This window comes from Struthio camelus, chromosome 5 (genome assembly GCF_040807025.1).
Source record: "Struthio camelus isolate bStrCam1 chromosome 5, bStrCam1.hap1, whole genome shotgun sequence".
Taxonomy (NCBI): Eukaryota; Metazoa; Chordata; class Aves; order Struthioniformes; family Struthionidae; genus Struthio; species Struthio camelus.
The window spans coordinates 74,297,269-74,425,605 of NC_090946.1; the positions used below are offsets into that span (position 1 = coordinate 74,297,269).

General features: G+C 44.0%; 1 protein-coding gene and 1 long non-coding RNA gene across 10 annotated transcripts; one reads left to right on the forward strand and one right to left on the reverse strand.

Moving 5' to 3' along the window:
- Nucleotides 1-1,331: 1,331 nt before the first annotated feature.
- GPR132 (G protein-coupled receptor 132) lies at nt 1,332-99,369 on the reverse strand. Of its 9 annotated transcripts, none has more exons than XR_011141681.1 (4): nt 22,106-22,377; nt 14,180-14,299; nt 3,936-5,492; nt 1,332-2,679 (listed from the first exon to the last, which is right to left on the reverse strand). XR_011141681.1 is itself a non-coding variant. In XM_068947282.1 (3 exons), the coding sequence occupies exon 3, from the start codon at nt 5,467-5,469 to the stop codon at nt 4,354-4,356; it is 1,116 nt and encodes a 371-aa protein (XP_068803383.1). In that variant the 5' UTR covers nt 5,470-5,492; nt 38,672-38,754; nt 93,621-99,369; the 3' UTR covers nt 1,332-4,353. The 9 variants fall into 9 exon arrangements, 6 of the variants coding, with proteins under 6 accessions (XP_068803383.1, XP_068803377.1, XP_068803382.1 ...); XR_011141680.1 differs by having other exon boundaries at nt 3,893-5,492; XR_011141682.1 differs by lacking the exons at nt 14,180-14,299; nt 22,106-22,377 and adding an exon at nt 8,524-8,655.
- A 2,559-nt stretch (nt 99,370-101,928) lies between these two features.
- LOC138067538 (uncharacterized) lies at nt 101,929-115,542 on the forward strand. Its single transcript, XR_011141684.1, has 4 exons — nt 101,929-102,176; nt 102,720-102,915; nt 113,698-113,819; nt 113,925-115,542. It is a non-coding gene; the product is annotated as an uncharacterized lncRNA (long non-coding RNA).
- Nucleotides 115,543-128,337: the final 12,795 nt, after the last annotated feature.

Here is a 128,337-nt window from a genome sequence, read left to right on the forward strand (position 1 = left end):
CTGCCAAACAAGATAGATCATTCCATGCTGTACTAAAGAAAAGGCTTATTTTGTGGTTGCTTGCGTACATGATATTCATGTGATGTTCTGTGAAATTTTTACCACGTATCTTATTGTCTCTCTTCAGCAGACTTTCCATCTGTCTGCAAGACTTGTTTTTGTTTTGTTATCTCTGAGCATTTCTTACAGGACAGAGAAAGAGAGCAAAATCCCAGAGGTTATCAGTGATCTGAATTACGATGATGAGACATAATGACCTTAGAGACCTACTTTTTCATACCAATTGCTTATGATGGCAGCAGCTAACATCTATTGCCAGGATATTACTGTTAATCTAATTTGGGATAGCAATTTTCTCTCTTCTTGGTTCACATTAGTTTCACTTGAAAATTGTGTGTCATGGGTCCATAATACATCCCAGGTATAAATGGAGTATATGGAGCTCCCCTCCCCTGTGCAAAGATCAGTTGTGCAAGGGAAAGAGTGGGAGTGCACCAGGATGCAAATCACACCAAAAGGGACTGGAAAGACTCATAGCTTTGACACCCTCCCCTCTAGACACTAGTTGCAGAGGACATGCTGGGAGATCCAGCTTTGAGGATGCTGCTACCTGTATGCTTACCCTGCACAGTAAGAAATACAAAAATTGATTGCATCCCTCTGAGAGACGCCCTCACCCTTTGCACAGTGTGGCTTTGCTGCCCTGGGTTTTGTGCTAGTTTGGAAATAGGACAAGTATTCCAATCTATTAGGCAACTATGCCTTTATTTCACTATGTAAAGGATATGTTCTGAAAGACCTATTTATTCCATAGGAAGGCAACATGGCCATGAAGAAAAGCTGCTGGACTGTGAACATTTTTGAAAGCTTGGTTCTGCATTAGGTTTCATCATTCATTAGTAAACAGAAATTCAGCATTGGGTTGTACATGTTACCAGGCACTGAATGAGAGCCAGTACAAGATCACCAACTGCCGATGAAACTTTTTTGCTCCCAGAGAGTCTGAATTCATTCATATTGTCATTTACCTGTTTCGTAGAGGAAATATAACTGTCATCTAAATGCAAAATTTAATGCTGAATATGAAAGCATTTCTTAGACACGAATGGAGGTTTATAAGGGAGTTACCACAAACAGTGAATTAAAAAATGTTTAGAAATAACTTAAAATTGATGACTAAACAAACAAATCAGATATATCATTTGCAAAATCTAGTTTGGCCTGCTCTAGTTGGTAGCCAAAAATGAATCACTTTATGCTTCACTGACAAATGCAAAATAATTAGCAACCCACTTATCTCCCATGTACATTATGAATGTCTGAGCCACATGTAAAAATAACATCATATTTTATTTATTCAATAGCCCAGTCTTCATTAAACCAACTTATGGGAATTATACCGGAGTAGATGCTGAGTAAAAAAATAGTGTGAGATGTCAGAATCTGGCTCCCGTTACACTGGTGAGCCACTTGCCCACTGTGAGCCTTACGTGGCAATCAAATTAGGAAGCACTGCCTAAGTTCGGTCCTGTACTCTCTCCAGGGCATGTTATAGTTAAGCTGAGTTGAGAAAGCTGGAAGTCTACAAGGGACCGATCCAGATAGCTGGGTCGAGAACTGAAGACTTCATGTAGTAGATGAATCTTTACAGACCGAAAAAGTCCTTGCAGGCTTATAGGTAAATTCCTTGCAGTAGGAAATGATGGAAAGATCCACCCAGTCAACCCATCTTTCAGATCTGACATGAGCAGAGTCCTTACTGGGTCTGTAGAAAGTGTCCCAATGTTGAGATCCTTCATTTGTCTGTGTGGTATAGTCAGATACTTGACAAGCAGTGAGATCATGTGCTTGAATTTATCGCATGAGAAACAGTTGGCTTATCTGATGCGATATTTTAACAATGTGGAAACAGCATATCTTGGTTTCCTCACTCAAATGTAAAACACTGCTTTTCTGTTTATCCAAAGAGGTCAGGATTTGCAATTTCCCCTTGAGGATACCTTGCATGGTATCTGGCCCCTGTAATCCCTTCAGTATTTTTTCACAGAATAATTTAAGTTGGAAGGGACCTCTGGAGATCATCTAGGCCACCTTCAGAGTTAGACTAGGTTGCACAGGGCTTTGCCATCTCTAAGGATTTTATTTCAGAGTGTGCCTGAACAAAGAAGGTCCAAGTACTTTCCTTAAGAGAAGATGCAAAACTACATAGTAATGTGAAATTGCAAGTAAATTAGGCAAAGCAAAAGAATTACACATGTTGCATCAGACCCTGCTAATCCCTGTCCCCTGCATTTATGACACTAGGCTCCAATGTCAGTTGCTATAAATACACTAACTTTTTATTAGAGGAAAAGCAGAGAGAGGTTTCTAAATTCATCAAGGTGAGTATCCAATTTGCAACCATTTACATCAGTTTAGAAGTCTGTGTCTCCTTTGTTTCTTCTAATTTCACTGCTATTATTCATCAGAGCCTTACATTTAGGCTATGAATATCCTGAGGTTAGGGCAGTTTGCATATGTATCTTCAGAGATGACTCAACGATGCTCTGGCTGACTGGAGTTGTTCCGAGCAATGCTTGCTGCTTGGTTTTTTAGTAATGGAAAGTTTGATTTTCAGCAGAAGTTCCAAGCATTCAACACTTTACTGGTCTCTCCTTTGTACTTTAGAGGATTTGATCTCTTGGATGCATATGAAAATAAGAAAAAACATGGTTTGTTAATTAGCATCAACAATTTCTTATTCCATTCAGTATTACGTTAACTACTTTTGAGGACACAATTTCATGAGTAGATGCCAAAGGACATATTAAAAAACACAAAAATTAAATATATCATAAATAAAATAACTTGAGGAAATGACATTCTGGCACAATGCCTTTTTTCCAAAAGTGTAAAAGAGTCAAAAATAATATATATATAAGTGTCTATAACAATTGTAAAATATTAACAGATATTTACATTAGCATTGGCTAATGTTAGTTCAGTTCAGAAATATGGACATTAATGACAATTTAAAAAAATCACTAAAATACAACATTATACATAATGTAGAACGAGATTGTGATATGAACACTTTAGAAACTCATATTCAAATAAACATCCAATCAGTTCATGTGCTTTATCTGCTTTATTTTGATCATACAAAAATATGAAGAAGGTGTTTAAATAAATCTTGGCAGGAGGCAGATTTATATGATTTTTTTTTTTTTTTTAATTTCTGTTTTGAAGGCCCAGGATATTATCATCGCTAATTCATTCACTGCTACAGTAGAGGCAGCAACAGTGAAATCTGCCTAACACAGTCCTATTTATGCACTACCAGCATGTCCCAGGGAGTTCCCATCTCTGAGAATAAGGTACTGTATTCTCCATGCTGTCACCCCTTCCTCGGCAATAAAGCACTGAACTCTTGTATAGACTCCTGCACACTAAAACCTGGATCAATACCAACAGTGAAGTATTATCTTAATCAGAAGTGAAACACAAGTTCAACAGACATTTGGAGATGACATAAAAATAGCCTCTGATTCCACTTGGAAATTTATAAATATCCTATATATGCCAGTGCATTCCAGATTTAACTGCAGAACAAGTAAAATCTACCCATTGTAAGATATCAAGCATTAGAAATGTACATTTTCAAGAATTTCAGGACAGTATAAGATCTTGGATAACACGGTAGAAGTACTATTTGTATGTGCTTATCTGGCCGCTGTTTTGCTCTCTACTTTCCCCAGAATATGCAAGGTAGATTAAACTGCGTACTGAAATATTAAGAACATTTTCAAGGCTCTTGTTGAAAGACTTCCTCATTTTTAATATTTTTAATACTTTCCACTGTTTAACCACAAATGCAACAACAGAGTGCATATATAAGGATCTAAAAATATACCTCCTAATTAATTAATGTTTTAAACGAGAAGCATAGGCCCTACATTGTTCTCCTCAGTAGGGATCTTTTTTTCTACCGCAGAAGATGAAACTGGTTCTGAATTTGTGTGAGGAAAAGGGTTAGTCCAAAAAATAGGCTTTTAAGATTTCAGTTTGGCTTAAAGTAAATGACATCATTTATTGAACATGTCCTTAGCAAAGCAAGGTTTTCACTGATGATACTTGCGGGCAAACTTTCCAATAGGAGACAAACAGATATCTCCTCCAGTGAAAACACATTAGAAGTATCCCTTCCATAGAGTCCTCAAGGAACTGAGGACTGGCAGTGTCCATGCACTGGCAGTGCATGCTGGCCCATGCACTGTGACAAAGCTTCTGAAGGATGTCACCATGTCAATAACATGTTGCATTGTGGAGCCTGCAGCTGATCTTGGGAACATCTTATTTGTTGCCAGCAGACTGTTAGCTACCATCTGCTTGATCTTTGCCACTAATACAGGTCTTCTGAACGTGGGATGAACTTGATATATCTTTGTTTTCTTCTCTCAGTACTCCTTCCTGTGATTCTTCTCCAGTTTTCATTTTGCCACTCTCAGTCTTGTGATTAATGGATGAATTCAGCTTGGATGAGTTCAGTCTCCATCTTCTCAGAGTTCTGTAAAAATCTTTTCTGACACTTTCACTAACCAGCACATAGATGATTGGATCAGCAATGCTGTTTGCAGTTGATAAACACAGAAATACTGTAAAAACTGAATATATATCTCTTTCAAATGGACATGAACAACTTTGATGAAATATAAAGTAGATGGATCTTACTACGAGTACCACATGGTAGGGAGCAAAGCAGATTAGGAAAATGACAATAATGGCGATAGCCAGATACTTCACTTTGGCTTTTTGGTGACAACTCAAACTGGTGCTTGTTTTTGCACTTTGGAAAATTTTGTAGTTCGTGAAGATGAGGGTTGTGAAAGGTATGGCAAATCCAAATAGGAATCTGGCAAAGTTGAAAGAAGCCAATTTTGTGTCAAGAGGAAAAGTTTCAAAGCAAGTCGTGTTATTCAGATTCAGGGAATTATCCTCCATAGAAAATACAGGACTGTGGATTATTGCAACGATAGCAAAGAGAAAACATACTATTAGGATTGCTTTTCTCTGTCCCCTTTTCCCCCTTGATTCCAAAGCATATACCAATGCCACATAACGATCCACAGAAATGCAGCACAAGAGCAAAATGCTGATGTATATGTTGCAGAAAAAGATGAATCCTGTAACTCTGCAAGCACCTAGACCCATTTTCCAGTGATGCTCATCTTGGACATAAATAATCCAGAGAGGCAAGGTACTCAAATACATCAGTTCACACAGTGATAAACTGAAAATGTAGATGGCAATTACTTTGTTCCTTTGGATTTGTACAAATGTAAGTAGGGAAGTTAAGCAATTTGCTGGAAGTCCTATGGCAAAAACAATGCTGTAAACAGCAACCAGAAGTGTCTTGCTGTCTTTGTAGGGCATTTCTGGGCAAATGGAGATATTCTTCATGATGATGCCACAGGCCACAGAATCTCCCATGACTTTTTTCCAGCTGGTGTTTCCTGAATATCAGAAGACAAGATGGGAAGTTAGCATTTATATCACTTAAAAATATGTCAATAAAGATTATGACCCCACAGGTACCAACAGGGCATGGCAGGGATGCTTATCTTGGGGAAGCATCTAAGACAGGCAAGTTCTCCAAGACCTGATGGTCTCTTGTAGTGTTCCAAGGAGCCAGTTATGATTTCCTTCCAGGAAAGTGCCTTTCTTTGCAAGTAATTTCTTGACTATGGTGTGCCTATTCACTAAGAAAGGGTGTTGGGGGCTGTCCCTAACCTAGGCTGCCCCATAAACAAGACAGAGCTGCTGATCAATTACTACAGTTACTTTCTGGAGGAAACTGAGGGCATCAGACTTCTGGTTTCTTTAGTTTTTTGTTTTTTTCAAAAAAACAGAGTAGGAAAAAATGCCAACAGTGGAGTTATCAGAGGCAGACTTCTGAAAGAAGCTGTCATTTATGGTTAGATGGGGGAACCATCTGAAGGGGGTGGAGGTAGTTATGGCATCATAGACTACGCTCCACAGTGTATGGAAATCAGAATCTGGCCACTAATATGTACTTCTACACTGTAATACAACACAGTGGACTGGAGATAGTTCACTCCCCCCTCGCACAGGTAACTGCAGCTGAAGAGTATAAACTTGTAGTGCTATATAACACTCAATGTAGTAAGTCAGCCTGACTGCCTATTACATTTGTTTGATACCTATGAGAGACAACAGGAAATAAGGGTAGTGAGAGGAAGTAAACAAGACTGAAGAGAAGAATATAAGAATTTACAAATAAGAATGTAAGAACAAGAAAGAATAAGAATATATAAGAATAGGAATTTAAGAATAAGACTATAAGAAAATTAAAGCCCTTTTTAATAGGAGTAATTACAAAGAACCCCACCTTTCCAAGACTACTACACACAAGAGCAGACCTGGCATTTGGCTAGTGTTAAGTAGTGCTAGGAGAAGAATTTCTAGCAAAGTCACATAATGATTTCCACACAGAAATCTCCTCCATGTGAAGAGAGGAATCTGGAGATAGGTGGCCCATAATGGTGTTGTGTGCCCTTAATAATTTTACTTTGCTATATTTATGAGATGAAGGTGTCCTCTGTGTAATGCCCTTAATAAAAAGAGGCCTCATCTAGCCTTATCTTTTGGACTTTCTTCTGTAATGTGGATACCTGCTCCAGGGAGTAGTTAGTTAACTGAGCAGGAGGAACTGTGTTGAGAGAGTTTGAGTCCCTTCAGACAGACGAGGGGCGTGAGCCTGCCTCATCCATGTTGTAGATGAGCAATTTCTTTAACACAGAGTTCATGCAGGAGGGAAGGGAGCTTTTGGCATCCTCTGAACATTTATTTGTTTTTTGTTGGGGCTGGTCTCAGGCAGACCAAGGTGAAGCAGGCTAATCCCAGTGCAGCGGGCATCTGGATTCTCTCACGTCCCTCCAGGAGGGTGGACAAGCTAGTGGGGCTGATCCTTCCCCTTTGTATCTATGAGAGCTGCATAAACAGTTCCACCCTGAATGCCAAATAGGACACCTGCCATGCAAGATCCCTATATCTTGAAAGGCAATCACGTGCTCTGACCTAGCTTAGTTACCATGAAATGAGAGCAATATGAGAATGTAGACACAGACTGTCTTAGGCCGGGAGACCCTCACAGCAGCGAAGTGCTAGCCGCAGCCATAAATAGCAAGATGTGTTTTTCTGGAGCTTGACAAGACGTGTTCATTTACAGCAAGCAGCCCAACACCATCAGAGTCTGCTCGATGACGGCAGCTTCTGAGCATAGATAAGTTTCCAGTCCCTACCAGCAAGCAGATGAAGCATGGGCAGACCAAGAGGTCATCCTATCCAGTACCTGCTGTCCTTGGCACCAGCAGCAGATTAAGCTGTTTCTCAGGATGAAGAGACTTGGAAGGGGGCCTCTGTAGACAGAGGAACTGAAAAAGTCCTGCTTGTGTGGAAGAAAAACACCGGAGGGTGCGACCACACTCTGTGACAACCTTCCACTTCCCTCTGCGGCAAGCCATGCTTCGCTCACGTGTTGACACGTTGACAAGGTTTAGCAGGCAGTGGTTGCTGCTTTACTCAGGCCAAACTATCACATTCCTGCCAAGTACTAGTGGGCCACATCTCCCCTTGTCTGAGAACTGGACTGTCTGGTGTCCAGCGTATTTGTTCAGATCATTTCAAGGGGGATTTGAAGTTTCCTTTAGTTTTAAGTGTCCCATCTTAAAAATGACTGAACAAGAGGATCCTCACTGCTATGTACAGGGAAGACTGCACAGTACTGACCAGGGCTCATGTAGGCTTTTTTGTGTGAGAAGATTTAAAGTTACTCCCCTTCTTTCCTTGCAATGCAAGTGTACTCCTAGCTGGTGTTAACTTAAAAAAATGATGGTTGCAATAAGGAAAGCTGCCTCTGGGAGTCTGCCACACTTGATGAAGGAGGTGAGGCCTGCTCCCAGCCAGCTACCAAACAAGTGTGGAAAACTGTTTAATTTCTGTAGCAGCAGAGATTCTATGGCCAGATCCCTCATCTAGAACATGACATATGAGGTCTTGTCCTTGACTCAGATGTGTTCAACAGACTTGAAAGTCACTGTACACCTGCATAATAGAAAGCTGTCTTGGGGACCTCCATTTCTAAGAAGAGGCGCAGCAGGTGAATAATAGGCAAGGGAGACAGCGAGAGACAGGGATGCTGTGCAGTTGCAAGCCGTCTCAGTTACTCAGCAACTGTCTATGCTAAGCGCCTTAGCACAAAAAATCTTTAAGAGTGGTTGAGCGTCTGTTCTCCTCCCCTTCCCCAGGCTTTGCATCGGTTCCTTGACCCACTGTTTGTTTGAATATTCTCCTCGTTGTACTGCCTACGCCTGTCCTTTGCTGCTCGTTCTGCGAAGGCATACTTCCCCCAGAGGTACCTGTAACACTAGCAAGCAATGGTGATGGTGCCGAGCAGGAAGGAAGTGGTAGGCAGGTTATTCTGTATTCACATGTTTCCCAATGTTTCTTTCTCTTGCCTCTTACCTTTGCCTCTTCTCATCCAACTCTGCTCCTCACTTTTCCAGGCCCCTCTTTCTAGACTTCTTGGGCTTTAGCCTCCTCCTGTTTTCTGTACAACTCCGTCTGTGTGTGTGTGTGTGTGTGTGTGTGTGTGTGTGTGTGTGTGTGGGCGTGTGTGTGGGCGTGCGTATGTGCGGGAAAGGGAGAGAAGAAGCGTAGAGCTTAATTCACCTGGCACCACTGCCTCTCTCCTGTTCCTGTGCCTCCTCCCCCATGCACAGCCACAGCGCTGGGCCTGCTGCTTCCTCTGCACTGCACAGTTCATGAGGAAGGTCTGCGGTAGGAGTGGGGGTAGGAAGGGGCTGGGAGCCCAGGCCCGCTGCTTGCTTGCTCTCTCTCACTCTCGCCAAACCCTCATGGCTTTGCTGTGTTGCTTCTCATCTCAGGGAGACCCCTAGGGGGGCAGCAAGGGGTACTGCAAGGCCAGGGTTGCTGTGACTGCCTTTTAACCTTTCCTGCTGGCATGTCACTCGGCAGTGCGGACTGAGTGTGGTGCCAAAGATAAAACTGACTTTCAGCCAAAAAGGACAGTGTGGACAAGGGACACTAGGGCAGCCTGCAGAAAAGGGGAGGCCAGAGCTGCCCCAAATCACTGTTCCTTACTGGTCGCAGAAGCAGCTTGTCTTGCAAGAGGACTAGCCTCCTCTTTAGCCAAATAGTAAGGGAGAGGCAAGTCTCTGCTTCCAGATCATGTCTCCTTCCTGTGTTTAGCACCTGTCAGTGAGCCTCAGGAAGGAGCCATGCGTGATCTTTTTTTAAAGCTGCCTGTACAGGCCATGCAGGCCATGCATTTTTTTTTTCTTTTTTCTGTCTGCATACTGTCTAAGCCACAGGCTGAGACTAAGCTGAGAAGACCTTTACTCTTAAACGGCTGTCAGCTGCCAAGTAGAAAGCCTCACCTAATAAGGAGAGGGCATAGGCATGAAATTACACTTGTAAAGAAAAAAACATGTGCTAAATGCCTCTCCTAGAAGTCTGCCCTGTCACTACAGGAGCTTGGGTCCTTCAGCACAGTAACAACCTATTATTTCAGCCCCATATCAGGAAGGAAGGGGAGGTCATCCATCTCATTCCCTCCATCCCTTTCTCCTGGCTGTCTGCCTTGTGCAGAGCAGAGTCATCTGGCCCTGACCGGGGCACCCACCTCAGTTCTGAGCCTCATTAGTCTCTACTCTGCTCTCCAAGCCTGGAGAGGGGTTTTCTCTTGTTTCTCAAAGTGAAGATCAGAAGAGCAGCACCCAATAGGCAGCTTCACAGAATCACAGAATGGCCAAGGTTGGAAGGGACCTCTGGAGATCATCTCGTCCAACCCCCCTGCTCAACCAGGGTCCTCTAGAGCACGTTGCCCAGGATCACGTCCAGACGGGTTTGGAATATGTCCAGGGAAGGAGACTCCACTGCCTCTCTGGGCAACCTGTTCCAGTGTTCAGTCACCCTCACAGTCAAGAAGTTTTTCCTCAGCTTCAGATGGAACCTCCTGTGGCTCAGTTTGTGCCCGTTGCCTCTTGTCCTGTCGCTGGGCACCACGGAGAAGAGTCTGGCCCCATCCTCTCGACACCCTCCCTTCAGATACTTGTACACATTGATGAGACCGCCTCCCAGTCTTCTCTTCTCCAGGCTCAACAGGCCCAGCTCGCTCAGCCTTTCTTCAGAGGAGAGAGGCTCCAGTCCCCTCATCCTCTTTGTAGCCCTCCGCTGGCCTCTCTCCAGTAGTGCCATGTCACTCTTGTGCTGGGGAGCCCAGAACTGGACGCGGTACTCCAGGTGAGGCCTCAGCAGGGCTGAGTAGAGGGGCAGGATCACCTCCCCTGACCTCTGCTGGCAACCCTCTGCCTCATGCAGCCCAGGATCCCATTGGCCCTCCGGGCCACAAGGGCACACTGCTGGCTCATGCTTAACTTGTTGTCCACCCGGACTCCCAGGTCCTTCTCTGCAGAGCTGCTTTCCAGCAGGTCAGCCCCCAGCCTGTACTGGTGCCCGGGGTTCTTCCTCCCCAGGTGCAGGACCCTGCACTTGCCTTTGTTGAACTCCATGGGGTTCCTGTCTGCCCAGCTCTCCAGCCTGGCCGGGTCCCTCTGAATGGCAGCACAGCCTTCTGGTGTGTCAGCCCCTCCCTCCAGTTTAGTACCATCAGCAAACTTGCTGAGGGTGCGCTCTGTGCCTTCCTCCCGGTCCTTGATGAAGGAGTTGAACAAGACTGGACCGGGTACTGACCCCTGGGGGACACCGCTAGCTGCAGGCCTCCAACTAGACTCTGCGCCACTGACCACAACGGCCTGAGCTCCGCCATCCAGCCAGGTCTCAATCCACCTCACTGTCCACTCCTCCAGCCCACGCTTCCTGAGTTTACCTATGAGGATGCGATGGGAGACAGCGTCAAAAGCCTTGCTGAAGTCCAGGTAGACAGCATCCACTGCTCTCCCCTCATCTGCCCAGCCAGTCATTCCGTTACAGAAGGCTCTCAGATTGGTCAAGCATGATTTCCCTTTGGTGAATCCGTGCTGACTACTCCCGATCACCTTCTTGCCCTCCACATGCTTAGAGATGACCTCCAGCATAAGCTGTCCCATCACCTTTCCCGGGATGGAGGTGAGGCTGACAGGCCTGTAGTTTCCTGGCTCCTCCTTCTTGCCCTTTTTGAAGACTGGGGTGACCTTTGCTTTCTTCCAGTCCTCACGCACTTCTCCTGATTGCCATGACCCTTCAAAGATGATGGAGAGTGGCCTAGCAATGATGTCCACCGGCCTCTGAAAATTCAGCCTCTAATACTGCCTCTCTGCAATTGAATACACATTTTTATCCTCATGCTAGCCTTTTAGAGTTTGCTATTTTGATAGCTTTGCTCAACCCAGAAGCTTCCCAGTTCTCTCGTCGGTGGTGGCTGGGCTGTGATGGCTGTATCTCCACATCTCTTCAATGCAACACTCATAGCTGTACCGCTATATCTAAAGAGGCAGCTGGTTACCTGTGAGCATCTTGTCACCGTCCCACACTTATGTATGAGTGAGGCAGCTAACCTACATCTCAGATATTCATTTAAATAAAAAATAACACAAACAAGAGAATATACACTGTTTTGGGACTCACTTTCTGCTATTATTTGTAATGAGCAATTTTTCTGATAGAAACATTAGTGGAAACAGCAGAATGTAGAAGATTTATCAAATCCAGCAATTTTCAGTCATGTATAAGGGTCAAATTTAGCTGTGGTGCCAAGATAGTACGAGGATAAGAGATATCCAAGAATGCCTTCATAAGGGTTTCAATGTATTACATTTCTTAGCTGCCCAGTGTCTTCCAGTTGAGCAGAGCTACTCTGAAGTCAGATCCTGTTCTGTGTCAGATCCTAATCTGCCAGGGGTCACCAACTGTTATTAGTTCTTATATCAGATCATGGTTATGTGTTGCTTCAGTAGCTCTACTTGTGCTAAGGAGCACTCTGGGCTGCTTGTTCCCTGAAACTCACTGAGCATGACTCAAACCACAGTCAGCACGTGCATGTTTCTCACCTTCCTTTAAGACTCATAAAATATCTCATTTTCATAGTGCTTTCACAGGACAAAGATACCATTTCTGGCTCAGGAAGTGCCTGAGCACAAATGACTGAAAGGTGGGATAATCTACCAAGGAAGATTTGCTGCATGCCTACTCTGCACTTACATTCTTCCCTAGGTACCTGCTCTTGGCCAAGGTTATAGCCATGATATTGGGCTAGGTAGATAGACCTCTGGTAGCCTCTCTGATGATATGTTCACACTTTTAGATAGATATGAAATCCCACAGTCTCAGGGTGTGGTGAGAGATGAGGCCTTGTCCCTGGGATGCTCTGAGGATGTGGTATTACAGCACAGTCACACCAATAGAAGTGGCCATCACCTTGTTTCCCTCTGCCACGTCTGTGGTCAGTGCCTTGCCTGACCCTGCACTCACGCTGGGTGGTAGGCTAGCAGAAAACTTGTCTCTTTTTTAAATCTGGATTAGTTTTCTTCCCATTCACGTTTCTGAAGTGGCTTATTAGGATCAAAGCAGCACCCAGGCTGGCACAAGGGAGTTAGTAGCACATGGCCAAGCGTAGAGCAACCAGATGCAGATGCAAGGTAGATGCAACCAGTCTTGCAGCTGCAAGACTGACAGCAGCTTAGCCATAATGTGAACTGTACCTTCCATCACTCTTCAGAGGCACTGCTTGGTTCTGTTGGCTATTTAGGGGCCTCTGCACTGGAGTTACTCTGCTGGGACCAGGAGCCTTCTTTGTGTACGCTGCAAGTCCGAAGCAAAGCACGTTGGGTTAACAGTGCTTCTGGCTGCTTGAATCACGTGGCAGGTGGACAGCTGCTCTAACCACATCACGCTTTTCTTTGCAGTTGTCTTGAAAACTTAACTGCTAAGTCTGAAAATCAGGTGGGCTTTTGTGAGTCTGGCATGTTAGAACTTAATGCAGCTGTAAAGATCTTCACTGGAGTCTGGGATGAAGCACAAAAGGGTCTTGGGAGGTGCAATTTGACTGGCTTCATGGAGGCCTGGTGCTGCTCATTCAGGCCAGTTGTGCATTTGGCATTGGCAGATATACCAATGTATATCTGATCTTTTCTTCACAGTCTGAAGTATTTTTGCTAACACAGAGGTGTAAAGAGGGAAGTGAAAACAAGGGGGAAAGCCAAAGACTTTATTTTACTGTTGTCTGTTGTCACTTAGCTACTCATACAAAACCATTTCAATTTCTAACAGAGAGGTCTGGAGTGATAAAACAACTCCTGCTAGGGAAGGTAAAAAAGAAAAGAGAGAGAGAGAGAGAGAAAAAAAAGGACAACAGCAAAACAAAACATCATTTGAGAATCTTTGCATTAATTTACCTAAGATACAGAAGGACAGAAAAGAAAAGAACAAAATGAAATCCATAGCATGAGTACAATTAGAGCAGCACAGCACCTTATGATTTAGTTATTTTTCATTTCTAAGCATCCTTCTATGCCAAGGATTATTGTTAGAGCTGAGAATTGGGGTGCTTATGAGGATATTAAGAATAATATAAAAACCCCAGCCACACTGCTAATGGTTAAAATAAAAAGAAAATAACTCTTCTCACTTTTCTCTCACCCCCAATATTTGGAAAGGATATCAACCTGCATGCATTAAAGCTTAAGCCAACCTTTAACAAAGGAGGGCCTGAGTTTCTGCTGTGGGGTTTCGTGTGCTTCCCTCATTCGCATCTGGTACTGTAATTGTTTGAGACAAGATTACGGACATGATGTCTGCCTCACTACTCAAATCTAGTATCATAAGTCATCAGTTCCTAAATATGACAGATGCGCTACCCATGATACTCATCACTAGCAATATTACTCTTATTCTAAACCTGGGCTTCTCTTTCTCATGCAAAACCTACGTTACCTATCTATAAACTTTTCAGCCACTGGCTTTTGTGTTTTCCATTAACTTTAATAGAAAGTAAGAAATCGCTGTGGATTATTTACTCCACTATTCTTGAAAGTAAGAATCGTGTTTTGTGGTATCTTTGTGGATGAAAACAGAATATGACTTATTAGCCCCGCGAGTCAGTGAACTGTTTTTGTTTTTTTCCATTAGCAAAAAAGAAATTAGTAGATAAAGTCATTCCTACCAGCAAGTGTCATCATGTAAAGGGAAAACAGAAATGGCTTCACTCAGACACTCAACAGACTGACCATTTTGACTTGAATACACAAGGTGGTGGGATTTGAAACTGTATAGTTTAAATATCCTGTAGAGAAAAAAGTGTATGTTAAAGCTACGGAACTATACTGAGAATCAAGCCTGAACACAAACCCATCTTAAAATGTCTGTCTCCATCCTAGCTCGATCAGGAGGAAACCACTGATGGGATTTGAATCCACAGTCAAATAAAAACTGTGTATGAAGCAGATTTAATGCCTAGTTAGCAAAGAAACTCCAAATAATTCCTGAAGGATGTAATGCAGGTTTAGTGTATTTGCTCGATTCCTAGTTGAGTTTTACCCTCTTCTGAGTACTCCCTGGCTGTTGTGACCATGGAGAAGACTCTTAAAAAAGAAGAAAGCTCACTAAGCAGCCTGCGGCTGTACCAAGCATGGCATATGCTATGTTCTGGTCATGAAGTGTAGTCATCTGAAGTTCAAGTAGGTTTTTCGATAGAAGTAAGCACTCATCTTTCAGTGCTTACGCTAATCTTCAGCTGTGAGACACGAGATAGAGAGCACTGTAGTGAAAGCAGATAATCTCTTTGTTGACTAATGCTGGTTAAAAGAAGCTGTGGAGCATCCGTAGGCCACTGCCAGGAACAGCAAATAGCTGCTGTGCGGAAGCAGTGGGAACGTGGGATTAGTTATATGGCCTTACTATAACTCTATACTGCCGATATAAGCTATAGTAAAAAAAGAACATATTTGTCAGAAGAGAGAAAATATTTATGATCTGCCATCATTTCTGATGACAGGAAGGTTTTTGATTTATCTGGTGATGCCTTGCTGTTCATAGATGTGAACTCTCAGCAACTAGGGATTTTAAATATCTCTGTATGGATGTTTAAAAATCATCACACATCCAACCCTCCCCCCAACTATACCACTAAACTTACTATTTCGCTAAAATAAGCAGCTGTGGTGACAATGAGGTGAAATAATTCACATAATAGGTCACATAATTCAAAGTTAACTAAGGACATGGTTTAAAATGACGATCCTTCCATCAACTGAGTGTGTGAGTGTCATGCTATACTAACTTTGGTGAGGGACTGCAGGGGAATAAAAAAGAATTGCTAGGCAGATAATAGAAAAATGTAGCAATAAAAGCTTTTGCTACAGGGTCTAAACCCACCTTATTCAACACATCTAAAAGTAGGTAAAACTAAACACATGTTATATGGGGTGATAGGTGAGTAGATAGGGGAAGTTCACAGATGAAAAACAGACCCCAGAATCCCCCATACCAGTGGACGTTTTGTCCTGTTCTCATGATTGTGAGGCCATGACTCATGATTTGGGGACTTTTGGAACTGGCAACATTTCACAGTCCCTTTTGGGCTGTGAGGGCATCAGAGAACTACTGTTGCAGGGCAGATTTACTTCCTGGTACCTAGGAGGTTGTCTAGAAAATATACCACAGTCAGAGGAATTATTTCATAATCAGTAAAGCCATCAGGAACCCCAGAAATGGTGTCATGAATTGGAGACTGAACTATAAAGCCCATCTTGTCAAAAGGTTGAGAAACGAACACGTTTTGGAGCAAACTCAGTGAAAGTGAACAGCTGAGGAATAGCCCTGAGACTGGCAAGTTATGTGCTGCTCATTCTCGCCCCCTTCTCCCCCAGACATGAAACCAGCAGGCACTCATGCTTGATGCCTTCTTAAAGTTGTCACAGCTTTAATTAATAGCCTTGGCAGCGGAGGGTATTTAAATAAGGCTCCTGTTACTTGAATGGCATCATTTAAAAATTTAACTAGCTGGACCTCCTTGCTAGCTTGTCTTGGAACCACAAAGTTTTGGAAGAAAGAGCTGAGAGGTGGGATTCCCATATACAGCTACTTTGAAACACCCTTGGGTGCTCCTGGATGTCCGAAACACAGCCAAGTGCCATTGGATTTGACAGTTGGGGGCTCAGATGACAATGATTACTACTCTGGATTTCCAAAAGAGCAGGTTGGGGATATGAGATAGCAGGCAATTTCAACAAGTCAGAGAAGTTTGGCTGTGCTGGCAAGCTGCTAGAGCTGAATGTGTCTAATTGCCAGATTTAAGGAAAATCAGTAGCTGAGGATTTTAAATGGCTGAACAAAAAAGCACCAAGAACTATGTTCAAATCCACCTGTGTCAAAGTAAGATTCATATTTGGCGTCCCTAACAGATTGCTTGCTAAGGTGATTGACAAAGGTTAATGCAGGCAGGGAAAGACTGTGAGACAGTGATATTTCCCTAAGAGAGAAGCTGCAGACTTTCTCTGAATGTGAACTGAGGCCATTGGGGTCCATACAGTCATGAGGTTTGCTAGAGAAAACTGGCCTGAGACGGCTGGCATAGAAAGAATGTCCTTGCCCTCAGTACTTTGGTGCACAAGATTGTAAAGCTGTCTTTAGCTGTTACCTGTTGGTCTTGCAGCCATGAGAGGTAGACTGTGTGACTGCTACAGACTGGCTCTGTTCCTCAGGCCTGAGCCTTCCAAGTTCTGAATTAAAGTCAGAAACCGTGAGTGTGTTTGTGATCACCTGACTGTTCCACTCTGCCATACTGCTCAAATGATTATCTGGGGTCCATTTTCCAGCCCTTGGCACAAAGTTGCAGGCAAATCTTTGCTTTCTCCCATTAGGTCTTGGGTGCTCTCTGGTTAATGTTGCTCATCCTTGTTTACCAACAGATTTGGGCCACCTTTCCATTGCTTGGGTGGATAACCAAGGGATGCCACAAGAGAATACTGTCAACAGCCTGCTATTCTGTCCTCCTCTAGTCTTTAGGATCTATCCAGCAGCTACTCATGGACACCTCCTTCCCTCTTCTGGGCCTCAGTCATCCAGGCCTTCAAACCTGTAGACACTACAGGATACTCCTGCCCAACCTCCAGCACCTTCAGTCAGAAACAGACTAGGAGTGACGGAAGGACCTGTACTAGAGCTATTTTCATCCCAAGCCATTGTGAGTCAAAATCATCTCTGGGGCAGCAACTGTTCCCCTGGAGTTCCTGGAGATCTCTGGAATGAGACCGTTTATCTTTTCATCTTTCATTAAATCCAGGCAGGTGGCAACATGTGGCACCTGGCTCAAGGCCCTGAGCAAAAGGCCTTAAGTCTGTCAATGAGAAAGCAAAGGACAACTACAGCCATCCTGCAGCCAAGAGAGAGACTTGTCTCTGCTATGAAGAGTTAGATTGCATCATGTCCAGAGATGTGAACATTCAATCCCATCATCTCACAGTCAGGCAGGGAGATCAGCAAAGGAATGGCAAGCCCTTACTTGGTACCCATAACTCTTTGCTCCTGGATCCACAGAGGCCATGAGCCTCTTGGACTCTCTGAAGGAGGAGGTGTGTCAATTGCTACCACACAGAGCAATGTTGTTGTAACAGAAGCAGGTAGAGGGTATGTTTTTAGTGGCCGTCTATTTATCCTACCTCGAGGTTAAGTTTCTTTGCTTGCTTGTAAGGTGGCTGTGGATTGTGGCTGGCCAATGGCTATGTTTGTTTACCTGTATTGGTTTGTTTTTATTAATGGCCCAGGGTTGCTTCCAACCACAGTTTAGTCCTATCTGCTGTTGGTCTGTCACCACTTAGCCCTGCTCTGTTCTCCATTAATGATCTTGGTGGCATCCTGCCAGCCTGTCGTTGCCTGTCTTTCCCCGTATGTAGTCTGTGCATTGCCATGGTTTGTTCTTGCCTTTCACAATCCTACTGCTGCTTTCCCTGTCTTTGCTCCAAGTCAATTCGTGGTTTTCAATCCAGTACTGTCCCAGGAGATCTATATATGGTAACTAGCACTTCTTCTGTTGCTCAAGTTTCCACAGAAGCCAGAGGATGCTGGCTCAGAGGACAAAAGCATCCAGTACCACCAAGCAGTGACACTTGCAGAGAATATTTATTCATAACCAAACACATCTGTTGATCAAATTCACAAATTCATAAGCTTCTTCCCTTCCTGCACTGACACTTCTACTGCAATAGTGACAGTCACAGGCATTTTAGGCTTTTCCTACATCTCTAGAATATTGTTGTCCTTTTCATACTTCTGAAATCCCCCAGTTAGAGTATGGCTTGGCAGTACCCAGAAGGATGAACATAGGATGACTGCTCTCAGCCAGTACTAAGAAAATGCAAAGACAGTGTGGAGCTTTGACCTAGTGACCCTAGATCAGCAATCTGCCTCGGGGTACTTGCTGATCTTGGCACTGCTGTGGTGCCTGTGCGTGGGAACCACTCTGACATGGGAGCTGCAGTGACAGGCGTTCTGCTGCTTGTAGTGTCATCAGTGCTAAAGGTGTTAAAGGGGAAAATGAGAGCAGAAAGACCCTCAAAATGATCTCATGGCCTACCAGACTTCAGCACATCAACATATTTCTTGTCATGGAGAATTTTAGCTAATTTCCCCCCAAATTTTTCTGTTTTAACCTAAAGTGAACGTGGCTCAGTAGGTGGGATCTGCAAAGAGCTGTGGAAACCGCAGCTTCTTCTATTCTTGAAACAGTGCTATTTTTAATGGAGCAGTTAAAGATGGTAGTTATGTGTGCTCTGAACTCAGACATCAATATTTCCTCCTTTTCCATTTACCGTGAAACTCATTTTCTTTGTTCCTTCTTGTCCTGTGAGTCACTCTCAACTAATTGGAGAACTAGTGTTTTTCTTGTATGCCAACTGGGTCACTTCCTATAGAGTCAGCTCACATACCAGCAGCAGGGTTTCTCCCCTGAAGATTTTGGTTATACCAGGAAAAAGGAAAAACTGTGGCACTCAAAGATTTCTCTTTGCAGCTACATGCGCCTCTGACATGTCTGTGAGCCCACCACCCTATCTGCTAAATCTCCTGTTGTGTCTTGTCCAAACCCTCAGTTGCGAGCTCTTCAACCTGTTCATTTGTACAAGATCTACCCCAATGAGCTGTCAGCGTTCTTGACAGGGACCCTTCAGCTCTACAGTGAAAGATATTAACGCAAAATCCCAGCTACCAGCTATTCTCTGAAGTGTTCTTTAGGGATATCAAAATCATACATTGTTTCAGATAGACCCTGTTCTGAATTTCCCACTTTTCTTGGACCTTTCCCCTCCGGTAAGACCCTGCTCACCTGTGCAATGAAATAACCCACTTCCCTTTCCAGTACTGAGACTCAATACTGAACCCTTACTGTCTACTGACTTCATTGCTGGAGAACGAAATCATGTCACATGGCCTGCTCCACCAACAGCACTAGCCAGCTCTGAACCTTAGATGTGTTTGGTAGTATGTTTTTGCACTACATGCTGTGGTTTAAAAACAGCCTTGACTCATGAAGGCAGAAAAGATCAAAGTAATGATAGTATAACAGCTAGATTCTTTCAAGCCTGACAGCTCTTTACAGAAAGCAGCTATAAAGATGATGAGATTCCTGCCAGTGTGATGGGATCCTTGGCTACTTCCTCCTCCAGCGCTCTGGAATAAGCCCAGCATATGAGGCAAAGCAAAGAGAAAATAGTATTCCCCATATATGTTGGCCCTGAAAGGGTTCAGCTTAAAGCTACGGTTTTCACACGTTGGGGCACACCCCGCTGAGGAAACCAAACACATGGCAGAGGGATGTGCGGAGATGTGCCACCTGATCAACCCTGCTAGATCTGTGCTGGCTCTGTGCACGAGACGTGCACAGCTCCTCTGCAGCTGGGAGCAGTGTGGAGACATTAGAGTGCCTGTGGACAGTCGGCTGAGTCCATGCAGGGAGAGAAAAGTGCTAAAAGGAGATAAAAATAGCCTCATGTGGAAACAGGGGGATATTTATTAGTTTCAGCACTGAACTGCTCATTGTTTTAGCTAATTGCACCCCATGCACACTGAGAGTGCAACAGGATTGTGTTAAGTAACAAGAAAAGGCAGACAAACCCTGAAACAGTGTTGAGCTCTTGCCAGATGTACAGGCATTAAGTGACAGACAGCAGCCATAGAAACCTACTGTCACGTTGCCTGGCGCAGCAGTTAACCGCAGCCATCACTCCAGCTATGTTCCTATTGCATTAGGGTCCCAACCGCCCGTATAAGCAGTGGCATCGCTGCCAGGCATGACCGTCTCTATAGCTGCAGCAATACTGCTCTCCTCTTCCCCAGCTCTTTCTGGTTTGAGAACAACTGACGTACACACACTTTTGCAGCCCCTCGTACACAAAAATAAAGGAATCTTGCTGGGACAGCAAAATTATTCTGAACGAAGCTGTGAAATTTCCATTTCAGCTTAGAAGTGGTACTGAGTTTTGCCAGGGCAGCCAGAGATAGTTGAAACACTGCCCTAAAACACTTCTGCCTTAACAGCAGTGCTAGTTGCGTGATCATGATGAGGCTCTAAAGTCGATATCTCACTGAGAGGCATGGGAAATGCTGAACCTGAAAGAGCTGTCTGCAGTTTCAGGCAGAAATTTCAGTGCTCAGTTCATACTGTGAGTACTTGTTTGAATGTTAGTGTCCTGCGAACGGAAAAATCCTCAGAGGAAAGTCATCCTTGCCTTACTGCTAAGGAGCAGAATATGTAGGATTTTTTTTTTTCAAATGAGGTTGCTAGAAGCTGAGGAACTATTGGTTAACATGCAGCATCTTGCCTAAATGGAATCACAGGAAGGGCGGATTAAAACTAAGCCCAGATACACCTTGGCCTTTGGCAGAACAGCAACTTTGTTTAAAAATTTCAAGAGAATTCAGTAGCTATAATCCGTAGCATCTTCTATTGCAGTATGCACAAACAAATGGGGGAGGTAACAAGGGAGAAGCAGAAAAACAACCAGGAAGAGCCTATGAGAAACTAAATCCAGGAAACAGAATGCAGTTTAATCTACTCAATAGGACAGCCCCAGCTCAGCACGACTGAGGAGGTAGGACATTTACCCTTTACTAAATCTTATTTGGCATAGCAAAGATCTGCTCTGATCCCAGAATTTCTCAAAGCAAAGCTAGGTTTCTTAAAACTATAAAAGGAAGAAGTACAAACTGATTCATTCTGCCCATCCATCAGCATGGTGTGATTGCTGTTACCAACCTGTGACTTGTAGTCTCCTTAAAGCTGCAGCTACTACGCTAAACAACTGCTATGCTAAACGCAAAGAAGCATCAACTTTCCTTTAAAAGCAAAGTCTCGTGCTTGCCAAGATCAGCATTAAGCATGGTCCCAGCATTTTTGACATCCCAGACAAATAAGGCAACTCCCAAAATATTTGATGAAAACAAAAAAAATCTTAACTCAGTCTCGACATTTCTGAATGCCAGAGGTCAGTGCCAGAGACAGTACTTTGTGAATAAAAGATAAAGAAGAACATTTGTATATCCAGTCAGTCAGTATAGACCAGCAGGTAAACATCAGAATAAAATGCCTCTCGCACTTTTCGGCACAGTAAGGACAACACGAAAGGCTGGATGTGAATTTTCTTTATGGTCTACCAAAGGAAGCCCATCAGCGCTGACTGGCTTTTCTGTATCTGACATAATAGCATATTCATGCCTCCTGGTCTGTAGTGATGGTTAAATCTAACATCACTGCCAACCTGGATCCTGCCGAAATCTTTCAGGCATAATTATCATCCATTCCTGACTGGAACTACAATTGCTTTTTAAGAAAGAAAATATTTTGTATAGGAAAGGGGGAAAGGAAGACAGGTAGCAAAGACTCCGTTAACTGCAATGAACTCTAATAAAGACAGACCCAGCAACATTGTATGTCTGTTACATCAATCACAAGGAGTTTTAGACTACAGTGAAACATCAGCAGAGTCTAAATTTCTGCAGCACAAATGCACAGCATGGAGAAGCAGTTAGCAGAACAAGGCAAAATACTTCTGCTAAATAGAATGAATGAGTTATCTCAGAGTCAGAAATCACTTACTTCTTTTTTCTGTAGCTTTTGCAGAGGAGATGCTAAGGTGCTCTGACTTGTGCCGTGCTCACAGACTGCTGTGTAGGAACTTCAGGAAGTAACTATACTGCATACAGTCGTTAAGTGTCGCGAGTTCAAAGAAAGTAGATTGCTGATGACTTCATGAGGTTCCCAAAGTCTGTCACTTTTAGTTAGGTGCCCAGCTATAGATAGGCATCTGAGTGGAATACCCCAGTCTTGAAAATCTTAGTCCTATCATTACTCGAGAAGTCATGGTATAAAGAAAGCTTAAGCAAGGAATATCCATATTAACCGTACTGGGAAGGTCTGCTCCTGAAAATAAACCAAATAAACCTCTGAGAAGAGGCAGAAGAAACTATTCACTTGTTAATTGAAGTAGAGAATAATCAGAAGGGGGGGGGGAAATGGTCATGACAGGAAAATGTGGATTTAATAGGAAGATACAAGAAATAAAGAACGTTATGCTGGTGGGTCTGCGTGTAAATGCAGCCCAGGAACTGAGGATTATAAGTTTTCTACTGAGCAGAGCACACAAGATATCAGAGTTACCACTGCAGTCAGAACGGCAGCTGAAAGAAAATAAAGCCGTAACAATGGAAATAATTACTTTCAAATTCAGTCACCTGACTAGGAGTAAGGAGTAGTGGGTTCATCTCTTGTATCTGCCAGATTCCACTTCTAACCAGGAGTTTCATCTCTTGGACTTCTGTGCTAGGTGTGTACATTGGTCACTGTGCTAACATGCCACGGAGGGACAAGAGCCTGAGAAGCAACCCATAACCCTACTCTCTTTGGCTACCAGGCTCTGGTTCCCTGCATGGAGCATTGGAACATGATGCCCGCCATAGGCACCTGCAGTCGGTGACCTATTCCTCATTTGTACGGTTGAGATAACACTCACCTTGGGTGTTACACATATATTCACTTGCATATTTGTGAAATGATTAGGCATTTAGATGGATGAGGAGCAATATTAGAGCCCAACAGAGGGGGATGGTGATATGAGGGAAAGACCATTCTAATGCCAGAGGTGCTAGAAAAGGCTGCAAATACTTGAGAATATGAGATGGTGGTATGAGCAGCTTAGAGAAGCGGGGCAGATTTGCAGGTAGGAAAAAGAACTTCTGTGTCCATTCTGTTGGTTTAGACTGGGAAGGGGTGCATGACCTTTAGCAAGTGCCCTAACTTGGATTTTAAGTATCAGAGGAAGATGGGCTCCACATTACAGTGCTAGCCTAGACTTTGTTGGAAGATTTGTTCCATGCATCACTTCAGATGCCACGTTTAACACTGAGAGAGTCAGTTATGACCACATTTATTAAGTCTTCAGGCAGCTCCCTGATAAACTTCCATTGATCCCAGCTGTGGTGAGGTGCTTACAGCACTCCATGGGGGTCTGTCAGTGTTTGGAGACTGCTGAGTGAGAAGGTGGGACAGGAAGGAGGAACTAGGTTACAACCTAAGGCAGACAGATAACTAAGTTTTCTTTTTATAGCTGTATTGATAATGAAACATTTCATTTGAAAAAAAAAAAAAAAAGGAATGCTTGGCTTCTGCTTTCATTCTGGGGTGAAGAAGTCATTCTGGTTTAGTTCTGCTGAACATGTCATCCTCTGGCTCCAGACAGACCTGGGGAACAAAAGGCTTAAGCCATCTTGGTAGCCTTCAGCTGCATAGTGGACCAGATGAAATTTGAATCTCCATCAGCTCAGCCTAGCTGGATGCAGCACTGTTCCCCAGCCTGTGTGTTGCTCCAAACCCATGATTTCATCCTTGCCCTTCTCTGTGTAGATACCAAACCCAAAGGAGACCATAGAGAAGACTGGGACTGATGTTTCTGAGATGGTTAAAACTGATTTCTCTATATAGAAGATGACCATTCTTCATTCAGAGATGTGGGACAGAGAAGAGGAGAATAACTCTCTGTCATGAAGAACTGGAGTTTTTGTGGAGACCAGTGGGCTCCTCTATGATACTTCTGATGTGCTAGGTCACAGTTCCCATTTGGGTTTTCAAATTTGCAGTCGAATACCTGCCTGGTTATGCTCCCCATGATACTTACTTGCACATGCTGACATATGGGTAAGAATATACAAATAGAGGCACATATGCATTTGACAACTAGATTTTATGATGACACATTGAAAATTGCGTGGTCCTCCAGAGAGAAATGGAAGATAACAGCTCTCTGTGCCCTTGAATCTTCCAGATGAACCTACAAGTTTAACTATTTAGAGTCTCTACTGCTGCATGCTTCTCTTAGTAATAGACCCCAAATCAACAACACCCACAGTCATTGCCCTAGCAAGTTGAGGTCAAATGTAAAATTTCACACTGGAAGATGCTTTCAAAAGATTTGACAAGATCTTCTGTGACTGGAGATGAAAACAGAGCTAACACTTCCATGGACAGCAAAAACAAACCAAACATATTAAGTAAGTTTAGTCTATATTCAGTAAAGATAACACAAGCACCACAGCGCTATATATTTCAGCCTGAACTCCATTGTACTGGTGTTGTATCCAGGCAGAAAAAAGATCAGATAAGGAGCCATTTACAACAGAAGGCATAAAGCCTCAGGCCTCTATCTAAATCCAATTGAAGTAAATGGCAACATTTCACTGGGCCTTGGTGAGTTTAGATTGGGAGTTTTTGAGCATATTTCTTTTTACGTTTGCTGGATACTATTTAGATAGTTGCCTTTAAAATATTGGGTTTAGGCAAGTTAAACCACCAGATGCCTTCTGTGTACTCTTTATCATCTTTCTCTTGGAGCACAGTGATTATCCAAAAAATAAGAGAGAAAAGAGTCCAGCTTTGTTTTAGTTCACTGCTGCATAATACCAATCTCTCTTGGGATTTTCACAGCAGAGTGAAAGAGAAAGTGCTTGTGCACCATTGACAGGAAAAGAGAAATAACTGTGGAAGGCGAGAGGGGTACAATGTCTTTGAAAGACTTTCAGGCTGAGGTACTCATACCCCTTTTTCATTTAGAAACTACCAACAAAGGTTGGAAGTATATTTGTCCTTTCTCTATTCTGCTGCAGATGAAAATGCTCTGTGTTTGTGTTACCTTCCCCTGATTGTGACCAAAATCAAAAAGAACAAGAACCTATGAATGGTGGAAACCTCGGCTTATCTGCCTCTCCTTACTCCACATACAAATGAACACGCACAGAGTTGCACTCATGTAATAGCTCCACTCAAAAAAGACAATTTTTTGTAGAGCTGTGCATCATTTTTGGAAGCAACTAAGGCTCATTTTTCTTAGAAAACTATGGAAGAGGGCTTTTAATTTTGCAATGAGAAAAATGAGCTGAGAACAGTTCCTTAAAGTACAGAATTCAGTAGGAAAAAGCCAAATGTCCAGCTCCCCTCTTATTATCAGGCAGCACACTGTGTGGAGTCTGAGCTGCAGACCAGTCTGAGGAAAGCAGCATGTGCATCATGGCAAGAAGGACTTTCTTAAGGATAAAAGCAATCTAGGAAAGGACTCAGGCAGATTGTTGATAGTGACCTGCCTTTTCTTCAACTCCCTGTGAAACTCTCCAGCACAGTAATGGCCAGAGCAGGGCTAAGAAGCATCAAAGGCCAATGTCTGCTCAGCCCGGCACTCCTCTGGCCAAAGATGGGGGGCTGTATCTGTATAAGCCCCCCAGCACCGGTATGATCACAGAATCACAGAATGGCCAAGGTTGGAAGGGACCTCTGGAGATCATCTCGTCCAACCCCCCTGCTCAACCAGGGTCCTCTAGAGCACGTTGCCCAGGATCACGTCCAGACGGGTTTGGAATATGTCCAGGGAAGGAGACTCCACTGCCTCTCTGGGCAACCTGTTCCAGTGTTCAGTCACCCTCACAGTCAAGAAGTTTTTCCTCAGCTTCAGATGGAACCTCCTGTGGCTCAGTTTGTGCCCGTTGCCTCTTGTCCTGTCGCTGGGCACCACGGAGAAGAGTCTGGCCCCATCCTCTCGACACCCTCCCTTCAGATACTTGTACACATTGATGAGACCGCCTCCCAGTCTTCTCTTCTCCAGGCTCAACAGGCCCAGCTCGCTCAGCCTTTCTTCAGAGGAGAGAGGCTCCAGTCCCCTCATCCTCTTTGTAGCCCTCCGCTGGCCTCTCTCCAGTAGTGCCATGTCACTCTTGTGCTGGGGAGCCCAGAACTGGACGCGGTACTCCAGGTGAGGCCTCAGCAGGGCTGAGTAGAGGGGCAGGATCACCTCCCCTGACCTCTGCTGGCAACCCTCTGCCTCATGCAGCCCAGGATCCCATTGGCCCTCCGGGCCACAAGGGCACACTGCTGGCTCATGCTTAACTTGTTGTCCACCCGGACTCCCAGGTCCTTCTCTGCAGAGCTGCTTTCCAGCAGGTCAGCCCCCAGCCTGTACTGGTGCCCGGGGTTCTTCCTCCCCAGGTGCAGGACCCTGCACTTGCCTTTGTTGAACTCCATGGGGTTCCTGTCTGCCCAGCTCTCCAGCCTGGCCGGGTCCCTCTGAATGGCAGCACAGCCTTCTGGTGTGTCAGCCCCTCCCTCCAGTTTAGTACCATCAGCAAACTTGCTGAGGGTGCGCTCTGTGCCTTCCTCCCGGTCCTTGATGAAGGAGTTGAACAAGACTGGACCGGGTACTGACCCCTGGGGGACACCGCCAGCTGCAGGCCTCCAACTAGACTCTGCGCCACTGACCACAACGGCCTGAGCTCCGCCATCCAGCCAGGTCTCAATCCACCTCACTGTCTACTCCTCCAGCCCACGCTTCCTGAGTTTACCTATGAGGATGCGATGGGAGACAGCGTCAAAAGCCTTGCTGAAGTCCAGGTAGACAGCATCCACTGCTCTCCCCTCATCTGCCCAGCCAGTCATTCCGTTACAGAAGGCTCTCAGATTGGTCAAGCATGATTTCCCTTTGGTGAATCCGTGCTGACTACTCCCGATCACCTTCTTGCCCTCCACGTGCTTAGAGATGACCTCCAGCATAAGCTGTCCCATCACCTTTCCCGGGATGGAGGTGAGGCTGACAGGCCTGTAGTCCACAACTACCCTACACTATCTATGCCTGATAGAGTCTCAGTGGCTTGTGGTTACAACCTGATTTAGCTGTGAAAGTGGCTGTGATGCTGTGGCTGTGATGCCACTGATCCGGGACAAGGATGATGAAAAAACAGCAGTAGTGCAGTTACTAGCAGGATCAACCACAGGATAGATGCCTCAAAGTAGATACTGTGGGACGAGCAGTATGACAATACCACAACTCAGCTTCCTCCCAGCAACGGTCTACCTGCAAATGGAACGTAGCTCCACTCTACCTTGGAATTCAGGCCAGCTAAGTGGCAAAAGAAACCCCAAGCCTGGGCCTAGCACACAGGTAACATGGCTTTCTGGCTTCCAGTTCATGTCTAGCACGCAATCTGCAGGGAATACAGAAGCTTTCCTGTTATGCTTCCTGAAATGAAATACAGAAGTGTCAGCTGCAGAGATTTTTGATGTGATCTTTTTTTTAAAGCATGATGTGTATGTGCTATCATAGGACAGAATTATACTGTCAGATTGCTTCCAGTTTGTCAGTGTGCATAAAGATTGCCTGCATCTCACATGTGCACTTCAAAGTTCTGCTGTTTTGATTTGCTTTTTTGTGAATGACATGTAGAAATTTGGTCTTCCTAAGTTTTCACTGATGAAATGATGTACTGCATGCCTCAGGGGTGAAAATCCATAAGACAAATACTTGTCTGCATCAAGCCAGCCTCTCTCCCCAAAGAGAAAAGCCGTGTTAGGTTTGACAGTCCTGTCCCTTCATGTACTGAGATTAATATAAAACTCCCTGGCATAGTACAGTTGATTGTCACATAGTACATATTAGAGATCTTTAGCTTTACTGAGACTGTAAATTCTCTATGGCAATGACTGCCTTGTCTTCTGTATGATAACAGTCAAGAGGTGTCAGTCTGTACTTAGAGGGCCTTGGGACTAGGTGGGGTACACAGATGTATTTTTTTTAACAGTCTCTTTGTCTGAAAGGTGCTACTGCCAGTTACTCACCCATAGCATAAGCTGCATTAAGTGACGGTGTTGAGGCAAGAATGATGTTGGCTCCACATTTCAAATTTGAAATCATTTCTGAATGCGTATGTCCCTAGATATTCCAACAGGTTGACACTGTTATTTTTTACAGCTTGAATTGCCAGAATAAAATGCAACTGAAAACTAAAAATAGCATCTGATAGCACATGTAGATAGATCACAGCCCAGCAGCGTAGACTGCCTAGCTGCACTACGAGATGGACTGTGCCACCGCACACAGCCTTTGCAGTCTGGGTCATAGCCTTTTGACCGATATGTCTGGCCTTTTTTTTAAAAAAAACACCTCTTCATAGGAGGAAACTACAGTACCCGGGGGCTAAAAAGGTTGCAGTTGTTAAGCGTGTGGGTGAGGAAATGGGTGCGGTTAAAGGAATATGCACTTCTGATTTTTTAGAAATTCAAAGTAGCAACAGCCCTGGGCCAACACCTAAAGCCTTAACAAACTCTGAGGGAAGAACCTGTTGTGCATCTGTGGCATGGTCTAAACTCCTAAGCAATCACATTCATCCAGTGGTGTAAATATACAGAAATTCAAGCTGTTTTTGCACTTTCTACAGACAGTGCTATAATTTCTAGCCTCACTTTGTTTTTTCCTCAGAAGGCTTCTGTGAAAGAGCCAAAAGGTGGCCAAATTGCAGTATTGCAGTACCCATCAAGGCGATGATTTACTGAAGAGGTATAACTTCTTTTGTGACTATATAAAGCTCCAAGTTACTGTGGGTTTCTTTTATTTTTGGTTATTATATCTCAGGTTAATACAAAAACAGTGTCAACCACAGAAGTAAAGTCATAAAAATTTTCCTCTCATTTTAAAATCCCCAGTGAGGTGCATGGTTCAAGGATAGGGAATGGACGTATGCAGAATAACTGCCTTGGACAAACCCAGGATTCAGATCATCCAAATCCCACTCAGATCCTTCAGCCATCTATTCAAGAGCTTTTCTTCTGGTATGTTTTGTTGTTCGCAGCTTAGCCTCCACCTATTTGCTCTGCAGCTAGGCAGAGATTCAAAGGGCCCTGGTGTTTATATTGCATCACCTTCTCCTAGTATGGTCAGGGAGCCTTGTCGCCAGTTCTGTACAGCGAACCAGCAGGCAGTTTGCCTTGGAGAGCTGCAGTAAGTGCTTTGTGCTCTGGGGGTGTGTGGCTTTAGGAAGCTTGTGCCCCATCAAGGGAAACTGCCACTAAACTGACAGGCCATTGTGGGTTACCCCCTGCACATCTGGGCTAGGGCTTCATTACTGAGGGGCACCTTAGAAAACGCTGCAGACAGGAAAGCAGGAAACTTTTTGCAGAACAGAGATAAAGTTGAAAAGAATAGTCTGTAAATGGTTTGATTTACTGATTCACATGTACAAGAGCAGCCATTTAAGTATCACAGGAAAAGGAAACAGGACGGAGGAGGAGTGGGAGGAAAAAGGCACCAGGACAACAAAACAGATTGGCAGATTTCATTAGGGGACAGGACTTCATGTCCTGGGTTTTCTCCTGAGCATGATGCGTTGTGGAGCTCTGTGATCATACACAGACACTGAGGATGTGAGTCATTTTATTCAGAAGGACATGACTGAATTTATTTCCCAAGATGGGCACTTGCATCATCTTGGGATTCTCCTGCTCCAAGAATTCCCTCATTCATACAACTGGAGACATGCTGGATATTTTAACCCTTGCCTAGAGCAAATCAATCCTTGAGCAACTACTCTGAACGATGGCACTCCTGTACAATGGACAGATGGTTCCAGAGCAGGCACACGACAGCAGAGTCATGCCCTCCCCTTACGGTCCATTTCTCAGCTTTCTCAGAAGCCTCTTCTGCAGAGGTTTCCTGACCTCAGAGGTCTGCACGGCTGCCCTGCCAGGCAATCTCCTGACGTCACATGAGCCCACGCTAGCAATAGGAGAGACACCTCCTGCCAGATAGCATGTATTTCTTTAATACTGTTAAGGAGAACCTTCGACAGCTGAAACCCTCATGGGAGCTGGGCCCATTCAGGGAGCTCACAGTAATAAACAGATATGTATAAACAAGGAGATGACTGAGGAGGGCCCAGCCATCCCAGAAGCCTGGTATAAGCAAGAAGAAGGGATCACAACATTGTTTCCTCCTCTGTGCAACCAATTTTTTTTTGAACTTTTGGCACACATTGCATAAGCTACCCAGCTGTGCGCCAACGGGGTAGCTCATGGGGCTTACATAGGCTCTATTTTACAGGCTCCATTCATGCGGGGAATATAAGCCCCACATGTTGGGTGGCGATTTGGGTGATGATGCCACCCTGCATTGGCTGAATCCATGAGACCAAATCCTACATAGTCAGACAGTTAACTGCGGTGCCTCTCTTGAGATATCTTCTCTGAATCCTGAGGGATGCTTGTAAGTGCGAATGGCCCCTCCCGGTCTCTGCTCCCAGATTATCACAATTTAACATTTTGAAGAAAGGAATTGCCTGATGAAGAACTGTCATTCAACATTCAATTAAAGTAAGAGATTTGATGAGGCACATATCTTGAAGTATCTTCTTCATCTTTTCTCAAAAAAATTCCCTGATGAAGTTATGGGGACTTCCTTGAGACTTCTAGGTATGTATACACAATGAGGAGAAAAAAAATCCAAGCTCTTTCCCTCCTTTCCCAGTGCTTTTTCAGATCCTCTTATTCCATCATGAAGGAACAACAGACAACAGAAAAATCCCCTGGAAATCACCCTTGAGAATGCTGATGTTTGAGCTCTGGCACAAATTTCTCGCAGTATAAATAGACTTTCCTATGAATTAGCCTTCCTATGAACGGTTGAAATTTTGGCTTGTGCTCGACAGTTTCCATTCACTTAAACAATAATTTTACGAAGCCTAATTTTCCAAATGCTATTTGTATGCCGTACTTGGTGCTGGGAGTGTACTTTTGGAGAGGTATCTGTGAAGCAACCATATTAATTAGAAAGATTTTTTAACATTAAAAGATGGCTTTTCCAATGCCTATTCTTCTAACACTATAGCAGCTTCAGGCACTTTGAAAATAAAGCAACTTAGAGAAAGATAAAAACCACCTAATACTGGTATGGTACAGGCACATTTTAACACATAAGACTGAGACGGGAAGTCTGTCTACGCTGCAGTCTGCGGTGCAGGGCAGCAATACCTGAGTTAGCTCTTTTAGAGTGAGTTTGCAGAGTGGAAGCAGTTGAACCTTGACACCACAAAGCTCTGTGTGATCCAGGTTACCCAGATGTGGGGGATTTTTGCATTTTTACTTCAGTGCAGGCAAACCTGTAAGGTCTCATCATCTTGAGAAATGCAAATATCTGATCATGGCCCACCAGCTTTGGTAGAGGATGTGACCAAATCATGGGAAGGAAACAGATGCAACTCAGCAGTGCTGGACTGATCTTGTGGGCTCTTTTCATTAATCACATCTCTGTCTGCATCTCCATTTTCCCTCCTTAAAAAGACAGCTGTGATGCCCACTTCCTTTGTAGATATTTTGAAATGCAGTGGTAAAAGAACTTTGTATGAGATTCAGGTATCATTACCAATTAAAATATATATATTTGTAATGAACATGGATGAGATTCACGCTTCTGCAGAAATTAATGCCAAGACTCCTGCTGACTTGACTGGGGCAAAGTATCACAGTGTCTTGCCAATGTCACTGCTCAGATCCCAGACAAACAGAACCTCTCCCAGGAGAACGAGGGTTACGGACATCTCTGAGCCAGTCCAACTGCATCCTGGAGTTGCAGCTTATGGAATATATACAGTAGATATATGGGTCAAAATAAAGTGTATTTTTCTTAGGCTTCCAAGTGCCAGATACCCAAGAAAGCACTAATAGAAGCACACACACAAATTCTGACTTTGCTTTTGCTACAAGGCCGTCTCTTGATCTGTCACCTTGAGTGACGTCCCCACACTTTTAGAGGCAGGAGGAAAGTGCTGTGAGGACAAAAGAGGAAAGCAGATAGTCCAGAATGGATGTAGCTTCTTTGACCTGTTTGTTTTCAAGGTGCTTGAGATACTTAGATACCTCTGAGTGCTCTGGGCAGTGATACACATGCTAATTCCTTGTGTGGATGGAGGAACGTTCGTATCTGCAGGTAGATGTAGGAACAGCCACTCATATCCTAGGGATGTTTTCGGGGGCCCTGGAGAAATCTGACATTGCCTTAATGCAGCCAGGCAATGCCTTTGCTCAGGACTTTAAAGACCATGCAAACAAGATCTAAAGCAGAAGTGTTAAGCCATCAGCTTCCTGTTGCCCACCTTGGGCTTTTCTGTGTCATAAACCTTGCTTTGCATGAAAATAGCCACTTGTGCTTTCAGTCTGCCCCCCCCTCCCCACCAGCAGACCTCCTGAAATAGCCAAATACACCTAGGCCTGTGGTTCCTGTTGAGTCCAATTTGCAATATTTTTATTTGTACTGTTACAGTTTAGACCCTCCAGTATGGTCCAGGATCCCTTTGCCCTAGTTACTGTGCAAAACCAGCCTAAAGGGAAACCAGACTGCTGCAGGCTGCAGTTTAGTGTAATGCCTAAACAATTGCTTTGAGGGTACGGCTCCAGGAGGCAGGATGAGCCAACATCACAATCTGCCTCTGCCGAAAGGGGAAGGTCCTGCTCCCCTTGAAAAATAAACAATAGGATAGTTTTCTGCCATTTTAGTGAGAAGAAGTTGCCCAGCCAAGGGTCTGACAAACGCCGGAGATGGTAGAGGCAGTTGGGAGCAAACTGTCATGTTGGCTCAGCTCCCTGTGGAATTGCAGCTTAAATCTGCCTGAACCTTGTTCTTACAATGCTTTATCAGTCGAGGTCTTATTACTAAACCTTAGCTGTGGAGTTAGACTTGAGTTGCTTTAGTAAGTACATCTCTGTTAGAACAAAATCAGGATTGCCAATGGTTGTTCCTATGAGCACATGGCAGCACAGCTTAAAAAAGGCTTGTTTTGTATCTGCTGCTTGATGGAACGTCAGCCAAAGTAATTCTGTTACTTTGAAAGCTTAATATACAGTGAATACTAGGTCTGTTTCCCTAGAAAGCTGCTTAGCAATCCAAAGTGACAAAAACTGGGGAAGGGAAAAAAAGGCCAGCATGTCATTTATAAAAATGACATAGGCATCTTTTGGTGTTTTCCGTGATTATTCTGTGTTTTCCCTATATGGTTTGCTGTAACAAATTCTGAGAGTGTAATGATGATGTACAAATTGCGCACCCGGTCCTAGCAACAATGTCTTCTATGAGGATACCGTCTTCTGTCTCCCTGTTAGAGGAGGTCTTACTACAAGTGTCAGTGGTAGGACAACAGAACAGTAAATAAACATCTTATGATGCCAAAATCCTTTTGAAAAATGCTAGCAGCATAGTGGTATTTACTCTTCAAAGTCTAATCCATTATCTGGGAATGAAGAAAGGCAGCCTCTTGTAGTTAAAAAACCTATCAAACTCAATCACAAAATCAAATGAAAAGCTGTAATTCAAATGCAACATACTTCACAAGGTTACTTATTACTGCATTGAATAAGTAATTTAAAATAGTCTAAAATGAAAACCCAGATCCCATCTGCTTTTTGTCTTTTTCTGGTAACCAGTAAATCACAAATAGTCCCTCATTACTCAGTGGAGGGCTGTTCAATATTTCGTACTGAATTTCAGTTCACTTTATTTGTGGGGAGTTTGTTTATAGTGTACTATAACTAAGGGGAATTTCCAGATGGGAAAAGAGGAGTTAGAAGTTACAAAACTGGGCTCTGAGATTTTCTTCTAAGCTTTTTTTTTTTTCTGAGAAGGAAAAAACAAAACAACAACAGTTCCCTTCTACTGATGCTTTTTCATCTGGCTGTGTAGGTGGTATGTTGAAATAATAGTTTGATGGAGATTAAAGGAAGTGAGAGTGCTATGCCTCTTCTATCAGCAGGGGGAATCCCAGCCCTTTAAAGAGCATATGCAACTAGATATGAGTAGTGTTATTATAGGGTTCAAAAGAAAAAACAACCCAAGCAATTCCCTTCTCCTCAAACCTACTAAAAATTTCTAGTATGCGTAAAAGTGGGCCAGGTCCTTGGCTGGGGAGGTTTCTGCTAGCACTGACCTATGGTCACTGCCTGTGAGCTCTGAGTATCACAGGCTGTTTCATCGCGTTGCTCTGCTTTGAATCTAGTGAAGTCATGTTGGGCTAAAGCGTCCCTTGGGGAGAGGTGCCCAGTTTTGCTCCGGAGTCACAAAGAATGGAGACTCCACTAGCTCCCAGGTGTGCTTAGTCATTTTCCTAGATATTTTGTCCGAATTATCAAAGAATGTCCCTGAAACGCATCTCCTTTCATTCCAGTCTCAGCATGTCTGGACTCAGTGGAAGCCACCACATTCATCTATGCATAAGGGGTACACCTGCTTTATACATAAGGAACACACCTGTTTCACCCTTCTCACCTGAGTAAAGCAGTCTTCAGTTCTTGATATTTTCCTTCCATGTAGTTTTAAGGTACAAGAAAAAAAAAAGGCATAACTTCTGGAAGCCATTCTTAATAGGAACCCAGACACCTAATGCAACTCCCCGCCCTTCTGTTTAGCCACCTTCTAACCTACCATCTGTTTCCTCTCCTTAGAAATCATATTTTTAAGCCTCCCAGATCCCTAAATACCTTCAGCTGAGTGTCCACATGTGCCTAGTGCTAAGCAGTTAGGTATCTAATCCTGCTAGGGATTCAAAAACATGGTGAAACCATGGTCCATCTCCCCTGGGGGTCTCAGTACAGTAGACTTGCTTCGGGAGCATCTAACTCACACCAATAGATCCTTCCAGAAAATGCTGCTGCAGCCAGGACTTTCTTTTAAAATCCTAGTGTCATCTTTTTCTTTAATATATCATAGTCCAGCGGATCTAGTTCTTAACTTCTCAGCCCATGGTGGGGTACTCGTCTATGAGGCTCTAGGCTGTTCTGGAGAGTGGATGTAATGAAGAGAAAGGAGGTGGAAGAAGGTGACTTCTGTGCCTTTTCTACTGAAAGCAAATCAAATATATGGAAAATACAGTTAAGGTTCAGAAGGAAAATGACTGGGGAAGTGGCCTGGCAAATGGGGAACTTGGCTCTTAGAAGGAAGCTCCAATCCCTATTGCTGGGCTATTTTTGTCTTTTAACAGGCAACTATTTCAGATAAAACAGAGAAGCAGTCCTGACAGCTAGGCCCAAAACTCAACTCCTACCCATGTGCCCTGCCAAAGGTCACGCTAACAGCCAGACCTGTGCTGTGGGGCTAAATGGCTGCTGTGGTAGCTAGGAATGGAGGCAGAAAGTGCTTTTCGGACAAATATTTGTGCAATTAGTCCGCACACAGTCACAGTAGGCTGAAAGGTTGATGAACAATTTCATGTTGATGAATAAGGACTAAACCAATAGAAGACTGAAGAGCAGAGCGAGTTCTGACCCTCAAACAGGCAGGTGTTTGCTCTGGTCTGGGAGCAGCTGTAGGTAGTTTATGGTCTCCCTTTTTCAGATTTCCCTAAGGAATTGTGCACATCAGAAGTGAGCAGTGAACACAGGACAATAAGAGTGGCTTTACTGGGATGGACTAAAGCTCTGTCTAGCTTGAGATGCACTCTCCAGCAGTGGCTAAAAGTAGTGCCTAGGGAAAACTACTATAAGGGAGGAAGCATCTTTTTCCCAAAGCCTGTCCCTGACTTCAGGAGTTCACAGGTGTGGGACTGTTTCAGCATTGACCTTACTGTGCACAAACATGCAAAGGTAAAAACATTTCCCTACACATCTGCCTACACGTGACACTATATATATATATGTATACACACACACACTCACAGTTGCATTAATTCTTTAGGCTATAGTGCTGTACTGAGAGCGCATGCTATGGTCATTCATTTCTGTTTGAAATCTATCAGTTCTCCAGCTCTCACATCAATCACAGGATATCCTTTAGTGTTTGACAGGGCACTGTTTTAATCAGCGTTTCATGGTACAACATCCAACGTCTTTGAAAGATCTGAATCCATTACATCTGGGCCAGAATCATAAAGGCTGGCACTCGGTTTGGTAGATAAATGTTCTTGATCTTTGAAAGATGCATTTATCCTGTCTTTAACTCACAATTGTTTGCATCTGTCACTTCTGTTTGAATGTAGTTACCCACTTCATTTGCTTTACCCTTTTGGAGTATTGATACAGTACTAGCACTTTTTCAAACTGAAGCAGGAGAGAGATCATGTCATCTCTCATCTCTTTTAGAAATGCTAGTTACCCAGACTACTTATTCAAAATATTTATCCTTAGTATATGTGTTTTATCAGCTTCCTGAGATACTACTGAGCTAAAAAGTCCATCATCAACCCCATGTTACACATGTATATGATCTAGCTTCTTTCTGAATAGAGACAACAAATATTTAAGCACTGTACCTTTTCTACATTGCTATTAATTTTACTATCTCACCACAGTGATATTACTGTATTATTTCTAAGCTACTTTTGCTCCTAATAGATATTAGAACCCTATCTTTCTTTGCGCTATCTGTTCTGAATTGTTTCCAGGTGGTTTTAATTTCACTTACTCATTTCTTACACTTATTTACTTCTAGTTTATATTTATTGGCAGCCATTTATTGCTTTTACATTTCTAATAGATTGCTTTTCTATTTCACATTGCTTCCTTCACTTTGTCACTGAACCAGGATGAGATTTTCAGCCTGGTCTAATTGCACTCTTGACTGGGAAATCCTGACTTTTTGACCATCTGATAAATTCTCTGTAAAGAACTTTCAGTCAGATTTCTTGGCACATATTTTTCCTACCAATCCATCTGGCTAATAATTTTCTCTGAGTTAGAGAATTTGCACTTCTAGTGTTGCATATGTTTGCAGGTTGGGCAGCCAATGCTACAAATAATCAGGTCACGATGAAGATGTCTGCTCCTTACAGAGCAGCAAAATTTCTCTCCAGCAACTTGTTCATCACGATATGTTGTAATGAATGACTTCACCTTGGGTGCAATACCTGCTGGGTTAGAGAATTCACATGTATCATTTAAATGATATTTTTCTATTGGGTGCCTATATTTTTAGCGTATGTCCCCCACACTGAAGTCCCCTGTGCATACAGAACTTGTATGTCACAAAGTAGTTGAGCGTTTAATAGACAATGAGTTCAAGGAATAACTCATCCTGGTTCCTGTCTTTCTGACTGTATTTGATGATCTGTAGCAGGTCATTTTCCAGGTATTCTTCCTCTTCCGCTCAGTATCTTGTAGATCTGACTTAGCAGCAACTCTTAAGCTGAAAGTGATGGTATAGAGAACCACTATCTTACTCGTTACCCAGTCTGCTTTCCCTAACCAACAGTTTTATTACCCCCATCAGGCATGTCATCTCACCAGGTTTCAGAGGCATCAATTACATCATATTCTTTCACATGTAATATAACTTCCTGTCCCTCTTGTTTTTTATTGCGCTTCCTAGCACTGAGATATAAATGACTAGCTGTTCTCATTTTTTCTCATTCTATCTTGCTGAATTACTCTCTGCATGCTGAATCGCATGGCATTCACTTTCTCAGCACTGTCCTTGGTGTTATTAGTCTAAGCTGTCCTGTATTGGCTTCCCCTGAAAATAGGTAGTATCTACATGCTACAGTTGTCTTTGTTCCATTCCTGAAGTCACTCCTCTTCCTCAAGAACAAGACACAAGCAAAAACGAACCTAGCTGCCTCATATCTGTTGCATTGAGCACCTACGGGTTATTCCCAAGTTGTTCTGCTTTGCTTTGACACATCAGAATAAAAACTAGCAGGCAAAAACACCTCTTCCTTTGGGGTTTAACTGTTATTTCATGTCAGCTCTAGCCAGATGAAAAGAAAGAAAGACCTGAACCCCTATGGGAAAATACCGAATATTAAGAAGTTTCAAGATAATTTTTTTGAATTTTTTTTGCTGATCAATTATTTTGAATTTTGTTTCAAGATCAGTTTTGTTGATAGTGGATATATTCACATGAATATCTGTAGATATTCATATGAATAGTCACGTGAGACTGACTCTAAACCACTTGTGCATCACATAACTTACAGTAATAAAAAATGAAACATCATCTATCTATAAGATCTGGGTCAAGGGCAGGTGCTTGTGAGACAAGTTCCGGTGGTGAGAGTGTGTTTTAAGATGGAGAAAAGGATGAGAGTGAGACAGTAACAGCGAGTGAATATGTATCTGAGAAAGGAAGAAACCTCTTGAGGCAGACAGCCTCGCACTTTAGGACCTGCTGCAGTACTTGGGCAGGTCCATGCAGTGCCCTGCAGCATGGAGGCAGGGAGCTGTCAGGAGCTCTGAGCTAGCTAGTGTGCTGAGGAAGAGCTCCCTGCTCTTAAGAGGGATAAAGCTCTTAAGAGATAAGTGTGGTGAATAAGGCATGGCAATACCATGAGGAACATAAAAATCATAGACCAGATACAGACATCTGAATAAAGGTAGAGGGCTTACCCAGGCAGGTGGCTGCTGCTGCATAGCCTGATCCAGGGTACCGGTGCTGCGCAGGGTAGTATGAAGAAAGGAGAATGGAGCTTCTTTGGAGCAGTAAGGGACATAAGGATGGAAAAGAGTCATCATTATCTCAGTTCTTGAAAGTGAGGACAAGACTTGCAGGTATTATATTCTGAGAAGGCACAAAAAGAAAAAGGAAGAGTGGGCTGCTGCAGTGAGGGTAAGGAGATTTCTTTAGCGTTGGCATTTTGGATAGGCAGTTGGGGGGAAGAATTTGTGATACTGTACGTGGGGAAAGTGAAGAAGGTGTGGGCAGGAGATTTAACTGTGAGCACAATGAGAAATGCCCCAGAGCTGGATGATGCAATAAGAAAAGGCAGAAAGAACTGAAGCTGGCTGCAGAGACAGAGTAAGAAGTAGGGAGAAGAAAAGGAGAGTGGATTTGTCAGGGAGGTGAAGCTGGAATGGAAATGGATTGAAAAGAAAGGTTTATTGTAGGAAGAAGAGTCTTTCAGATGGTTGTGGGACATGTAGGAGCTCACAGTTGCAGAGATATCAGGCTAACAGTATAGATTAAAATATCCTTCTCACAAAACAGATTACTGTAATAAGGAATAGGGACGAGTTTGTCAGGGAAGGGACTAGCAAATGGTGATGCTGCCTTTGTGGGTAAGGCCTGCAGAGATGACTTGTGGAACAGATAGCAAGGGAATAATGTTCAGCTCCAGGAGCAGGTCAGGCTGAAGATTCACCAGAGAGGAGTCCACTGGACCCACAACCAGGTTTGTTAGCTTGTTCTCAGAGATGAAAGGGATAAGGAGAAGGAGGCAGAGGCTCAGGAGTAGAAGGTGGGCAAATGAGCAGGCAGTATCAGTTGTCCTGAGAGGTGAAACATGAAACCGCCCTTTTTCTGAAATGACACTTGGCTACAAGAGAGCTGAGAAGGACAGCCCCAAACAGCTCAAACAAGTGAGGAGAGTGACTGGATAGTTACTCTGAAGCTACTCGGAACTCTTAAGGGTTAAGGAAAAAAACCAAGAGAAGAGAGATTTGCAGAAGCTGTCAGAGGAGAGAATGATCAGCTCAGCTGAGGAGAGGGGACAGTGCAAGGAAAGTAAAAAGGGACATTGGCAGACTATGTAGAAGACCCTTTCTGGCTCAAGGGAGGCAAGAAGCTTTGGGGGGAGTGGAGAGAGCAGAGCTCTGAGAGAAGAGGCCCTTGGAGAAGATGTTTATAGATATGACAAGTCAACAGCCCAGGGAATTCAGAGGTTTAGGGGCTGTACTTAGAGAGGTGTGTGGCCCCAGGCAAAATCCTTCATACAAAGTCTCTGTTGCCCGTGTGTGTCTGCTCAGTGGGAAAAGCTGACGAATTGCTGTTTCACCTAGGGATCCTACAGTTTAGGGCTGTGCAGGGACTCTGGATGTAAGAATAAGCATTCTTGAAGAGAACGTGCTTCTACCCACTTTTCTTAACAAAGTTAGGAGCGTTACATAGACCTTTTTCACTAGAAAGGGAAAATCTCTGTAAGCGGTCTCTTCAACCGGGCGCAAGCTAGGAGGGCATCTAGTGATGGCTGGGAGTATTGCGAGGTTTTGTGTCAGTCACTTTGGGTTGGTGTCGCTGTGGTGCTTTCCCATCGACTCAGAAAATGTCCTGGAAGCATGATATAAACTGTCTCTGTATGCATCAAAACTGCCCTTTTTTTTAACCACTCACAGCCTATGAATAATTCATGCAACATATGAGGGGTTTCAAAATGAAAATAATGTTTTTTAGGTCCTTTCTGACTGTCTAGATGACTGGGAAAAGAGTAAATCACTGAGAAAACATATGCCAGAGGGGAACCAAACTGCCTGACCATCTGTTTCTCTGTCCCCAGGCAGGACCTCCTGGCTGGTTGAGCAACCTGCTAGGTGTACCCCACAGTAGGCATCGTAACTGCTACAGCCAGGGCTGTCACAACCTGGCCATCTAGCCAAGGTCACTAAGCCAAAGTCAAAAAGGCCACACAAAAGGTGACCTGAATGCAGCCCATTGACTGATTCTGACAGAAAAGATAATTTTCACTTCTTAACCTGGGGCTCATGGATAAGTATTCCAGCCTCTCTCTTGGATGCAGGCCTTTTCTTTCCTCATGGACACATACCTGGTTTCACTTGTTTGAAGTATAGAGCCTAGAAACCAAAAGCTACAGGAGCATGACTCTGCTTGGAAAGCCACAGGGAAAGAAGCCTCATGCTGAGCCAGAAGCAGCTCGACAGAGCTACCTGCTGCTGATAGCAGGCTGCTTTTAATTTTCTACTTGGCTATTTATTAAAGAGACCCTGCAGCTGTGGTGAGGAGCCTGTGCACGCTCTCTGCGTGTGAGCATTTAGCCAGCACTCATTTACATTTTGCCTGTTTTATGCTAGGCTGGCTGCCTCCGTAAATATCTTCAAATGCTTGTTACCCATGCAGAGCTCTTCTTGTTCTTGCATGACTGAAGGGAACTCACGCCTTTTCACACAGAGGAGTCAGAGGTGGTACAGAAAGGCTGTCACAATTTAGTGATCTGAAAGGAACCTTTCAAAGCTTATGCAATCAGGGAGAAATTCTTTTTTTTCTGGGTCACTCTTGTAAAACTATTCCAGTTACTCAGGGGTAGAGAAAATTATTAGAGTTTAAAAGAGGCAAATTCAGACATGCCTCAGCTGTTGCAGGCTGCACATCCAGCCTCTTTGCTCTTAGAAGGAATTTAGCTGTTTCCTCATTGAAAAAATAACATGACTGAAATGGAGTGCGTTTGAATAATAAAGAGAACCAGTCCTGGCCCCATTGCGTCTTACAAGCAAGACTCAGCCTGTAACATGTGGCTTCAAAGTATCTCGTAGCTCTAACTGATAGATAATTTTTGATCCAAACCCCTCAGACAAGAGGAATGTGCCAGGCTGACACTACATAATGCTGGTCCTGCAAAACTGGCATCATCCTCTGGACATGTCCTCTGAGTAAGCTGACAGGCACTTGACAAATCTTCTGCCATGGTATGTCCGGAAGAAGCCACCATGGTAGGACAGGAAGCAATCTCTCTCTCATCTACTGTTGGCCAAGGGAGCAGTGAACTGCATACTCCCAGTGAAGTGACTCTTAGATCTCTACAGAACATGAAGTCCCCACTAGACACTGTGGACGCTTTCTAGCATGGTCTGAGTGCTATAGCTATAACAAAGAATAACAAGAATTCCTGTATAAAATGGACTATGAAAGGCTGCAGATATCTTTGCTACCATCTGAGGTGGCCTGTGAGTTAACTAGACCCGCACACATCGCTCCATTCTCACTGAGGCTTCAAATCTCCCCCCTGCTCCGCTCCCCAGAGTAAGGACTATTCTCTTGGCTATATGCCTTTGAATGGCCCTAGGGTTGGAAACAGCTCAGTCCTGGCAAGGAAAATGTCTGAGACACGTTGGGGACAACAGACAAAGCCCGGGAGTCCAATGTGAATGTGAGACTGCAAAAGTGGGATGTGCTGATATGTTTCATTTGGCCCCTTTGTTACTTCTGAGCCAATGATGAGAAGAAAGTTGGGAAGGGCATTGCCAGCATTTAGACTTTAAGGCCATTTGTCTTTCTCCCCTGCCACTTTGAAAATGATAGATAACACTCAGATTCACCGCTTGGGCTGTTCACTTTTTTGTTAGAAATTTGGAGAACACCTAAAGATAATGAACACAATCTTAAAAAACCTGTCAATGAACCTAGGAGGTCACTTTAAGCTGCCATTAAAAGGCTTTTGGACAGATGTTCAGTACTCCCTGGAGAACAGTAGCTCCATCTGAGGGATTGGCACTGGTTGTATTAAAAATGTAGGCTGACAGGGACTGTATTGCCATGACTGGAGATTGTTCCTGTGGCCCAGGGACAACCTTAGCATCAAAGCAATCCATTGTCTTTCTATGATCTGTCCAAGAATTTTCTGCACAGAGCTGGCAGGTGCTCTCATTCCCCCCAAGATTTTACAGACTTTGTTTTCCCCTGTTCAAATGAGAGATTATCCCAAAGCCAAAAAACCTATCTCCTGCATCCCAAACGCAAAGCTATTATTCAAGGTGCTTTCTGGGTATAAACTCTCTGGAGCAGTGACATTTAGGAGGCTATGGATCAGCTACTTTGCAATGTCATGAAAATTTCATGCTCACTTGGCAAGGAAGTCGGTGAGTAAGGCAAATGAGCTCTTATGCTATCTCCCTGACCTGGATACAAACATAGAGAGTTTCAGATTACTGCTGGGGTTGTGCAGCTCAGAGAGAGAGATCCAACTGCATTTAGGCTTTCAATATCCAAGGAGACTGAGCTTTCAGATGCCCAGCACCCTTAGGCATTTTTGAAAATCTCAGCCTTGGTGCCCCTAAAATATACCAGCCTTACAAAAGAATTATTGGTTTCTAAATGCAAAGGTATAAGTCATGCGCAGAGCATCCACCAGAAAGTAACTTTATTGCTGAGATGGAGGACTAACTCCTGTCTCTGTTTACGCTGCAGCTAGTATTACTGTGGGTTTTGTCTGGTCTGCAAAGTGGCTGGAGGGTGATAGACAAATAGAAAGAAAGAAAACGTGTTAGCTAGTTGCTACAGTTTTAGGTTACAAAAGAAGCCAAGAGCAGGTAAAGTCAGGAAAAAGAAAGAAGAAAAAAGTCAGTAGACCTTGTGGATAAATTTAGCTGTAGTAGAACCGATTGCTACAGAGGCTTTTGAATTGCTTACAATTTTGTTACCTAGTTTGTTATACTTTGCCACTTTGTTGACTGCAGTCCCTGCCTCTAATCCAGACTGTCCCACTCCCACACTTTTCTGAAAGCCATCCATATGAGTTCATTTACATCATAAATCTTTCCTGCTTCTTTGATGTGCTCCTGCCAGCCCAGGGGTATTGCAGCCTTGAGCTGAAGGACTTGTACCAGGTTTCACCAGATGATGTCACGCTAGTCCTGCGGATACCCCGCAGCAGGGAGCTTATCTCCCAGCCACAGACACTGCAGCGTAGGTTGCCTTTCGCCTTGCTGCATTAATGGTTTATCAAGCTCTCATTTTTGTACCAATCGTGCAGTACAGAAGGTACCATTAAGGCTTTAAAATTTAATGAGCTCTAATAAAATCTCTTCCTCTGATATACAACCTAAGCAAAGGTTATGTTGCAGGAAAGTCACATTTCTGGTAGCATTTGTATATGCTTTTACATCTTTCCCTCCTGTCTGTTCTAACTGAGCATTCTCAACTGCTTAAACAGCATTTCTGCAGCTTTATGCAGTTACTGCAGACTAACTCCAAAAAGGCAGGTAAGTATCTAATTTCCATTTTGAACAGACAACTAACACCTGGGCCCCTGCTCCACCAAGCTATAGTGCTTACATTTCTGACATGCTAATTTATGCAAAACAGCCTAAATCTTGGCTTGGCTGAGATCATCTTGCCTAAATCCTGCTCAATTCTCAGATGACTTTCTAGCCCATGGAAACAAATGGGAAGCCCTTCTTTCCTGGCATGACTAAGGTTTCACACTCTAAATTAACACAGCATGTGAAGCCATATAAACGGCCATGTCCCATAAGCTTTCTCAGAGCATAGGTACCTCGCACAGAAAACTTATGCCACTAGTTTCAGCCCTCTCCTGGGCTGTAGGAAATCTAGGTTTGCATCTCCATTTCCCATGCTTTATGCAGCACCTTCCATGTTCTGAAGGAGTTCTATGAGCATCCAACTGGGAGAGCCTCTGGGATGCAGTCTCGAACTCTCTTGCTGAAGCAGTTCCATGTTCTATAAATAATTGAACATTCACTGAACCAGAGGGAAGAAGTGGAAGATGGACTCTCTAGCCGTGTGGTTAGACCATTCGTGTGTGTGATGTGGGAAAGTCAAGTTAGAAGTTCCTGCTCCAGTAATCAGCTAACTGACTGCACAACCTGGAAAAGCTTTAATAAGAGAGGCTGAGAGTCCCCTTCTTGAAACTATCCAGAGCCTGCTAGTTTGGACATTTCCCTGGAACAAGGGAAAAAGAAATCAAGAGCTATCTGCAAAACCTATGAGGATCTTAACTCCTGATATAAGGCTGAGATATCTCTGTGGGAAAAAGCTGAGCTACCTCACGTAAAACCTAAAACACAAGAGCTGGGTTGGAAGGTCCTTGTAGCTCCGTATCCTGTCTCTGGCCTTGGCTGAAGGCAGATGCTAGTAAAAGAGTGGAAGCACAGGGTAAATCTTTAATGATACCTCTCAAGGACACACACCCAGCCATTAGAAGTGGTGACTTTCCCAAGTGAACATAAGCATCTGATCACCTCTCCTTGCATCCTCCACTGGCTATTTTAGTGCCTTACCCAGTTATCCCATTTCTTAGGATCTTAAGTCCCTTATTTTCCTTACAGGCTATGGAGGAAGCCTGGACATCTGACTCGGAGCTGGGAGAGCCACTGGATGGCTGTTTTCCTCAGAGCTGGGCATAGCGGCTTGCCTGTAGATTTACTGTCATACAGCACCAAGCACTGTGCATGTCTGAAACCCATAAGCTTTACTGTAACGCAAGTGCGACTGCTGGTGTTGTGTTTCACCAGCATAAGTGACATCAGCCTCTACTGTTTTTCACTTGATGCTTTTCTTTAATGATACGGTTGTGCAGTGCAGTCTGGGATGATTTTTTCAGTCTCAGTTTGTGTTTGCTTATTTTGCAGAAGGAAAGGAGAGAAGAAAAAGTGTTTTTATAAAAAGATCCACTCAACATGTAGTAGTTAACTTCCATGCACCATCAAAGGATCTCTTAATTCCCCAGTTTTAAAATGGAGGCAAGGTGAGGTGAGAGAGGCAATTTCTTCTATCAGTCCTCCCTGGAATATTTGCAAAGAAAGGCAAGCATCCAGGCCTTGGCTGATCTGAAAAAGAAAACTCCAAGCTAAGTTTAGCAGCTTCTATTTCAGATCTAAAGAATCATGGGAGGATCTGAATTTGTCCAGATGTGTTGAGCTAATGAAAAATATTCCTCTGCAGACTTTTCCCACAGGATAGCCTTAGATCACCTTGGCTAGTAGTGAGGCTCAGCTGAAGTAAGGGGAGTCCCACTGATGTTAAAACTCTATAATATAGAGAAGATCAGGGCTCTCATATAGGCCCCTCATTAGACAGGTTAAGGACCTTTAAGCACGTTTACTGTTCTACTGACTTCAAGTCAAGCTCTCTGCTTAACATGTCCAACACATTAAAAGGTAAAGTGACTTGGTTTTGGAAGCCCTGGAGATTTCAGGGGGAAGTTATTTGACCTCCTTGTGTCTCAATCCATCCAGAAAATGAGAGTGAAAAACAAACAGCACTTCATTAAAAGAGAAATAGATAGTGTGACTGACCTGTGCTTGCCTTGGTAAATAAATTACAAAGCCATAAAACTGCTTGAGAAGCTGCTTTGTCCATTTGAAACAACACCCACTTTAGACCCTGTCTAAAAGCATCACGCTGGGGGTGACACAGAGTAATTGCCAAGGAGCTGTTATCATTATCTACCTGTCAAGCACCCATACGTTCTCCCCGGGCTTGTGTCTGAACTGAGGAGAAAGTACAAACTGGTGATCGGAGGTCCCAGTAAACACCAAGAGGGATGGATTTTCCCATGAGCTTTCCCAGCTGTTCTTTCCACAAAAAAGTGTCCGAGGCCTAAATTTATTCCTGCATCCTTCTCTATACCCAAAGGACTTGCCTTGATAGTTTGGCTACCCTGGGCATGTAGATGCTGCTGCGATCAATGCTGCTTTCCAGGATGCCAGGTATTTCTTTGGTATGTATAGGGGTTTGTGGGGCTTGGCTTGAGTCAGGAGCAAAAAAGGCAAGGACTGCTGGAAGACGTGTCAAAGGAGTGATCTGGTATCCCAAACATTGGAACAATCAGCCAACCAAGCAAAGTTTGGTGTTAATACAAGTCCCTTAAAGCAAGTCAGTGATGTGCCTCTATTTCTGCACCAAATCTGAATGCAGGGTGGAAAATTCCCATGGATACAAAAGCAAAGTGTGTCTTTAGAGATGTATTTGCAGGGAGTTCCAGGGAAAGTTAAAAGTATCTCTAGTACATATGGATGACATCCTGGCTCTTGACAGAAATGGGAAAATCCTTCCATGGATTTCTGGAAGTCCAAGAATTCAACATAGGCTTTTGCAGTAGATTTTACTATACCACCTCAATTATTTCATCCCTATTTTGTTCTATAGGGTGTTGCCATAAGACATCTGTCTGACACTGACATCATTTCCTAGAAGATATCAGATGATGATTTATACCAATATAACAGGATTCAAAGTATGGAAAGTCTCCATATATCATGTGGCTAGATGAAGCATGATCCCCTACCGCAGTGCTACTTCAAAAGCAAACCAGACGCACAAGATCCAATCAAATATAACAAGATTCAGCCCCCTTTCCAGTACTGGACAGATTACTTGCCCGTGACCTGAAACTTTAATCTTGCCCAACTCCAGTCTTGCCCTCATACCTCAATAGCCTCTTCTGTTTTGGGGAACACAATCTGCTAATTAGTAACCCAGCCATGGGTCTCATGAATGGCTGATCAGTGGCCTGAACATTGTAAGCTGCGTTAACAAGTGTGTATCTGTGCTGTGTTTCATAGACATGTAGGATAGAAATAGGAGGTTGCCTCCTGCATGTAAACAGAAGCCTTCCCAGCAGATCATGATGCCTTTGAGGAGAAGATGAAAAACAGCTTTTCAGTGGCTGCAAAAGCAGTGCTTAACTAACATGGAACTGGCAAAGAGTGATACTGCTTTTTTGCACAGCCTTCCAACGCTGGTACACCTTTAAGGTCTTGCTTAATTAAAAAGAAGCAAGAAAAAAACCCAAACCACAACAAGCACTACATTTTATTGCTCTCCCTATGTTTAACAAAGTCCTAAAGATCTGAAAACTGTAGAAGCAATCCCTAAGCATGGCAGACCAGAGCTTATGGGCTGTATTCAGTCCGTTGTAGCCACTGGACATTGGCAACTGCTGTAGCATACGACTTTAAGAGATCTGTGAGTGTTTCAGGTCACTTATTATCCAGGACGGAAAGGCTTTGGTTCAGTGAGTGCAGAAAAGTACCTGTGGCACTTACGTTAGGTACCCAAATGCCCTTTGTCTCAAGCAGGAGTAGTGATTTTGTGTGTCTTGTCAGCTCTTCCCTCTTCTGCCTAGCTGTGTGAAAAGCTCCATCACCATCAGACATTGTAGGATGAGGATGGAGTTTTGTCTCTGTTTTAAAATAGCTAAGCAGCTGTATTGCATCTCCGAGTGAGCTGCGTTTGAACAGCAGCTAAAGTCGTAAACTCTGCTAGGTGGGATCCTTTAAGAAGATTCACAGTTATTATTGGATTTTACTATTTAGCATTGCATAATGTTGTTCATCTTGAGGCAGAGATTTATTGAGAGAGATGCAGTAAAAGCACAGCACTCCAGAGAGGGTCAATTGTATTTACATGATATAAATATTCTATTACATACAATACAGAGAAAGGAGCTGTTTGCTCAGGATAAGCTAAAACATTTCACTGGTTTACTGTTATGGAAATTCTTCCCAGACCAGACCTTGTGAGCTTTTGTTCAGCAAGGTGTCTTGATGCTATCGGTAACAGCAACATACCTGCAAATATCTTAGAGATATAAACTTCCTTGGCTAAGCCACCCCAGGACCCCTTGGAGTTACCCAGACTAGCACGTGCCATTTTGCAGCTAGAGTGTTTTGAGCAATCTGGATGACTTTATGGGCAGATTTCCTCAGAGTCATTCACGCTGAGCTGTATTTAACTAATGGAATATTTTGGAGAGTAAGAGGCCATTCCAGAACTGGTAGTAACTTGGAAATGTTGCATACAGTTAAGATCTGCACACTCCAGTGATATAGTTAATGCAGTTAAAATCAATGGGCTGTGCTAATTTACCCCAGCTGAAGCCCTCTGTGTCCACCTTTCACATGGCTTTTTAGTATTTCCTTTGAACTGCATTAATTCTAACACTTAATTGCAAACAGACTGATGGATCAGTTAAAGAAAAATCAACCTTAAATGGTCAAGGATTTAACCTGTCCTGTCTCTATTACTCCTGCTCATATCCTTCAGACCAGTTATTTGCACATGTTAAAATCTAATTTGAGTTGTTCATCACGTAGAACTAGGTACGTTTTTTTTTTTTTTTTTAATGAGAGATGTAACTTCAGGGCACTATTAAATTCTAATTAAAAATCAGTCAAAAGCACCCTTCTCTTAGTGTTTGCGCCTGCAGCAACACTTCCACTGTGATATCAAAAGCTCAGTTCATTACTTCTTAATTAATTTTGCCTTGAGAAGCTGTAAGTTCTCAGAGGACTTGTTGGATTTTCAGAGCCTTGTCTACATGGTGTTGGCTTGTATGCAGCAACCGCAGCTAAATGACATTTAGATCAGGAATTCTTACCCATGTAATCCAATTTGATACAATGGCTTCCTCTAGCCAACTTTCTGGAATCTGAAAGACCCTTAAACCTCACAACACAGGGGATCTCCTGCCTGGAGCTACTGATCTTGTAGGGATTTTCCCATCTTCCTATTCCTAGTGTATATTTTTTGGAGTTGAAAAGTTTGGTATATAGGTTGTTTGGGGTTTTGCGGGGTGAAAAAAATTGTGATGAATAAGAAACTAGACTTGTCCTTGGCTCCCGGGAAGTCTTGTTTTCAAAACCTTGAGTTGGACAAGATTTCTTGCCCTGTCAGAAATCTGTGTAGTGGCTGAAGATGTGCACGTTCATTTTCAAGGTAGTAGTTCTGCCTTCATGATCTCCCATTACAAATGATTCATTTCCTCACTTGGCCTGGTTGTATGTGCACGTGTGTGAGGGTGGTAAGCCAGGGTCTAACCAGTGCAGTGAAACAAAGAAAGGAAGAGAAGGGAAAGGGGTGGAGAGGAATAATTTACCTAGTCCCCAGGGAACATTTTTATTTGGTCTAGGGCATTTTTTCTTGAATAGTTTTTGAGATGAATGGAGCACAAAGGGACCAATGGTGGCTTGAACATCCGAGTACTCTCCAAGCCCCACAAGATGGGTTTGACAGGAGAGCATGAACCAAACTTTCACATGTCCCTCCGAGCTGGGTTGAGAGGAATTTCTGTAGCTGGTCTGCAAGCCAGAGGGACCTGGATGGTTTAAATTTCATTACAGACCTTTGTGTTAGATCTGGTTTGCACAAGTAGACCCTGTTAATTATCAAAGGCAGTAGTTCAAATCTACCTTCATGTATATCCAAGTCTTCTTGCTGCAAGGCACAGAGTCTTGTTGCTGAGGGAACCATGAATGAAAAGAGTAGAAATGGGGAAGGGGAAAGGCTTAAAATAAGGTTTTCATGCCATGTCAGCTTTATGATTTCCTCTTGGAAAAAGTGTGCAGAGGAAGAGGAAAAATTAACAGTACAAGAAACCTTGGCCAGTGGGTAGGAGCAAGGCATTTTGGACTCTGGGGAAAGATGGTACGTCCCTCCACATTATAGTCCCCCCTCTTTTCCCCAAGGTATTCTGTTCTGTTCTTCAGCAACATTTAGATAAAACTTGCCTTTCCCTTTCTCAGATCCTGATTTGGAGGCAGAACAGTGGCTGGATATTTTGTTCCTCCTCCTCCTCTCTGCTGGGGATAGAGAGGGTGCGATGCAAGAGAACAGACTGGGCATCCAAGGGGGACCAGATATGAATTATATACTCCTCTTTCTCTTCTTGGAGCCAGTCCACACTGTGGTGCCAACAGAAACAGATCTTAGTGCTTGGCCAGCTCCTGATTCACATACAAGCTGCTTCCTTTTTCCCAGAGCCACTTGTACAGCAGGCTGCAACAATGGATTGCTGTCTTCACAAGGCTCAGCTGGTCTCATTTACGTGTTGCTGATGCGGGGAGAGGTTGAAAATCAATCCCAAATCTGGTCCATGTGCTTGCTATGTCATACAGCTTCAACATCCACTAGCTACTGGTTGAACTGAGCCTCCTTTCAGAGACAAGAGAGATGCAGCCCAGCCTGGGCCAGGGAGAACAGATTTTACTTCTTGCTGTCCTCAGCTGCAAAGAGTCAAACCCTCAACCTGATTGCTGCTGTAGTTGTAAGAATATGCTAAGGTAGTTGGTACCCTTAGATTCTGACAAGCGGTATGCCAACATTATCAGGTTGAAAAGAAGTTTGTTTGATTTTGTCAACTTTATATCACCGAAGGGCAGTCGACCTGACCCTAATGTACCCCAGGTATGCCTTCATTCAAATATCATGGACCACAGGGACTGTGGAGCTTGGATGGGAAAATACAAAGGGGGAAGAGCATGAGTTCTTACCTGAGATGTAGGAACAAAGCTGATCTGGCAGAAGCTTGCTGAAGGGCCTCTAAAATATTAGCCCTTGCACCACTCCACATAGTCCCCCATCCCCTCTATGACAACAGAGCTGGATGAACTGTGGTGTGGGGCCCAGGATTTGGCCCATGCCCAGCATGCCAGGGATGGTAGGCACTCTCGCTGGACTAGGAGGTCAAAGACTAGTCTCTATCAGTCCAATTGGAAGTGACAGCGTGGTGAGAGATGACATGGAGGCAAAAGTACAGCACAAGACTCTGCCAAGGGCATGGTGTTACAGAGACAGCATCTTGCGTGGGAAACAGGGATGCCCTTTCCTACGCCATAGGGCAGGGAGGAACCTTTCTCCTCATGTACTCTGGGATTTTGCAGCTGCCAGTAATAAGATTATAAGGGGGTGCATGGAACAGGAGGGGACAGGGAGTGAAGGGCCCATTGGCTGTGTAGCAAAATGAACCGCAGGGCTATTGCACAGGCACTAAGGGAGGAGAATCTGACTTACACTTGGTATGCACAAATAGGCTGACTTACTGTCCTTGTGCCTTCCCAAACTGATTGTTTGCCTCCTGCACTTAGTGCTCATGAAAGGGGAAGTATTGTCTGCTCAGGCAACCTTGGAAGTTATTTAGATCTTGCCAGAATTTTGGGAGGGGAAGTGACAAGGCTACAGGCTAATTTTAACAGGAATCCCCTATATTTTTGAACCTTCTCCCTCTTCTTTTTTGGTTGAGAACACCTGGCTACAAGGTCCTAGCTGCAAAGTGTAAGATCTCCTGGCAGGGAAAGCAAGTCACTTGTGAAAGACTTCCTAAGGGAAATGCTTACATCTAGTGAGTTTTAGGATACATCAAGGCACTGGAAAATGTACAAAAAGGAAGAATTCTTCTGTTGGACAGAGGATGGCTTGGGTAAGATAAGCGATCTTGTCTGGCTCTCAGAGTCTATCTATTTACTTATACTACATTGCACTGAGTGAGGGTACATTGGCTTCCTTCCAGCATGCAGCCCCCTCTCTTGCATCTAGGCAGAAAGCCATCAAAGAGACTGAGCCCAGCTGCAGAGCAGAGAGCACAAGTGGTCCTTCTCCCTCACGTCTTGGTCTCCTTGCACCCCCTCTCCTTCTCTCACCTCCCTACCACCCTACCACCCCCTTTCTCCAACTGGCATCAAGCAGAGCGTGACCCTTGGAGTACGTGCCTGTGACCACCCTGCCTTGAAGCCATATCAATGCCGTGCACTTTGTGCTCCAGGATTACTGGGAGTAAGTTTCCAAGGAATTCATTTGTCATTGCATGCAAAATAAATGGAGGCTGATAAAGATCTACATTCTGCTTCCATAAAAACCTATAGATGCTGTATCTGGTGTCTAAATAGTTTCTCACAAGAACGCATAAGTCACTCATTCTTCTCCATAAAAGCCGGAAAAGACTGCCTGGATCAGCTGTTGTAGTTAATGTTTGGGAGGGAGGCCTTTGCGCTTTCATTATCAGCAGTCACCATGAAGTGTTGGACAGGGAGGGCTCAGCGGCACAGCAGGAAAAGGGTTTCATATCTGGAAATAATCTTGCAGAAGTCTCTCCTAAGGCTGGAATTCTTGGCAGGAGCCTTTCATCTGAATCCCCTGAGAGGGCAAGGCAACAGGCTCTCGTCTTTTGGTAAAGCCTGGCAGTTTTTACACATTTTACTGTACTTTTTTTAAAAAGCATTTCCGATTTTTTTTAAACTCCAAGTGACAGGAACCGTAAAAATAATAAATACATCTAGCCCTTCTTTATGATGAACATAAAGCAGCATATTTCACAAGTGGCATCTTGGATATTCTTCCTAGGGACAGGTCTGGCTCACATCTCCAGAGTACCTGAAAATCAGAGCTTTAGATGCCCAGTTTCCGCTCAAGTCAGTGTGGTTTAGTTAGCCACTTAAATAGCTTTTCAAATCAAGCCTGTGCTGCCTTGATATGTTAATACATTCGGCGTCACAGAATCTCTATGAAGCAAGGCTGTATTTCAAGGTTTGGGGAACACAGAAAGAGTAACTGAGGGCTACATTTTCTGAAGAGCTTGGAGTGAATCACAGCAGTTTGAAAATCCAGCCTGTGCAATTTGTCCAGACTTCTAGAGAGGGTCTGGAGGTAAAACTCATATCTCTACCCTCACAGCTTGGACTTCACAGGGCCAAGTAGGCATCAGCTAGAGCTTGTTAGTTCCAGTAGTCTTTTCATTTTCTATTGTTACATGTATTTTTTTCTATTATAAAATTGTCAGGAGTTGGGGAGGGTTGGGTGGAAAAGATTTGCGTGCTTCAAATAGGGCTTCACAAAAGGGCTATAAACAATCCCACAGAACACCCAAGATAACATTGTCATCCATGATATTAGTAACGTGCCCAAAATGGAACGCATTCTTGCTGAGAAACTCTCCGGTTGCTGTTTTGTTTGCTCCTTAATAAGAGTTAATAAACAAAACTGTTCGGGTTAATTTTATCATGTGTACCGTGAGTTGCTAAGTAACACGGCTCCACTCTGCCTGAAGTCTGTGTAGTGAGACAACCGAGAGAGACGTTAAAGTGCTATAAAACAAATGGGATGGATCTCATTATAGTGTACCAGACCCTGGTTTGATGTTTGGAGCATGGATTTTTTTCTTTTTTTCTTTGTCTTAAGTAGAGAAAAAGTAAATATACAGAGTCCATCTGGCTTATGAAGAAAAGGCTTTGCTTTTCCCAGGTGGGGACATCGTGTGGCTCTTACTGGGAGAAGATGCCTGCAGATTTCTGCCTTTTGCTGAAGTCAATGCTGGGCTTGGGGTAATGTGCAGCAGGACGGCAGACAACAAAGGGGCAAAGTGGGGAAATTGCCTCTGCTGTCACAAGGTCAGGGAGATTTATGGCTGAGGTTTATGATCAGAAACAGGCTGAGGGCTAGATGTCTCTGGAAGGGCCTACATGGCAGCCCATCATACCAGGGAAACCACACAACAGCATGTGTGTGGTGCTACTGGGGTCTACCACCCTGTTAGACGTCCCTGCTGCTTTCCCAAGAAATATCCACCCTCAGGCAGGTAGGAAGGGAGTTCAGTCACTAATCAGGCTGACAGAAGGCAAGTCCGATTAGACAAGTCTTCAGGAGCAGGGCTGGCAGAAGGGAAAAGCTATACTAAGTGGTGACCGCATGTGACACTCAGAGAAGGAACTATCTCTCTTTGAGGGATAGACAGTGATTTTGGCACAGCTCTCAAAAAAATGATCATCTCTTCAAAATGACAACTATCACTTTAATATGAATATAAATTGAGGATTATTTCCTGGAGAGAGCTACAAAAAGAGGTACTATGCATAAGTATTAAGTATTATAAGTATACCAGGAGCAACCAGCAGACAAGAAGACACCTATCTGAACGCAATAAAGATGGAGCATGTTTCTGGGCTGGGAACTACCAGGAAACACTCTCTTAAAGGTTTTATCAGGTCTTTTTGGTTTCATTTACAAATGTTCAGTCTTTGAAGAAAGTCTAATTTGAAGATGAGGATTTCTATATTTCAAAGGGACGTTAATCAGCCGCGGAGTTTGTCTTTGCCTCCGTCCCTTTCTAAGACAGGTTGCCCTCAGGAAAGAGCCGTTTGTGTTCTGGCTGGGGATCTTAAAGGAAGGATCACATACATGTTGCTCAGGAGCATTTCGATTTAAAGACCAGAGGCGCAGTCTGAGTAAAGCATATCATTCTAGGAAAGTCTTACACTGGTCCATTAAGATGGTGAGCCACAAACTTTCAGGATCTATCACAGGTTTGGGAGTTATTGTTTTGGTGCAAGGACTAGTGATTTCAGGATGCAGTTTTTCAAATGTGCAATTTTCTCTTGAATTCTGTGACTTTAAATGGCAGCAATTATTATGTGCAAAATCAAGCAGGGGTTAGGGGAAAGAGGAGAGAACAAAATCCAGGAATACCAATCAGTCAAGGCAGATGCTGGAGGAATGTGAACATTGCAAGTATCAAACTTTTGGGGCTTCACAGATTTCTCTTTACATATATAAATATAACTAAATAAACACACACACACACACACACACACAGACACACACACATATATATCTGGTCTTTGATGACATATGGGCAGTAACTGCTGGGGATAGCAATCACATGAGCTCTTCCAGGACATAACTAAAGCTATTTCCTTACAATAGCCACTCAGACTCCAAACCGCTACAGACAAGCAAAGAATGAGCTCTCAGGACTGGCTGGGGTTCTGGTTAAAAGCACCAGGTTGGCAATTCCCAGGATCCTAAAAAGAATGTTTTAAAGGATAAATGGAGTTCATTTATGACTTCTTCAAGCAAAAAGAGGGTAGGAGGCATGTCATACAGCCTATGTGTAAAACACATACAGATCATACATATGCAATCTATTTTATTTTGCCTGCAGTGCCTGACATAGTACTATCTGACAATGAATCATGCAGATTCAAACAGTTTACAATGTGCTGCAGATTTAAACAAGTAAGTGCCATTTCCTATTGTCCCCAGTCCAAGGAGTTGGTGGAACATCATGTTAAATAATAGAGCTGCTATTAATAAAGGCTGCATAGTCTGTATTTAGCACCATTACATGACAAAACACATCAGTGGTGCAGAGGTTCTCATCTGCTGATGCAGTGTTGAACAGAAAACTAAATTCAGGAATGCCTGAGCTACGAACATGATTCTCAGACTTACTGAAGGCTGGTAGAAATACAGAGACAAATAAGACAAGACAGAGCAATACAACTACTATGAACTAGGAACTGACAGTGCTTCTTAGCAATGCTGTTGTGTGCGTTTCTACTGTTGTGTGTATTTCTACTGATGGAAAGCAGTCTAAATCACTAGCAGTATGTCAGCTCGTCACCTGAACTTGTATAAAGTTGTTACACTAAATGGATGCGTGCTCTAGGGGATACATGGACATCTTCAAATCCCAGAAGGAGGGGAGATGGGGGACACTGTGATAGTTATTTTGAACAAGAGCATCTCAGAAAAGTATCAGCCACAGCAGGTTGAGACAGTGTGGTGTCAGAGCATGGACAGCAGACTTGTCACTTCCTGACAGAAGTAGGAAGTGTAAGTGACAAAATGCAGCTCACAAAAATGATTATTTGAATGTTGTTAGTCAAATGAAGGTGTGAGGTGGATTACAGATATTTGTAATTGCATGTTGTATGAGTGTTTTAAAACTAATTATATTCTGACCTGGAAGGGAAGATTTGATGTCATGGATTGTATCTGATTGGGGCTGAACTTCCCCTGAGAGACTCTAGCTATGTGACTGTCAAGCACTTGCTGGTACCAGAAAAAACACCTTGGTGAGAACCTGGGGCCCAGATTCATTTCCCCCATCTATAAGCTAACTTAGGCACTTAACTAAAGTGCCTAATCAGCACAGCTTCCTCCAAAGAGATGTATTGGGAGACATTTAATACCATCTGAATTGTGCTTTGGAGAGGTCTGTCTCCTTCTGGACTGACTTTATGTGATAAGCATAGGGTGGAATGAATCCAGGCCTTAGTAACTTCTGAGCCCATCATCAGAAATCTCATCTTCTCCTCTGGAAGAATGCAGATTCTTCCTTAGCAGTCTTCCTCTGCTACTTTTCTGTTCATCTTTATTTTCACTGCATCCTAACCCTGCTGTTTGCTGGAACTCCTGAGCATCCAATCTCCCTCGCAAAATGCAGACTCAGGAATACGAACGCCAAACATTTGAAACTCTGACATTTTGAAATTAGTTTTTCCATCCACGCCCACCGCAGAGGAGGAGTCAGCAGCTGTCATAGCCCTCTGATTATTCGCTTCCCAAGAAAGATAAGCAGTCTGCTAGCATTGTTGATCTGCTTGACCACTCTGTCTTCATCTTTGCTTCTCACTGCAGGTGGTCCCACCCTTCTGGTGCAGATAGGTCACATAGGCACAAGCCCACTTAAATTAAGGCTTGAACAATACTTCAAGTGACATGTAGGCCTCTCAGGAGCCCTTCTGAGCTGAACTGAATTTCAATTCATTGAGAGAAAAGTTTCTTTCTGAGAAAACAAGAGAGAATTGAATGGGACTGTGCTCTGCTACAAGGCGCTTAGGTTGATATGGCAACAAAGGTTCTAAAAATGATGAAACGCAAATGATATTCTCCAGCTATATAAATAGCTTTGTCAAGTTGTTATGGAAACTGTCAAGTAAACTGGGTTAAGAAGGGCTACTTTTTCTCCTCTCTCTTGTCAAGGGATTCTGACACAGTCTGGACCAGCACAGTATAAGAGGGAGGAGCTATGAAAACTGGACAATGCATTGATCAGCTAGCCTCTAAGTATTAGGTATAGTAGTGTTACAGCCTCTGCCCTCTTGAAAGGCCAGAACTTCAAAAGAAGTGCTGTACCTGCTCTATTCCCAGAATATACCCGCAGAAGTCACAATGTGGTCTCATGAGCATCCCCTCCTCGAGACCCAGGGCATAGTGCTTTTTGGAGACACCATCTTGATTCAAGAGAGGGGTGGGTAGACATCTTTCTGAAGGCCTAGAGCAAACACCCAGGTAGGCAAATGCCAGGTGGAATTGCAGTCACAGCTGGGCATGCAGCAAAGAGCTTTTGGGGCAGACTGGTGGAAGAAGCTTCTATCATGATTAAAAGTGTAATTCTGTGGGCTTTGAAACCAATATGCCAGCTGTGAATTGGAGGGAGAAACATGTATTCTTTGATGGGAATATGAAAAAGGTGAATATCAAAGCAAAAATGTTGAATTACACCTTGGGCACCGATCTTTTGTCTTAAAGATCTTCCAAGAGTAGATAGACCCAAAACATCCAAATCCTCTATGAAAGATTGTGCTATTCTTCAGCTGAGAGAAAATGCTTTGACATCTTGTTTTCAATCCCAGTACCTTTTGTGAGGTGCGCAAAGGCATCACTTACATTAACCTGTCCTTGTGAGATGCCCAGTGTGTTGTATTGTCGTGTCAAACAGGTGATGTGTTGAGATGTGTGTTCGTTCTTGATTCATTTCATATCCTTAGGAATTTTCCAATGAAGAAATGCAACTTGATCTTTTTGAAAAATACCAGGCAGGTAAATTAACCACTCGCCCTATAATTGCTGTCCTGTTGTTGTCGCTGCCTCTGTCCAAGAACATAAGCTGTGCATATGGTATGCACAGCTTTCTTATCTTTGTTTCCAGTGATACAGTTATCTAGCACTCTATCCTTCTCGATACAATCAAGATTAAAGTCAGATGGAATGAGGTTGTTGAAAGGTTTTCCTTCTGTATTTCCAAAGACATGATAGCAAAGAGAATTTTAAAAGGGTATTTCTATGTTGATGTACAGTGGGTATTCAATCCCTATAAAAAGCTTTCTGTCACATATTTGATTCACCTTTCTAGGGCTTAGCAGTCAGCATGCAGAGTTATGCCACAAGGGGTTAGTGGAATGTGCTTTGTTCCTGTGTATAAATAGATACCTTTTAATAACGAGCATTCCAAAGTATGCAGAAATGAACAGGATGTTAAGACTGAGAGATCCTTTTCCTCTGGAGCTGAGCAAAAAAAAAGTTTCATGGGTACAGAGGAAAGAAAGTAAAAATCACCAGTTTGGCTTAGTGCCAGCGTTACAAAAAAGGGGCAAAAAGGATGGGAAAAGTGCCTCTTTCTCTCTGGGAGCAAATTTTTGCCTTTATCCCTTCAGCCAAGAAAAATTGCCATTTGCTTTGTAAAAGAATAGCATGTATTCACAGTCGGGAAAGGCTGTGACCCAGGGGTTAAACGGTAAAAACTGTGCCCTGCAAATCATTTTTGAAAGCTGAATAAGTTCCACCATGCTTGTGCTGGGTTGCAGCTCCTGTGGAGAAGGAGCTGACTCCTGTGCTATGCCAGGAGGACAGCGCTGAGGTCAGAGTAGGGAAAGAGGACTCCTCCACTTCTTGGTGCTTGCTTATAAAGTGAGATATATTGTTAATGTCACACTCCCCTACATTATGGCATGCAGGGGAAACCACAGTCAAGGGTAAGCAGGACAATCCTGTGGTCCGGATGAGGGGTACAGGCATGGTGTTCAGTCTCTCTGCATCCCAGATCTCCATCTATCTTGGCTATTTCAATTGTAAACTCCTCAGAGGGTGGGCCATCTCTCCCTGTGGGCCTGGCACAACCATGATGCCTTTCTGGTTGGGATCTCTGAGCCCTATATCGTATAGATACATAAAAGAGTAGTAAAAAGAAAAAGTGTTAAGGGAGAGGATCAGGTGCTGTGGTGATGGGCAGCAGTAAAAAGATCTGAGATAGATTAGTAATGCAAATATTCCTGCTGAGTGGTACATGCCTCAGAAGCAAGGAGGAGAAGATAAAACAGGAAAACCAGTCAAGCCACAAAAATGGAAGAAGGAAGGACTCCTGGTAAACGGCTCCCAGCTGAGAAAATGTTGGGGCAAAGAAAGGAAGAGAAGGGTGTGCAGTCACAGGTGGAGCAGTGCAAGGTGTTTTGAGGTGACTTTTATAAGACAGAATTAGGGGCCTGAAAAAATCCACAGAAGAATTATCAGTCTTTCCATTCTTTGGAAAATGCAGTGTCTGACCTCTTCGATTGGCTATGGACCTAGCAGGGAGCACAGGGATTAATGCTTCTCACTGCACCAAGCCTGAAAGGTTTATGGTACCCCACTATGGATTTCTGAGGCTGGTGGCTGTTCCCTTGCCTCCTGCAAGTAGGATCAGTTGCCTCTCTGCTGTGCTTGGGCACAGCACGCTTGCAGCACAGGGCAAGGAGACAAGGGTCACAGGAGCAAAGCTGCAGCAAAGGGACCACATTAAATAGTTTATCAGTTTCTTCTGTATTTCTTTTGATTTGGTTACTGGGCTACGACAATGATACTGGATCCAACCCTTTCTGAAGCTACTGTATTACTTCGTATTTATCTACCTTATTTTCCTAAGCTGAGCTCTGTGTGGGATTGTGGGTGCAAGTGGCACACAGCATGAGAAAGGCTGGCTTCTTAGCATTTCTAACCTGGTTTTAGAGTAGGAAGTGGCAGAAAGGAGCTGGATGATCTTACGCTTCTGAAACTTGATGAACCAAGCCTAGCTCCACAGTGCCTTTCAGGAGTAAATCATGCTAATTATAGGAAGTGATCTGCAGGATTATGTCCAAAAGATGGGCACTCAGAAGCTTGGTATACCAAGGTTACAACTGCTTTCCATTTTGAAGGAGTCTCACAATTTGAGAGCTATTCCTGACTATCAAAATGCAGAAGACTATTAGAATTTGTATCTCCAAATGGCGTAACCTTACTAAATGCAGAGCAAAGGCAGAACTACTGAATCAAACTGAGCATTCATGTTCCATATTTTTTCAGCTTGCTTTAAGGGATACCTCAGTGGAATTAAAACTCAGTGACAATTCCTTGGATTTCATTTAGCTCTTAAGCAACTCCTGGGAAAAGAAACAAACAACCTCCCCCTGCATCTTAGGACATATGCAGTGATTTTCCAGTCCTTTCCAATTGCTTCACATTGCGTGGGCTGAGCAGTGACTGGGAGCTCTTACATTTTGATGCCAAGTTTCAGAAAGATCTGTCTCGATGTCTACTCCACCTTTGTTTCCTCTTTTCGTTGTGGTTAGGGTCCACCCAGACTCAGAAGCCAAAGAAAAGTGGATGGGCTGATTCACTAGACTTTGCACTTGAACGGCTTCAGACATTTTTCATTCATTCCAATCCTCCTTGGAGGCATTTGTAATATTTTTGCTACTTTTTTCCACAGCTTTACATGTATATACATTGCACCAGATTTCCACTGTCAGATAGGGTTATAATAAGCATTAAAGAAGGAGTGTGCTTGTTCACTTCTTCTAGGTGATGTAAGACAGAAGCGTAGCCTTCAGCTCAGCTCCCTGTAGCACAGCAGCTGCTCAGTGACTGACCAGGGCAACAGGTCTCTCTCCTGTTCCCTGGGTTCTGTCCATTTCTTAATTTCATATTCTTCCTGGTGCCATTATTTATTGCTACTTGAGATCAGGATGCACGTCCCAGTTTCCTGCTGCTTTTATTCCCGCTCAGCCTGCCTCATTTTAGCATTTCATTTCTGAACTGAAACTGTTATTGGGTATGTTCTCAGTGTCATCCCTGAAAATGTAGTGTCTTCTCCCGTAAACCTGAGGAAAGTTGGCTCTAGAGAGCAGACCCATAATCCTTTCTGTGTTCCTGCCTGGTGGGAGCTAAAATTCCTGGTAAAATCCTCCCAGGAGATACAATACCTTTCAGAATTCTCCTCCCCCTTTTTTTTACCCAACACTGGAAATGCTTTGCATAGTTTGCAGATGTGTAAAGCTGTTACGTAAAACATCATATGAAGCACATCTTGCAAATAATAAAACTGCAGGCTAGTTGAAACCGGCCTCCTTATTTCATTTTCCTTAACAAAATGTAAATCTACACCCACACAAACTATGTGTGCTTGGAGCAAAACAGTATTCCACATTCTGCAGCAGGGAGGGAGCCAACCTTGCTGAGGGGCAACTGCCTTGCCACGCGCTTTCTCCATTGAAACACACTTTCTCCGTGCCTCATTTCCATATGAGATTTGATCAGCCTGGGCATAGCTACGGGTGCTGGCAGAGGCACCGAGGTGAGGAAGTGGCTTGCCAGTCCACAACTCCTAGGGCAGTCTTCCTTGAGGATCTGGTTGCCTTAGCATCCCCACGAGCCTTGCAGATGTTGGCTGGAAAACATTTGTCTTTTTTTTCTCTCAAGCACTGTCTCCTGTATCCAGGCAAACTTCCTGCTGGGTGAACGCGTGCACGAGTGCAAGGAATAAGAGAAGAGCCTTCGTCCAGCTGACATTCAGCTGAACTGCCTCCATTTCAGCAGCCCAGGCTTTGTGCCCTCCCTATTAGTACTCACTGGAGTTGTCCCACTTTCACACTAGGTTGCTTTTCCACTACCCCTGGGTCTGTTTTAAATATAGAATAATGATGATAATCCCCCCCACACTCCCAAATAAGGCCTAGCAATCTAGAAGAAATACCTCAGTGGACATCTCAAAATCACTGCCAAAGGAGTAACAGAGTAACAGGACAACCTGGAGTATGAGACATTTTTCAATATGATATCCTAAGAAACTGTTTAACTTGACTGGCTTCAGTCAAATTAATTGTCTATGATTCAATTAAAAATAAGGGAGTAATGAGACAAAGCCTTATTTAATTTCTTTTTGTCTTCAGCCTATGTAATCTGCAATATAATGAACCTGATGGGTTGTCTTCACATGAATAAAGAATTTTTCCTCAGGCCACCTACTCCAGTCATCACTGGGGGATGGGGAAATCTCAACTCCATTAACAAAGAAGTCCAAAGGTGCTGCTCTGCAGATGGGACAGAACAATTCCCCATTGCTATTAAAGTGTCTTAACTGGAAAAAGCACATTTGGACTTGCAGAGGGATGAAATACCCCATTTTCTAAGATCGATAGCTTCCTTTTCTTATGTATCTTTTGTAACCGTTTATTTCCCCTCCTCTTCCCAAAGGTGACCTCTTTTATATGCAGTCATTTTGTAACTCACTGCTGAGTCTCGGGAATTGCAATGCGGAGAAGGATACATACTAGTGAAGAAATACTTCCACTGAGCACCAAGGCATTGGCTCAAACCTGGTATCAGGGAAAAGTTTGCACAGGAAACATGGGTAGAGTGCCTGAGCCTCCTACTCCACAGAGAGCCTGGAAGAGGAGTGCAGTCTGCCTGCAAGCAGACTTCTCTGCTTCTCCCATCTCCTGGTGCTAACTCAAGTCCAAACTTAGTTTGCTTGACATTATTTTGCTTGCAGCAATCTTAGAGAGCCTCATCTGCTTGGTTTTGCCCTATGAGTAGCGTATAGTCACTATCCAGCTCCCTATCCCCAGCATAGTTAAAGAACATAGTATAAATAGCTTCCCCACATTTCCTGCACCTAAGCACAGTGTTTCTCATCCAATCCCGGAAGCTGAAGTTCAATAAATGGTCAGTTAAATTGGACATGGAAAGGTCCAGCCAATGGGAACGGGATGGATAACAAAAAGCTTTTTAGCAGGGAATTTCAGATAATTAAAGCTACACTGTTCTGTGGGGTTGAAGTTGGCCATTGCAGTATTTCCAGGCACTACACTAGTGCAGTGTATAAATAGGAGACCAAGGATCCCTAGTCCCAAGAGTCTCTATCTCTAACCTCTACTTGGTCAGTCATTTGCTTACACAAACTCACACATGCCATTTCATTAAATGACGGTTTGCCCTTCATTTCCCTGTGCTGATTGTAACCCTTGTCAGTCACATGGACCATCATGCTGCAGAGACACTGGTTTGTGGAGGCTGTTGGGCCTAAAATGCGATCCCAAACCCTTCAAGATGCCAAAGGGAAGTTGCAGCATTAACAGACTCCAGTGCTCCCAGGCCTGACAGCTTTGTGGGGATCTGTGCTCTCTTATACCTTCGTTAGCCTTATATAATGTTACCATTCAGCTGCAGCTATTGTGACACTGGGTTCTTTGTACAATTGTAAGACTTGTGCACATCAGCCAAAATGCAATGCTAAACCAAACAGGATAATAAACAGCCAACTGTTAATATGCAGTTTCCAAAAAGCGGGTTGTATAGTATTTCATAAGTTATTGAAAGTGTCTGTTTGTGGCTAAGGTAAGTTAGAAGCAAGGTGGGCTTATCTTGAGACCAGATGTCCTGTTCAATGGATGCACAGCAGTGGACATTCAGTGCTGCGAGGAACCAGTTGAGAATTCTCACTTGCCTTGCCAGCAGGCAGCTTTATACTGGTGGATGGCAGGAACTGGTTATTGTAGTATTTCTGCCTCCTATGCCCTCCCCATTCCCTGCAGCAACGCTGCCTGATCAGTGAGAACCAGCATTTTTAGTGGGATATTGTGTAAAGGGGAAGCAGGAGCTGTGGTGATTCAGAGACTCACTTTTCCCAGGCAAGACGTTCAGGTGGGATTTACAAGCTCTTTTCCCTTGGCAGAAGTCTCCTCCGCCACTGTGACTCCCAGAAGGGTGGATACCTTTTCTGTTGGAGCCTGGGAAGCGCTTCCGCTTGAACCTTCAGGATGAGCCTGGCCTGACGCATTTAGGGCAGTAGGAGGGAACGGGCTTTTCATGTCTCTGACTCAAAAAATAAAACAGAAATAAGACAAAACAAAAAAAAAGGAGGTGAGGGAGAGTTGGCCGTGAGGCCAAGCTCTGTATCCTAGGAAGGAGGTCAGAAGATTCTCTGTGAAGCAATCAGAAATTAAGGGAGCAGATGATAAATTGGCCAGTGTTCCTTTAAATCAATGTCCAGCTTCACCCGGCCTCCCAGCCAGCCCTCCGGCATTTGAAGCACTGTGCAAATAAAGATAATGTAACATGACATCCTGTTAGGAAGCTCACTAATTGGTCAAGGAGCAATCGGAATGAAAAGCTGCAAGTGAATTTTTGCATTGGAAATAAGATCAGTGAAGGCAGTCAACACTACAGGTACAGGCTGCCTCAGCCTTAGCATCAGCTACCAAAGATTCAGGTTTTGTAGTGGCTGCTGTTGGGGTAGGCAAGGCCTGACTTGAGACTTGGCCTTCCTTCCTGGAGTAGTTGTTGCGTGGCCGAGAGGGAGGCGCAGACAAGCCGCAGGGAGAGCAGGGGTCTGGGGCTGCTGCAGGAGGAGCCAGTGGCTGCTGGCCTGATGGCCACCTGGCCGCAGAAACTAAGGGGCACGTTTCAGTGCAGAAGAGCCCCTGTTTCGGAGGCTTCCTGCTGTCAAAGAGCGAACCATGTTCCCCACAGCCTCTTGCTATGGGTGGTGGCAGCAGTCCTTAGGGCTGCAGACTCCTCCGTGCATCTGCTGTCGTGTACAGCATGTCTCTTTTCCAACATAGTAGAGTCCCAGTTCAGAAACTAGTCTATTTTTAAAGAAAACAGGTATTTAATCAGAAGCCCAGTTCTCTCAATCTTTTCTGGCAGGTATATTGAGATGTAACTGGTGGGTTCCTCTGTGTGGTGGTGAACAGAATTTTTTGTTTTAAGTCACCTATCTGAGAAATTATTCCCTCATCTTTCAACCAAAAGGAAAGGCTGGTACAAAACTGTAAGTCAAGAACTGCAGCTCCAAACATCTTGCACCCTGGAAAAGTTCAGTTATTGTACCCGACTCCACTGTCAGTCCTTGGCCATACCTGACCCCCACATTGCAGCACCCCAAGCGGTAGAGTTGAGCTGGATGTAGGCTGTGCAATGTCAGACTATTTCTACTTGTTTCCAGTATGGTGTGAACTGTGTCGACTTCTCTAGCAACCATCTGACTACTGTACTTTTGATCTCTAGCATAGCACTACAATTATCTTCTCTGAATTAAGGTGAGTATTCCAAAATCCAACATTTTTCTGCATGGGCTAGAAAAAAAATATTCTTGATTAGGTATGACTTGACACTTTCTGGATAGAAAGACTGCTTATCTCTTAGTTTGCCCAGTAACAAATGTACATTACCAGTAAGCCAGCATGACATGTCAAATTATATTCCATGAGTGGAGCATATTAAAATGCCATTTTTACATCCTAAATTATATTTCATTATGCAGTCAGTTACAATTTTGACAGTAGCAGTGCACAGAATACATTTCATATGCTAACTAAGATAGATTTTTTTCTTAATTTGCTGCAAAAATATTTTAGTATATCTAAGACGTAGCATTTCTTTGGGTGAAAAGAACTACAGCATCCAGAACGTAGTCTGTGGCCTTTGCTTTGGGTACTGATAATAATCATATACTACTCTAAAGATGAATTGAGAGACAGTTCAGCTAGTATCGCTAAAGAAATCTCCCATTTTATGAAATTTTGTCTAATTTCAAGAATTTACACAAAACTCAACAAAAATATTTGCTTATCTAGCTTTCACCATAAAAGGAATTTACTAATTTAATAGGTTATTCCCCTAGAAGGTGACACATTTTTTCCAGGTGGCTTTTAAAATTCCTAAAAATTTCTTTCAAGAAAGAGAAGAAAAGGTGAAACTAGGGTTATAGACTACTCTAAATCGTATAGACACGCTTTCTATCTGTAGAGATGGATGTAGGGCTTAGAACATAGCCATAGCAGAGACCATTTCTCTTAATGAGCATTGGCAGATATGAAACATTGCATTAACTTTATCGTTCTTGAGCTGGACTCACGGCCTATGTTGTTTACTTACTCAAGAAAGAAGGGGTATAAAGTATCACCATACTGCTTGGTATGGGCAGCTGTGGCAGATAGGAAGTGACATGTAATTGCCACTTACTTTATGATACCGTCTTTGCAGTGTGCCAGCCAGCTCTGCTGGAAGTGGGAATAACCTGCATCCAGATCCAGCACATACTACTTCCCCCCCATCATAAAAGAATCTGGAGCCAGGTTGTGCTTCACATGCCTCCCAGACTCTTGTTTCTGGTATCATGGTCAAACTGCTGTCTAGACCTTCCGTGTAACCGGTTCTACCTCAGCCCTCCCAGAAGTGGCTTCCCTGTGCCACCTCAGCAGGCCTTTGTCCACCCGAAGACCCTCCAGCATGAGCTGGTGTGTCTGGTATCTGTCAAGCAGTGAATTCCTTGTGCTATTACATCTCCCAGTGACCTTCTGCTCCTGGTTTTTCAGCAGTGCTTGGTTGCCTATCAATAGTGCGGAGTGTAATGAGGCATGGATCAAATCCAGACTTAGTGTGTTTAAAAAACAGTGGTATATTAATATTTGCATGATGGGGATGGTGTGTAGAGTGTAGGGTGTATAAGGTTGATGCTGAGGCTTGGAGAACACTGAGGCCCATGTTCCTATCTGTCCACCCTCTGCAGAGGAGCACAGCGATCCCTTCTCCTTGGGTATCAGCGCAGCACCGATCAGCAGTGCTGCATTCGTTTTGGCTCGTGTCAGGCCAGCAAAACATGATCAGAGATAATTAGTTATTAAGAAGTTGCAACATTTTATCTTGGTAAATGACAGTTACTTCCTTGTATGCTACCTGTGTTGACAATGAGCATTCAGGACAATCTGAACAAATGTGTCTGCTTTGTTCGTGAACAAAAATCTGGGAGAAGCTTCCCCGTCCTTAGGCGAGGCAGGATGGGAGATTCTGGCAGCCCTTCAGTTCAGCAGCCCCTGGAAATCTCCCTGGTGAGAAGTTTTGCAGGAAATGGATGCACACCCTGATTATCTGCCTTTATCAGGACCGCACATCAGCAGAGGGCAGTAGCTTAACATGATGCTTCCCCTACTGCAGGCAACTGCTTTTCCTCTCACGACAGCTTTTCCTACAGGTTTTTGCAGCCTCCAGGTAGTTGTGCATGCTATTAACGTCAATCATACATTTTTAAAAATAAATTCAAATGTCCTCTGCAGGAGAGGAGTGCTTGCTCGTACCCCCATCCTCTTGCGAGGCGCCCACGGGCAGTGGGGAGCGCTGGGTGCCTTCAGCTGATTCACTGCTGCAGGTGGTTTGCTGCCTCCCTTATCAGTGAGAGAGGTGGAGGTGGCACAGGGGGATTTAGGCATGGTGTGGGATGTGTAGGGTGGAGTGAGCATCCTGGGAACTGAGCCTGAAGAGTCAGACTGGCTGTTTTTCCTCATTAGACACTTCTCTGCCATGAATTTTAATCCCATGTAAGAAGCCAGCAGGCTGTCTACACAGCGCAAAGAAGGCTTTCAGCACAACTTACGTGATGGCCATAAGTCCTTGGACTGCGCTGGCTTCTGCAGAGTCCTGGATGTCAGTCTTCGGAATAAAACCAAGCGGCTGTTTAAATATAGTTTCTGACATAGTACACAGCACCCAGTCCTTATCTCAGCAGTGTAAGAAAACACAACCACAGTCCTCTTCCCTGTGGATACTAAAGAAAGATCCTAAAGCCAAAAACACTTAGGAAATAGCCTCAACTAGAAAAATATATAAAGAAACAAAAATATGATTCCTTCTGCCAGTATCAAAAATCTCCTCAGAGGCTGCAGAAACCCCAGCAAAGGGAAGGGAAATAAATAATGGAAACCTACTATGAACCCCACCCTGAAAATACCAGCGTATACACTGTTGGGGCAGAGAGTAATAAAACCAGTGCACATGCAGCAACATGGCAAGCGGGCGCTCATAGCCACATTTTACACAATCCGGTGCAGGTATGCAAGCTATTGCCTAGTGCCCTCCTTCCTCTCCGAAATACATTCAAAGAGCTGCACAAACACGCTGAGGGAGCTGCAGGTTATATCTTTACCTGCTTTGGCAAGCTCAGCTCAGCCATTTGCTGGGTGAGAGCTCTGCCCCACAGCTGGTCCAAGCAGCTACAGCTGTCCCAGGCAGAGCCTGGTTTATGTATGCTGGCATGTAGACTGTTTCCTAACACAGTGCTGTAAGCTGTAGCTCAGCCCTACTGCTCCTTGATCTCTGCTGGTGCAAAGCCATGGTACGTGGAGGCTGAAGACTGCCATGTTATGCAGGAGTGAGAGAAGGAGAGTTATGAAGAGGGACAGGAGTCTCCAGCACAGAGCAGATCTGCGCACTGTTCTCAGGAGTAGTTTGTTCCCCTTAACCTGTGCAGTGTCTAGTTGCTCTCCAGAGCAACCAGAGCCCTGACAGGGCTGGCACTTCTTCTTGTTAAGTCTCCCATTTGCCTTGGGGCTGGAGAAATCATGGACTGTTTGTTGCAGCCTCCCAAGAGTCTTGCTTTTCCGTGTCTGCAAATGTCTTTACTGTGGTGCCCTGCCACATGTCTGCACACTGAACCCATAACCTTCCACCAGACCTTGGTCTTTCCTGCCCACTGCCATCCAAGGGAGCAAACATAACAGGAAGGAGAAGGCCATCATGCTGGAGTGCTTCCTTCTCACTCCCTCAGGGAAAGACCCGTTAACAGCCTTATCCCAGTGACAAACTTTCCTGCGCTACAATTCCCTCTGCAGGTCAGTTCATACAGTTTGCATCCAGATTTTCCATCTTCAGTCACTTGCACCACATACAGAAATGCAACATTTATTTTTAACCTAAAGGGAATCACTGAGGATAGAGTTTCATACAGAAACCCTTGGAGCATTCAGGCTGGATCAGATTTTTAAAGTTGTTAGCACGTTCGAAATCAATACATTCCCAGTCTGCTTTGTTCAGTTCTGTTAAAAGAGAAGGTTCATCTAGCGCTTGAGGGTCCAGACACAGTTTAAATACCATCAGGATTTGTTAAAGGAAAGTTTTTGCAATGTCTACAACACAAGAAATTAATGGATTCCTGTCAGTCTAATTTTCTCAAGGGATTTCTTCTTCACCTGTTGGGCCCTAGGCCTGCAAACAGGCACGGGTACATTGTTGTATACCTGCCTACTGAAATAAAAGATTTTGGATCACCCCAGACAATCTTTTCCTCCTTTACAGGAAAACAGCACAGCTCAACCCTGTCTTAGAAGGCCACTGAGGTGAAGTGACATGGCCAAGAGCGTGCAGCAGCTCCGTGGCAGAGACTCCAGTTCCCACGTGCCATCTTGGAAGCACTGATGTGTAGAAAAATTTCCCCAAACAGGTTGCTGCTGACACCACAAAAGTATTTTAGAATCTAATGTGGCTCAGAGAGAGAGCAGATGAAGCAGAACCGTTGTCCAGGTCCAGAGACTGAAAGGGCTAGCGTCTCTGTCTGGGGGATCCTTTTTGTGCCATTGGTAAAGCAGAGAACAAGCAATCATTCTCACTAGTTCGATAAGCAAAGGTGAAGATAAGACACCGAAGCGGTATTGTAAAAATAGCAACGGTGACCCTGGTATAGACAGGATTCTGACATTTTCCCCCTGTGGCCCACAACCCTTGAACTAAGTCAAAGAAAACTCAGAGAATCCCCAAACCCTGACTATGCTACTGCTTTATAAGTGCTCCCATAGGCCTGGTGCTTATCTAAGGCAGAAAATTTCTCATTGACGGCTGGTGTAGGTGAAGGTGAAGAATTAAAGAATGAAGTGAGAGTGAGGAAGGAAGAGATTCCCTTGCTAGGTGACCCAGAAGCTCCTAGTGGTGAGCCCTTACTCCTGATCTCTGATCAGAAGACTGGACTTTTGAACCTCCCTTGCAGTTGAAGCACTGTGACATGGACCTCCAGCAAAGCCGTCTGGATAGCCAGTCCTGCAGTGATGACTTCAAGGACAGTCCTGAGAGAGAAAAACAGTAGTCCCAGCTGCCACCAGTGCTTATCTGTTGAGCTGGAGAAGATTCTGCTCACAAGGATTTAAAGAGGAGGATATGGAGTTAACTGGCTGCTAATAATCCCCAGGCATTACCTGTTGCTTGCTCTGTAGATGGCAGCACAAGGAAACCAACTGACTCTGTGAACTCAATGCAAGGCAAGTACATAGGTCTGTCATTAACAGGGTCAGTGGAGGGAGTTATTTTACCTGAGACAACAACCACTTTCATTTTTTAAAAGCAAAGGTTAGGAAAACAAACAAGAACGCAGGGCTGAAAACAAGTAGCAGAAGTACCTCACAAAGAAAGAGAGGTTCTATATCGTGCAGTGATAGTTTTCAGCTCATAAAGAAACCGTGATCGTTGCCACATAATTGCAAATCAAGAGAAGAAGGCAACCGGAATAGATTTATTAAAAAAACTATACTACTTTGGGCACAAAGCTAGTGTTTATTCTGTGTTTAGAGAGTGCCTAGCAAATAGGGACTTGTAGTCCAATCCCCAAACCTTTCTGCAAAAAAGATTGGTATGGCAAAATTTAGCAAAACACAACATATTCTAAAGTGCTTGGAATTTCCTTTCAAAAAATGTGGATATCTAATACTTCTTGATCATCTCCTCTGTGTATCTGCCCTGAAATCATTTGATTGCCTTGTGATCAAGCTTGGCTGTGCAATTTAAAACCATAAATACGCCCTCATGTTAAAAAAAAAACAAAAAAAACCCCACCTCTCTTGTTTTCCCTTCCATGGGGCACATTTGAGATGGAGCCTAGAGGGACCTTCATCTCTTGAACTCCCAGGGCTGCTATTTCTGAGCACCGATTTCCGACTTGGAATGTAGATCTTGACCTCCATGCCCCCAGCCTACTGGTTTGCATAAACAAAAGAGCATCGCAAAGAAGTCAAAGCCGGATGTACCTACAGCAAATAAATCTCTTCCTTTCTGACAAACAGAGAATGAATTGACCTCTTGCACGTCATGTCTGGTTGTCTAACCAAAACTGTCAGTCACAACTTTCCCTCTGGAAGCCTTGTATGAGACAAGGGATAAAAGGGACATAAAAGTGACATCAGTAGACTAAAACAATGAATGACAGGATTTCCTCTACCATCTCCATTACTTGACTCCTACAAGTTTTCCAGTCACTGCTGGTTGTATCCCAGACAGTATCTGTGAGCGTTTGATTCAGTCAAAATGAACCCATAACCATCGCATGTCACTCCCTCTCTGTGTCCCAGCTCCATTTTTGCATTCACTTTCTGGAAGGAGTCCAGCAAAAAGTTCAGTAGCATGAACATTTGGGTTGGAGTGGATTTTAAAGCAAACATCAGGAATTTCTGCAGAAAGAAAATCCACCACACTTCTGGGCTGGAAACATTTGGAGCTGAAAACCAGGTGCTTTTTACGCTCAGGCTGTGAGATTACTGGAAGACACCCTGTGATCCGCACATCCAATCAAACCTTTGCAGTTCTCCTCAAATTTCAAATGGTGAATCCTAGAAGCACAGCACATAGGAGTCATACTTTGAATTACGACAGAAATTATTATATCATGAGTCATGGGAAATTAGTCTGCGAGTACTGGACATTGCTCCTGGATAATTTGGCTACGTCTAGACTACAGGGCACAAGAACTCCATGGCAGCGCTCGTCTCCTTTCTAGCCTTGTGGAGGGGACCTTCCCCATGGAATTTGGCCATAGAGAAAGAGGAAGGGGAATCATTCATGGCCAGGCCTTGTCCCAGCACAGATTTGGGGCTCAGAAGGAGAGTGCTTCTTGTTCCCATGCTGACTTTTTGAGCAAAAATGTGGCTGCATTCATTGACCGGATTATTTAGTGCAAGTTATTTGCTCAGCTTTACTGACAGAGAGACATGCTGCAAAATGACACAGGCAATTCCTTCCCAGGAAGATTTTCAGCCTTAGTCACACAGAGCTGCATTTTCTGATTTACATCAGCTGATCCTATGGGACCTGCATATATTTTTGCCACCTAAGACTCTGGCCCAGTAATCTCAGTAAGCTATATATATGTATAATATCGATCATATATCTGCTAGAGAGATTTTAAGTTTATAGAATCTATATACAGGGCAGCCTGTAATGAGAAGCACTGTCACACGGGTCATGAAATCATTGTGTGTGAAGTGATAGAAGCTGCATGTTATCCTGAATACAAGTGCTCTCCTTTGAATATTGGCCAACCTAGGCGGTAAGAGCAAGGTGAACAGCCTGTCTTCCAGCATTGCCAGCAGTCTTGAGATGTGAAAATACAGGACAATCTCCTCTCTACAGCCAAACAGCAGGACTAGCCTCTCCCTGCCAAAGCCTCCTCCAGCCATCGCTGCTTGGGTCAGAGGAGAGGGTGGGGGGAGGCAGGCCTCAGATTGGCTTGGCAAAGTAATATTGCATGTGCTTTTAATAAGGGACCCCATTTTGAGAGCATAACTTAGGAAAGCCCTAAGTATACGAGACCTCGGTCAACCCTATCTGACAGCATAACTTTTCGTTAACACCTTTGAGCACCGAAGTCACTGGGGACAGGGAAGCATTGGGAGAGCAGCCTACACTTCATGTGAGTTCAGACAGGCTATAAAGGAAGGGGCTGCCCCATTTAGGGGGATTAATAGAGCAGAGAGGCGGCACAGATGCACGCGCACGCATAGGCAGGCAGTCGCAGATGGAGAGTAGAGGTGGCAGCATCTGCATTTGCATTGGCCAGAGGAGTAGCTTTGTGGTTAAACTTAGCCCCAAGAAGAAGCACTGCCTCCAGACAGTGGGTGTGATGCGAGACTGGGGGAACAGGCTCACCACACAAGCCAGCAGGCAGCATGAGCCTGCCCTGGGAAGGGGGGGAACTGAGGCAATGAATGCTACTGCAGAGCAAGCATGGCGGTGGTGTTTCTCCAAGATCCCTTCTCCCATCTCTTTTGTATTGGGTTGTTCCAAGAGGGAGAAGCAGAGATGTCGGAGGAGTGGAGCCTGGCTCCTGGGTATACTCTGAGCTCAGTTCTCACATCTGGGCTGACCTACTGCTCTGGGTGTAAATCCAGGCTAATTTTAGCCCTGCCAGTTAATGTGGGAATGATGCGTGGAATGCACATCTGTATCATTTTTGTCTTTTTTAAAGCCCTGTCAAATTCCAGGCTTGTGAAGAAGTGGCATGTAGGGCAGAAAAGCTCAGCTATCATCAACCAAAGCATTGAGAGAGTTGAGATACTGCTGGAGACTAAATTTTCTCCACTTTTCAGATGGGAGCTCAGTGCAAGGTGGAAAGGAGGGCCCTTTGCTCAGATCTCAGGGGTAAACAGAGAACCCCAACATAAAGTTCCTCAGCTCATATCTGAAAACCTCTGTGCCTATGTCTTGAAAGGATGTGCCTTTTTGTGTCAGAAGGCTTGTTCTTCAGATTAGAAGCCTCAAAGACAATGGGACAAGTTAATTCCTGGTGACCTCAATTGCTTTATATCAAATAAGAATGAATGTAGCCCATGTATTTATTTCCACCCTTCCCATTCACCCTGTGCTTCCAGAGGGCTAATATTTTTCTTTTGGAAACATTTCATGCAAAGCAAAACAAAGCTGTATTCCCTGCAGCGTCTGGCATGGATTTCCAGGGAATTTGAAAAGGAGAGAGATGCATGTTGCCATTGCGTTGGTTGCAGAACATCCCTCCGTTTCAGATCTGGAAGCATGAGGCCAGGCCCACAGACAGGGGCTAATTAGGAGCAGAACTGGGTATTGCGTATAGATGACCCACAGCCTGCAGTTCTTTGGGGACACCCAAGGTGCATCCTTTTCATTTGCTTCATTTGCTTCATTTGCTTGTGTGCTAACTGGTCTCACTCCTCCTGTCTACCAGCCCCTGCTTGGACTTGCTGAAATGGGGGGCGGGGGAAAAGAAGGGGAAAATGTAAAGGAATGACAAACGCTCCACCCGAATTCCAGCTCAGCTATGTCATCAGTCTTCCATTTTTACGGATCTTGAAAACAAAAATTCCCTCCACCATAAAGGAGATTTCTGATGTAGCACAGCAATATGCAGGCTGAACAAGAAACACAGCAAAGAAAGTCTCCTTGTTCCTCCATTTGATCAGTTCAGTTCTCCCTGTGGAAACTTTCTCTGACAGCCATTAGCACTGGGTAAGACTTAGGAACACCTTCAGACAATATGGAAATGTTTTGTTTATGTGTTTGTTTATTTGGTTGCTTTTAAAAAGAAGTACAGTCTCTTGTTCTGCTACCCCAGCGAACACCCAATACAGGCCTCAGATTTACACTGTCAGAAATGCTTGCGGTACACCCTCAGGCATTATGTATTTATCTACACAACAGGCCTGTGGGAAGAGAAGTGCTTTTAGCCCTTAAAAAAAATAAATTAACACAGAGAGAATGACACACAGACTAAGGCTGAGAACCCCAAAAGTACTTAGATAAAATCAAAGGGAGGTAAGGAACAAGTGTGCACATCTTTTCCCGGGGTGACACAGGTGGGACACAAATCCAGACAGCCTGATGGTCCCTGAAATTGTGTTAGTCTCCAGACCACCCGCTCTCTATTACATGAACTACTCTGAAAAGACCCCTGAGAAGAGCAGCAGACTGGCACACAGGAGAGGCCTGCAATTCTCTCGTGTATCTTAGGATGCAGCTCAGCTAGTATCATATCACGCTGGCTAGAAATCACATTTGCTTGCTGAGTTCCCAAGATAAAGCAGCATATAATATCTCAGTAATTTTCCATCCATCCATTCAGTCTCATACACTCAGCATTTACTATCAACTTTATTGTCTCTTCCAATGCAAACAGCCTCACAGCGCAGGCTTTATCTTTGCTTTCTTATCTCCAGGCTTCCAGGCTGGGGGAGCCCTCTGGAAAAAGTGAGATTTCTCTCAAAAGAAACATGATTGCCAGCAGCTCAGTTCAGATAGGCCCTAATACTTCTCACTCTTGCAGTGGGGAGGCACTCACATAAGGAGCCCGTTTATTTAAGTGGCACAATTAAACTGCTGGAGAAAAATCTGCTGCTAAAAGTGTGGAAGATTGACATGACTCAAACCAGCAGAAGCTAAGGGAGTCTTGTGGCCCAACAGAACAAGCCATTTCCTGCGTTGCCTGATGTTTATTCTGAGTGGGACTTTCTGCTAGAGTTTTTGTGGATCAGATGCTCCTCTCCTGACTGTGTTGCACAAGCCAGCAACCAGAACACCAGGGGACACCTTACATTTCTTCCAGATAAAGTAAACTCCAGGGCACATGGGGCCAGGAAATACTTGTAGCTGCCCAGAAGATGCAGGGAAATAGAGCAGAAGTTCCTCTGGACCATTGCTGGTGGCACTGAGGGTGCTGGGGAAGGCCACAGGCATTGCAGCCCAGTCCACACTCAAAGCAAGGCTCACTAGGCATAACGTTCATGTCACTGAGTTTGCATTGTTCTACATACTGGAAATTGCATCAAGCACTCTGTCCACACAATTCAGTTTCTTTAAAAAGTCATTAAATAGTATTCAGAGAGGCTGAAAGAAGCCTTGACATGAAAGAGGAAGTGAGGATTGAAATCCTAAATGTTTTGAATTCGCTAAGTCCACATTTGAAGCATGATTTAAACTGAGATATGTGTTGCCTAACTCAAATGCTTGTAGTGACAGTTACATTAACCTCTTCGGCACCAGAGAGTAGAGCACATCCCACTAATATCAGCTCTAAACAGCAAAATACATGCCCGTTGAAAAGCTAACATGCAACTGGCATTATCTCTGTTTGATCCAGACTGTGCCAAGATACTCTTTTCTTATGACGGTTTGATCCAGCTGAATTTGGGGGCGGAGGGGGAAGCCAATTCTCAGAGTCTGAATTCTAGCACTTGGCAGACTGCACGTTGGCAAGTATACTTCTCTAAGCAGGACACATCTTGTTCATTGGAAAAGCTTAAAAACCAACACCTAGGGGTGCGTTATTGCAGGAACTTTTCATCACAAAGGAGCAGAGTTTCCTGAAAACACTAGGTTAAAAAGGGTGCATATAGGTAGAGAATTTTTCTTCATTTCTACCCTGGTGAAAATATCTTCTCTGTAGAATAAAGATTACTTACTAGCAGGCTACACTTTACCCTGCAGCTCTCTTGTTCTGTTAGCATGTAACATCCACGAAGCACAACTGAAGTTCAGCCTGCTTTGAGGTGCAAGGGAAGTGAGCCATCTGGTGCACTGTCGGGGGGGACACTTTGACCAGGTCTATATTTGGGAAGGCTGTGATTAAGCGAAGTTTTAAGACTGAGTACATCCTCAAGGCCTAGAGTGCAGCAGGACCTCTAGGATCAGATTCTGTGGAAAGAGAGCTGCCCTAATACGATGCTGAGAGGTGCTATATAAATATGTCGTTTCCAGTGATTCACTCTTCCCACCGATTCTTGTCCGTGCCCTGTGTCTGTTAGTGTTATAAGCAATTTGTGGGTGAGACGATGTTTTACCTAGGACAATATCTGTGATTCAACACTTTCTCCCATCCTGGTAGTTTGAGAGGACGTAAAAGGGATTTTTGAATACGAGGCACATTTCGTCGTTCCTCCATGTGCTGGAGGGTGTGATTGCTGAATTCTTACTTTCCCGACCCAAACCTTTTTGCTTATTTGTATCATGGTTCTGCCTAGAAGCTCCAACTGAAACTCGGGTCATTGTCATTGTGCGGAGTGCCATACACAAATATACCCCAGGTTACAACCTTCCAAGAACAGAGATCAGGCTACTGCATATTATTCCTCTCTCTGCCACCCCCCACACTTTTTTTTTTTTTGAGACGTCCCCAATGCTTGTCCTCCATACTCCCAGAACAAAACTATTAAAATTGCCTGAATGTGAAGCTCCCAATGAAGCTGTTGCTCTGAACAAGTACAGACAGACAGAGTGATTGCCATAGCAACAGAAGTTATGTGTGAAATCCCTGGGAACAGTTCCTCCTCCTCCTCCCCCACCCATTCAGGTTTCTTTTCAGATTTCTCTCCTTTTTTTTCGAGGTGCCAGTATCAATTCACTCTTCAAGCTGAACACCTGGGGAGATGCTTTGAAAACAGCCTGTCGGGTTACGATAGCATGCCACCAATTACCACGGTGGCAGGCCAACTTTGTGGAGCACCATATTGGAAAAAATGCATCCTACTGGGTCTAGGGAAAGTCTTAATAAGGCTAACTGAAAGAGAGCAGATAGTAGGAGGGTTGCTGCCTTAATTTAGGACCTCAGGGGTATATCCCAAATTTGTTCCTGATCAAATCTGCGCTGAAGTATTTACTTTTTGAGGCACTAAGTCAACAGATGTGCATCAAAACAAATTAAAATCATTTAACATCGCACTGCTAATGGTTAGAACCACACAAAATAATGCAGGTTATTAACCCCGTAATAAGGAGCTCATTAAAATGTGAATTACTAATAAGGTTACTTAGGAGTTCCATTAAGAAAAACACAAGCAACAAAAAAAAAATGCTGAAAAATTGCCGGTTGTTGTGGATAAAATACCGTGATGACCGATGGCCAGGGAGAGGTGCCCAGCTGGCATAAATTGGCAGAAGCGTCAAGGGGTTTCAGCACAATGGAACTGATTTTAGCCAGAAAAAGATCAAGTTCAACTATCTCATTGACTCAGCTCAGAGCTTGAGAAGAGGAACACTTTACACAGAGAATGCCTGAAGTTTCATCAGTGTTCAGTACTACAGATACCAGTGTTACTGCTTACGTTTCAGTTCAGATTAGCTCTTGTGAGACATTAAACTTCACTTGGCAACCAATGTTACCCTCAGATCAAAAGGGGTGTGTTTAAGGCCCTCAGAACATGACAATCACCCTAAAACTTACCAAAAGTGCTCTATGTTGCAGGTTCCGACCAGAGGAACTTGTAATGAGACAGCTAAGAACAGCACGACCTTGCGTGTAGAGATCCTCAAACTGCTGTGGAGAAGAGTTTTACTACTCTGTCTGTGCCCTGCATATTATTTTGCCATTCTGCTCTAGGGATTTAAACTATTCTGTGCAGGTACTAGCATTTTTCTGTCATTTGGAGGGATCTGACAACCTCCCCGTGGCTGCTTTGCTTTATATACGTAAAAATGTATTTTCTCCAACATACTTAAAATGGCGTGCACAAAGGACACCTTTAACTTTTATTTTCTTGCTGTTGAAAAGCAACACTATTATGTTGCCACGTCCAGATCCCCACTTCCCAAATGACTTCCCTCTTGCTTTCCCACTCACCCTTCAGCTGATGTCAGGTATCACTGGAGAACTAGAAAATCAAGTGCACTGCCCAATAGGCAAATCAACTGTTTATAAAGATACAGACAGAAAATGTGTGTCAGATCTGTTTCATTAGTACAGTTAACTCTCAGCAACTCCAAGGTTTTGTGAGATGAATGGCCCAAATCAGGCTGTAGAGATATCTAAAGAGAGAGAGAGATTTCTGACTTTAGAGAAATGCTTTCAGAAATGTAATAATATTTTCGTGTACTTCACACTGATCAGCCAAAGCTAAAAAAAAAAATTAAGGTGAGGATAGTCCTCCATTTGGAAGAGTATTTACTGCCTTGAGGGCAACTGCTAAGTGGAAAAGGAAAATGAGGGTGGCATCCAGAAAGGAGGGGGAAGAAAGCTGACCTCTCTGGTCACGTGATGACTAGAAGTGGGAACGTAAGAACTTGTGCTTTCTTTCATCTCCCCTGTACCTATATCCTGCCTCTGAAGGCAGGAAGTGCCACCCCCAGAGAGGTAGACAGCTCTCAGATGGCAGAAATAAGAAATTAGAGTCGATGTCTGTGTGCATGAGGGGTGGGTCTGTGGGACACATGGTTTTCTAAACACTCTGAACACGTCCGAAAGGAGCACATGCCTTCAGAAAAAGAGTCAGCATTGAAATTGAGAGGACAATAGTTGTGATAAAGTCTTCTTTTTTTTTTTTTTGCACAGCTGAAGTGCTAAACCTTGGCCTTCCAAAACAGGGAACACACCACGCTGGGACCTCCACTGTAGTCAATCTAAATGACAGTCTTTCTGCAATGACCCAGCTTTCAGGAGGAAGTACATTTAGTTGAGTGCATCACCTTCCACATTTGACAATATCCCTCTTTGACCATCCTTCAGCTTAATCAGGTCCACATTTGTATTATATTCTTTAATCATTTTGGCTTTATTGCAGTAGCCACTTTTTAGGCATTTTTGCTGTTAACCCAATGAATATATTAAGGAACAACTCAGCTGAGCAGTTCTCTGTAGCACAGGCCGTGGCTGGCTGTGGGGCCAAAGAACAAAGATAGTTGTCTGCACAGCTCCAGAGCACACAAGAACAGCTCCCACACAGCTCAGCTGGGCTATCCTCTCAAAGCAATCAGAAACTGTGCAGTTCCAAGGGTGGTGGCATGTCAGGATATAATCTGTCGTGAATCACTGCGAGCTTATAGCATGCTGCCTAGTTCCAGGATGATCTCTGCTAGGAAAGAGGATTTTGCTACGCTGAAATGTCCCTCCCACAGCTGGCGCTAGCCTGGGGTGCCCGTTGCAGCACATCGATGAGCTTCAGGACAGCTCAGTTTCAGCCTCCTCTTAAGCCAGCTTTCAGTCTCCTTTGACAGTGCTGGTGATGGTGCTCAGTTTCATTCATACCACCCTGCAGCCATCCCAAAGATGCCCTGCAAAACTGCATCACATAGGGGACACACAGGGGTTTGGAGGCTCCCACATCCCCAAATGTCCATAGTCTCAGAGAGGCCTCCTACAGAGTACCACAGGAAACATCGGGGTGTGGAGGTGAAGGAGAGACTGCACGAGGAGGGACTGCTGGCACATGCCTGCTTCAGACCAGTACAGAGCTCTACAGACACAATGACTAAGTAGAAAAGTCCTTTACATGCGGACAAGAGAGCAATGTGTGTGTACTTCTTTTTGATAGAGTTAGACTGACACTTCAAGGGGAGGAATTATGTCAGCATATCGGTAATATCCTTATACAGCCCAAGGTGAATATTTGAAAGCCATTTAGTAGGCAAAACTGTGCTTTGAACAGGCAGCAAATCAGGATCATATTCAAAAAGACTGCAAAGAGCAGCAAAAGTATTACAATTGGGTCACATGTTTACAGTGAATAATTTAAGCAGCTTCAGTTTTGAGGCCAAAAGGATTTGTTTAAGTGCTTTTAATTTAGCTCTGTCTTCAGAACCAGTTAAAAATAGTAAACTATGTGCTTGTACTCCATTGGTCCTATAGAAACTCAGTCCCTCCCTCTTTGACTTTATAAAGGATGTTTGCCTTAAAGACTGGGTGAGGACAGATCCTGTTCTCTTTCATCTTCCCCAAGATGTTAACTTTTATCCATACTCTTTAAAGAGGACAGAAACTGAGGCAAAACTTTGTTAGCATTGTTCAGGAAAGCATTAAAAAGATATCAAGCGTGTTTGAAAGTACAACTGAGCTGCGTTCTCAGCTGGTATGGACTGACATATTTCAAGTGGTACTAATGGAGCTATGCCAATTTACATCAGCTGGCCACAGCATAAGATGTTGGAAACAATTGGAACTACTTGCCTGATAGTTAAGAGCAGCATATGGGAGCTGCAGACATTCTAGGAGGATATTCCGTTTAGGATATCTAGAAAATATAATATATCTTACTATAATGTGGAAGGCGGTGTATTAATTTGAAATTGTATTTGATAGACAGTAATTATAATTTAAATCTTGCTAATCTCTCCTTGTGCCTTACTTTACACTCATTCTCATGGTATTTTGGGGGCAAATGACTGGAGAGTGAATGTTGTATTGCCACATGTATGATTATGGAAAACAAATTTTAAATTAGCCAGCAGAAACGCTCACAGGAGCAGGACTTTCTTTTGCAACTTAAGTGCTAACTGTTCATAAAGAATCTATAACAAATGTAGAGATCTTCCTTTAATAGATTCGGATCGCTAACAGATTTGAAGAAATTAGTATTCTGTCATCAGAGAAGTTATGCTTGTCAAATAGCCTGTTCATTGCGATGGATTATCCCATCCACCCACGTGAGTCAAGTACTGAAAGCATTAAGCCCCCCCCATATTCAGTAAAGTAACCTCAATAGGGCATAAAAATAACCTTGAGAACTTTACTCAGCCAGTTTGTCTTGCCTTTTAAAGCAAAGGTTGTTTCTATGAGAGTCTGATCTGCAATTTTGTTGATGATCAGATGTATCAGTGTACTCTTTGTAGAACAGACACTATGATAGGATAACACAGACAGCCATGGGAAAAATGTCTGTTTCCTCACTCTTCCTTTGCAGCAGGCTTAAGAGCATAGGGCACGTTTTGTATTGTTTCAGCATTTGACTACTTAAAAAAAAAAAGAATATTTCCAACTCTATTTCCCTTATGTCCTTTTACTTCCGCAGTGATGAGAGCTTCACTGTAAAGATCAGAGTCATCCATAAGTGCAAAGTAAAACTGTGGTTTTGGCCAGAAAATATGAGCCTGTTATTGTTACAGACTCTATGAAGCAGGATTAAGTTAGTCCCACTGATAAATTCAGACGGGGCATATGGTTAAAAGGTATTATGTCAATGGAGTAAAGTTAAAGGAGTTCAAAGTCTTGCATGGCTTCCCCAGCTTGGTTGAAAGTCACATGCTTTATCGTATACCCAGCATCCCTACTCAACAAGCTCATCACAGAATCGATTTGAAGTCCATGGACTTTGCCGTATTTTATGCAAGATCACCTATGGCTGTTAGAAAGCAACATGTACCAACCATAAATTGAAAGTGGCACATCAGCAACATTATCGAGGAGCTCCTGGTTTACAAAGTACTGAGACCTTCCCTTTCATGTCATTTGTTAAATTACATTCTTGCATATGGAGATGTGGGCAAACAAACGCTGAACCTGAAGCTTTAAGCTTTTCTTCTCTATTAGGGTGTAGGAGATGATGGAGGAGAATTAATCTCAGAGATATTTACAGCTCATTCCCTGGAGAAAGCTGAATATGAGGGCACAGCAGATACATAAGCATGTACTTTAGGCTTCTCTTTACAGACTTACAGACTTGAAAGACGTCTATGACATTGTACGATAGTTTGGGTGGAAGGATCCTGGTTACTCTCAGACCATTTCCTTTTAATTGCAAGCATTCCAGGACAGATGATCATCAAGAGTGCCAAAAGCTTCTGTTTCTCAGCAGAGGCACTGTACTTGCGCGTGCTTAGGAGATACTGCTCGTTGACTGCAGAGAGTAAGTGCTGCTTCTGTTCCCTGACCCAGAGCTTGACTTAGAGTCTTGCAGCAGACTAGGACGCCGCACAGAGCAATGGGCACCAGGGGCTTGTTCATGGTAAGCGCCTGAATTTCAAGGGTGTAGGGCAGTTGTGTGAACCCTCTCATGCACCCTGGCAGTGTTTTTTTCCTTACCAGACTGACATGCTGTGAGAAGTTCTCTAGTGAGAAGGGTTAATCGCCCTGCTTTGTTTGCGATACCAGCAATTCTTCATGCTTTTATAATGACTGAGGAAGGGCCAAGTGCAGAATTGCTCTGCAGAGTTGTTTCTTCAAAGACTAAGGTGCCTAACATAGATTAAGCTCCTGACTTTCAGGCACCTGAGACAGCGTGAGGAGAATTCAGGCCTGAATGGGGGCCTGAGTGTCCTCAGTGACTTTGGAGAACAAGCCAAAGCAATCCAGCCAGGACAACAGAGTCTGCTCACTGCCATCACGGCACTAGCTCAGGCTAATATGAATGCTGTGCTCTCAGCCTTACGCAGCTAAAAAAGATTAAAGTTAAAAGGCAAATCATATACATTATGTACAACAAAATGCCTGCTTTAAACCATTATGTTTTGATTTCCTCAGGAAAGCAAAGACAATTAAAGGCAGGAAGGAAGATCATAAATTTGAAAGAAGACAAGAGGATAACAGCTCACCTGAATAGGAAGTTTTAAATAGTCTGCCATTGACTCACCATGGTTTGGAAAACAGTATACCTTAAGCTTTTACTCTTGCTTGTAAAATGTTAAACAGGTATTATACCATGTATTAAAACAGACTTTCAGGGTAATTTGTGCCCAAACTGATCAAATACTTACATTGGTTTTGTACATACATGTTGCTCATTCATGGCATAGACATACAATGAATAATAGCTAGTTCCAGGAGCCCTTCCCTGGAAAGAAAAAGTTGGTCTGCAACTTTTACATCACAATAAACTTCCCTTACAAGACTTGGCTCTTTCGTAAACCACTTGGCCTCTTACTCCTTGCCCACACCTAAACAGATATAGATGCTTCTTTAAACCGGAGAGACTGTCCTAAGTAATCTCTAGTTAGTCTTGCTATATAATACTCGTTTTCTGTAATAGTCTTGCTGTGTGTAAGAGAATGGAGTGGGACAGATATTAAACTGAAATAAATGTAAATAGGAATGATGCATATTTTAGCAGAGTCCTCAGTCCAGACCAGGAGTCCCACATCTTTATATTAAGGAAGTCTTCTCCCATCTTCCCCAATTTTTTCACAAGATAAAATAGAAAAACAGTGAAGAAAGCTGGTATTATCCTTATCTCCTGATAAGGAACTAATAGACATAAGGGCAGGAGGATTAAGGAAGTCTGGGCTAGAACTGGGAACTGACCCTAGTCTTCTCATCCTACTGTTTTAACCACCAGACTGCACTTCCTCTCATTTAATAAAACCGAACTTGAGTGCAATTTTAAGATTAGACAATGTAACATTTCCTTTGAAAATATAATATTCATTTTGGGTCCTTGATTACTAGCCCCAAACCCAAGAATTGTTCACATATCTGAGTATTCCATTTGAAAGCTCTTTGGAACAGAGAGAACTAACAATTGTTTCTCTGCAACAATACTTACGTAAGCACCATATTGTCCAGTCAGAATATTAATCCTGGAACCTTGGGGTGCCTGTTAAAAGCTATTTTCAACAACTCATAGTTGCTGTATGTGTGTAACCTTTGCCTTTTAACCATGCTCAAAATGCAGCTAATTCACAGCTGGTATTTCAGCAAGATGGTGCCTAACTGTGGCTTCTAAGCAGCCAAAACATACCTCTGAAGCTGGTACAGTAACCAGAGATGAGCAGATCCCAAATATTTTGATAGGCACAGCCCCATAAAACATCAAGTTAGAAACTCGGCAGCCCACAGACACCCATGACTTCAGCGGCTGCTTCAACCTGTATCTAAGCAGCAACCCACATGAGTCAAATAGTGGGAGTGAATTTCTCATTCCCTTCCTGCAGAACTTCCGTTAGCATTGCTACAACCACTGTTACGGGCACTCAAGTGATGCTGTATGATTATAATGCGCTGTCACCCTCCCAAACATGTAGGCGGATTTCATATTGCTTAGATTACATATAACACAAGGCTCTCCACCGAGAAGAATTGCCAGGAATTCCTTAGCCTACTGTTAGCAACGCAGCTCGAGCAAAGAGGTGAAGAGACTGCCACTTTCTGACGAAGATCAGATAAGAGTGAGGTGTGTCTCTACTGGGTGCAAATTCAAGAGCAGAGGGCTTGCTACAGACACATCCTGCTGTAGGCTCCTGAAAGCCCCACGTTAATAAAGGCTCAGAGATAATATAGGCTAAGGCAAAGAAAAATGTGGCAGATTGGCTAGCTGAGCCATGTACGTTTTGTGTTTTCTGGCTCATAACCTACACTGTGATTCCCAACCACAAGTTGTTGGGCAGGCAGCACAGTGATACAGGGACACTGCTGGTCCAGCTGCTTTGTAAGGTGACTGCTGAAGTTCCCAAAAGATCATCACACCTTCTCCCAGATGTGGTGGTGCTGTCCACGAAGGCAGCAGAGACAGTGCAAGATGACAAACAAAACTAGGATTGAAGCATAGCATTGATCTCCTGTCTGTGATGAGAATCTAGACGAGGTTAGGATCCAGCAGGAGTTCAGTCCTTGACTTCTGGCAGTGCAGGGTAGCTTTCTCTGAGTTCCCATATTGGACAATCATGGTGCTGCCACAGGAATATCTAGGAGGAGGTGAGATTTGTTTCTCTTTTGCCCCATGTTGACTATTCTCCAAGGAAGAGGAATAAATAACTGCCTCAAAGGGCATCTGCAGTCCTTGTGCTCGGACTGCACTTCTCCTTGTGACAGTTCCTGCCCTTTTCTTTGCCTATTGCAGGTTTGTCTTGTCCCATCCCCATCCGTGCACGCCTGGCCTGATCTAACCCCATGCAACTGGGATTTTCCACCTTTTTCTGCTATGCTATTCTGCTTTTCCTTCTACTCACCATGACATTTTTTCCTGGTATTTAAACTCAATTGATTTTCTTCCATTTTTATCTCTACTGGCCCAAGAAATGCTGCTGACAAATAGTCTGTAAATATGCTGTAAACTCAGAGGCTACCAAGTGGCCATTTCATGTGAGAGGAGAACCAAGACAGGACTAAAGTCATATATATGGAGGTTTTAAACTGTTTTTGCAGACAGTGGAAGCTTTTCCAAGCCAACTCTAGTAGAGGCTTAGTCAAATCATCATATTATTACTCTCTTTCCTAAGGTTTGAGTGTGGTCCTGCATTTGTAGCCTCACTATTGCTAACTAATGAGCCTTGGTTCTCCCTCCCACTCAACAGCATTCTTTCGTAGGAAGGTTTGTCTCTATATGAGACTATACCCTAGAGCCTCTCTTTTTCCCCAGCTATGCATATGTTTATTTCCTTTGATCTTGCTAGTAAATAGGTCATTCCTTCCATCCTGTTTTATACACCAGTTAATCTATAACATTACCTGTTTACCTCTACTCTTTTTACTAGGCCCTGCCCCAAGTGGTATTCCTCTTAGCACTTCAAAAGTGAATGAATTTTTTTTTTTTTCTGAATTATCAGTTGTCGTTTTCCATCAATATTTGCATCCAGGGGCCTTTTCTGAGTTACTGCTCTCCATAGCCTCTGGCTTACTGTTTTGAGCTGTCTTCAGTGAGAGGAGTTGTTATCCTGTGGATGTTTCTGCACTTAGGTTTGTTCAATTTCTTGCTTTTCCCGCTTTGTCCCTCTCTTTATATGTTGAAATCCCTTTCGGATGGCGGTTCTAGTAAATGATTTGCAATTCTCACTCCAGCTGGGTGTTATCTTTGAACTAGATTGATGTATTTTTCTAGTCTTTCCCCTGTGCTGCTGCGGAGGAATATAATATCCAACCCAGCAGAAGTCCCTGAGGAGGCCAACTGAACATGGCAGTATTTATGAGCATACTCCACTTTCCATTGTTGGGGCAGATTTTAATCTCTTTCATTGTTGTTCTGCTGTATCCACCCTACATCTTTCTTTTCCTACTTTGGACCAAGTCCAACCACTGTTAAAGTCTGCCAAGTCGCATGGAATTCTTCAGGGATGGGTCAGGATCTAGAGGGATATGATGTCTTAGAAAACTGAGTAAAACTAGTTACTGAAATCAAGATATTTAATACCCGCTGCAGGAGCTCTCTCTACAACCAGTTATCTTGTCAGTGAGTGAGACTCTTAAGAGCAAATTTACTGAGAGACTCAAGGGACTATAGGTCTCTTCTCCTCCCACTAGCATTGACCACTGTGGTGTACACTCCATCCCACATGATGGTGAAGCAGCTGCTTATTCTGCCTTCCCCCCCTCCCAACACACACACCCTGTGGTTTTCCTCCTCCCGTCAACACTATGGGTATAATCTGGCTGTGCAGTCTATCACCTGGATGCCACTGCTATTCTTAATGTGATCTGTCTTGTTTTTCCTGCAGAACATCTACTAATAGTTTCTGATTATTAGAGACCAAGTTTCACCTGGAAAGGGTGCTAAGTTAATTGATCTGTGATTCCCCTTTTGGAAAAGAAGCATGATGTTTTCCCTCTGCTAGTCATCAGGGGATTCCTCCATTCTTCGGGAGCAGTTGAATATAATGGATAATAGGCCTAAGAGTCCTTCAGCTAATTCCTTTAATACCCTCGGGTATATACCATCTGGTCCTTTGTACTGATTTGAATGCATTCCTCTCTTAATATTTCTTTGCTATTTCTTTAATGATTGTGCTAACTCTAAGGTCTCAGCTTCTTTATTTTTATTTGATTGCTCATTACACATACCTTTTTTAAAAGAAAAGAGAACTGAAATAGGTGATGAATTTTGTAGCCACTTCCTGCTCACTGTATTCACGGCAGAAATGAATTCACTTTTAAAATACACATTTCATCAGGAAGCATTGACTTGAAGTCTCAGCTGGCAACCACTATCTTTCACCCTATCCAAGCAAGGCTGTATCTACAGAACATTTTCTGCTACTTGAAATGTCCCATGCAAGAAAATTTTCTGTTAGTCCTTCTAAGACCTTACATGCAAATCTTATCTACTCTTAATACTGCAGGGAATTTTCCCCTCTTCCTATCATGTCCTATTTTCTCTCTCTCCGCATGCATTTCTCTGACCCTGCCTACATCCTTCAGATACATGTAGACTCATGTCTGCTTTTTTGTTATCGCTTCTCCAGCTTATATCTAAGCATCAGTTAATCTTCATAAATCAAACCCACACCAAGTAATCTGATCATGTTGCTGCTCCTCTTTGAGATCTCTGATTTTACATTGTTTGACAATAGGATGCCAAGAAATTAACAGCCATCTTCCAGCTGTAGCTAAGTCAGGCTGGTTAGTGTCATGCCCGCTGAGAGCAGCATGGGCCTTTTGCAATGCAGGCTAGCTGTCGAAAGTCAAATGTAAATTTTCCCCCTGTCTCACCTCCCATCCTCTCCCTACATGGTTGCTTCTGAGTATTCTTCAAGGTTATTTTTTCCTGAGTTCCAGCAGCTTACCTTATTCCAGTTTCATTATGTTATTTCCTGGCCATATTACTAATCTCTGTAGGTGCCACAGGGTAGTTTCTCTGTTCAATAACATTTAAAACTCCTCCCAATTCAGCATCATTACCATCTTTCTGTCCTGTGTACTTTCCCTGTTTATTCATTTGTGACTTGCTTTCACTTTTCTCCCACCTTTCCTTCCTCTTCCTCTATGCTCTTCTCAGAATATCTTTTCCTCTAAGAAGTCTGCTGTATGATTTCCTTTTCCTTTAAAAAAAAATCATTTCTTCTCTTTTTTTTCTACCTATGCATATTAGAGACAATAGGTTTAGGCTGGGCTACGTCTAATATACAATCTCCTTGAAGTAGCTGTAGACAATGGTGCATCTACCCAAATGCTAAAAGATACAGTAGAGGGGTAAGTAGTATTCATTAGCTGGAACAGAAAGTTGGCAGCACATCTACCAGGCCACATTCCCATGATGATTTCAGTTTGTACGGGACGTGGTTCATCCCCAGTACAATCTACAGAAGATGGAGGAGGACAGACTCCTTATTTCTTGCTTTTTGATGGAGCAAGATGAAGAAGCTGCTTTATCAACTCAGGTCAGACTGGCTGAAAGGGCTATACTAGAGCTGTTGTGTTACCAACTTTCCTCAGCTCCCATATTATTGAGAAGGCAAGGAGCAGATCATTTCACCATCCTGAACCCCGTCCCCTTTTATGACACTAGTACTGTCTGTGAAGGGTTGTAGCCCAAGGCTACTCTCAAGACAAGACTTGCTTCCCTTCCACATTGCAAGCTCCCGAGTACAGCCAGAGAGCGCCTCAGAGGAGGCCACAAGGGCCCGTCTACCTGTGCAGCTCCAACATTTTAAGGTCCTGACAAATATACTCACCCAGGGAGCCCCTAGGCCCTATGTGAGACATTTGTGAGGTGAGCCTTGGGCAGTAGGCAGCTTGAATGTCCTTCAGGCCTCTCCAGAAAGTGCTCTCAGTGTGAGACAGATTCTGGCTTTAAGCCTAGTAGCTGTGGCTGCCTTCTCTTCACTCTGACTTTGGAGAACTGTCATGTCATGGTCGCCGGCACTCGACTCCTCTGCCCTTGCAGCCTTCCAGTGAGGCAGTGTCTGGATACAGACTAGTCTGTGCCTGTTGAAATGCTGGATGGGAGGCAGAGCACAAAGGGAGGTTGGATAACTTCCCTGAGCCTTCAGGCTCCAGAGAAGAACTGACCACTATTTTTCTCCTGAAAAATCAAAGAATTACAGAGACAATAAACAAAGGGCTGCATTGAAACCTCTGCTTGCAGGGGAACAGGAAGATTTTAGTGATAATTTACTCCCCTGCAGGAGGAGGGATTAAGGATGTTACAGGACAATCTTACAGGAGAGACTATCCAACGGAAATCTTTGGCAATCCCCTTCTCTTTCTCTTCTAGGTCTCACCCTGACTTCTGGTAACACTTAGAACAAAACCACCAGCTCCTGCTCATTTTAATATGTTCTCAACTGTGCCTGGAACCCAAATGAAACATCAAAGATCTGGCTAGAGTACTTGCAAGTAAAAATAGCTCTAAAGCCAATATATATAAGGCCCTGAATGATATTTCCAAAATAATTCATCCTAAGCCCAGGAGAGGGGGAATAGTGTTGTTTGTTAAAGGAATGTGCATTGTGCTGATAGTGGGCAGTACTGACACATAAAGAACAATGAGTGATACTACCAAACGAAAGGAAGAATCAGGATGATTCTTGCAGTACATCAACTCCAGCAAAAGAGTGAAAGAGCCCTCAAGAGACACTGTTGTCTCCTACAAGTGAGAAAAGGAACTTGGAGGACTGCACTGCACTGTATTGTGGAAGAGGAATGAAATGTGTTAAGATAAAGGCCAGTTCCAGGCTGCCTTTAGCTTGTCTTCCAGTCTGATTCTTTTCTTCCCTTCTTAGAAATTTAGATCTGAAAGTCTATTTCTTCGTCTATGGGAGTAGCGTACATCTTGGTACATCTTCGGTTTGTGAAAGCAGGACTTTCTCTCTCACAATATAGTACTACAATTTGTTTACGGCTGTCCAGGACTCATTTATTCCCTGTGATTTTTGCCCATTTTTGAAGTAAGAAAATCAAGACAATGAAAGCATCCCTAACATCCCCTTTACTCCCTTCATGTCATACTTTTGTCTCTGTATATGCTTTGAACAAAACAGAATGCTTTTGGCACTCTATCACTACAGACCTCTGTCTTGAATTCCTCTGCTTCCTGGCATAAGTATTTTCCATTTTCTATTAACAAGGAAAATGCAGCTTTGCAGTCATTATTCCTTCATGCATTTATGACTGCACTTCCTGACTGAACTCTAGAAACTTAGACAAGGGTAGCTTAAGCAAATACAACAATATTGCCAGGAGGGATTTTCTGAAAGAGAACAGTGTAAGTCCGATCTACCTCTGATCTGTTGTTTTTCATCCCTGTGTTTTAACAAATCGTTTCCAAATATAACATCTTCTGGTTAATCTTTCTCAAATATGATCCAGGGATGCCCAGTATTCCACACACTCCTACTTCTCTTGACAGATAATTTAGGAAATCTCTTGCGTTGTGAAGTATACTGTCTTTTATAGGATGGTAGTCTCGAGAAGTTGGAAAGTATACTTAATTTGAAGCACAGACAAGCATCCTTCAAATACTTCTGCACAGAGAAACCCGCTGTTGTGAACATAGCCTTATGGCACTGGTTAGGAACATGAACATGGCCAAATGGAAGAGACGCGGGTTGCAAGCCAGTATCTGCGAGCAATGCAACCGAGTCTCACTAGCTGAGCCAGAGAGAAGGAGAAAAGTGCATCAAAAATGCCCAAATACCAAGGGACAGATGCTGGAGGGTATGAAAAAAAACAGACCTATGCCTTACAGCCCTTGAGGTCACTCTATTAACACGAGGGCTTGCTGCATTTATTTAAGCAGGACGAACAAGATAAAAAGAGCTTGTTGGTGTTGGATGCTAAGGCAGTGTTTAAGACATCCCTGACTCACAGCTCGCAAGCTGGGACTCGTTTTGCAAGTTCAATCTGTGTTCAGATAGGATCAGGGAATGTCTCTGGGCTGGATTGCGAAGGAAGCAGAGTCTTGCCAAATATGTTCTGCCCACAGCACCGTCCAGACCCGTCAGATGATATTTATTCTAATTTTACTAATGTATGCTTGGCCCTGACTCCATGCTACCTGGGGCTACAGCTGTAATAAAAACAAGGTGCACATGCTGTGGGTGGGTACATGCAGCTGGTGGGAGTTGAGGCACGTGAAAGACGAAAAACATAACCCTTTCTTAATTGCAGCATAGAAATCAAGAAGTAACACCCTTCTGATCTGCTGCCTTCTCTCTCTCTGTCTCCGTGGCACACCCTTACCCGTAGTCCTGCTAGTTGCCAGAGAAAATGACACAGGTTTCCTCCATACATAGGTTGCTCCTTACACTGAGCAATGCTTAGATTTTCAGGCTGAAGTGGACTTGTATGCTACATACAGCTTGAGTTCAACTGTGCCTCCTGTGCAAGGACCATCCCATGTCCCCACCTTGTGGGTTGTACTGGTGCATGGGATGTTGCTGATTTGATCCCTACCTCAGAATGACACCATCAGGCCACTATCTTGCCATAGTCTCGCATCCCTTCCTCAGAATGACACCATCAGGCCACTGTCCTGCCATAATCTTGCAGTGCATCAACTCCAGCAAAAGAGTGAAAGAGCCCTCAAGAGACACTGTTGTTTCCTACCAGCGAGCTGCTTCTTTGAGGGAGGTGGGAAATTCTTGTCCTGGGAAATGTGGGACTTCTGTGGACTTGCAGAAGTTCCAGGCTTCTGACACTGGACAGAATCCTTGCTCCCAAACTTACAGTGAGCATTGCAGATTCAGGTGTATTTTCAGTCTAATAATTTACATTCATCACACATAGCTGTTGCTAGTTTGGAACAACAACATTTTGTTTACTGGTAGCTTTTATGCTGGCTGATGTTTAGCAACTCCACCTGCTGATGCCCAGCCCTCCAGTATGATATGCAAGTAAAGATGATGCAAGAAATAGAAAATGGTTACTTCCCCTTCCACTTCTTCTTCTGACTTATTTCACACAGTTTTTATCAGTTAATGATTGCTTTTTTCAGTGGTTTGTGCTGTGATTTGTCTCAGATGCCTTACAAACATTTGTCCAAGCAATGCACTGTCATATCAGAAGGAGTTTCTTTTCCTAGCTCTCCCTGGGAGAACCCCCGCCCTTCACTACGCAAAATACAAGGGATGCTAAGGCTTAAAATTTATGGAGGCTGCTTTAAAAGCCAGGAGTTCTCCTGGTCTCAAGGGAAAGGAAATGACCCTTGGCTTATTTTGCAGTCACTCCTTTTCAGAGAAGGAAGTGCTAATAAGAGCTCACTTGAGACACAACAGTATAAGACAAATGAAGGCCAAAAAGCAGCAGTGTAATTGCTGTGACTGGGAATAAATAGGAGCCAAGGAGAACATGTGAGACATTTTCCTTGTAAGTGGTGCTTTGCAAGCGATACAAATCAGTGGTCATGCTAATGTCTGAGGCAGGAGCTACTGAGAGTCCATAACTGCCTGTGGGGGTTTGCCTCCCCACTAAAACCACTTCAGCCAGAGAGCACGACAGGAGTCAGATTGTGAGGAAGGCTCCACAGCTGCAGTGGGAGAGGAGATAGAAGGGAGCAGCAGGAAAAACAAAAGCGTAAAAACCACCGCAGATATTGGTAAGAGTTAGATGTGGAGAGGGAGCTCATCCAGAAGTACATCACACACCCAGCAGTTCAACCAGTTTGAGAACAACTCTTAAATCCAGTCACACTTACCAAGGCGGAGCTGAGAGGAAATCTAAGGTGAAGTTTCAAAGACGACCATCCTCAGGCACGTATTTCCCCCACCCCGGGGGAAAGGCCCTCCTGCAGATATCCATATCTGCTTAATATCTTTCGCCCTGAAGTTCCTCTGTCTCCTCAGAGGTTCAGATTAGTCTCCCAGCAGTCACTCCTTCATTACGGTTAAATGGATCCCCTCCCAACAAACTGTTCCCTAGAATGAAATCTTACGGGTGCTTAGCTAGAGCATTTGCTCTAGCATTGCATTTGTCCCAGGGCAGGCCCAGCATCCCCATCAGCCCAGGGAGAGTGGCTCTCAAGAGTGCTCCTTGAGCCATGGTGTGGGGCAGAGCAGTTCGCTACTGCTGTGCCCAGGCACCTTCCCCTCATGGCTCGGCTTCCCAGCAGTTCTGTAATGTGGGCCAACATCTGTGGTGGCCTCTCTGCTGGGAGAGAGGGGAGAGGAGTGATAACCCTTTCCTTGCCCCCCCCAAATGGGAGCTGCACACTTGATTGAGCCACCTTCGAGATGGTGGTTAGCCTCCCTCTGATTAGCCCCAAGGGGAGGCAAGGTGCCTCTTGTAAGCATCCAAACAGCAGCCACGATCCAGGCCTTGCATGGCACCACGCACACACAACACCACGATCCAGTGTTTGATGCATCTTAAAGACAGAAGGGGCCATTAGATCATCTTACCTGATTGGCTAATCACACACCATCAGATTTCACATGAATATTGGGTCCAGTGACTTTGTTAGGCAAAATATCTCAGTCCTCTCAAGATCACGGTGTCTTGGTCAAAAGACCAGGATCAGGACAGACCAGTCCTGCCATGGTATGATGCCTCTCCAGTGGCAGAGAACAGATTTGGTGAGCTGTGCCTCTGTGATGCCAGCAAGGAACCTACAACCCATTACTGCAGAGGAAGACAAAAGAGTCAAGGTCCATGCTGTCTGATCTGAGGAAAAACTGGTTTTGGACCTCAAACCCAGAAATCACTTTGACCCTCAGCAAGTGGGAGTCAAGAGGCAAAGGGGATGTGGCAACACTACCATGTACAACTATTGCACCACTCTTCCTTCTGCACTTCCACTTAACTCTTTGCTCAAGCATGGCCCACAGCCCTTCTCACCAGGATTTGCCAATGTCATACAGAATTAAAGCACAGAGTGATGGTGTGTAAATTTCTGTTTAGTAGCTGTTAATAACTCCCAGACAACTTTCAAAGTGAATTTGAAGTAATTTCTTAATAAAAGTTTTGAGGTACACAAAAATTTGTGCATAGCCCTTTGAATACTATAAATAACTTCTAAGAAAATCAGTATCAGGCAGTAAATCTAGAAGCCCTAGACAATTAATCCTTTTGTGTTCCTCATTTATTTTGGCTTTTCTTGCTGTTGCGTACTATAAAGTTTCAGAAGAGGGTTTGCTCTCGTGTATATGTCTACACACACGTTCCTCCAGATCTTTCAGCGATGATACCCCTCTGTAGTGTCCTCTTTAAAGAGTAAAAGAATGGCAGCATTTTAGCTTTTCTGTAACACATTACAGTGAACAATTAGTCTTTCCTTTGCCAGATATGTTTCCCCCTTAGCCCTCAGCTCTTGGCCAATGGTTGCTTTCAAAGGGGCATGTGCAGTGATGCTGAGCTGTCCTGGGGAACAGTTAACCAAACTGAGACCATAAGTCAGAACTGCTAAAACACCGTTCTTTCTCACTGCATCCTGCTTTGCTGAGCGTGACTGAGTGCAACCTGCCAGCTCGACTGCCTACGCTAAAGCTCTGTTCTGTGGAAATGACACCTGAGCATTTCCAGTAAGTGCTACATCCTTTCACTGGCTACTTCTGGGAACTCCTAGCTGAATCACCCGGCCCTCTGCATGCATACACACACTTCCTACTGTTCATCTCCGGAGATATCAATTCATGTGCACCCTTTTAAAGCATGTGAGGTACACAGGCAAAGCTGGTCAGATAGCTATCAGCCAGCTAGAAGAGTAGCCAGGGCTACTTCAGTTGGCAGGCTGACCCCTTCTGCTGTCCTATTGCAAATTGGAAGCAACCTAAGCCTTCAGAGGAACATGGTAAAAGAATAGAAAATATATTTTTAAAATGCATCTGATAAATTCCTTCCTGACTCCTGTAGGCAGTCACCTCAAATCCAGAAGCATGAGCTTATATTGCCGTTATATTCATAAGACAGAGCCGCCTGAGTGATAACTGTGTTGAGAACAATTGCAGCTGGCCTTCTCCTTAAGGTCCAGGAACAGGAAGAATGGGACTGAGATTCAGAGGGAAGAGTACCTTCCATACCACTATGCAGTCTAGCCTATTGCACATGTACAGTGAGAGGTCTTCACAGAAGATGGATTGAAGCATATAAAACATCCTTTCTTGTTACAATGATGTGGGAAGGTGAGAAGTTCCAGCACTGGGTTCTCTATTGCAAGGCTGGACTCACCAGACTTCACAATGCTTGATCATGTCATGCCTTTGTCAGCAAGCCTGAAGAAGAGTCTCTAGTTACCTTCCATCAGATTTCTTCTAGGTGGAATCACATACCTGCAGGGATTAAGTCACTTCTCAGCTTGCTGTCTGAGAAGCGAAAGGTGTCCTGGTCCTTCCACCACAAAGCTCATTTTCCTGCCACTCCCTCACTTCAGTGATCCTCCTTTATACTCTGCAGTGTCTTCATATCCTTTTGCTGCCCTGCCCCATGAGGCATTCTTATTACAGGAGAAAGATAGTTTTCCTGATTGCATATGTCACTCCACTTTCCATAGCTCTGTGAAGGAATTGAATTAAACTCTGCCTGTCACAACACTGCCTGGAGAGCATCTCTTGAGGCCATTGGCACCACATCCCAAAATAATCTCCCACCCTGTAGGTAGACTTGGGGTTTGTCTGAAATGGAGACTTGTGCCAGGATTTCCAGATAGCATTTTTCAGAGCACTTTTAGTTGTTGAAGCAAACAGAAATCAGGAGAACAGGCTGACTGTCCCTACTTGCTAGCCAAATTCTGCACATGTTTCACAGTAAAATTCCCAAAAGAGGTCAAGGCATTTAACTCATTATCATCACAGAGTTCCTCCCAGAATAAAGGATGTCCAGACAGATGACAAACACTATATCTAAGTAATATGGATCACTAAAATCTGCTGCTGCAACACAGCTGCTTTGGACTGGAGCACAGCAACTCTCCTAAGCCAGGAGCGTTACACAACCATCACTTAGAAAGGAGGAAATCAACAAAACATCTCTGGTTGAGATTGCAGCCGAAAATTAAGTACATTAAAATTGGATTTGGCCAATGACACTCAGACACCGTCCCCTGGGAATCAGAGATCCTGGTGGTTCTAGTGATTACATGCCCCCAGGAGGTTAAGAGGAATCTTCTATTTGGGAGGTTGAATGCCAGCAAAACTACGGCCCCTACCAGCACTGAATTAGTTCTAGGTTGACCCAGGCTAACAGCACTTCCTGCAACATCTGGATTTTCTTTGGATGCCTCTGCCAAATTGCAGCTTGTTCCAAGCCTGCTGAATTCACGAGACCTGAAAATATACAGCTGGCTAAAAGCTGGCAGCGTCAAAGACTAAGAATTGTGCTAGGAGCCTGGTTATCCATTTGCCAGCAATTACGTGGACATCTGCACAGGGCAGGCCCCAACTGCCAATAACAGTCTGGGTTTCATTCACAATAGCACTTCCACTGCTCTGTGGCAAAGGCAGAATTGCACTTGGACTGACAGACTGCTCTCCTCGGGACAACTACACACGCAGAGCAGCCTACCTTCAAGCAAGCTCCAACAGGAACAACTCGCAGAGAGGGATTCGCCCTCCATTACACAAGCAGAGGATGAGTCACGACACCTGGGAGGGCAGCGGAAAAAGAGCTCCGACCCAGGATAGGTGCGTCTCCATCTTTCATTCAAGACACTCAATCTGCCCATTCCCTGGGGCCAAGATTGTCCATGGACATAAACTCCAGTTGCATACTCCTCCTGTCTTGTGCAGTCTCCCACTCAAGCAAGGTGCTTGTGTATGTATCCACTTAAAATTGTGGATTGTGCCTCATTGAGTGGATTCTGCCCTCTACATCCCACAGGGCGTATTCATTTTAACAAAACAACAGATCAAGTTTGCAGATTGCTTAAAAAAACCACCCCCTTTGGCTTATCAGGATACTCCTAGAGGCACCGTGGGCCACCGTAGCGAGAGACAGAGTCACGTGTAGAAAAGAACGACCACTCCAGTCCCTGATGGTACCAAAGGTCATTAGGACTGGCGAAGCTAGTCCGGGTGACCATGCTATCAGTGGCACAGTGGATGGCGTACAGTACAGGTGTTTCCTCAGTGGTGCGGCTGCTCCAGTTGAGCTGATTTTCTGAAGAAGAAAGCAAAGCCCTGGTGGAGTGTTTTGGTGCACGTGGAGGGTGTGCCGTGGAGCCAGAGTGTCTGGGACAGCCGCGATCAGAGGAAGCTGTTGCGGCTGCTCACAGAGGAGGAAGTCGGCGTCCCAAGGCTGGAGGCAGGGCGGGCGCTGATTTTTCCTGGAGAGGAGGAGAGCCGGCAGGGGGGAGTCTGTGAAGGGAGATCAGCCTAAGAAAAGAGCACGGAAGGAAGAGGCTCAGAGAGCACACTGCTGATGTAATCATGGCGCAGAGGGCTGGGAAAGGAGTTTGTTCCTACAGCTTTCTTCTCAACAAGGGAGGAGGATGCAGCTTTTGCAAAATGTGGAAGAAAGGGCTGAGACTTTGAGTTTAAGGGTGTAGAAGGACCATGAACGTGGCAGGGGAGACACATCTGGGGGAGGTGGAAAAGTGCTTCTCAGTAAAAATAATCCAGGAAATGGCAACTGGAACTGGAGGGTGGAAACTGAGTGGACTAGGATAGAGGTAAAATGTCACTAGGGACCAGAAGTCATCATTCAGTGCTGCTATAAAGGCCCAGGCTGAAATGTGTATGAACTGAGAGACACCCTGGAGCAGCCAAGGTGAATAAAAAACCAAAACTTTGCACTCAGGTAATGTGTAGGAAACATGTGATGTTCTCCCACACAGCCAATATTGCTTTCCATGCTCATTGCTTCGTTTCACCCTCACCATTTTTGTTTTCCTTGGTTAAGACCCTCAAGTTTTACCTGGCATCATTTAAATCAAAAGAAAGGAAGCACAAAGGCATATATTTTTTGCTAGAAAATCCCCATGTGTCTGTGCACAAGCGGAGAGCAGGCCAGAGAGACACAGTCAGAACAGGCCAGAAATGCCTAGAAGCACATGGGGCAGGTCACCAACATGCACCATAGGCATCTCCTCAGCTGTGCTGATAGGCAGAAGTGCAGAAACTTCTGCATGTTTGCTGCTGAGAGCCAAGCCAGCAAAACTCAGGGGTAGGCAGCATAACAACACCCCAACGTAGCAACTAGTTGTGATGCAAGGCCAGAGCAGAATTTCTGGGGAGCTAGGGTAGGAGGAGAGGTCTGCTGTGTTGCAGCCAGCACAGCTCACAAAGAAAGGGTCAGAGAATGGAGCTTTCTGCGTATGGGTTTTAGTAGTCAGCTCTGCCAAACCAAGCCCAGAATGCTTCCTGCCCAGCCCAGCCCTGGATTAAAAACTGCATTTGTTGTTGGGTCCCACTGCCCATATACCTTTGAATGTACCCTTGAGATGTCCTAATCAGCTAACAATTGAGTAAACTCCTCATCCGAGGGGTAGCATTACATTTAGCAGCATCCAGGATCTTTGCTCTCTGACGAGGGTCTCTAGCGCTTCGCAATCCCTTGGTTTATCCTGCTCAGTCTCTGGCACTCGCTGCAGTTGAGGGCCTTGTAAAAATCATCTAATGCGTGGTGAGAGATCACTGAAAGCTCAGCAATGGATCTGCAGAAACTTTGCGTTTGACTCAGACTGGCTGCAGTTCATCAAGGAAAAGGCTAAGTGAAAAAGCGTGTCTTGTTGATGCGGTCCATATATTGTGGGCTGCAGGCTGAGTTTCTCGTGTTGGCATCTGATATGTACCCTTAAAGTTTTTTAAACAAGTAGTTCCAAAAACAGCCAAAGAAGCAGAGCTGAGCTGCCCAGGGCTTTGTGTCTTGTGACTAGAGACTCTGGTGTCTCATAAAATACGAGATGCTGCTGTGGCTGGGCCATTATAACGTCTTCTGTAGACACCCTTTGTGCCTGCTTTGGTTGAGGTCGTTTTGCAGATTTTCCCTGCAGACTAATGAGGTTCTTCTCTCCTTAAAGGGGAGACAAGAATTCACAAAACTTTTAAGAATGTAACATAGCTGAGAGCCCTCCCCTTCTGCCAAATGTTTGTTGCAAGGGGCCAAAGTGATCAAAAGTTAATCTGGTGGGGAAAAGGAGGATACAAACTCACAAATCCTCCGTAAAGAAACTGCAAGAAACAAAGCTACAAAATTGCAACTTTTTTTAAATTAAGTAGAGTTTTATTAAGGAGTGGTGTGTATTCTGGCTATCACATACAGAATCTGAATATATTAAATATTTCTAAAATTATATGGCATGCTGTTGTGTGTTATTAAGTGCCTATTTCGGTTTTTACCTGCAACAGCCCTGACAATTAAGTCTGCATTATGCTTGCTAAAGCATCCTGCAAAGACAGAATTGTGGTCTGAACTTCAGCAAACAGAAGAGCCGAGGTCCACGAAGAACAACTTACCAAGCTGGAAAAAATGTAGGATCTGCATTCCCCCATCACACATGGGAGAACAGACACTGCTTTTTCACCCCATAGCATTTTTCCTTAGACTGTCTGCAATACCTACTCTGAATACCAACAGTGTGCAAAAGGAGGTGCCCAGGTAATCTGGAGAAAATCCCGTGAACATGAATAGTTCGTAATACATGGAACAGGTAACAGAAAGTGTCCAAAAATGGCTACCTACCAACAAGATCTTAATTCACCATATCTGCTCCTTATGAGCAACACTCTAGGCAGTTCTGGATGTCTTCTTGATTTTTACATCCCAGTTAGAGCATGTTAATATTAATTAAGAGCAACCAGAGCTTTGCAGGATCTGCTGACTTGGATGGAAAAGCAAAATATATCCTGTCTTGTTTCATGATTCAGCCCCGTAATTGGTGGTTTCAGTTCTGATGGTAAAATCATCACGCTAATAGAGATGCAGGAATAGCAAGTCGCTGCTCAGATTCCCAGCCTGATCTTTACTATTTGAGTAGTAAATCTGAAACTTTTACACAATAATAGCTGTATCATCTTTCTTAGCAGACAGGGAATTTAACAGAGCACAATATATAATTACCCTATGACATATTCCTTCCTTTAGAAAGAGTAAAGTATTTCACTAGAACTTTCCATTCAGGATTAAATATTTGGCACATATAGATGTGTATATATGTGTATATGGATGTGTGTGTGTGTGCGTGTGGATATATGTGCACACATATATACATACATACACACATACATATTTCAGTGAGTTGGCCATTTCTCGCTGCAAGAGCTGCCTGTTACTGCTGGGTGCAGGTGTTTGCTTTTTAAAAATAGTACCGCATGATGTTCAGACAACAGTTCTTATCAGTCCCGCCTGCCAGCGGTTGGATCCCCCTAAGTTTTACTGAGCATTAGGACCTGTCTGAATAGCTGAAAATTAAGACCTAATTAAGAAAACTCAAGCTGACCAGCTTGCTTTTAGTCACATTTTTCCCTGATTTGAATCTGTAATCAACTTTCTATGAAATGAGAAGGAAACGTCCCGATGAGAAACTGGTAAAGGATGAGGAATGCACTCAATACAGAGATCCAAAGGAAAATAAAGGTGTGGCTCATGTTTCATCTTTAAGCATGAGATAAGAGCGTGGCCATGAAATGCCTCAAATAGAGACATTATCAAACCTGAACCATGTTTTCTCTTACAGCAGCCTTTGTTCAGGGAATCTGACAGTAGATCTAGAAATCAGAGTGATACTGAATATATACCAGAAGGGGATTTTATCTCTTTATAGTCAATTCATGTAATAACAGTGAGTACCTACACGTGTTGTGCATCTGTAGTTTTGAAAATATTGAAAGTGTTGGTGAAGGAGTAAGAGAGAACGGTAGAAATGAGCAGTGGATCACAGAGTGAATGACACCAACAGCTTGTTCTGTTTCCAGCAGGGAAAAGCGAGTGGTGACTCAGTGAAGAAATACATTTACAGTGAAAAGGGGCTGGGGGCCTGTTAAAGGCATATTTACAGTGTGTAAACCCACCAGCTCAGACCTGGAAGCTGTACTGGGCCAGCACATCCATTTCTGGACTTGACCCCACTGCAGCAAGTTTGGTTTGATGCCTGGGCAGGACTCCTTAGTGGAGAAAAGCTTAGCAGCCTCTGCTTGAAATTGCCAAGGCTGATGACTTCAAATCAGAAACCAGACTTGTGCCTTATCGGTGAGAGTGTTTATTCACTAGAAGAAATTAGGCAGGGAGTTGGTAACATCTACCTCTTTGGTCTAGCTGGGAGCTTTGCTGTAGCTTCAGCACAAGTTATAAGGCTCATCTCAGGGGTCGCTGGATGAAATACCATGACCTGTAACAGGCAGGAGGTCAGTCTAGGTGACCTAACAGTCCCCTTTGGCCTTACGCTCTATGAATACTCCCGCAAGACCAACTGCCTTAATCCCTTACCAAAGAGATGGGAGGATACTGATCTTCTCTCGTAAGACTTTCCATCTCCATTACGGTGCACACTCTTAAGCAGCTCACGTTCACCCATATGGTCAAGTGCATACTTTGCATTTGTCTTCTGCTCTAGTGTTAATGATCCTACCAGATGCATTCACAGTTGACTGCAGGAAATTCACCCAGCATGTGCAGTCACTTTGGAATAGTGCATCGCGTAAGAGATATTGGCATTTGGGGGGGTGGCTTGTATCGACTCATTGCAGCAAATTTCAAAGAACGAGACATAAAAAGATGAATTCTCTTCTATCTGTCAAAGTTTCCTTCTACCTACACAAGTGTCTATTCAAACAAAGGATTTTCCCCCTCCTTAGATGTCCTCAGACACTGAATTTGTAATATCTGATAACACACATTTCCATAGCAACACACAGTGATGACCCAAACAGAGGATTATGTGACTTCACTCAGAGTTGAGCAGAATATTAACAAGGATACCGATAGCTAGTACTTTCCACTTCTGTGGCACCTTCCTGCAGAGGATTTCAGAAAGCTTTACACGCATCATCCCCAATTTGCACTTGGAGAAATGAAGAAGAGAAGAGGTAAGTGACTGGCTCTGTGAAACAGGCAGGGCTCAGAGCACCCAAGAGGGAGGAGGAGAAGGGTGAGAAAGACCAGGTCTTCTGGACTATGAGCAGCACGAGGCTTGTGGGGCTGATAAGTTCCTGCTCTCCCTGCCTATGAAAACTGCTGTCTTTCAGATAGCACGCCCACCTGGCTGCTTCCTATTCCCTTTCCATATTCCTTCACTGTGGACAAATACAGGGAGGGCTCTGCAGTAATATGGCATTTGTAGGCCCTGCTGCCCTCTGTTAGCATGCAGTGGGCCTGCATTATCCCTCCCCGTTATCCACGGGCTGTTAAACTGCTGTAACTGGGCCCAAAGGGATGAAGATTTCATTCATTCAAAGTGATTTACCTTAGGTGACCTGAAAAGGCTCAGGCAGAGCCACTTTACAAATCTAAGGTGCCTGGCCTTAGACCTGAAATACAAGAGATGCAAATCCAGGAGATTAAAATTCAGCAAAGAGACATTAAGGAAGCTACTGAATGAACAATGAACCATGCAATGTGCTCTGTTGCAGTTGAGGGAAGGGGAAGAAATGCCAGTGTCTGAACTTACAAACACAACATGGAAAACAACCTGCGTATCACTGACGGCAAGTTGAAAAGGACTGTTGCATCTTCAGAAACTCAAGGACTCTTTTAATTTCAAAAGAAATTTAATGAAAATGATAAAAGGAAACGCATCCCTGTCTCTCCTCCCTCAGATAAGTGGGTGTAAATACTAGCTTCTTTTCATGCATCAAACCTTTTATCTGTAATTAGAATTGGCTTCATCCAGAGTCATTGGTATCCCATGCAAAGAGAGTTCTGATGGTGTAATAATATGCCATGTGATTATTTATTTATTGTTATAATACATGTCAGAACAACTTCCAGAGATTTGTCTGGGTTTAACAATGAAGCTCTGAAAGGCTGCTCTGAAAATGAAGCCCAAGAATAGGTCCTTTTGCATGTCTTTGTGATACTGTGCTATCACGGTCATCCGTTCCCCACATTCAAAGAACAGGGGAATTTATTCAGCAAAGCACTTAGGTATATGTTCATCTCAAAGTACTGTAGAAAGTACCTTCAGAAACCAGGAAAAATCAACCACATGCTTAAAGCATGTTTGAAATAACCTGGTTTTTTGGTTTGCTGCAAGTTTCAGAAACCAAGAAAGTTAAAAAATCCCAATCAAATAAAACATTTCAGTCAACTCTAATAATCCCTTTCACCTGGGACTCCTTGAGGACTTCTTTTATAGAAAAGCAAAAGGATACTTTGGGAGGGAAGGGCTAGAGACTCAGATGTCTTTGGCAGTGTTTGTAGGCTAGGGAATCAGGTATTAGATGCTACCTTGATCCTGTAGCCCAATAAGATGTCCACCTACTACATGAGACTTCCTTATGCTGCACTGGGAAAAACAGAAAGCTCAGTTGTTCCTTCCTTCCTTCCTTCTGGGTGAGTGTCCCAAGGACCTGGCTGTGGAGCTCAGGTTGAACAAAGCCTGGTTGTTTGAGTCTCTCTCAGAAAGTTGAAGGTGGCAGCAGGAGGCTTTCAGAAATCCATGTGATGTGACCTCCATCTTGAAACAAATAAGTGGTTTCTTATGTTAGTAATACTGAGTCAGATATTGGGAGAAATTATTATTATTCTTTTTAATCTTCAGATGTGTCACATATTATGAGAGCATTGGAGAAAAGCATCCTATATTCAATCTGCTGCTTCTAACCAGGAATAAGCCTCCCATCACATTTTCTCTTTTCTCCTCTCCTCTTGGCATAGGTTTAGGTTTAAAAAAAAATCAGTTACTATCATGGCCATTTAGAAGGAACTAATAATATTCCATGACAAAAAACCTGAAGGGGGTTAGCGTGGAATTTCTGAGTGGCAGAACTCTCTGGGGATTTGAGGCAATCCCGTATCCAGTTGCTATCCTGGTTCAGGAAATGCTGTCTATGTGTAACAAAAAAAGGTGCAGCATAAACCAACTAAGTGTTAATGTTCTAAGCAAGCTCATAAATTAACATCCACTATGAAAGAGAATACGTGTACATTACTGTGCACGTTTATTGCACATCTCTACCGAGAACAGCTGCAAAATCCCTGAGTAGCTACTGAAGCCACAATCTCCACTACCCAACTCAGAGAGATTTTAAGCTATGGCTTACATCCCCGCTGGACAGTCAAAGTGGGCTTGGACAAAAAAATACAAAAAAACCCCAAAACCCACCTTGGAGTTCTGGCATTTGACTTAAGCAATCAGTCTGTCAAAAGACAATTGCTTTGGAGTCTAATTCCAAAGCACATTTTCTTGTGGTTCTTTCTGAAGAGAAGACAACTGTTATTCTTGTAAGATACAAGGTGTTGATAGAACTTGCAAACTTAGAACTTATTTATCGCTGTGGCTGGAACAACGTGGACAAACAATGCTGTGTCCAATACAGATGATATGACATTTGTCCCTGGATACTAAAATGTCTCCAACCTTCACGTGAATTCAGCATGAGATACATTTTGTACAGCAAGTTTTCTCCTGTCAGTTTTGTGGTACCTTGTGCCTGCCACACTCCTCCTATTAACGCTGCCCTAAAAAATAAGGGCTTGGGGATTTTGTAGCAGTTAGTGAGCTACCTAAAACCTGCAGAGCAAAACTGGAGAGACAAAGAGCATATTCCAAACAAATCAAAACTGTCAGTTAGAAGTGCCTTGGAAGCCACACTGTAGGAGGTAGAAGCCAAAAGCAAGCTATAGGAGGCAGTGTGTCCTACTGAAGTCTAGAGGAATCGTTATACCCTAAGCTGGTTGCAATGGCCATGCAAAGTCCCCCCACTGAGAGTAGTCCAGTTACAAGCAAGAGGCCTCTCTGGAAGGCAAAGTGCATCCTCTTTGTCTACCTGTCCAGATGTATGGACAAATGAAGCCCTCTTGAATCCAAGAGCAAGAGAAATGTTAGCCACATCCCCTTGGACTTTGTTTAGGTCCTGCAGTAACTCCACAGTGGCCCTGGTTGCCAGATCTGTCGCTCATTGTTTTCTTCAAATAAAAAGCAGGATATGACGGGCTAAATTTTACCCTCAATTCTGTGTATAGGATGACTCAGAGACTGGGATATTTCAGGGGGAAATGAAACTGGGCTGTTTGCTTGCTGGGAGAAGGAAGGTGTTTATAATAAGGAAGTTGATGTAATTAGTCTTTGCAGTTACAGAGCCCGGGTAACCTGCATTTGGCACAGTGTTGGCAGCCAGATACTTCTCCTCTTGACCAAGTCACTGTTAACATTTCTGCATCTCAGTCAGTGAAGAAACAGTGACCGGAAAGTGAGTTTGATGTTTACTGGAGACAAGAATATATAAACCAGCCAGTGCCTCATACTGTTCCTAGATCACTTGCTTTGCATGCATCCCCAGTTCAGGGTGGACTATATCTGGACGTTACACACGGACACAAAAGAATCTTAACACAGTGGATCTGTGCGTAACAGAGGGAGGGACTAGATCCTTGGATGCTTCCTCCCCACCCTGTCCCAGTAGTATCATACACATTTATTCTTCCCCTTCTAAAGAGCATGACTTTTTCTAACTCCAGGCAGTGCTCCCCAAGGGTTCCTCGCCAGTCTTACTACCATGCACCAGGCTTAATTTTTGCTACTTGCATTATATAGAATATTTCTTATTCATAATTCTTGATGAGCTAGAGGAGAGAAGTAAAAAACAATAATCTTGAAAAACCCAGAGAATTTAGATCTACTGAAAAGAAAGCATTTAATTTATTTCCAAATTGTCTAAACGCTTAAGTAGAAATTGAAAGGAGAGGACTATGACAAGAGGATGAGATTCGAATAAAAAAGTGGTGTTTCCAAACAAAATGTTAAAACAAGGAAAATTTCAAAACGTTGATATCTATTTTGACCTTCTGAATATCCTCCTTAACCCCTTGCATGCACCTTCCACCAAATGTTTGTGTTTGGCTTGGCCAAAAGTTTTGGCAAATTCCATCTTTCTTCGTGAATAGCATCCATCTCTCCAAACCTCCTTGTTTGTGGGTTTGTTGAATGGATTGGTTTGCACAGAAACCCCATCCGGCTCTAACACTTAAGTCAGCAGGAAGCCAGGCACTTTTTTTTCCCTAAAGAGATTACTAAAGCCTTTTTCTGTCAAAACCTCCTGGGGAGCAGAGCCTAAGGAAACTCTCAAATATAAGCTAAGCTGTAACATCACTATTACTCAGCAGGGAGGTTTGTCCCCAAGGTAACTTGCACTGGATAAGTTTGTTTGCCATAAAAGTAAACACTCCTATAGTAACCTGCCCTGTGCACAACAGCCCATGCCAGCAAGGCTAATCATTCACCGCACTCACAAAAGTAACTGCAGGGCATGTGTACCCAAACTACCTTTAAATGACTCACTTTGGAGCAGCGTGTTGCTCAGTGTGGGCTATTTTTCCAAGCTGGTCTCACTATCTCCAAGCTCCTTGTCTGCATTCTATCCCAGACATTCCCAGTTGTACTTCTCTCAGCTCCTCGTCTTGATGATTTCTCTTCTCCTTGTCTTTTCCATTATTTCCTGACCCAGTCTGCAATGATTCCCAATTTCATTCTTCTTAGAATCTTCATCCAAGCTCAGTAGTTTTCTCACCCCGTTGTCTCAGTCAGTCTCACCAGTTGGGTCATGTTCTACCTTGTACCAGGGCTCTTCCTCAGATATGCTTGCCTTGACTTTTCGCCTCCTTCTGCCATTTCACAGCCTCTTAGAGCCCCCTTGCTCACATACCTGCTGTCTCCTCAGCCTCTAGAAAGAGTATCTTTGCCCACGCAGAACAAATGTCCTCCAACCTCCTATGACAAGGGCTCTCTGCCTCTTTCTCTACCAGCCCTATATCCCCTCCTCACACTCTTTAGTCATGTACTTCTTCCCAGCAATCGTTGGCATGGCGTGTTGGAGAGGCCAGAAGTTTTCATGGATTCAATGCCAGCTCACAGCAGAAGAAGTTATTGAGACCTACATGGACACAAGTGCTGGCCCAGGAAGTAAGTGTGCCACGTCATAGTCTTAGCGATGAGCAATTTTCCAACAACATATATGACTGCTGTATTCTTATAGGCACTGAAAACTCAGATTTATAATAAGAAGTGGCTGACACTGTCAGAAGAGGTGGCAGTAAAACATCTTATGTGAGTGTAGTTAAGAAGTGCAAGTATCCTTATCAGCCACTTCATAGCACAACATGTGGGCTCCGTGTTGGAGAAAGTCTAGACCCCAGCTCATTCAGATCTTTGCCTTGGCTGACAGGTTCTGCTTTCCTAAGTACCGTGCTGTCCTGTCCACGGCTGCTGTTTTGTTGTCTTTGTGCTCTCTGAGTTTTGGAAGTCTCTCGCATTTCCCCTTCCACTGATCTCCCCACGTGCTGAGCATTTCCACAAAGGCACAGAACAGCTGAGATCTTGCAGAGTTGTTCCTCCTGGCTTGGGGACTGCTTTTGCCGTCTTTTGGTTGTCTCTAAAGAAGCAGTTAAGCCCTCTGGAAAGCTGCAGGGTCTGTCAAAAGTACCAAGCAGTAAACACTGACCTTTACTTTTACTGATCATCTTACATAGCCAAAAACTGTAACTTTTAAGTCATTCCTACACACATATATAAACTCAGTCAGCTATTTAAATTAGGGGCTTTTATGGGGCATCCAATTCCCTCCCCACCTCATATACACAAAGGATCCATCCATTGGGACAACTCATAAATAAAATATATATATTAGAAGTTGTCCTTGTGTCAGACATAGCAAACAAATGTATTCAGCCTTGTTTGAGTGATGCTTATGTACCAATTAGTGCTGCAGGAAATCATGTTTATACCTGCATAGAAACTGCTCAAGAACAGTATGTCCTTGAGGACATACTGTTCTCGTGGACATCCATCCCTTCCCCATCTCTCCCAACCCCACAATGGCCAAGGCCTGAGAGGGTTGGAACTACACAAGTGCAAAACACCTGGATGTCACAGATTTATCTATTTAGTGGTTCGTAGCCCTCTTTTCATTCCTCTTCCTTCCTAATTGGTCTTTGCCTCCTCTCACTTTTTCTGGGCCTAGATTACAATGAGACCCCTCTCCTACAAGAGGCCTGAGAAGCCCCTAGGAGCACGAAATGTCCTTTTGGTGAGGGCAGGGAGCACTTGCCTGGGCAGGTGGGTAGGGGGCAGGTGGAAGGGCCGGATCCTCTCCAATCCGCCACCCACTTGGCAGCATAGCTCAGCTGGTGACAAATGACAATTTGCTCCTGGCATCAGTCTCTATTGAATTATGACAGGAGCTAGAAGGGAAGCAGGGAGATTGCTGGGGACACAACTGTTTCCCTTGGTGCAGACCAGCTGCAGGCAGTGACTCAGAGATGTTGCAGCCCTCGGAGATCTGTTTGTGTGGTGCAAGCTAAGGAGTCAGGGCCAGGGTCTATCTGTGCTGGAGGTCTGGGGAGCAACACAGGCGTTTTGGTATTAGAAACAGCCTTTTTCCAAAATCTCTTGAATGCCCTTCGTCCGAACTGCATGTTACAGAAGGACATTGCTGCACCTGGGTCATGACATATCATGCCTGGAAAGAGTCCAAAAGGCAGGGATTAACATGATACCAGTGCAAGCAAATACAAAGGAAGTGGTTTAACTCTTCACAGAAATGAGCTCTGAGGTACAGCTCTGTGCATCCTTTGTACGAAAACAGGACGGAAGCTGTTTGATATTCAGGGATCTATTACTTCTGGGAATGAGTGTGAACTCTCCTCTCCTGTTCTCTCTCCTCAGTTTTTGACTCTTTTTTTCTGCTTGGCTATTGTGATCAGACACCATGCAGGGCGGGTAGAAAGGGCTGAGAGAAATACCAACTGCAGCAAGTGACTCCCTTGTGAAGTTTCAGCACGAAAATCCTGTCCAAACCGGGCATTATTTGGTGTGCTAAAGCTCAGCAGCCTGAAGGAAGACCACCACTGGGCTCAGAACCCAACCAGCAGCTAACAATGGCTGGGGAAAAGCTCAAGGCAGATGTGATGGGCTAACGTTAGAGACATCTGCTTTTCTCTCTTTTTCTCTCTCTTTTTGGGGAAAGACAGCAGCCTCAGTTAGTTTTTGGGTTTTTTTCTCTTGATCTGAACTCTAATGATCAACTGTGGAACAAGGTGGCTGCTGAACAACATCATTTCTCCTTTGTGTCAGATTGGTTGTGGGACACCTGCTTTGGAACAAATCTTTTCAGAGTGGAGACATCGCTGATCAGGACCTCTTTATACCAAGGAATGTCTTGTCCATGTGCACACCCACGGCAGCAGATGACTACTTCATCTTTCTCTAAGGCCTGAATCCCTTGACGTGGATCCACAGGAAGAAAAAGGAGAAGACAATGATCATTTTTGGTTAGCAGACCAGTGCTTTAAATATAGGCAAGTAGTTAGACAGCTTCGCAGCTTGGGAGCAGGTGCAGGCATGAGGACTTTGGGGACAGTGAGACTGGCCTGGATAGCCCTTGCTCGGCGTTTGCGCTGCACACAGCAAACCACCAGCATGGCCAGCAGATGTCACAGGGTGCACCGGGGAAGAGAACACTTAGCCAGGTGGGCAGGTGATCAGATACTAAAGAGGCCATGAAAGTGGAGGGGGTCCTTTTATTACTGTTTAGAAGAGAGCAAAGATGATCATCTCTTCCTCTTTTCACTTCACAGCAGAGACCAAACATGCAGGCACCGATTTATCACTTGCACAGAGGCACAGGCCAGCGGGAAGTGAGAGGACATCACTGCCCTAGGATGGGCTGTGGGCATAGTATGAGCTGACAAGCACCTTTTAAAGTTGAAGCTACTTAATATTCCAACCACTGATCCCTTCCAATGCTCGGTGGCCCAGCTTGCAAAGCCTAGAGTTATCACATCATGGGTATTTAAGTTTATCCCATAGAAATGTATAAAAATAACACACCTGAGTAAATAAAAAACTAACCTTTACCTAACTTTCAAGTAGGATTTGTCTGCATAGAGCTGCTGGCCATCCGATATGTCGATGTTTTTTACTCTCTTATTTTTTTATGTTGAAAATTGGGCTAGGCAGAGAAACATCAATGGGAGTTGGAATATTTAGTTCTAGTAAAGTCAGACTAATTCGTAAAATCAAGTAGAAGAAGTCTTGTCAGTGTTGAAACAACCTATTCCACCTTTCTAAGGGTGAAATAATTTGAATTTTCTTCCATAAAGTTTCACTTTGATATTCTGCTATATCATGGATCATAATGTAAGAAAAATCTCCATATAATACGCTACAAAATGCAAACATTGAACATTCAAAAATAATCAGATCAATGGGTCAAATTAAAACCAATCAGCCCTAACCCTTGTTTGTTTGTTTGTTTTCCAAAATTTTCCCTTATAATAATTTTGAAATTGCGGGGTTTCAGTCCCATTCAGAACAAGGACAAGTTCTAGAAATCCTCTTGAGACAGAACGTCAGCATTTAGTAGGACTTTCCAAGATTTCCTTTGCTGACCCAGCTTATATTACCTGTACGCACAGTGTAACTGTATCAGATACAGAGTTGCTTTTTTTAGTATTACCAACATATATCTGGGGTCTTTGCCAATGTAGCTATTCCGGTACAGCCTCTGTATGAGAAACTTACCCTCAGACATCGCTTATCCGGTCTGTTCCTCTTTAGCTTCATAGCTCTTTATTAACTGGAAAAGTGCATTTATCTAAAATAAAATTCAAACTTTGAAGTTTCTTGGCCTGTGAAGTTCAGTCAGATCCACTTTTACTTTATGTGATTTATATTTGTATGCATATGTGCATACATACACACAGTCAAGCATGCACAAATGCATATAATGCCAGAGACTGACTATTGGCCATTTCTAATGTTTTCCAGGTGGTTTTCAATCCCTACAGCTGAGCTATTTTTTTTCTATCTGAAATACTAAACGGATAAATATTGCCATTTAAAAAATAAACTTCCTCAAAATTGTCCTTTCTATTCTGAAAGATCATCTTGTTCTTTAGGTGATTTATGAAATCAAACTGTAACTACATGTGTATTGTTCAGAGTGTTCAGCAAACAAGAGGTGAGTGTTTGAAATATTTCAGGGCAGGAAGAAGTACAAAACTTTAAAACAGTCTCCCTGTTCTAATATGGACACTTGAAATTCAGTGTCTTCTTTCCCATTAATATATCTCACTTTCCAATTACCTCATCATGTAGACATAAACAAGCTTTAACATACCACCTAGAGCAAGGCATTTGTTGTGCAGAGACCAAAAACCACTTAAGCTTCATGCATCCTCTGCTTTTTTAGAGCATGGGGCATCTGGGCCAAGCCTGAGACAAAAACTCAATTTTTTTCTGAGTGAATGTTTACTTGATGCCCAGCCAAAGACAACCTGAAGTAGCCTGCCTTTACCAGACCCCCCTCCAGACTTCCTGTACGTAGGGGTGGCAATGTGGGGACTCCATTCAGGTACAGCCTAAGTATCTGATTAATATTAGAAAACTGGTGTGTCATAAGTATGGAATCCACTATTTGGTGGCAGGGTTGGGCCAGCTATTTCCCAGGCCAGGAGTAATGTTAAATCCTATTTGAGTGAGAATGTCGTAGACTTGCAGCCTGAGGAAACCAGTCTGATGGTGTTTGTTTCAATGAGCTGGGATTGGAAAATCCCCACAGAGAAGAGCAAAGAAAGGAGGCTTAAAAGCCACGAGGCCTGGGAGTATTATGAGAATCCTGAAGTCTACAGCCTGTGCAAGGTTGGGCAACGGGGGAGAGCAAACCAATCTGCCTGTAAGACCAGCTGTATAAGGAGAAAGCTAGCCATATGAGGAGGAAAGGAAAGAGGTGTGAACATAAATGGAAGAGCTCATAATTGAAAGAGGAAACCCTATGAGACTGTTCACTCTCATCATTGAGCATCCCAATGCAAAAGCTTAACTTCTAGGAAAATGTGTGTTTAAACTTTCGGAGACTCAAAGGCAGATCTGGCATTGACTTGGGCGCTTGGGAAGGTGGGTTGCAGAGTCTCATGGCCATGGAGAAACAGCGCTCCTGGAAGGAAGTTGCAAGACCAAGGGGTAAGAGACTGTCCAGGTTGAGGGGTGCGTAGTAAGAGGGCATAGCCTCAGTGAGTTGAGACCACAGCAGCCCGGGGATGGCACAACAGGAGTGTGGTTATATGGTATGTGACAGCGCAGCAAGGTTTCCCTACAGTTATCTTGCAAATAGAGAACTGGGAAGGGATGGGTAACGAGTCTCAGATAAAATTTCTTATTCATGCTGGCTGCTGGTATGGAGAAACTACAAGGGGATAGGCAGAAAGCGATGAAGAAAAAAAAAAAAACCCAAATGCAACACTTTTCTTCAATAAGGTGGAGTCACAAGGAAGGATAGTTCATGGCTTACAGCCCTCTGCTAAGAAGGACAAGCAGGTTTTGGATAATCTGTCCCTGGGCTGGCTGGGCATGTTGCCACTGTGCCCTTCGTGCCGCGATTCCAGTAACTGGCAGGAAGTGCCTTGGGAGCAAGTTGAAGCAGCAGACAAAGTATTCACTCTGTGCCAGTGCCAGCATCACCCTGTGCACGCCCTGCTCTTAGTACCCTTCTCTGATAAAACAATTCCCACTATTGTTCCATCCTACCTGGCATCATGGTGGCATTTGCCAGAGGGCATGCTGCTGTGCTGGCTGCAAATGGAGCCCCACTTCCCCGGGGCTGACCCATGTGAGTAGGTACCAGAAAAGTTGTCCTCTGCCCTCTGATTCCTTGGCTGAGATAAAAGGGGGTTTGCACAGCTAGATATTGGTGCTACTGTTGCTTTTGGTTCCACGATGACGTCTGTGTTTCTGGAGGGCTCCTCTGGGCTGCTTCTGGTGGTTAATGCCCTCCTTGGCTGAGTGAGGTCTGGGGTCCATCTAGCCCGGGCTCTGTCTCTGACAGTGGCAAAAAGATATTACCTGACTGCTTTCTGCGGTCTACTCCCCTGCACCCCCAATTATAGAATCATAGAATAACTTAGGCTGGAAGGGACCTCTGAGGTCATCCAGTCCAGCTCAAAGTAGGTCTGATCAGATGAGCTTGCTCAGGGACCTGACCAGCCCGGTCTTGAACACCTCCAAGGACTGGAGATCCCAGAGCCTCTCTGGGTGACTTTTTTCCAGTGTTTGACCATCCCTGTGGTAATTTTTTTTTTCTTATAGTTAACTGGAATTTTCCATGCTCCAACTTGCAACATTAGAGGGCACATCCTTGCTTATTTCTTTTGTTCATAAATTTGTCTAATCCTCCTTGACCCAGCTGACACTCTCTCCACAGCCTCCTAGGGCAAAATCCTCCACAAATGCACTACCAGCAGCGCAAGGAAGGTCTCGGCTTAAAGGCTAATTCTAGGGTCTAAGCCAAGAATGGCCTTCGGGTGGTGATGGGGAGCTGGGCAACAGTTAACTCCCTCTTTATACACTTTCACCCTCTGTTCACACTCATTTTTCCATCACAACCTATTTTCCAGGTCTATAAGTATTTGATTTGCCCGAAAAAGATTGTAACGGTTATTATTTTCACCAGTGACTGATTTGCATGAATTTGTTCAGCCAGCAGTACAATAGCTCTTTCTGGCCAAGACTGAATGAGGTACATATCCAGTATAATATATCTTATATACATTATATATGTATTATCTGCATGCATATGTACACACACATACTTTCATCACCTTGATTTCTCTTTTTCTGTCAGGTATGTGAATTATTTTGTTTATAAGAAACAAAGCAACCTTCCTGTGCCAGGATTAAGAAGACCTGCGTTCCTTTCCTGGCTCTACCCTGGCTTCCCGTGTGATCTGGCCAAGTCATTTCATGTCTCTGTGCATCTACCTCCCATCTGGAAAACAGAAGCAGCACTTCAGAAGAAACAGTAGGGTTTACTTTCTTAGTAGCTGCAAAGCACTCTGAGATGCCGAGCTGGAAGAACGGCAATGTGTCATTATTAACAGAACAATGCCAATTCTGACATTGCTAATGCTATAACAATATGAATATTCAAAAGCAGCAGCATCTTTGTTAGAGATTCTGATTAATCAGTGATTAATATCACTGTCATTTCCTGTAAGCTGAGAATAATCCGTGCCATGTTCTTATCTAAAGAAAAGGAAAAGAGAGACGAGGGGAAAGATAGTGCCTTAACATAGTGGTAGATGCACTTCAATCATATCTATAAACAAAGACAGGAGACCTGCTTATGAAAAAACATTGGTTCCCAAATTGGCCTTATTCCTGTGACATATATGCTGCTCAGGTTCATGTACTTAACACTCAACTCCAGGAAACCTCCCTGATTCTTAAGTGGTGCTTGTGCAAAGTGTCAAATCCACCAAACTCCAGAATGACAATTACATGGTGTAGCTATTTTCATCTCTCTTGTGAATATATTGTGTCCCTCGGCTGATTTAACTTGGCAAAATTCTCCTCGGAGCCACAGAGCACATGAAAGATCTACGTTACACCTTGCCATAGTATCTGTCACTGAAAAGTTATTTCAGCAGGAACACCTTTTTGAAGAACATGCATATTTTCATGGAAAATTATTTTTTTAAATAGCATTTGAAATTTTTCCATTGCACTGAAACATTTTAAGTTAGCTTTACCACCAAAGCCAATTTATCGTGTAATTACATCCAAACAGCTGGCTATGGTATGTGTCTATGTTCTGCCCCCATTGTGTGGTCTAGACAGAATAATTTTGCCCTCGAATTCTTGTTCTGCACATATATAACACATATTTTCATGTTAAACAAAGCTTAATTGTATATAATTGTTCAGCAATGAATTTGATCTCGAGGATTTAACTACAAAGGACGTTCATAAACCTTATAAATGCAGCATAGATCCAAAAAGACAAGTTCTACACTTTCACCAAGGCAAAGCATAGAACCTGCTTAATTATAACAAAATACGGGCAAGTGTGCTGACATTTCTTCAGAAGAGGTCCAGCTTTGACAGACAGACATGGCCACTTCAATCAATGAGCTAAGAAAAGAATTCGGTCCGGGATCTATAATAATCAAATGACAGAAAGAGCTGGGGGGCAAATTTCATTCATACCTAGGGCCTGTAAATTAAGTTGCATATGAAGATGTGTGTTTCTAAGAGGATACTTAAGCAAAGATAAACAGCTAAGTACTCACAGCTTTGCTTGTGTCAATGTTATCAGTATACATTCTTTTTCCATAACACTTTTAGTGAGTTTTTAGTGTATAGATAACACCTTCCTTAAATGTATCCCATATACATGCGCTGTGAATGGTTATAGCACTAATAATGGAATTTTGTGTGCTTAAATAAAAAATTGTCCTTTGCAGTATTCTTCATTCTGATTCAACTTGATGAGGTCTCTTTAACCACACTGAATTGAGTATTTCATCAATGGCTTTCTCTATCTCTGCTACATTAGAGTGCCCGGTCTGCTGAGAAAGGTGAAGGCTCTGTTTTAATAGTTAGGGGGAAAGTCCCTGGTCAGAACTTTCCCACTTGCACTTTTTAAAAAGAGCAGGATGTGGGCTATATGGGAAGAGATTTTAAAGTTTGAACATATGTAAACTTTGTTTCCCTGTTAAAAATCAAATTTTTAACAGATTTTTTAAGAGTCAGATCCTTCTGGGATCTCCAGGCCGTGAAGGTACTGGTGTCAAAGGGAAATTCCCATGTCCTAGTCACCCTTGTTTTTCCTTGTCAGGACTCATTTTCAGCAATAGCCAAAGTTTAACTCCCTGTTTTCCCTTCCAGGCCAATCTTCTTCATCTTCCTTCACCACTCTTGGCACAATCTCCATCTCTTCTATTCTTAGTGGTCTACTGACCACAGTCCCTTCAGGCTTTCCTGTACAATCAGTCCAAAACCCAGCACTGTTGCTTGCTCTTCTGTAAACTCAGCTTTGCAGTCCATCTCCGCTCCAGATTTTCCTAAGCCATGCTCACTTTCCTTATCTACGGTGAAAAATACTACCAGAACCATCTCCTTCATTTCACCTGTTTCTTAAAGTTCTTCCTCTAGCAGATTGGGGAAGTCTCTAGAAGCACACACGATCAAGCCCTTTCCTCAGCAACACACAGAGGGAGTCTTCCAGGAGGTGCAACTCAGATATATGAAGTTCTTACCTGCTGTGGTAGCACAGCCCATGACATACATTGAGACTATATCCACCAGCTGAAGGGCACCTCAGTTTCCCAATGCGGGGAGCATGTGGCACCTTGCAGAAATGTCTTGGGGCCAGAGCTCTGCATGCAGTTCTCCAGCATTGAGGCCACCTGTAACACTCTTCTGGCCCAGCTCATTTCAAACAAAGAAAACCGGAGGGCTGGGAAGGGAGTGTTATGGGCTAGGGGGCTGAGCTGCGAGGGGTTGCTTTCCCTACTGCCAGGGAGTGTGGAGGAACGGTGCACGTTTCTGAGCCTCTAAATAGGGCACCAGACACATTTCAGTCCTCTCTGCTTGAGAACAGGGCACCCAGCTAGTAACAGAGACATAATCTGACAGTCCTTTTCTTTAGCAAGATTCTCCTTTTCCAAATATTAAATCACACTTGCTTGTAACCCTTCTTCCCCCTTGTCAGCTGTGTCTCCTACATGCAGCCAAGCAGTAGTTCATATCACTGGCAATTTTTACCATAGCTGACACTAGCTGAACGGCCTTTGCAAGCTGCAGGCTAAACAAATAAGTATAATGAGCCCCCCCAAATTCAAATATTGTAGGGATGAAAACAACTGTAACATTTTATTTCCTTAGTTATATTACTTTCAGAAATCTAAAATCGTAACCAGGATTTGTGCTAGGCCCTGTGTGAAGATGCATAGTGAGAGAAGTATTTCCTATTTCAACAGCTTTAGAAGCCAAAAGGGTGAAGCTAAAGGGTGTAAGAAGGGAAATATTAATACTCTGCAGTGATGGGAAATTGAGACTTGGGAGAAATGCAGGCACTTTTCAAGGTCACATAAGCAGTCTATGGGGAGTATGGTATATAATACAGAATACTTAGGCATCAATCCAGGCATTTACCAAACGACCATCCATCTTTTCTAAATATACATGATATAGACAGGCTTGCGCAATGATCCCCAATTAAAGTAGAATGAATGAAAAGCCCATACCCTACGGTAGCATGTCAGATTGTGGGAACTGGATTTTGGGGGTTATTATCTGCTCATAGAAATTTGTAGATTTTGCCAAATGCTAACTCTAAAATTGTCTGTTTTAAAGTGCTTAGAAAAAGAAATTGCATTCTCAGCCTTCAGCATTGTAGCAAATTTAGTCCGATGGTGTTAAACTGGCAATGTTTGCAATCCAGGATTTATATGTCAGTGCTTTATCAGATTTCCAGAGACATATAACGTCTCTTTCTGCTGCCAATAAAACCAGATGCAGAAGTATCTTTGTGTGTTTATTTAGCACAAGGCTGTTAATGCCTGGGAGTAGCATACACTGGGGTGTGGCTTCCATGTCTTGCACACAAAAATCAGCACTAAGAGACCAGAATTAAAACAGACTAAAGCAGAAGTGCAACAGAATGACCTTGGAGCCAGCAGACTGGGAAAAAAGATTATGAAAACCTAGACACAGCAGCAGAGTCAGGGCTAATTTTTACCCCTTGAAATTCAAAGCTGCTTGATAGGAAGCATTACTATAAGAGTTCTCTGCTTCCCATTTCCTTAAGGAAACAAATTTTCAGGCTGCAGGCAATCCTTTTCATCTCAGCTTGAAGGCAAAAAAAAAAATCCTGTGTTGGCTCATGCCTTTTCAGTGAAGAACTCTTTGCATATCTTCCCTAAGACAAACAAGATACTAACATAGATTAAAGTAAGGACTTCAGTTGAGCAGGAGACTGAACAAATCGCTAAACCCAATCCCCATTTCAGTTGCTAACCCTGATTTCTAGCAGTTTGTAGACACAATATTCTCCACTGGATCCACATGGCTCAGCTTGTGTCTGCGCAGCACAGGTTATAAACCCATGTCTTGCACCTGCAGTGCTAACATCAGGCAAAGAGGGGTGTTGCTCTGAGAGGCCTTCAGTGGGAGAAGGGTGACTCTGGTCTCAGTGACATTACCTCTTTTCCCATCCACAGAAAGCTCTGCATCAGCAAAAGTCAGTGCACCCTGGATTGACCCACAACACACAACCTGGAGGGACCAAAACACCCGCATGGAGGACCAAAACACCCGCAACAGAACTGTAGTTGAGTTATCCCATTTACATCACTCTACATTTTGCTCTGCTTCAGTACTAGGAAGGGAGCCACGTGCCCCCCTGTATTTGGCTGAGAGAAACAGTGTAATTGTCCCTGATCACAACTACAAAGCAGCTCCAATTTTGCTGACGGCTGAAATCAGGGATAAATCCAGAGATGTGGGCACACAGTTGCAAAGCTGCGAGTTAGAGTGCCTGTTCCAGAGCAGGGTGAAAGCAGAATAGGGTCTGGCCCACCAAGGGCAGTTCTGGAAAAAATGGAATAAAAGAAAAGCTTCTTTGCACAAAAAATGCCTGTGTCCAACAAAGTCAGCATCCTTACCAGAGATAGTGATGTTTAAAGCAAAAAAATCCCACTCTACCTCTGAAAAACAAGCGGCAACCTCTGATAAATGGGAGGGGAAGCAGTGTGCTACGTTCTCATGGGTTCTTTGGCTCATTCTAAGGTTGTTTGATTAACCGGGAGCAAGATTTATGTTCTATAAAGTGCTCTAGGGAGTTTGCAGATGCCAAAGCTCTGCACCTGGGTTTTGAACACATCTCTAAAGTAATGAGAATATCTGTATATTCTCATGTAGGAAAAGAAGAAATCCCAAAACCTTAAAATGACTACTGCTTTTTGGCAGGAGAGTGGCAGAGTGCAATTTTACCCAAGAGGGAGATTTGCAAAGATACTAATAACCACTGAACATCCCAGTCCCACAGACAATGGATGTGAGCTGGCATTTCATGCCCATTTACCCCTGGGGAGAGAGCTCCCCTCCCCCAGATTAGTTCTTCCATTTGAGGTGCATAAGGAACATTAAAGAAATACACCATTAAATGACTTCAGGATTGTTATTGCTTTTTTTCATCTTAAATTGTTCTGCCCAATGCAATCCCATGGACGTGTGCTCCAGAGGACAAAGGAACTTAGTGTCTCTTAATGGTTAGCGGAGTCACATTCTTGTAGGACATCTGCCTCTAATATGATTACTTGAGAATAAGCACACCAGCGGGACTAGCAATGTAACCAAGAATGTTATCAGCCTCTCAGCAGACTTGGAAATTAATTTTCATCACGTATTGTTTAAAATTGTATTGTGCTGAGCATTTAAATTGGCCTGTGTTATGAATAATTAGACTGTGCTGATGATGTTTTCAACCCCTTCTAGAAGCCATCAACAGTCTTCAATATCTGGGTGTTGTGCAGTCTTTGTCTGGAAGTCGTATCCGGTCCAAATGATTTCTGCAAGCTCTAATCGAAATAAAGCTTTTCAAGGGGATGTGTTAGCACCAATTCCTCCTGTGTGAGGTTTGTTGCAGAAATGTTCTGCTACTTCCAGCCAGTTCATGGCACATTTAGTCATAGTCAAGCTTTGATCCCTGTTTCAGAGTCAAGCACTGTGACCTAGGCTCAACTCTAAGGTCTGCAAGAGCTGTGGTTGCTTCAGAGCACTGAGGAATGGGATAGGAAGGCAGAAGAGGTGTCTGCACCTCAGGGAACGTGGGAGAAACAGCAGAAGAAAAGCAGGTTTGATGAGGGGAACCTGAGACAAACTGGATGCCCTGGCTCATCTTGTCTCTGTCATCACTCAGACAAAAACTGACAACTTCAAGAAGGCAGTGGCTTTGGGTAGCAAAAGGGGAGGGGCAAGATGATACTTTTCATGGAAGAGATGCTTAATTCTTTCTCTGCACAGTGTCAGGTCTGTCTCCGCAGGAGTGGAAGAGAGGGCAGCTGTGTCATTGCCTGCTGCTCTTTGCAGAGCTACAGCCAGCAGCTGAGATCTGAAAGCGTCAGAAAACAGTTCTGAAGGCCCTTGGAGTTTCTTTGCCCTCCTTGTCACCTCTCTGCCCCCACTGCCTCCACCCTAGTGTTCAGTGGCACTACCTTAGCAGTTTCTTCCCAGGCAGCTATGGTGCAGGGTTACCTGCTCGCAGGGGCAGCCACGCTCACAGCTCAGGGCTTAGTCCTCGTCTGCTCCTGGGGTACTGAAGTGAGGATGGGTAGTTGAGAGGCAGAGTATATGGGAGAGGGACACGGTTTGGGGTGTGGGAGGATGCACTGGAAGGAGCTGAAAGTCTTTGAATTTGGGGTGGAAAACAAAATTATTTTTGAAAATCATTTGAGGGTCTCACTTCTGACCCATCCTCGGAGCCCTGTGATGTCTGAGGCAGTCCCTGTATCATGACAACAAATCCCAATTGTCAACTACCAAGATTTTCATCTTCTGTTCTTTTTATAGCAAGATGCTGCCATTACTTGCTCTTGACCCCAGGGACAGAGTCAGACTTTCCCTTTGAGCGATGTCCTCTGTACCTCCCACAGCTGTACACATGCCCAGCCTTTCAGCTGCACAAGGTACAAGCAAAAAAATGTGCATTCAGTCTTTGAAACAAAACAGTATCTTAAGGACTTCACTAGGCCTTTAGACCCTTCCTGTCACACAGAAGGAATGCAAGAAAATAAGCATTGTTTTGTTCAACACTGTAAGAAGTCAAGAGCCATTTAGCTAGCTCCCACTTGATCCTTTCAATTACTCAGCCTGGTACAAATCTAGAGAGGACTTAAGGAAAGGAAAAGCTATGCTTTTGCATGCAAACTGAAGAAACCTTCAATTCAAATCAAGTGGTATTTGACTCTGAAAAAAAACCAGCATGGTGATATGGCTGGTCCATGAGTCTTGGCAGTGCCTGTCTTGTTTCTGGATGTTCAGGCTCCCTGGGACTCGATGTTTGTGTGAACAATGAATACACAAATTTTTCAAATGCCAGGGATTTGCTGGCACTTACATGGACTGGATGCCTTATACTTAAGCAGAGCTTTGTACCTAACGGATGCTTCTGCCTTTGGAAATGTCTACTACTGTCTCTAGCCTATTATTTGAAGGCCTTATGGTCACCTCACCTCTTATCTGCAAGGTTTCCCCAGAGAAATCCGTCACCAGTGTGCACAGCCAGGATGGAGGAGAAAAGCAAACCAGGCTTATCTTCAATAATAATTTTAGAGCTTTCCAAGCTCTGATCTTGGTGATGGAGCTCGGCTGGCATCAGTATCACAAATGCTGGTAGATGCCGTGGAAATAACCATGGTGTTGCTAGCAGAGGCACTTCTGTTTTGCTTTTTCCAAAGAAGTTCTCCAGTACAGAGTTTGTTCAGCAGTCTTTGGAGGCATTAACTGGCCTTCTTCTGCCAGGCCAGTAATGCATTCTAGGCCTATGATACTCCACTCATCATTTTGGCCATAAAATGGCATTCACATCCATATATATGCTTGAATATATGTATGCAAATTAGTCTCCTCATGGGAAGATGCCTGTCTCCTTCGATTTAGGCCACTAAATGGGATGTTAGGACTATCCAAAAATGAGACATAGTGCCTACTGAAGATTGCAGGGATTTTATTTGGAAGTTAATTTGTAAAAATGGTCAGGCGTTTAAATTAGATGCACTTCTGACCTTTCAAAAAGTGGATCCTCAGCTAGGGGCAGGTTATAGTAGTACTGTTAATTGCAGCGGAGCTACAACAGCACAAATCTGCTGAGGATCCAATCTATATAGAACAATATGAACATCATTTCATCTATTTTCTTGCTTCCTCTTGAACACTGATGTGACTCCTCTCCCTGATGAAGTGGCAAGCCACCATCTTCCTGGATACCAGCTGAAGTCATATAAGGCTTGACAGAGTTCTCCCTTGGTGATAGCTTATGACACTTTCACAAGAAAGGGTTTAACTTCTGCTGGAGACCTTTATTTTTTTGAATCTTCAAATCACATCTCCATGCATGCAGAGCAGAGAGGCTATAAATAATTCCTGTAGTGTTTTATAAACTACTTTAAATAGCAAACATCATCTGTTAACTTTATTTGCAATTAGTACATGCAGCTAAGGGAAACACATGATCTGCTGCTGAATTCATTTGCAGCCCGTCCAGAAACGTTTTTGCACTGTGTCTGGAACGCTTCCAGACAATGTAGCAGCTGGCATGCAAAAAGTGGGTGGCTTCCTAGGAACGGGGGTTGGCTTTTTTCTTTAATTTGTTTACAAAAATATCCACCTATGGTCAGACTGAGCTCTGCCAACCTGCCTGGAGCAGCCCATTTTAAAGGGGACATGTTGAGTCAGACTGGTCTTTGCCTATTGCTAGTGGAGAGAGCTAAGAGCTTCCAGAGAGAAACAGCCCTTTCTTTTTGATACCTCCCTTAGGATGGGACCTGCTCCCTGAAGTGTCTGCCCCTCTCCTCTTCACTGCGGGCAGGACCTGAACAACTCCCTTAGACTAAGCACTTAGGTTTTTCGTGGAGAACAAGAAGACTGCGTCGTATTTTTCAGGAGCTGCCTGTGGCTGAAGGTCGGGTTAGCCTCAGTCTGTTCCTTTTCCCATGGGGACGGCAGATCTCTGCCGTAGTTATCGGCAATTTCTGTCTAAGAGAGGGCTTTATAAATAAACTTCATTTTTTTTCTAGGAACCTGCCCAATTTCATATGCCAGCTGCTACACTGTGTTTGGGGTTATTTTCTGAGATAAATGGGTAGAATTCTCTCTTGACATATGGAGGCAGAGCATAGAAGTACCTAGCTGAGCCCTGGTGTTGAGACACCTGACAGCAGTGAGAAGAAGCCAGGCAGAGTGTGTGAAGGCACAAGAGAGAAACTGCAAAGAATTTTCTAAAACATTCGCAAAAATACTTCTTCCAAAAATGCAACAACTGAAAATGCTCCTTCATGTCTTTTATAAGAGTTTACTCATTTTTTCTGGTCCCGGGTTAGGCCTCCCATGGCGTATATTGTAAGATGTGGCCCTGAGCCCTTCTGCTTCCATGGCCCTGAGCTCACTATTGCTACAGCGCTAATAATAACATTGCTCATAAGAATAATGACAGTGGAGTTGTAAGATTATATCTGATGTTTGCACAGGTGATGTAACTTGTCTTAATATGGAGATATTGCTCAAAACCCTTCAGCTATACTTTTTATTATACTCTGCTTTCTTTTATCTTTTTTTTTTCTTTAAATACTCTTCTGATTCTGGTATAAAACAGCTGACACACACGCATACGCAGATAGACAAGTTTCTGTAAGCAATTAAAAATCTGGGTAGACACCAGTATTCTATAAACGACATTTTTTCTGAGGAAGAGAGGCAACACAATGGGAAAGAAATTGTTTTAACTTTTAGAGCAACAACAGAAGTTTGAAGTCATTTCCTAGAAGAGAAAACAATTAAAAGCCAAATCACTGCATTAAGTACCATATAAATCCTTCACCAGTAATAAAAATCAAACAAAATATCCAGAAAACCCTTCGGAGGCTAAACAGACCCTCAGCTGCGTGGGGATGAAGATGACACATTAGAGAAGAAAAAGTACATTTGCTAGGCGTAATTCCCTGATGGTGCCAAGGTGCTCTGTGGTATTGTTGTTTAGGCTGCTTGAAAATATGTGAGGCTAAATCGTGATCTCAGTTACAGTGGCACAGAGCTGGAGCAACTCCACTAACTTCAGCTGGGAGTGCTGCTCCAAATTTTCTCGTGCACGTGGATGATGAGAGTTGGGTCCATTAACTGGGAATCCGCCCCGCAGACCTGTCATTTCTGTCATTTCGGAGTGTGCTTGCATCGTTGCAACAAATCACACGCCGCCTTTACAGAAGCAAGGGGAACATTGCAACGCCTGGTCAATGGCCGAAGTCCCTATGAACGTTCCTGGGACGTCAGTTTTTGTGACCACACGAATTCAAAACTTATTCGGGCAGCTAGACCTCAAACGTTTGTGATTTGGGATTTTTGGCCTTCTAAAGGTAAAATGAAGCAAATTCCTTAGTCTTCCGCCTATGTTCAGGGGAAGGAAATATGCTCCTGAGGATTTGTCGGAGGGCGCAACGCAGTCACGCCCAGGCGTGATCCTGAAACAGCCCCTCCGATGCCAGCGCAGTCGATCGGTTTTGCAGGGGACGGCGGCGAGCAGGCTCTGAGCCGGAGCCCGCCCGACATCCCACCAGGAGGGAGGCCAGGAGGGGAGAAGCCGGCCCTCCGCCTGGCTCCTTCGCGCCTCATCCGGCACGCGCGGTGCCGTCTTTGAGGAGCCCCCGAGCGATTTCGCTCTCTGTTCGGCAGGAAGCGCCGGAGACGACGCACGCGGGCAGGCGGCGCGGGCGGGCGCTGGGGGTGAAGGCCCGGCCCCGGCGGCGGAGCCAGCTGGAGCGGTGCCCTCGCACGCCGGGCCGGGAACGCCGCCCGCCGCGGAAAGGGGCTCGGAGCGGAGCCGCGTAAACACATTTAACAGCCTTTTGTGGCGCCGGGCCGGTTCGCAAGGGCCTCGCTCGTGCCCGGTTTGGCGCCAACCGAGGCAGCCGCCACGCGCGCGCGAGCTGCAGCTCCCCCCGGCCCCCGTGACCGGCAGCCACCGGCCCTGCTCGGCCCTGGCTCCACGCAGCGAAATCCGCGCCCGAGGGAGCCGGTTGTCCCAACCCTACGCCCACGGCCGGGGCCGGGGCGGCCAAGCACAACCCCCGTGAGTCAGCGCACGGGAATCAGGCCCGAGGAGGCCGGTGGCGCTCACGGCTGCGCGGCGGTGCCCCGCTAGCACCAAGGCGCGCGGGGCCCCTCCCCGGCACCCGACAGCACCAACGCCGAGAGATATCCCCGCAGGAGCCAAGAGCGAATACCGAAGGCATGAATCCTGCTGTAACAGCTCTGGGTTTTTGCAGAGCTTAATTAAAAGGATAAAAAGTCCGCAAGGCCGGGCAGGCCCGCTGGCACGAGGCTGACGGCAGCCACGGGGTAATCTGCCCGGCTGGGCCCTCGCCGTCGCGGGGCGTTCGCAGCGTGCCGGCAAGGGCGGCCTCCCGCCTGCGCCTTTCGCTCGCGCCTGCCGGCCGCGCTCCTGCCGGCCAACGCGAGGCGGCTCGGGAAGGAGCAAATCTTACAAGGATGGAGCTGGGTGCGCCTAGCTCTCCGGAGCTCTCGTGGAGGGCAAGGCATTTGAGGTGGTTGTCTTTGGGGAAAAGGCGAAGTGAAAATGCCGGAGTCCACCCTCCCTGGGCCGGCCCTCATGAGGAGGGGACACTAATCAAGAAAAGCAGTTGCAGAGAGACTTTCAAGAGAGAGATTCAACCCCTTTCCTCCTTATTTTCCCTCCATCTCCCAACAGATAGTCTCCTCCACTGTGGTTGCGCCCCTCTGATCTCTCATCGGTTATCCAACCCCACTCAGTAGTTGAATCCATCCCTGGAGGGATTCAGCCCACCCCATCTCCCCTTGGGGTAGAAATGCTTCGACAGCCACCTCTTCCCTTCACCCGAACCCTCCTGCTGCCCACGCAGAGCTCCCCACCCCAACTTGCTGTGCCTCCCACCCCCATGAGCGAGCCCTTTTCTGCCCACTGCCTCTGCAGCCAGGAGCAGCTCCTCCAAAGTTTGGTGTCTCACCTACTCCCTATCTTTAAACTCACAGCTGGCTGCATGCACAGATGCCTGTCTCCACACAAAATGCCCTCAAAGTGGTCCCAAAGCCGAGAGCCCTTTTGCAGCTCTAGTTACACACCACCACCAGGGTAAGATGCTCCTCTCCCACCTTTCCCACAAGACCTCCCCTCCCCTCTCTCATTTGTGGGTTTAGAAAATCAGGAGCTAAGGCAATACAAAGCACATTCGTATGGTCAGAATAACTCCATAAGCCCTCAGTGCCTCCTCTCTTTGCTGCCTGTCTCTAGTAATAAATGCTAACGAAATGCAGGTGCTTTGCAAAGGGCTTGAATTCTTGTTCATTTTCTGTTTGGATCTGTTCCTAAAAGACAAAGACCTGGCTATCTTTCCAACATCTAGCAAGTTATTTTAATGTCACATGGACTAAAAAAGTCTAAGATACAAATATTTCTGTTTTCTGGAGCTTGCTGGCTCTTACAGTGCCCTCTGATATTCTCACTGCTCTTCCTCCTCATGGGCATAGCTGAGCTGCTTCAAGGACAAATATTCCAATTATAGATAAAACAGAGAGATCTTGGAGGCAGATGTTAACACTTAGCTTACAGCTCTGTCATTTCCAGTGCCTCTTTCAAGGTTTCTAGGCGGCAGATATAATCCCCTCCACTTCCCTTTCTGTCCGCAGGTCTCAGAGTGCTTTGTGAGTGTGCATTACTTTCACCTCCCAGCAAAATGGGAAACATCAGACTGACACCTCTGCAACACGAGAGAGGGAATGGAGATCTGACAGGCATGCAGAGCTCCCCCAGTTCACAGGACAGCACAGGTGCTCACCCCAAAATCAGACCACGGCCCATCTAAGAATAGAATCGCGAAGTTGTGGGAATGGAGGTAGTAGCCAGAGGTTTTGTTCTTCATCCCCTGCTCTAACCATTAGAGAATGTCCCTGTGGCACCGGCCTCTGCTCTGACACAGATGAGATGAAACACTGTGAATATATCGCTTCTGCGTGTGGGACAGCTCTTGACCGCAAACAATAGACCAGGGTATCCATCGCCTGAGTGTACCGACACATACCGCAACAGGAAAACATGTTCCAGTTGTCCTGCTGCATATGTTACGTTAGGCACAACACATTAAAACTAATCTATTTTACTGAACTGCTTAGCACCTAATGTGGAGAAATTCTCCACTTAACACAGAAAGCAAAGAGAGGGCACTGAAATGTAAAAGGAAGGACATTTTCTTGAAAGACTGTCCACAACCCAGATTGCACAGGGTTGATAGTGTGATAGTATCTCCGGCAAACAGGAGCTGTGTAAGTTATTATAGTGTATGCTGCACTTTAAGTTGACTTTTGCTGCTTTATGGTCAGCTAGCTTTCAGATCAGTCATGCCAGCCCAACGGGATCTACTCCCAGCACTGTTGCAGGGAGTCTACCATCTCATGCATGTGAGGTCCCATTTCTCAGTGGCAGAAGGGAGAGAAACAAAAATGAGATCAAAGACAATCAAACTCTTTTCATGGAGAAGAGAACTCTGAGGATTATTTCCTCTGAAAAAAACTATTTCTGCAAATAAACAGACAAGTAAAAGCCCCTATAATTTGTCAGTGATATTCTGTACTGCTATATTTTCCAGTTAGCTTTTCCCACAGCTGGGAGAAACAGAGCATCAGAACTTAGTGGACAAAGAATCAGACAGAGAATTGGATATCAGGAGAGCTAGTCCCAGTTTTAATGCTATGAGCTTGGGCAAATCACGTCTCTGTGCCTCTCCTTTTATCCCTCTACACACTTTGTCTATCCAGACTGCAAATGCTTTGGGACAGACACCCTCTGTTAAAATGTGTTTGCAATAATTCTCCTTGGAGGGCACTGAAGAACATAATAAGTGCTGAGTATTCCATAAAAATATTTGGTAAATAACAGGCAATTGTGAGTCACTGCCCTGTAACTCCATGTCTGGTTCTTGGTAGGTATTTTTATACACAACTCAGAGATGTAAGTACCTACACCCCATCTTCAAAAGCAGGAACCTAAGGGCCTTGACTCATGTGGAGTTAAAAATGCAATGCCTGAGGCAGACAGACATCCTGTTCAGCTTTCTCCATAGCAGAAGCGTCTCTCTCTCTAGGACGGGAGAGCATGAAAAGGACAGCTGGGAGCAGTCACTGACTTCAGCTGTCCCATGATATAGTGGTATTATATAGTGGCAACCACAAGTCCCTTAACTCCTATTATCTCAAGCCTTTGAATCATTTTTGAAAACATAGCCTCATTTCTTGGCACTAAAGAATTTAGCAGTCTCTTGGCACTAGAGTATTCATTTATTTTCTTGTATTTGTTTTGCCGTGATTCTTAACTGCTTTCTGAGCAAGACTTTGTCTTCTTTACAGTCATCTTGTTTCATGATTTAAAATGGTTTGCTGAAGAACAGCCATGAATCAGCACTGGTCCACAGGGCACGTGCAAAGCACCTGGCCCTGGGGCAGCTCGGATC